This window comes from Eubalaena glacialis, chromosome 8 (assembly GCF_028564815.1).
Source record: "Eubalaena glacialis isolate mEubGla1 chromosome 8, mEubGla1.1.hap2.+ XY, whole genome shotgun sequence".
Classification (NCBI taxonomy): Eukaryota; Metazoa; Chordata; class Mammalia; order Artiodactyla; family Balaenidae; genus Eubalaena; species Eubalaena glacialis.
In genome coordinates, this window is record NC_083723.1 from 54,762,266 (window position 1) to 54,906,444 (window position 144,179).

Consider the following 144,179-nt stretch of genomic DNA (forward strand, 5'->3'; position numbering starts at 1 on the left):
TGGTGTTCTTCATCTACTTCATAGTTGGGAAAGAGCTGTTTACATGTTCTTTGTCCTGCTTTATTGGCTTCAGAATGCTTCAGTGTTTCTTCTACTTTCAAGACGGAAGAACACAGAGATTTCCTGATTCCTGGCACCAGCTCTCTTGGTTATGGTCATTATGTGGCATTTTGACTTTGGAATATCTCTTTAGTTTTATCTAATTTTTTACAGTCATGGCAACATAATAAGTAAATCCAGAGTGAATAGGCAACTTGAAGTCTATCAATTTATTTTTTTCACTGCAAAACTGCTTCTTGATCTCCTTTAAATATCAGTCCTTACAACCAATACCTCTTCCCTATAACATGGTACTGGTCTCATAAGCAGAAATTTTATACTTACTTTGTTATTTCCCTACAGCCATGTTGACTTTCTTGATACCCCTAACAAACTGCACACAGAAATCAGTATTTTTACTCATGAAGTAACCCCTGTATGGAACCCCAGTACTTTCTTTCTATTCAGTGAATTCCTGACTTTTCAACTGTAGCACAACTTCTGCTTTCACCATACCACCAATACATCCCCTTTAGCTGAGGTCTCTATGGAGACGCACATTGACAAATTCAGTAGATTCTCCTCAGTCCTTTTCTTACTTGATCTTACTTGTTGACCCTCTCTTTGACACTTCTGTTACCTTGATTGACACTACAGTCCCCTAGTGTCTCCTTCTTTTCTTTGTTTGTTTCACAGATTTTTCTTCCTCTGCCTATCTTTAAATAAAGTAAATCACATTTTATTTTTGGACCTTTCATGTATTCACCTCTTCCCTGAGTGATCTACTATACACTTATAGCTAAAGGCATACTCCTATGCCACTAGTTCTCAAAGCTATATCTTCAGTCTTGATTTTTCTTTCTTGCCCCACACTTTTATGCCCAAACCTTGAATATACATACTCATTTATGTAGACTACAGTGCTTCAAATTCAACTCATAGTTTTGCACTGAAGCCTGATCATCCTCTTTTATTTCTTATCCTGGTGAAGAATACCTTTATATATGCAAAAACCCAAGCCAAAACCTGGGACTAATCCTGATCTGCTTCTTCTTAATCTTGAGTCCAATCATTTACTCAAGGGAGATGAAAAATAGTTTTAGAGACCACTAACTTTCTGTTCCAGTGGCCTGCTTTCCATCCCACCTGCTGCCATCTTGGAATAGGCTCTCCAGATCTTTCACCTTGGCAATCTAATTATTCTTAGGATCTGACCTCAGGCTCCTTTCACCTCCACTGAAGACCCAGTCATTAACTTCTTAAAATATAACTCTGCCTCATTACTCTCAAAACAAAAACAAAAAATACCTTTCACAGGCTCATTGCCTATAACAGAGGTTTTGAAACTTTTCTTCATAAAGGAAAACTTAAGTGGAAGAACAGATATAAGCTTGGAAGCGTTTATTCCCCAGCAGGCTCTGAGGGGATTCTATAATTTGAAAACCACTGGCCTGCAATATAAAATCGAAATTCTTCCATATGGCAAACAAGGCCCTCCTTATTATACTTCCCCCCACCCTCCCATCCCCTTTCAACCTGCTCTCCACCACATTGATCTCCCTGACTTTCCGTAAACTGGCCACTTTTGTTTTGGGCATCTCTACTGTTCCACATTATCTACGGGCTGCCTGAATGTTCTTCCTTACCTTGTATGACTCATAACATCTGGCTCATCTTTGAGACCCAATTAAACTGTCCCCTCAGAGGCCTATCTCAATGCTCCCCTTTCCTGCCTACATTCTGCTCCCCGGCCAACATTGATTATTCCTGCTTCTGAGCAGTGTAGTATTTTTCTGTGCATATATTTGTGTATGTTATAAATACACATTTATTTTATACATGCGTTTACTTCAGTTTGTTTATGTTAATTTCTCCCATTATATTTTGAACTTATTGAAAATAAGTGCCATATTCATCTTTCTATTCCCAACCTCTAGGAGAATGCTTCGATCAAGTTCAGCATCTGGTACCTTTGACAATGATTTTAGGTAATATTCCTTTATCTGGATACATTATTTACAACATCTGATTCTCTTCCTCAAAAGCATAGATGCACTTATCCACTTTTGCACAGTTCTTCAGTATTCTACTATAGTTTCTTTAGTTATGATATCAATAAGTACAAACCAAATAATTCACTTTCATAGATTCTTATTAAAATTTTGGAGTTTTATTTTTAGATCATCCATCCATTTGTTAATCCATCCAACAAGGATTTATTGCGAACCTATAGTGTACTGGGCATAGAGAAGTAGAGAGAAGTGAGGAGAGAGAGAGAAGCAGGGATATTCATCTCCCTGTGTTATGTTTTGCTGTCCATGGTGATAGCTTTCAAACTTAACATATTATGGATCCTTTAGAGAGAAACTAAATTTGGTGTTTAATACACTAACCCTTAGAATGGATAGTGAAATTCAAGAAAGGGAGAATAAAGTTTTCACAATTCTGCTTTTACTTTGTTTAAACTGAAGTATAGTTGATTTACAATATTATATTATTTTCAGGGGTACAGCATAGTGATTCAGTATTTTTACAGATTATACTCCATTTAAAGTTATTATAAGATAATGGCTGTAATTCCCTATGCTGTACAATATATCAATAGCTATCTATTTTACACATAATAATTTGTATCTCTTAATCCTATGCCCCTAATTTGCCCCTCCCTCCCTTCCCTCTCCCCAACGGTAACCACTAGTTTGTTTTCTATATCTGTAAGTCTGTATCTGTTTTGCATACACATTCATTTGTATTTATTTTTTAGATTCAACATCTGAGTGATATCACGCAGTATTTATTTCTCTATTTGACTTACTTCATTAAGCATAATATTCTTTAGATCCATCCACATTGTTGCAAATGGCATAATTTCATTCTTTTTAAAGGTTGAGTAATATTCCATTGTATACGTGTACCACATCTTCTTTATCCATTCATCTGTTGATAGGCACTTGGGTTGCTTCCACATCTCAGCTATTGCAATAGTGCTGCTATGAACACTGCGGTGCGTGTATTTTTTTGAATTAGTGTTTTCATTTTTTTCTGGATATATACCCAGGAGTGGAATCATTGGATCATATGATAGTTCTATTTTTAGTTGAGGAACCTCCATATTGTTTTCCATAGTGGCTGCACCAAGGAGGGTTCTCTTTTCTCCACATCCTCTCCAGCATTTGTTATTTGTACACTTTTTGGTGACAGCCATTCTGACAGCTGTGAGGTGATATCTCATTGTTGTTTTGATTTGAACTTCTCTGATAATTGGCGATGTTGAACATCTTTTCATTTGCCTGCTAGCCATCTATATGTCTTCTTTGGAAAAATGTCTATTCAGATGTTCTGCTCATTTTTTGTTTGGGTTGTTCATTGTTCATTTTTTTATATTGAGTTGTATAAGCTCTTTATATATTTTGGATATTAACCCCTTGTAGATCATATAATTTGCAAATATTTTCTCTCAATCCATAGGTTGTCTTTTTGTTTTATTGATGGTTTCCTTTGCTGTGCAAGAGCTTTTAAGTTTAATTAGGTCCCATATGTTTATTTTTCCTTCTGTTTCTTTTGCCTTAGGTGACAATTCAAAAAATATTGCTGTGATTTATGTCAAAGACTGTTTTGCCTATGTTTCCTTCTAGGAGTTTTATGGTTTCTGGTCTTACATTTAGGTCTTTAATCCATTTTGAGTTTATTTTTGTATATAGTGTTAGGAAATGTTCTAATTTCATTATTTTACATTTAGCTGTCCACTTTTCTGAGCACCACTTATTGAAGAGACTGTCTTTTGTCTATTGTATATTCTTGCCTCCTTTGTCTTAGATTAATTGACCATAGGTGTGTGGGTTTATTTCTGGGCTCTTTATTCTGTTCCATTAATCTATATGTCTGTTTTTGTGCCAGGACCATGCTGTATTGATTACTGTAGCTTTGTAGTATAGTCTGAATTCACAGAGTGTGATACCTCTGGCTTTGTTCTTTTTTTCTCAAAACAGCATTGGCAATTTGGGGTTATTTTTGGTTCCATTTGAATTTTAGGATTATTGATTCCAGTTCTGTGAAAAATGTCATGGGCATTTTGATAAGGATTACATTAAATCTGTAGATTGTCTTGGGTAGTGTGGTCATTTTAACAATTTTGATTCTTCCAATCCAAGAATATGGTATATCTTTCCAACTGTTTTGTTGTCTTCAGTTTCTTTCATCAGTGTTTTGTAGTTTTCAGAATATAGTTCTTTCACCTCTTTGGGTAAGTTTATTTCTAGGTATTTTGTTCTTTCTGATGAGATTTTAAATGGAATTGGTGCCTTTTTTTTTTTCTGATAGTTTGTTATTAGTGTATAGAAAAGCAACAGATTTCTGTATATTAATCTTGTATCCTTCAAGTTTGCAGGATTCATTTAATTAGTTCTAAAAATATTTTGGTGGAGACCTTAAGGTTTTTTGTATAAAGTATCATGTCATCTGCAAATAGTGACAGTTTTACTTCTTCCCTTCCAATTTGGATGTGTTTTATTTCTTTTTCTCGTCTGATTGCTGTGGTTAGGACTTCCAATAGTATGTTAAGTAGAAGTGGTGAGAGTGGGCATCTTTGTCTTTGTTCATGAAGTTAGAGGAAAGGCTTCAGCTTTTCACTGTTAAGTATGATGTTAGCTGTGGATTTGCCATTTGTTCCTTCTATACCCACTTTGATGAGAGTTTTTATCATGAATGGAAATTGAATTTAGTCAAATGCTTTTTCTGCCTCTATTGAGGTGATCATGTGATTTTTATCCTTCCTTTTGTTAATATGGTGTATCATATTGATTGATTTGTGAATATTGAACCAATCTTGTGTTCAGGATTTATTCCAGGTTTGAACCAATCCTGGAATAAATCTGACTTGATCATGGTGTATAATTCTCTTTATATATTGTTGGATTTGTTTTGCTAAATTTTTGTTGAGGATTTTTGCATCTATATTCACCATAGATATTGGTCTGTAATTTTCTTTTTTTGTAGTGTCTTTGTCTGGTTTTGTTATTAGGGTAATGGTGGCCTTATAGAATGAATCTGGGAGTGTTCCATCCTCTTCAATTTTTTGGAATAGTTTGAGAAGGATACGTATTATTTCTTCTTTATATGTTTGGGAGAATTCCCCTGTGAAGGCTTCCAGTCCTGGACTTTTGTTTGATGGGAGTGTTTTGTTTTGGTTTGGTTTGGTTTTTTTAAATGACAGATTCAATTTCACTACTGGTGATCAGTCTGTTCAAATTTTTTCTGTTTCTTCTTGATTCAGTTTTAGCAAGTTGTATTTTTCTAGAAATTTGTCTATTTCTTCTAGGTTGTCCAATTCATTTTCATATAACTATTCATAGTATTCTCTTAGGATTTCATGTATCTCTGTGGTATTGGTTGTTTTTTCTCCTCTTTCATTTCGTATTTTGTTTATTTGAGTCCTCTCTCTTTTCTTCTTTGTGAGCCTGGCTAAAGGTTTATCAGTTCTTTTATCTTTTCAAAAAAGCATCTTTTGGTAACATTGATTTTTTTTATTGTTTTTTGGTCTGTATTTTATTATTTCCACTCTGATTTTTACTATTTCCTTCCTTCTGCCAACTTTGTGCTGTGTTTGTTCTTCTTTTTCTAATTCCTCTAGGTGGTAGGTTAGGTTGTTTATTTGAAATTTTTCTTGTTTTTGAGGAAGGCCCATATCTCTATAAACTTCCCTCTTAGAACTGCTTTTGGTGCATCCCATAGATTTTAGAGTGTTGTGTTCCCATTTTTATTTGTCTCAAGATACTTTCTGATTTGCTCTTTGATTTATTCATTGACCATTGGTTTTTTAGTAGCATGTTGTTTAGTATCCACGTGTTTTTCTTTCTGTAGTTGATTTCTAGTTTCATACTGTTGTGATTGGAAAAAATGCTTGATATAAATTCTGTCCACTTAAATTTGTGGAGACTCGTTTTGTGGCCTAGCATGTGATCTATCATAGAGAACAATCCATGTACACTTGTAAAGAATGTTTATTCTGCCGTCTTGTGATGTAATGTCCTATCCATATCAATTAAGTTTAATTGGCCTATTGTATCATTTAAGACCACTGTTGCCTTATTGATTTTCAGTCTGTCATATTGATTTTCTGGGCTCAGGCTTGCGGCAAGGTAATCACAGGGGCCCAGCACCTCTAGGGCAGACCTCTCTCCACCCTGTTGTGTGCACTCTCCATGACCAGAGTCCAGACTTCTCCAGCCTTTCTGCCTCACCCAGCAGTTCTCCAACCAGCCAAAGGGGATTCTCTCTTCCAATGTAGGACCCCAGGACTGGGATGCCCAGTGTGTGGCTTGACCCCCTCCCTCCTCAGGGTGGGTGTCCACTCATGTAATCTCCCTTTCCTCTGAGTCCCCTCCCAGGGGCACAAGTCCTGTCCCTACCACTTTTCTTCCCTTCCTACCCTATTACATGTGTATCTTTCTTACCACATTGGTTGTACAAGAGTCCTTCTGCCAGTTTCCAGTTAGTTTTCAGTGAGAATTATTCCACATGTAGATGTATTTTTGATGTGTTAGGGGGGAAAGGTGAGCTCCACATCTTCTTACTCCACTATATTGATTTCCATCCTGCTTTTACTTATAAATGTGTCTACTATATTGAAGTCTATAACACTTCAGAAGACTATACTCACATGATACAAAACTAAAGCCAGAATTCATTTTACATCTAAAAATTCTATGATGTCTTCTTCATATTAAGGTAGCTGTGAGGGTTCCTTTGGATTTCAGTATTTCATATATGTTATTTATATATATAAACAAAATCATTATTATCTATTTTGGTGGGGTAGTTTATGTGGCTGAAGGTCATTAAACGAGGAATTAAAAAGTGATTATTATCATTATTTATGTAAAAAGTGCTGAGTTGATTATTTTTTTTAAACCCTCTGATTAAAGATCACTCATGGCTGCCAAACTCAAGCTATTTATTGCTTAAAATGTTCAAATTTTTATTCAGTAAACATGGAAAACACTTGGCTTTCCTTGGACTGCTCTGTATTTTTAGTAAAGGAAAAAGGGAAACTAATGGTTATTGAATGTCAATTATGTACTAGGATGGTGCCAGATGTTTTGTCTTTAATCCTCCCAGCAAACCTTGGAGCAAGAGGTATTACTTCTATTTTTGCTAATGTGGAGAATGGATCTCAAGGGAAGTGAAGTAATCTGTCTCAGATTGCTCACTAGAAATTGGCAGAGTCTAATTTAGAACTTGGCACTCCAGTGTTTATCCATATTCTTTCTTTATGCAATGTTACCTTAGTCACAACTGTTCAAGGTCAGGAGTGAATAATATTAACCAAGGAAATGGGCTAAAATATGTCATTTTAAGATGATAACACTTCAGGCCTGACCTTCCTGTTGCTATTTGTCTCATTGGCACATTCTATCTGTATGTAACTGTGATTCACTATCTATAACTCTTTCTACTTCTTTCCTAAGGCTGTGAAGCTTGTTAGAGTTGTTTTCATGTTGTAAAGTACAGGACGTATAGGTCTACTAACAAGAAATTACAACTTAAAAAATTATTTTGGCTGTCATTATAACAAACATGTGCTTTTCTTATTGTATAAAAGGGATATGGAATGAACAATCCCTTTTTCTGCCTTAATTGACCCTGACACAAACTTATCCTTCTGATTTTGTGTTCTTTTAAATTATTAAGTGTTTTGTTGTTACTAAGGCTTTCAGAAATCTCACATTCTTTTGCATTGATATAGTACATTGTAATTCAGTTTTTGTATATCATGGAAAGAGATTTGCTGTCCAAATATGAGATTGCTATAAGGGAAGTCAGTTCTAGAGCAGAATATGTTCAGGCCTGGAACTGATGTGAAGTTTAATGGTTTTTTACTGAATTGGGAACTTCATATTATAATTTTATTTCAAAACATTAAAATACATTGTAATTGGCATTTCAACAGTGGAATACTGTGTAAAAATTTTAAAAGATGTGTCTGTTACCCTGATTTCCACTATTTCTTTCTGGATCATATTGAATAAGGTTGGATTTCCAAATACTCAGATACAACGAAATATACTTCATTAGTACTTATTCACAAACTTACTATAATACTGCACATCTGTCATGGGAGTAAGATGGCCACAAATTTTCTTAGGCAAGCAAAGAATAAGACAAATGCAGCTTGTGCTTTTCATTGCGCTTTCAGGAAAGTAAAGGAAGCCCATTATTAAAACAAATTGTAATCTGAATTAATGGAATAAAGAATGGGAGGAATTAAGGCTATATTTTAATGTGCTTACTTTTATGTTTCCATAAGCTTTAATAAAAAGCCTAAATTAGCAATACTTCAAACTATAAATTAATAACTGAATATTTGAAATACTTGAACTATAAACAACTTTATTATGTTCTACAATTTCAATTAGATTTTGCTTTGAATTCTTATGTTTATTTTGCAGAACAGAGAATCAAAAGAGGAAACTCATATTGTAGGTAGTAATAGGATAACAAAATTACATCAGTGCTTATCCTGTTCTCTCTGCTAGTCACTGTAACTTGCTGAATGTAAAGATTCATCTGAAGATACTGTCTTCCCCTACTAGCCATCACCATCCCATGCCCCCATAACCCTACCCCCCCAAATAAACTATCTGAGTCTGTTAAGAGGCATTAAGAAGACATAATGTTTAGTGAACTGAACCAAGCACAGCAGAGAAGAGGCTTCCCTTTTCATCTATGTCGTTTGGCATATGTGAAAGCCATACTCTCTTTGCCTGAATTCTCACATTTGGTGGCAGAACCAAGTCTAAACATCTAAATTTCCAGGCTAATATTTATACCACACCATACTGTTGCTTATACTGAGTTCAACCAGTGATTTGTCTAGAGTCTGTGCTGTGCATATAAATATATTGCCTCAATATTTTACAGAATTTAAGGGATATTCATTCATTCCACAAATATTTATTGAGCAACTACTATGTGCTAGAGATATAACTATGAATGAGATAGACAAATCCCATGCCTTCCTCAGGGCTTAAATTCTAGTAAGGAAGATAGGCAATAAATAAACTGACAGATCTATAATATAATAATAGATATTCAAATCAGGGTACAGAGATAGAGTATTTTGGAAGTAACTTCATAAATACATTGTGTGGCTGTATTATTTTTTCAAGTGAAGATGGACTTGAGACATTTTGGGGGAGATATTAACGGAAAGTATGCTTTTATCCATCTTGGCTTTTGGACTTTATTTATTATATTCACACATTCATGAACACACACACAGTGTGTTAGTAAGATTCACACAACAATGGCTTTTCTGATGAAAAATTGTTAAAATGCTATTTTAAATTCAGACTCATCTCTTTTCATTGTGTTGCCATTGTCGGTTACTCCAATTTATTTCAATGACAATGTCATCTAACAGTGTTAACATATCGAAATGTTGATGCAAAATTTGAAAGAACAAGAGAGATAGAAAAAAATACAATAGAATGACTTTGCAAAACAGAAAACACACTGGTCTGTCCTCAGTACTTCTATGAGGAAGCTTTTCCCATTCCTGGAGAATTCCAGTGTGTTGTGGCAAAGAAAGGTCTTAGGCTCCATCTCACCCTATTTTATCAGGAAAGAGTAATGATGGTATTTATAGCTCTTGAGTGGTTGTGAGGCAAGTGGCAAATTTGTTTCCCCTCTCTACTTTTTTCAAATATCTGAGAGGTTTCCTCTACAATTGAAAAACAAATATCAAGTTGATAAAGATAATAGCTAATATCCAGCTAAAATCAAGCCCTTAGTATATTCCAGGCACTAAAAAGTACTAGTCAGTAATAAATTCCTGGTACAGTACATATACAAAGCACTTTACATGAATTATTTCATTATTGAAAAGAAATATCCCATGAGTTAAGCATTATTACGTTCATGTTATGGGTAGGAGTTCACAAGAGGTTAAACATCTTACTCAAGGTCACACATGTTATCAGGGGAGTCAGACAGGGACCCTAACAATTGGACTTATGGTCTCAAGTCTAAAACACAAGCCATCTGTGTGAGTCTTTTAGTCTGATAAATAAACACATGGATCAGGTTCTAAGTGAAAAGTGGAAAAAAATGAGTTACATGGCATGAGGCACAAAATGTCTGAGGATGGTCATTGGTCACAATCAGAAGGAAAGTAATCCAGTGTGGTGAAAGATCATGGTTTTTCTAAGTATCTGTCTACTCTTCCTGAGGGTGATCCCCATGAGCACAACAGGGAAGTTGTTGAGCATAATAGCACATGTTGATCCAAACAGAAACCTTGGAGAAAATTAGATAATTTTTTCACTGTAGAAGTTTTTTAGCCAAGTACTCTTGGTGAGGCATTTGTAGGGTAAGTTTGGAAAGACCAGGGAAAAGCCTTACAAATATCAACCAGAATCAAAAGGGTACTTGTGGTTGGTGGCTACACAGGCTTTATAGCGTGACTTTCTGGTCTCTCCTGCTTCTTCTGTCTCCTGTGGTTGCTAAGAGTGAAATTATTCACTTTTGCAGACACTCCTCTGAGCACCAGTGTTCGCTTAACCAGTATTTGTGGAGTACCTATTCTATGTCAAGCATGGAGCTATGAGGTTGAGATTTATGGAAATTAAACAGAGAATTCCTGCTTTAAAAGAACTTATGGACTGTTCCTTCTTTCTTTCCTATAATCATTTAATACAAATTATGAGAGTAAACTATGCAATATACTGCTTGGTTCTGACTTACAATCCAAAACAAGGGAGAATATCTACCAGAGCTTAAGCACTAGGTATTCTAAAGGGGAGACAGAAAATAATCAAGTAAACAAATACAGACAAATTATGATTACTGCTATAAAGGGATTAAGCAGGGTGCTGTGAGAGAGAAATAATAGAATGTCCTACTTTATGGAGGGGAGATTAATAAAACCTCTGCAAAGAGGTGATGTATAAACTGGGATGGAAAGTTGAGGTGGAGACAATCATGGAAAAAGCCAGTCAGAAAGAAGTCCAGGCAAGGAAATGAAAGACTTAATATGGGAAGTAGGAGAAATAGGAGGAGGGGGATTTAGTGACTTAATATAGATTAAGAAAAACCTTGTTACTTGCAGAGCCAAGAAAACCAGTTTTTCAGACTTATTCTTATGATTTCTGCTATACTTTCCTGTTTCTAATACAGTGAGATGAGCATTAAATGGACTAAAGAGCCATGAGGAGGTCAAAGGAAAAAAAATTCTGCTCAAATTTTAGCAGGTCTTCAAGATATTAATGGACAAATTATATTTCCAGAGAATTAATAACTCTCCAAAGAATAATATATCAAGGTAAAATCCTAGGATACACATTCTATACTTGCAAAAATATGTTATTTTCCAACAGTAAATTGAGACAATGAGGATGGTAGATTGTTATAAAAAAGCATTTTAAAACTTTAATTAAAAGGCTTTATTGAAACTGTTTGTCATGACAACACCCCACTTGATGTTTAGTCATTGCTGAGATCAGTATCTATGGAAAAAAATGACAATTTTTGTTTGAGGTCAAAAATTGAAGAATTAAATTTTCACTAATGATTACTTCCTTATTTTAACGAGGTACTTTTTAGTACTGTCACCCTAAGGGGCTGACACCTCATTACTTGGCAAATTTATATGTTTTCCAGATCTCTGAGTTATAGAAAGAAGACATTGTGAAGCCCTAATTGACTAAGTTTCATTATTTATATGACTGATGAAAAATTAAGTCAGGAAGGAACTACTAACAATGTGACTGAAACTTTGTGGTCAGTGGCTAGGTTGTCAAAAGAATCCAACATACACACACACAATGTGAACACACATGCCCGCACGCATACACACGCATGCGTACACACACACACACACACACACACGCATACACATGAATGCTACGTTTTTATTGAGCATGGGCGTAGGAAGGACAAGAGGGTAACAGACTCGACTTTCCTGCTTCATTCTTACACTAGATGAGCCTCTGGTTAGAATATTCTTCAAGTATTCTTAAAAGATCGTTGGAATGTCCCCAGATTACTCCACAATACTGCCTTGTGCCTCTCTGCTGGGAACATGGCTTAATATAGGGGGCCAAAGAGAAGCACTGTCTGGGAATCTCTAGTTTTCATCTTTTCTTTTTTTGCCACGCCTTTAACCTCATTCTTTTCCTGGTGCCTAATTCTCTGTATTTTTACTTCTCAAGGTGAAGTCCACAAACTTGCAGCATCATGGGGAAGCTTGTTTGAAAGGCAGAATTTCAAGCCTCACCCCCAGATCTGCTGAATCAGAACATGCATTTTAACAGCAAGCCTTTTATGTACATTAAAGTTTGAAGCTCTCTTCTACATTCACACATGCACAGGTTTTCCTTGTCTGGAAAAGCTATCATTAGACCTTACCCCTGTTTCTTTGCTATAGTTATATTTTTCATTTCTTTCATGGCCAGACTTCCATGTGCTGCTTCATATATTCCAATGCCTTCTTGCTTTCCCCTCCATAACACTCTGGAACCTGGCTTCATGTCCATCTATAGTACACATGTAAGAGTCATTGCCTCTCATCATCCTTTCGCCTTTCATCCTCCACTCCTCCATTCTCAGACCGTGGGGTTCACACCCCTCCTCCAGGATGCAGCATACAACCAGATTAAGTTAAATAGTAGATCACATTCCTCCTGGCTAAGGTGATTTTTGTCCACAATGAGTTAATGGGGAGGGAGATTTCTTACTTTTATTTCTATAGGGTTTCAAGATGACAAGATATAAATTCTGGAGTTCCTCCTGCAATCCATCCTGCCTTTAGACTCAGGTAGAAGTGTCTTCTGCCCTGGCCCCCATGTTCTGGTCCTCTTCCAGCCATGCTTCATCCTACTGGCCATAGAATCTCCAAGGCCATAGGGATGGACCAGGTAGAACCCATGACACCCCCTTATCCAGGAACCCAGGACTCTGGAATTCCTTGTCCAGTTGACCCCAAGCCTGCTTCTAGGGCTTGTGCAGAAAGAAGGGTGCTTGTGCACTTCCTGAGCTGTCTCCTAAAGTGCATTTTGCTGCTGCTGATGTGTGTACTTGGTGTAGGCGGTGACCAGGGGAAGATTTCTTTGAAGGGTGTGGACAAAGCTTGCTCCTATGGGCTATGTGTTCACACAATTCTGTGAGAATCCCCTGGTGGTGCTGGATGGAGCCAGAGGTGAAAATTGAAGCAGCCACCAAGAGCCTGTTACCTACCTCCTTTGTTGAGGCTGCTTTGACTGCTATCTCCTTACCAAGCAGATGGAGGCGCTCTCTCCTCATACTCCCCTTTCCTTGCATGAATTTCTACTATAATAACCTGTTATGGTATTGAGCTTCACTTAACAGCAGAGGCATGTTTTATCAGCTTGTTTTTCTAGAGCCTTGCATCTATTACACACTCAAGGAATATCTATCTAAATGGATGAAGGAAACTTTCTTTTGAAAATCTCTCATCTCTTCAAATCCCCATGCCACTGTCTTCTAATTCTTTTCAAAAACTCTGCGACTTCCTTATTTTTCTTCTTAGTGGGCTTTTCTTTCCCTTTCTCCTCCCCATCAAGTCTTTAGGATTTTCTAGGGCAGAAGACTTAACAGCTTTCTAGTTCAGAGATCCCTTGAATTTTCAGAACTTCAACAACCATTTCTGTGTTGATTTTAAAATTTTTATTTTCAACAAGATGTTAGTGTTTTCTTTAAAAATTCTTTATTCATATTCATTCAGTTGATATTCAGTTCCTGTCGTTAAGATCTTAAATATTACTGAGAGAAGAAAAATACAGAGATATTGTAGTAGGCATAAAAATCAAAGTCAATGTGTGTTTTCAAGGAATCCCTGATATCTATATGTGTGACAATTGTCAAATAGCTTTGAGTCAGACATGCTAAGTGCTTTATAAGTACTAGCCATTTAACCTTCACAAAGGTCCTATAAAGTAGGGAAGTTTATTACTTCCATTTTACAGATGGGTCAAATGAGGCTTAGAGAGATTGTGAATTTGCTCGCAGCTACCAGTCAAGGCTGAAGTCTGGATTCTAACTCACATCTGTCTGATTCAGCATTCAACCAATAGTCCAGGAGGACACATAGGATGTGGCTTAAACATTAAGCATTTTATGAAAATTCTATAGTCATCAAGGCCATCACAGTCATCACCTCATTTCTGATCAACATGAGTTATCTCTGCCTCTCTTGAGATGAGAGAAGAACTGGACTGAAGTGAACTATTATAGCTCATCTCCAGTACCTAGATCCAATCTTACTGGTCCCATGGAGGCTCAGTTTTGTCTAGTGGCTGCACAAAGGGGCTGGGCAACACACTTTGGAGATATAGGAGTTAATTCCCTGTGGGGTGACACTTGGTTAATCAAAGAGAGAAGAAGGGGAATATAAATAGATAAGTTGCTCACTTTTCTTTTCTATTTGGCCTGGTCTGAGGTACTGTGGTTCCATGTGGTCAGTTCAGCAGCAAATCACCTAGCATTTGCTTCACTCTTTTCCTACATCACTTCACTTTCTTCTCCTCTCTTGCTTTCCTGGGATTATATTCCCCAATAAAATGTTAGTACGTTAGCGTTGCCTTAGGTACTGTTTTCTAGGGATCTAGGGACTAGAGGCAAGAAATACCATTTTTTTCATAATAAGCTGATAATTTAGCTTAATAAATATAAATATTTTATCAGCAACTTTAAAACAATGTAGTAATGCTTCTTCTATTGCCATGGAAACACAGAAGATCCAGGAATGTAGTCCTTAAAAAGGAAAGAAAGAAATGTCAGGCAGGCTTCCTGAGAAGGAGATTTTTTGAAGGACAGATAGATTTTTTGAAGGATAAATAAAGATGGGCGAGAAAGAACAAATTAAGAGAAGGCAGAGGTATATGGACAAATGCAAACTTGCATTCAAGGAATAAAGGGTCCCATATGACTGGAGTGGGAAATGCGTGGAGGGGATGGTATAGATGAGCTGGAAGTATATGCTGATTCAGACTGTGAAGGTCCCTGGATGCCATGCTAAGAAGGAACTTTGGTATTATACTCTAGGATGAAGGGAGCTTTCAAAGGGTCTGAGCAGGGAGGTGATATAATCAGATCGTAGGATGTTGGAGGCAGGTAGCCTGCTTAGGTGACTAATTGCAACAATCCACATGTGGCCATAAGAACCTAATCTAAGTAGGAGAGAGACTGGAAAGTGAAGGATAAATAGCAGATATATTTTGGGGACAGAATCAAGAGGACTGGAAACACTTTGCATGTGGGGTGAGAAGAGGAGTTGATGTTGATGCTCAGATGGTAGCCACAGAGCAGAGCGAATGATGATATCATTTACCAGGATGGAAGATGGAAAGGAGGACACGTTTTTGAGGAAAAAGTTAAGTTTATAATAATGTTGCTACATTTCCCAGTAAACATCTAGGTAAAATTCCTAGAAGTAGTTGGAAATACAAATCTAGACCTAAAATATGTTGTCACTCTAAAGTTGACTGCTGACACTCACTGGTAACAGACTCCAAGGTTTTTTAGAAAAATCAAATTTAAAAATAACAATTTAGCATGTAATCCAAGTCTCTATCCTTCCCCCACTCCGCCACACACACCAAATACATTAAACTGCAGTGGAAAGCTTTATTAAGTTTGAATGAGGATGATAAGTTGTGTGAAGAGTGGCGGAAAACAAAGAACTGGATTGAGATGAAAACTCACTAGGCCTTTAGATTCACTCTCACCTGAGCATCTGGGTGCTTTATAGAACACAGGAGCCAGATACAGGACTCAGAGAAATGACAAATTATTATGTCTTTGAGACCCATTAGAGTCCTTCATGAATATTCAAAATTGGGACTATTAAGAGTTATTTGTACGGGTAAAAGACATTCATACTCAGGTGATGAATAAAGGCAAAATAGACCAGGAGGAGTTTTCAGAATGAAAAGATTTATTAGGGAGGGAAGAAAACCTTGCATATATTTATATTTCAATAATCTAAATTGTCAATTTTCAGAAATAATAATGACTGACATTAAGATATTGTCATCATATGTCAGACATTGTTGTAGGAAGTTTACATGTGTTAAAGTTAACCCTTGCAAAATCCTAATGATATAGGTACTATTGCCATCACTTTTGAGATGAGGGCACAGGAAGCTCATAGATCACATGGGTCATGAGCCAGGATTCAAACCAGACCATGCTGTGCCAGCACTCCTCCTTTAACCACTATGCCATGTCAACTCCCTAGTTGTATCAGAAGAGCAAAGACAGTGCTTAACATTTGCATAGCAATTGATAGTTCTTCATGCATTATTTCATACTGACACAAAACAGACCTATAAATTAGAAAAGACGAGTATTAATTATTAAGGAAATTGGGACTGAGAAGGTTGGTATTCTATAAGGCTACACAGCTGTTTCACAGCTCTGCTAGTCATAAACTGACTTTGAGGGCAGAGACTATCAAGGCTATCTGAGTAGAGAAAATAAAAAATCCAAAGGTGAGTGAACCCATAGCATGGTGAAGCCAAAATACAACCTATGAAGTGTGATTTTTAATTCCTAGATTTGGCAGTAGCTCCAGCGGCTTCCTTGGGTTCTGGTGGTCCTTGGGAAAGAGGCTATGAGAGTGATCAATGCCACAGTTCCCTTATCTGTAATTTGTGGTTAATAATAGTATCTAGATCACATGGTTGCTATGAATATGAGATGCCTGACACATGGGTGCTACATTAGTGTTAGTATATTACTGAGTGCCTGCTATGTGCCAGACACTATTTCAGGGACTGGGAATAAAGTCATAATTAGGTTAGACAAAACCCCTAACTTGACATGGCCTATATTCAATCATTCTAGTCAGGAAGACAGATGACAAGCATCAAGTTCCGTATACATTATGATTTCAAGTTGTGATCTAAACTGCATAACGGCTATATGTACTCATATGTTTAACAATATAATGCTTTATATTAGACAACACTCCATAGTTTCCAAGCACCTTCCACATCTCTTATGATCATTGCAATTATTCATTGGCCCAGAATTTATTAGGCACATATTATTTTGAATCCTCCCCCAAATCCTGAAAGGTAAGAAACTGAGTCTCAGAGAAATTTTCTAACAGGGTAAGTGGTAGAGGTAAAATCCAAACCAACATTTGTCTTACTTTGAAGTCCATGTCATGCAACTGTTCTATGCTGCCTCACAAGCCTGAGATGTGGTGGAACAGAAATTACACCCATTTCCAGCTGAGGAAATGTGACTCAGGTTAAGTGTCTTGGATCAAAGTCATATAACATAGTAAATGGAAGAGATGGGACATGAATGTAGGTTTTTAAGATTCCCATGTCGGTGTTTTATCTAGTGTAACAGAATTGCAAAATCCCACAACCTTTTGAAGAATGGTTGGAAATGCTACTTAGTCCCTCAAATCACCCTCGTACTTCATTGTTATTATTTATATCATTCTAGGGCTTAAGTCATGTACACTTAAAAAATCCATATCAACTATATGTGAATCGATTTTTTAAAATTATTTATTTATTTATTTATTAATTCATTCATTCATTCATTCATTCATTTTGGCTGTACCAGGTCTTGGTTGCGGCACATGGGATCTTCATTGCGGCACGTGGGATCTTTAGTTGTGGCATGAGGGATCTTTTAGTTGCAGCATGCAGACTTCTTAGTTGCAGCATGCGAACTCTTAGTTGCAGCATGCATGTGGGATCTAGTTCCCTGACCAGGGATCGAACTCGGGCCGCCTGCATTGGGAATGCAAAGTCTTAACCACTGGACCACCAGGGAAGTCCCGTGAGTCAATTTTTTGAAATGGAATGCAGCTTCTCAAAGAAGCAATGTTCAAAATAGTTCCATGCCCCTTTAACATTTAGGGGCATGGAAATACAATGTTAAAGGAAGCCACTAACTACTAATGATGTGTTAATTTCTCTGGTTTTTACATAAGGAGAGTTACCTTTCTAGGGCAATGTGAAAGCCCTGGGATCAGTGTTCAGTTGGGAAAGGAAAGATGGAGAGTGATTATAGAGAAGGATCACTCCATCACCCAACGGGCCATTCTTTAATCAGGGAAGGTCTGCATTTTCATTCTCCTGGAACAATCTCATGACAGAATTAGCATAGATGTTTCTGACTTTTGTGTGAGACAATAGTCATATTCTCTACAGTTTTTAATTGTTAAAAAAGAGCAAGACTTTTAGTGTATGCAGGCAGTGATCTGTCAACTCCCCAGTGCCACCCCTATACCTTCCAAAAAAGAGATTATGTGTAGAAAGATTCTTTGGAAATCACTTTCAAATCTATATTTCTCTGATACTCTTACATTCTCAAAGATGTTGGAAAAGTTGGCCAGGAGAGAGACCGATAGGCAAATCAATATCAGCAGCATGAATATAAAAGGAAGTTGTGTGGTGTCACCAGAAACTATCCTCCTAAGCCTGTTAAATTGGCCAGAAACATTCTTTTATATTATGTGGTTTACCTTTTGGAAATACAAGCAAATGTATCTAAATGAATCCCAGAGCTCTTTCATATTTCAGAACTTTTACATTCATCTATTCATCAGTGGATATGAAAGGGACTTTTCTCTGTTTAATTTCTTCTTTGGAATCTTAAAGCATTTTCCTAACGTATTTTTGATCCTCAAATACTTTTTTGAAAATCATTCTTTCCCTTTTAAGAAATGGTTACTTTCAACCACTTATACAAGATATTTATTTAAAAATATGCAGTATTACAGTTTCCAGAGTGTTGGAACATTGATGATTCCAGAAAGAATGTTTATCTTAAATGTCATCTTGGTAAAGTGGAAAGAACACTGAATAAAGAGCTCAGAGACCCAGGGTCCATCCTGGTTCATCCACTAAGAGGATTCCCTTAAATCTTTTGATTCTCAGTTTGTTGTAGTGCCTGATACATTGTTGTGTGTTGTATGAATATATAATGTTGCATGAATTTTCAAAATAAAGGTAGTCTTGAACTTGTAAAATTCTAAGTAACTCTTCGATAGTAAGAATCTCTTTTTAGACTCTACCCTCCTGTCTTTCGAATAACTTTCATTATACCCATGAATGACTTAAGCATCATTAAAATCTTGTTCAGCCGGCCTTTCCCAGGTGATTAGTAAACTGTTATTCTTCTACAAAGATAAATGGAATAGGAGCAAATCTGTTTTATAAATTTAGATAATATCTATTTTATAGGTATAGATAATAGAAGCAGATAATGTTCTTATAATAGTACCAAAATTCACTAATTAGGTATCTCCAAGAAATTAATGCTCTAAGTGCTAAGGTAAGTTCAGAATAATTTAATTGCACACAGTAATTAATGTAAATAATAGCCCTCTGATTTTAGTCTCAAACATACTTGATATTCGTTTTTCTTACATATACTGATATTGTTTTAATCATGCTCATTTTTAAATGTCTATTGATTACACATGGACTTTAAATATGGATTTGAATCTTAAAAATGTAAAATTTCTGGTGCCTAGTCTATTACTGAGAAGTTCCTTACTTATTTCAAATGCGAATTATACCCTTTGGGTGAGACGAAACATATTTGTGAACAGCATTTAAAATTCCACCAGAGGAACCTTAGTAACTTAAAAGAGTTAGTGTTTGTCCAAACTGAGATAAATGATTTCCTTCTTACTGACAACATTAGTACTTAGGATAGCTACCTAAAATTATCAGCTTGGAATTTAGGGTGACACATTGCCTTAATCACTTGTGTGGGGGCCTAATTTCATTTCCCAGAAATTCAGTGAAATCTGTAGGCCTGTATTTATTTAATATGGCATCCATGACTTTAAACTCTGGCTTTGGAAATTTATAAATTTCTTCCGAAATGAAAAGAGGGGAAATCACTGTAACAGTGTTCCAGTTAGTTGTTCTTTTTTAGCAATGCCATCTGGATATGTATGTAGTCTCTACCCTAAGTATCATGTTAGGAGAATGTCCATGAGATATAATTGGGAAAAGATGGGCAACTGTGCTTCTTTTGTTAATGAGGTTATCACTAATAATCTTGTAAACCAGTACATTTTAGCAAAAGCCCCATCCAGTTCTAAAAAATATTTCTTTATAAGTTTTCCTAGTGATAAGAACCTAACTCACTCTCTTTCTTTTTTTGGAACAACTTTAAACAAAGGTACAAATTTTGTTTTTACTAAATTCTAGTATGCAAAAGGAATATAAAATTTGCCATTCAGTCATACATTCAAACTATGTTTAGCAAACATCTATATCCCAGACACCATGCTAGCAGCTGGGAAAACAATGGTGAAGAAACAAAAACACAGGCCTTGGCCTCATGGAGGTTATCTGAACAATGGACAAGAATTATTTACAAAAATTGTCATGGAATTTAAAACTTTATATAAATGCTCAAAGGAAGGCTTTCCTGTGGATAGCCAAGATCTAAAGGGAAAGAGGGAGGAGAGTATTCCAGTTAGAGGAAATGTGCAAGACTGTTTGATGGAAGAAAACTTGGAAAATCTAGGAATTAAAAGAAATCTCCTTGGAGCAGAGCAAATCATTAAGAGTAATATATTGTGAGAGTGGACAGATAGGAAGGGACTTAAGAGACCATGGAGAGGGCCTTACTGGCCAAATAGGGATTTTAGCTTTACCCTGAGAGGAAGGGAAAGCTATCTAATTTTAAGGTGGGAGCATTGTATTTACATTTTGGAAAAACAATTCCATTTTCAATATGAAGAATGGATTGAAGAACATCAAAGGTGGATTAAAAGAGGCCAATTAGGCTATTGTATTCTAGACAAGGGAAGTAGGTAGGTTGGAGTAGGGTAGTGACAATGAACATGGAAAGAAGTATATGGGATGAATTACCTTTAGGAGGTACACCTGAGAAGGACTGCTGATGAATTAGATATGGAGCGAATGAAACAGGGGATCTGTCTTGGGATTTTGGCCTTCAAAATTGGACTGCTCATGGTGCCGCTTCCTGAGGTAGGAAACACAGGCAAGAAACCATTTGGGGGCAAATTTATGCTTTTGTTTTGGATTGAAATGTATGGGTAGAAATGAAGAAGAATGAAGAGCTGGATATCTGGGTTTAGGGCTCAGAGGGGAACACTGACATAAATTTAAAACCATTAATGTATAGAAGGTAATAAAAACAGTGGCAAAGATGAGATTGCCTGGGGAAAGAGATAAGCTGCTAGGACAAGCTGAGTAGAGGAGAATGAGTCTGCAGAGACAGAAAAAGAGCAGCTAGAGAGAAAGGAAAACCATCAAAAGAGTTCAGTCTGTCAGATGCCAAGGGAGAGTAAGTTGCAAGGAGGGATCAGTGAACCTCACTGTAGGAATTGTATCCAACTCATCAAATTTTTCCAGCTCTCTGTCTACGGGCACATGGTAGATGGCTCTCCTTCCTGGCTCAATTGTGGGTGGGTGTGGCTATGCATTTAGTTTTGGCTGAAGAGTTATGAGCAAAAAGAATGTGTGTTGATTCTGGGCACAGTCTATAATTGCCTGTATGAAGTTCACCAGAGGTCTCCCTCTACCAGGACAACAGGCAGTGTTCAAATTAGAGACTGCCCTGAGGGTCTAAGTCCCTGAGTGATTCAGTTGAGCAAAGCCCTCCAGCTAACCCTCGATGGACAGGCAGAGTGAGCAAGAAAGAGGTCTTTGTTATGGTGAGCCTAGGGGTTAGAGTTGTTTTTTTACTGCAGCATCACATAGACCATTCTGAATGATATGAGTGCTAAAATCTGCTGAAAGATCAAGAAACTTGAAGAGTTAAAAAAATCCATTGGATTTAGAAAAATGGCCATAAGCGGAGCTTAATGGAAGCAGAAGTCAGATTACAAAGGGTTGAGGACTGAGAAGATAAGGAAATTGACAGTAAGTTTATACAGAGAGATTGTTGAAAGCATATCAGTGATGGGAAGGAAAGGTTATCATGGGTCCTTGAGAGAGATGTAAAAATGTGTTGTTTTTATAAAATGGGGGAGATTTGAGAGATATATGGATAGGAAGGATTCTGATGAGAGAAAGAGGTAGAATATGAAAGAAAATACAAAAGAAAATAAGAGGTGATTGATGTTGAAAATTTCTTGAAAAGGTAGGAGGGAAGTGCCTTGAAACTACTAACAGAGTTAGGCAAATTTTGACTAACAAGTAATTCTTGGCTCTTTACAAAAAAATCATTTATTGGAACAAAAATGAATGAATGAATAAATACATAAATAATTCTGTAATGAGTAAACAAGAAACAATGATGAAACCTTTATATTTAATTTACCTCATTCTTTTCTGGTCCCAATGTTATCTGCAAGAAGAGACAGCTCTTTTTTTTTTTTGAATTTTATTTTATTTATTTTTTATACAGCAGGTTCTTATTAGTTATCTATTTTATACATATTAGTGTGTATATGTCAATCTCAATCTCCCAATTAATCACACCACCACCCCGCCCCCGCCTCCCCCAAGAAGAGACAGCTCTTACCTCACCCCTTTGGAATGAGACTTGTGTACATGTGGAACCAGTCCTAAGCAAAACTCTAAGTAATTAACTTTTAATTCAGGCCATATCAATTAAGCTCTTTCATGTTGCAAAAAATACAATGAAGAGGGTGTGCTGAAAGGATAGAGAATAAAGTGAAGAAGCACAGGAAGTCACTGTGACATTTGTACAATCAGGAAGAACTCAAACATGGTTTAAGATGTAACTCTTAGTACATATCCACTAGAATGTAGGGTCTGTGAAGGCATGGATTTGTGTTTATTTTCTTCTCTCAGTAGACCTTATTAGTATCGCCAGGTCTTAGAATAGTCCATGGTGCATAGTAAGCACTCAGTAAGTATTTGTTGAATGTGAGGATGACTAACAGCTTGCCTTGCCCTTATGAATGGCTAATACTTCTGAACTCGGATTCTGCCATTCCTGCCTTTATCTTACTCTGCTTCTTTCTCTGTCTGTTTCTACCATCACTGCCAATCACCAGCCCTCCACCCTGCTGCTCTCTTACTCCCACGGTCTCTGCATATTACTCAAGCTTTTGACTAATAATTTGTGGTTTCTATTTTCCATCTTGTCAAGGTGTTTATCTTGGTTTTGCAACACTCCAGAGCCTGTAACCCTATTTGAAGTTTTTCATTTTCATACCATAAGAGAGATGACTTGATTTGTTAGTTATTTACTACTCAATATATATGTTTAAGAAACCTGATAGGGCATAGCTCTCATGTCAGAACACCTCATAAGACCAGTATTTAACTCTGTAGCTTTCAAATTTGCCCACATAAAGGAAAACATTTTCCATTTGACCTAACACTTGAACATAAACACAGACAACAAACACGCATACACACATTCACATACACACTGAAATGAATACTTCATGAAACAGAACTGAACTTTCAATGTACTCTGATACATTATATTCTAGTGTAGTCTATCTTATTTTATTCATTCCATTCCATCCATTCTGTTCTGTTCCATCTCCATTTATTCTATTTCAGTTAAAAATGTTGATGAGTTTATTCATGGCCCACAAACAGTTCAAACACATAGTATGAAAAAACCTGGTCTAGGTTGCATATGGCCAACTTTTGTTTGGACATCAATTTTTAATCCAATCTGGGATCAATCATCTGTGGTCAGCCATGGCAGTAGAGTCATATGTTACAAGGCATGAAAAATTATATCTGTGGCTATGTTCTTTCATGAGAAAGGAGGGGCACTCCTTTCTCATGTGGGTGTGAGAGGTACTTCATATGGTCTCTCTGATACAGGCCAACTCCTACTCTAGTGCTGCCCTTATCCTTCCCCCACTCTGCCCATTTCATAAACTAACCCCTACTAAAATGTTGGTTGATGAATCTTTGCAATGAGAACCCCTCTAGGGTGTATTTTCATTTTAGTATGGTCATATTTAGTTAACGTAATTTAATCACTCTTGAGAGCAAACCACTTTTAAAACTGAATCATGGGTCTCTTGTAATGAAATAATGGGTGACAATGCAGAAGCAGGTGATGTTTGGGAAAACCAGGGCCTTTTTACATGCCTCTTCAATCACACATCTTCTCCTAACACTGGATCTGTGTGCAAATAAAAAGATTTTGTCTCAACTCCAATGGGAAGCTTGTACAGGACCTAATTCTATCCCTCCAATACTACATAGAGAATTTCCTCAGGTGGTTATATGGTGTGGAAGCCAGAATAATGGCCTCTCCAAGATGTTCACACCCTAATTACTGGAATTTGTGAATATGTTACCTGACATGGTAAAGAGGGCTGTGCATATGTGGTTAAGGGCCTTTACTTTGAGATGGGGGTAGATTATCCTGGGTTGCCTAGGTGGTCCCAGTGTAATCAAGAGTCCTTCGTGGAGAGGCCTTCCCAGCTACTGTGTGTGTGTGAGTGAGACAGGGAGAGAGGCAGGCGGTGGCAGGGCTTGAGGGGTGAGATGTGATGACAGGATCAGAAAGATGTGACTTCAGAGGATTCCACCTGCTGTTGCTGACTTCAAAGATGGAGGAAGGGGATCTGAGGTAAGGAATGTGGATGGCCTCTAAAAGTTGAAAAAGGCAGGACTCTCCCCAGAGTGTCCCAGAAGGCATGTGCTTCTACTGATACCTTGGTTTTAGCCCAGTGAGACCCATGTCAGCTTCCTGACTTCCAGAACTGTACGATAATAAATTTTTGTGGTTTAAGCCACTACATTTGTGGGTACTTTGTTACAGCAGCAATTGAAAATGAATACACTCAGAATGAATTTGTCAGTACCAGGAGAATGTGTGGAAATAAAAGCAGCCAACTCATATAGGTTCTGACATCCCAAAGGGGATCCTTACAGGGTAGTGGATGGGTGACATAAGGCACTCCTTTTCTTCTATGCAAGAGAACACCGGGATTTTGTATTTTGTAGGTAAACCTATCTGTCTTTAAGGAGTTCACTCTCTTAACCTCAAGTTAGAGAATAGAGCTTGCTGTGGTTGAAAATGTATCAGGAATGTACAAAATAAGAGGCAGGATAAATACTGCTACTTTCTTACAGAGATTCAAATTGACAGAAAAATTACTCCTGAAAAATTCCAGTAACGGTGTCCACAGCACATAGCAGTCTGTGAATGGATGTTAACATTAAAAAATATTTTGTGTCTTCTTGTGCAAAAATTTTAAAATGTTCAAGAAACATATATATGTATAGTGAAGCATATTATCTAAACTATATTGGCAGATGAATTAGGAATATTTGCCATTCCCCTTTGTCTTGGCTTATAGATTGTGAACTTTATAGAATACAATTAAAAGTTGATATTTTACTCTCAAATTACTTACATTCTGGTATATCAGGGACTCAGAGTAAACTCTTCTTTTCCCCTAAAGTGGGTGAGGTAATCTGTATGCTTGTACACACACACACACACACACACACACACACACATACACATAAAGACATCTGTTAATGGAATGAAAAAATCACTATTTTAATCAAGGGACACAAAATTATACACTTTTCTAGGACTTAATGACAAATATATACCTTGGAAATTTTCTGGAAAATCATGTAAGTTCCAGGGAAGTTGATGTAAAGATAGCTGAAGATTTTTCCAGAGTGATCTTGGTATGAAAATGACAATTGTACCAATAAAAATACAGAGGAGTCAACAAATGGACAACTCTTTAGGTTACTGTTCTGAGGCAAGTAATCCATAGACATTCCAGCAAAAACTAAACAGAGGGTTCTTTGTTGTTGATTAGTAGCGAAAGGGCACCATGGAAACATCTTATGAACAGGCAAGTTGGCACATATTCCCTTATGTGCTATTCTGAAAGCAGCAAGTGAAAGAAAACAGCAATGAAATTCTAAACTACATCTTGGCGGGGGTCAATTTATGGATGATTCATCTTATGGTTGAGTAAGGAACGAGAAAGATCTAATGAAGGAAAATATGAAATTGTAAGAACAACTTGGCTCACTTTCTTAATCTAGGGAATTTAGGATCAATCTAACCTAAATTAACAGATGAATTAACACTCTGACTTGAGATACTCACTGAAATTAACTGGTAAATGGCACAGTATTAACTGTTTTTAGAAAGTTACAGTATGATCATGACTCAGGGACAAAGCGACCCAGAAAACAGATGTCACAGGCAGCCCAGGGGTCTAAGAATGAATGCATACCGAAACAGGACAGAGAAAAAACTCCAGGGGGAACTTTCTTATAAGCTTGCAAATGTGGCCTTTCTCTTTCCAAGATAGCCTCACATGGGGAAAAATCTGATCATGTGGGGAATATGGCGGCTTCCTATCAGTCTTTCTGGTATATTTGTACTATAGGGACCAAACATGAGTGACATTTAACATAGGTCATTAAAGGATACCAAGAAAGTCCCCTTTTAATTATTAAGCAACACCCTGGGCATATTCAAACCACTTTTTGTGTTTGATTTCCCCCTATGGGTGCAGGGAGTCACCAGCTCTGCTCCCTTCCAGATAAAGAGAGGGAGTAAGGTCTAAATTGTAAGTCAGATGTAGCATTAGGAGAAAAAAATTACCTCTGCATTAATGAGCAATTGACAGCTTCCATGTGGTCAGAAAAATTTTAAGTTAGAAGAACTTTAAGCAAGCCTTCCTCATTTTACTGGTCAGTTCAATTTAGGTCAACAAATATGTACCATTGCCAGGCACTGTGGAGCTTTTGGATATTTAGGGATTAAATAAGATCCAGTCCTTGATCGGATGGAGTCTAAATAAAGTGGGGTAGGCAGAGGTGATATCTGTTACAGTGAGGTAAGAACTGCATTAGATGTATATATCAGTCAGTGTTCTTAGTTCCAAGTGTTAGCAAATGACTTTGGCTGATCTAAATTGAAGAGCAACACACCAAACTCCAGTCCCACAATTGCTGAGAGGGCTAGAGAATCAGGCACATGGCTTGTGAAGCCAAAGCAGCAGCCACGATAATGCTGCTGGATAAATTAGTTGTTTCTGCTAAGTCCTAGAAACCACAGTTTGCAGGACCATTACCAAGAGTCCTCGGCTCTACTCTCCACAGCTCCAGCGGACACATCCAAAGCAAGACATTGTTTGCACAGCTGCCTCTGTTCACTTCAAGAGTGGATTCTCCTCTGTCTCTGCTGCTTTGTGTCGCCAGTTCCTAATTCCAGGTCCCAGATAACTGTATCTGATTAGCCACTCTAAGTGCTTTGCTTCTCCCTTATCTACCAGGCTGGCTGGGACAGTGAGTCCCTGGCATTTTAGCTTCCATGTTGGTTGTCACCATTAGAGTATGGATGGAGCACAGTAGATTTTAAACTCACAGTTTAGTACATCACAGTCTCTTTTAGCTTAAATAATCTTTTGGGTGACTCTCTTTTTATTATCAGTCTTTCAGTTTCTCCTCCTCCTTCTCCAGTTTTTAAGATGGTACCTAAGTGTATGTAGGAGGACAGACATAATATTATGGTATGGGGAAAAGAAGGGAGTCTGAAGCCATGTGATGCTATCTGGGTCCTAGCTAGTCACCTGCTATGGAGGAGTTTGCTTTGACTCTGGTGCTTGACCAACAGGTCTTTTGGGGATGTTGTACAAGCATTACATCCATTGATGTATGATTCTTACCATTTTTCTCGAGTCACAAAAGCATAATATCGCCTCTTTGTCCGAATCCCTAGCATCTGCAGGTCCACTTGCCCCCTTGACACCTTCACATTCCCACATGAAGAATGTGAAAATAGTTAGTCCCTCATTAGCTCTCCTAACTGGGCAAATAATACAATGGTGTCAGTTGTGTGATTGAACATGGAGGCCCTGCACGTGATATATTTCACTTTTCAGTACCTACTAGTATGTTTCAACTGAAGCCCCCTTAGACTTCCACTCACCCTCTGGGTTTCCTCTTCCCACACACTGGGATAGGAAGGGCTGGCTTTCCACACCCTTTTGCTATCTGTCAGGAAATAACGGATGTCCATGTTCTACTTATTTTTTACGTACAATAAATCTCATGGCTGCAAGTGATCATGATTTCAGGGGAGAGATGAAAACATCTTGGTTTAGTGTGAACAGAATATCAACCCAGTCAGACATTTGTGTAAATCAGTACAAGAAACATGTAAGGGGTTAAGGATGGGGTAGAGGGGTCAGAAAAGACTTTCTTAAGGAAGCAACCCTGAACTGTGTGTTGAGGATGAACTCCCTGCCCAATGTTAGATAGCTTAGATTGTATGCACACAGGCAGGATAAGGGGCTAGCTGTCCTTACGATATGTTAGAGGAGAGTTGGGAAGACTTCCCTGACAACAATCACCTTCATTAGCCTGCCTTTGCGTCTGATGATCCACAGAAATCTCATTGTGTGTCAGCAGTATCTAGAAGGTTCACTTCCTCCACAGTGGCTGACAGCTAGATGACATAGCAGAGTGTGTGAGGACTGGGAGAATCCCATAGAAGCAGACATGTGAGGAACTAACAACTACTGAGAGAATTCCCTTCCTGGGTGGGAGAGATCAGTGATTAAGAATTATTCAAAGAAGTCTAAAGGTCAGAGTTTCGACTTCAGAAACAGGATATTAGATTGTAGGGGAAGGGAGCCAGAAGTGCTGGAGATGATGATCAAAAATTGTAGATGGCGGCAGGACCAGGTCTCCAAGATGCAGTCATAGGACTGGGGCCAGTCCTTGGGAAGCTGTTAGCAAGCCAAGTGCGCAGCATGAGGCAGAGCTGGTAAAACAATTAGTTCTGATCTAGGAAAGCATTCATTTCAGGTATTGACAGGGGTTAAATTGATAGACTTAGTACCTTACCATTCTGCAAATAAAGGTTGTGGAAGCTACACCAGGCTAGACCACAGGAGCATTCTGATAACAGTATTCTTTCTAGGTATTTAGAGAGTTCTTTAAATGCAAATATTTCTGGGAGATATAAAGATAGTATTAACATCCAGTTTAGAGTTAATATCTCAGTTATTTCATTCATTGGTTGTTTATCAGAAACATTTACATGTAAATTACTGAGTTAGTGAGTGGGAATAAAATAAGGTCTTGCCTTCACATTAGAAGGTAAAACCACGTACACACACACACACACACACACACACACACACACCAATGAAACAAAGTATAAATTCTGTTATGAGAGGACTAGATAATATATGGAATTTGTTAGGAGAGAGAGAATAATTCAGATTAGGGCAGACCGGGGAGGGCTTCTTGGAGAAGAATGTTTTTTCATTGGGCTTTGAAAGAAAGGAAGGATCTGAACTTTTAAAGGTGGGCAAATAATATTTCAGAGAGAAGAAACAGCATGGAGAACAAAATCTATAGGGTTTAGGGAAATGGCGAGCGGTTTGTTTTGGAAGTAATATAAATGACATAAGGGCAGGTTAGGTTCTGGCCAGGAGACTGTGGTACCTGTGACAAAGAAAAATAGAATGACTCAGTTTGAATTGTGGAAAGACCCAAGGGGGAACTTCAAAAGAGCTCTGGGTAGATCAAGTAGGTTGGGCCACATGAAGCCCATGTTCCTTAGCGGGGGCAGCATTTAGGGAGGAGGGAGAGAAAGTGCAGAAAATGGAAAAGAAATTTCTCTTTTGTCACCATTCTGCCATCTGCTTACTTTAGCTGAATCCTTACAGTATGTTCTTGGGTTCAGACCAGGACTTGTCTATATCCATTTTATGGGTTGTTTCTAATGAGAAATAAAACAGATAGATGCTGTATGAACAAATGGAGAATACACATTTCTTAGTTTTTGTTTGTATTTAACACTTTCTGTTCCCAATGTTGCAAAGAAGCGAAACAATAGCACCTTTAATTTTACCCGTTTTAAAATTTCTTTTTTCTATTTTTCCTTCCAATTTTTTTGTTCTTGAATTTTGAGCAGTCAGAAGTAATGCTGGAATGTACAGAAGGGAAGATACAAAATCAGGAAATGGAAAGGAAAATGGGAGAAAATATCAACAAAAGTTTCATCTTGCTCACATTTTAAAAAGCATATTTAAAGAAATCCAGGCCGTTTGGAAAATGAAGGGTAAAATGTCTCCATTATATCCTTAACACCTGTGACTGACAATCACAATGCTGATGCAGGAGGAACTAGAGGCTTTCAGGCCTCACCTGGGAAGTCCTCATTCACCTGTTCCACCAGGTAGTGAGGCACCCTCAGCTCTGAATCACTGAAAGAGAAACTGGTGGTGCAGGTTCCACGGCTGCATGAGAATTTGTTTGCATAAAGATTTTTTAGTTCTTGGCAACACTGAGGGCGCCTTCTTACTCCTTGGCAAACATCAAACCTTTTTTGTTTCCTTTTATAAAAATAGTTTCATATTTACAAATTGTTCTTAGATAAACGCACCTGATACATACATGTTTACTTTTTGCTTTGCTTTTCCATCTTCCTAGGGTGAAACTGCAGCCATCCACCCTCTTCTCCTGGTTTCAGGTGAGGAATTTGAATTGTGGGTATTGTAGTTCTTCTGCCTTTTAGGGTTTCTGGTTAGGCAGCCGGGAGCCACACCAGGAGGACTCCTAGTCCCAGCTGGCTCGGTAAGCAGTAGTTCAGGTGCCACATTCAGAGCAAGGCACGTTTGCAGAGTCCTTGGTTTTGGTAGAATGACTTCGATTCTTTCTACCAAATAATGTTCCTGAGCTGAAGAGACTGGGGTTCAAACTGTAAGTGTTGTTTTTCAAAATTAATATCCTTTTCACTGTTGATATATGGTACAAATAGGAAATTGTGTCATTTCCAGAACAATTGACCAAACTAAATGTTTCTCCCTTCCCAAGCCCTCCTTGGGAAGGAAAAAGGGAAGGTAATTGATATCCTGTGGGTTTGTGGGACATGGTTTAGAATAAGTTTTAACACATAGAATAGTCTAATACCTTGAGAGATGGCATAGAATGAAATGATGTATAAAAAGAAGAGTAAGACATGAAACATTCAAAGTCACATGTAAACAACAACAGAACCCCACTTTGACTTGCTTCAAATATGTAGACGGTTGAAATCCTCTGAAATTTTTAAATATTTCAAAAGGCAGCAGGTGTGTTGAAAAGAGTGTGGGCATTGAAGTCAGATAAAGTTGGATTCAGTGGCTCCACTTATTAGACGTGTGGACTTGGGCAAAATAGTTCACCTTGTCAAGCCCCTGTTTCTACACTTATAAAGTGGGTATAAAACCTACCTCACTGGATTAGTAGAATGAAATTAGCATTATGCATAATACTAAATAGATGCTTAGACAATAGCTGCTGGAGGATGAACTTGGCTTCTTCCTAATTAAGTTTCAGTTAAGCTTCAAAAACAGATTAAAGAGATAATATGTTGTAGGATTCCCCTTATATGAGGTATTAAGAGTAGTCAAATTCATAGGAACAGAAAGTAGAATGGTGGTTGCCAGGGGCTGGGAAAAGGGGGAAATAGGAAATGTTTAGTGGGTAAAGAGTTTCAGTTTTGCAATTTGAAAATGTTCTAAAGATTGGTTGTACAACAATGTAAATATACTTACTACTGTACATTTACAAATGGTTAAGATGGTAAATTTTACATTATGTGTTTTTACCACAATTAAAAAAAAAACAGATCAAAGAGCATGTAGTGAAAATTCTGGTGCCTCACATTTATTAAGGTGTCTCTGACTCCTTAAAAGATGTCTAATTCCATTTTCAGTGGGTCTAATTTTAGGATCGATATTGGGTCACCTATGTTAGTATCTGGTTCTTACATAATAATTAGTGGAGAGGATAATGCATTTTTGGTATATTCTTTTCTTTTATAAATTTATTTATTGATTGATTTTTTTGGCTGCATTGGGTCTTCCTTGCTGCGCACATGCTTTCTCTATTTGTGGCTTGCAGGGGCTACTCTTCTTTGTGGTGCGCGGGCTTCTCATTGCGGTGGCTTCTCTTGTTGCGGAGCACGGGCTCTAGGCATGCGGGCTTCGGTAGCTGTGGCACACGGGCTTCAGTAGTTGTGGCACACAGGCTTCAGTAGTTGTGGCTCACAGGCTCTAGAACGCAGGCTCAGTAGTTGTGGCGCACGGACTCAATTACTCCGTGGCATGTGGGATCTTCCCGGACCAGGGCTCAAACCCATGTCCCCTGCATTGGTGGGTGGATTCTTAACCACTGAGCCACCAGGGAAGTCCAAGTTTTGGTATATCCTTAAAGTTATCTCCACTTTTGTGGAGATCCTTGCATACCCTCCATGACTTAATTATGTGATTATCTCTAATTCATAATAGTGATTTTTAATATGATTTCATAGTTACCGTACAGAATATAGGAATTGTGAAGTCATAATTTGGTTATAACTTACTTGAAAACTTTAGATACAGCTTAAATGTATTATTTATTTTGGTGTTCTCACCTTCCCTGGAGCTAATTTATAAACAGATAAATTTATGTGTCTGTCTTAGGGATAATAAAGACTATTAAGACAGGATCTGTTAAACACTATCCTATCTTAAAATACATTAGCTAATTTGGAGGACAAAAGACAATTTGGAATTAAATTGATTTTAAACTTGAAAGCATGTCATTGTTGAATTTTTGGAAAATCTTTTCTTGAAAGACCACACAAATGCCTAGCTGTCTATTAAAACTAAGTGTCCCCTGTGATATTTGGTGATAGCAACTAGTATTTGTGACAAGTGTGCAAAGTTTTGCGTGTGATATACCATTTAAATGTAAACCCTCTCAGGAACTGTGTCAGGAAGTCCAGGGTAGCATTAGAATGAAAACAAAGGAGAAGAAAAGCTACAGAAGCAGTTGATAAATATAGTATACTATCTAAAAGGGCAGCATTGTTTTTGCTGTTGAATGCCATCTATAGTCTACTCTCTCTAGGAAGTGTCATTTATTCACTTAACAATTACTTCTAGCAATCCTACAATGTCCTCCCACTGGGTTGGGCTTTGGGGTTAAAGAGTGATTGAGGCATAGCCCCTGAGGGGATCCTTGTCTACTAGAGGAGATATGTACTCATAAATAGCTAAAGGGAGAAAGTGCTAATTCATCAATCACTCAAGTCATTCCTGGCCTCACTGTTGGTTAATTCCTACTGCTTAGAGTATATGATGCCCAGTATCATGAGATTAAAGAAGCTTCCATAAATTTTTGCTTGAAGTGTAATCATTGGAGACCTGAAAAAAATAAATTTGAAAAATTGTATGTGAGTCAGTCAAAAGCAAAGTGGAGTGACTTCCCAAAACTTGGAAGAAACGCATACCCAGAATGCCAGAGAAAGGAGAGGTTATAGTGTACTGAATACCAAATGGGTACTCTGGGAAGTGGTAGAGCTTTATTTTTAGCCAGACCTGGAAGGATGTACAGAGTTGACATCATCAGAAAAAGTTGAAGAAAATATCTCATCTACAGCAGCATTTCCCACACTTTATATGGATAATATGATTCTAGGCAATATGTGGACTGGGCAGTCAACAACATTGGGTTACACAGTGAGAAAGTTACTATATTTTTAAAATTACTTTCAATTCTTCAAGGACAAAGTTTTATTGTTGTAGATATGACTTTAAAATTCTTTTAACACTTGTTTAATCCTCCTTTATAACAACAATAGAGTAACAGGGTCAATGATTTTAGCAGGCAAAAAACATTTAGTTATAACTTAATAACTTTTAGGATAACATTTATTTTTATAGCTATTGCCTATTTATTCCAATAGATACTGCTTTTTTTCACTTATGGTACTGATAGAAATGTGCTTTTAAAAGACTTATCTGAACTAAAATGAGAGTGGATTTAAAGAAAATATTAAAAAATAGTTCAGATGGCACTTGGTAATGGAAAAATCATGAAGAGGTACCAGAATGCCTGAAGTTTGCGAAACACTGAAGTACAGGCAATGCCACGTACAAAAAAATCAGGAAGTGAGGGCTTCCCTGGTGGCGCAGTGGTTGAGAATCTGCCTGCCAATGCAGGGGACACAGGTTCGAGCCCTGGTCTGGGAGGATCCCGCATGCCGCGGAGCAACTAGGCCCGTGAGCCACAACTGCTGAGCCTGCGCGCCTGGAGCCTGTGCTCCGCAACAAGAGAGGCCGCGATAGTGAGAGGCCCGCGCATCGCGATGAACAGTGGCCCCCACTCGCCGCAACTAGAGAAAGCCCTCGCACAGAAACGAAGACCCAACACAGCCAAAAATAAATAAATAAATAAATAAAACAAAAAACCAAAATGGTTCAAAAAAATCAGGAAGTGAAACTCAATAGGGTGGTTTTATGTACAGCTGGAAAGGAGGGATATTGAGCATTCTATGGAGGGTAACCTAGGCGGCTTTGTGTGATGACGCTGGAATAAGTTTGATTGTGGAAGATTTGAAGGGATTTGCACATCAGCTTCTAGATGGTAGAGTTCCACAAGAGTCCTGACCCAGGGACAACATGTTGAAATCTGTGCTTAGGAAGATCATACAAGGAATGGCATATGGGTAGGTTGGAGCACAGGGAACGTGAATGCAAAGAGAGCACTTTGGAAATAGGTTTTAATGATCTGAGCATGAATAAATAACAGGTGCTGGGAAAGAAAATGGAAGAGAGGGATGGGGAAGTCATTCAATAAAAAAGAAAATAATAATAATAATAAATGATGACAGACAAGATGCTTTTGAGTTTTTAAGCTTGGTGGCCTGAGAGAATAGCAGTAACACTGAGGTAGAAGAGAGAGCTAGTTCTTGTGTGGGGGGGGAAATGATCCTTTGTACTTCAGGCAATTTGAAATTGAGCTGAGTTGACCTTCCAGTGGAAAGGGAAACTGCGTTGCTAATCACGTGAAATTGGAATTCTGGAGAGCCCTCAGAGTTGGCCAGAGAAATAGAGACAGCAAGCAAGCACCTCCCTCAGTAAAATGAAACTTAGTTCTGTTCTTCCTCCTGCCTCACTCATAGAGGAATGCTGAAGAAAGAATCTCCAACTATGTAGGGATGGAAGGGGAAGGAAGAGTTGACTGTTCGCTTTCGATATTTTATTTTGTCCTGGGTGTTCTCTCTTGATTACTATAGCTGCCACCTTGCTCAGAGATGACACTTCTTTGTAGGGTCCTCCCTGGGAATAAACAAAAACATCTTCATCTCTAGCCAGGAGAATGGCCACTAGGTTTTACTTTCCAGGAATGGTAGAGGGGAGTTTTGTGTGTCTTCTATTTCCATTGGGAAGAGCACTTAATTTGGAAGTTTTCCTAAAAAATACAATACATAGTAGATTTCTATTTAAAGATAGATATCACAAAGACTTGCACACTCACCTTCCAGCTTAACACATAAAATTTTAGAAATTTTAAAAAATGAAGTGCTCTACCTGATTCTGTTTCTCCCTTTCCCACCTCAGCAGTCACTACCTTCCTGTCTTTGTAGATTTTCTCTCCACTGTATGCTTTTATTCTTTTTTCTGCTTTTATTTTTATATTTTATTCTTTCCACTGCTATGTGAACATATCCATAAATACTATGCAACCTTGTTTTTTTTTTTTTTTTGTAACCTTGTTTTAATGTTTAAAAATGTTATATAAACATTAGAGTTACAGTGTTCATCTGCAACTTGCTCTTTTCTTTCAACCTTGTACTTCTGAGATTAATCCATGTTGATTATTGTAGCACAACTTATTAGTTTTCATAGCTGTATGGTATAATGCTACTTACATTATTTATAAGTAGCATTATAAATAGTATTCTTATACATGCCACTTGTATACAAATGTAAGAATTATTCTAGTGAATATTTCATAGATTTGCTGAGCCATAGGCATATGTATCTTCAAATTTATGAGATACTGAAAAATTGTCTTCTAAAATATTTATGCCATATTTTATTCATAGACAAAATGGATGGGAGTTCCTGTTTCTCCCTAATCTCAAGACACTTGTTTATCTTAAATGTTCTAATGAAATAATCTTTCCAGATGTAACTGAAAACCAGACACTTGTGGCATCTTGCAGACTCAGATATGTTTGTAACACTGTAATCTGTAAAATATAGTGCAAAATTTGATCTCAAATCAACTTCCTTGTTTCTCAACCTATGGTGCAAGAGATTGACTAACTTTTCCATTTAACAGACATTACTTTTGTACTACTAATAATAGTGATAATGGTATTGATAACACCTGTTAACACCAATTGAATGCTTACCATGTACCAAGTACTGTCCTAAGCCCTTTAATTAAAATATCTTATTTAATTAATTTTGGGGTAAGATAATGAGATTATGACAATTTTAGAGATGAGGAAACTGATTCACAGAAATAGCATGTCAACAGTAAGTAGAGATGGTGGAATTCATATCTAATCAGTCTATTTCAGCTAAGACAAGTCATAAAGGGTAGGTGGGAACAGACTGGGAAAAGAGACATCAAAGTATCATAGTCCTTAACTTCCAAAAGTTTAAAATCTAGTTAATATTTAAATAACATCAAAAGAGCATAAGTCTGTATTTGTATTGGGGAGAATTTAATTTTGCCTAGGAAAATTGGAAATGATTCTCATAGGTGATCAAACTTTACTGAGCCTTGGAGATGAGAGAAAGGAAGTTAAAGCAGCAAAAATAAAGGGAGTAGCTGTTTAGAAAATATAAGGAAGTGGAAAGTACAAGATAGATTTGGTAAAGTTACTTTATCCAGTCATTAACTCAACAAATAATTTCTGAATATCTGTTATATGTGAGGCACTGTGAGCTAAATTGTGGGACACAGCAGTCAACAAGAAAGACACCATCTCTCCCCATAGATGGGTGTGCTTGATGATGTAGTATTTGGGGAATTGGGGGGAAAATATGAAGGGAATAAGATTGGAAAGATAGGTTACCTCTAATTATGAAGTATTTTCAAATATCAGCCTAAGGATTGTGTACTTTATTCTGAAGGCAGTGAGGAATCAGTGTGAGTCACTGTGAGATGAGTGGCATTATTCTTTTATTTATTCAGTAAACATAATTCTACCTGTGCTTTGCTTAGTGCTAGGGATATAGGGATAGAGGGAGTGACAAGTATGTATATAAAATTGATAATACTATGTGAGAAATAAGGCAGGGGGTTACACAAGATAGAGAAGCCTAACCCAGGCTGGAGAGAGTGGTGAGAAGAGGGGGACCATGGTGGGAGATTCTTTAAATGGTTTTGGGGATAAAAGAAACTGCTTGAAGAAATTTTACAACGGAGTTTAGTCTTTTATAAAATAACATTTTATACTGTGGTATATGTTGTCCTCTAGATTTTTTTTCCTTCTTAATTTCTTTTTTTCTTTTGTATGGAGCTAAATACTTACCTTTGTTTAATTCTATAGCATAGCTTTCAATTTCTCTTCCTGACTGAAGTTACAGGAAATATTTTATGACAAGACTTAACATTACTAGAAACTAGCCAGTTTGACCTCATGAAAATTTATCAGAATAAAACTTTAGGTGGGTTTCCCTTCCCACTTTTTGCCATTCAAAAGAAAATAAATTTTGTTAATTTACATATCACTTCATATATCAAACTTTTTTTTCTGAAACTTTCTCCTTGATACCTATAGCATAAATATAATTCTAGACCCTCAGACTAGGGTGCTAAGAGGAGCCTCTTTATCCTTTGCTACTTGAAAAATAGCAAGTCTCAAGCAGAGTGAACAGTCTCTGCTTACTAGACCATTCTCTTTTTTGGATGATTTTAATAAACTGAATATTCAGTAAAATATTACTTGTTTTTGAATATCAAGAATTAAACATCATTTTCCAGTTGTAAAGGTTAATTCCTCAGTATTTACATGTAGATTACAAACTTACAGTATGAATGTATTTTTATGTTATGCCTGTAATCCAGCCTATTTTTCTGTATTCTCATGGGGAAAAAAAAGAAAGCATGTTTGTTATAGCTCACCTATTTTTAGACTCATTTATACTGTCTGTGGTGTTTCATTCAAGTTTCCAAATGTTATAAATGACCTGGTCAATTATTTGGGAAGGGCATTTCACTTGGATATAGACACACAACCGTGTCAGGATGTCAGGGCTGAAATAAAAGATGTTGGAAACTTTGTGCCAAATAGAAAGACTTGAAAATAATGTTTAAAAAATTAAACAATGAATAGAGGCCTTAATATGTATCCACATATATTTACAAAGATATTAAAGAAAAAATGTACAGTAAGTTTTACCACAATAAAAAATTCAAATAATATAAAATCATACAGAATGTAAAGTAAGCTGAAACTCCAGGTTTCAGATTTTTGGTCTGCAAATCCTCTCCTCAGAAGTACAGTATGACGGCTTTCAGTTTCTTCTGACTCTTTCCAGTAAGAAATATTCTAAACATGGAATGTCTAGTGCCCTTCCTTTTTTTATTTAATGTATTTCGGTGATTGACCCATATCATCGCATATGAAGAGACCACATTATTTTTTTACAACAATGGTTACGGGTAAGCCAAAGATTTTTATTGGTCTATTATTGATGATTTTTATATAATTTCTAGTCTTTGGCTACTATTACCACAGCTGCAGTGATCAAGGGTGTTAAATTAGAAGAGTTGGCCAGGACTCTAAGATAACTGGTTTCAGATATCAAAAAGAGATATCTGACTACAATCCCAAATTAGGAATATTTTCACAATTCTTGACTCCTCACCCACCTCCAGGTTATAAAGAAAAATACAGGGAGAAAAAACACTGAGAGGATTTTGTGAGAATGAATTTTGAAGAGCTAACCCAGTGTAGAGAGGTAGACATGAGGGATGGTCCTTTTTTACCTCAAACTTAGAGGAAGTGGCTTTGTTGTATACTCTTGGAAAGCTTGATGTGTTTTCCTGCTAGAAAACCAGAGCTGAGGGAGGCATAGCTAACAGAAGAATTGTTTGCATTGCTCACTTCACAGGCGGTGCAGTCATAAGCTTCTGAGGATTCCCTGAAGCTCACCCGTGTACATGTGCACACCCCGACATACACAGTATCAGTAATAACATTGCAGAGGCAAAGCCAGCTTTCAATCATACCAGTAGAGTAAAAATGTTCTGTCTTATTTCTCCCTTTTCTTCCCTCTTCTCCAATTTTGGAGGCTTCAGTAACAGGAGCTTGCAAACTGGGTGATAGAGGAGGTGAGGCAGAAAAAGGGAAGACGTGCACAGCACCCCGTTCCCAGAAGGCTGTAAACATGTAGGGCACGAGGGCGGGGAGATCGGTCTTACACTGGAATGTTGGTGTGCTGATGGAAATATTGGATGGGGCATTCTAACTCACGAATCAGAACTGCATTTTGCAACTTTAAATAACCACAGAATTTTCTTTAAATCTAAGAGTGACCAGAAGGTACACGGGGCCAACTGGGGAATTTTCATCAGTGGTATTGGGAAAAACTCCCCCCAATGAATACATTTTTAAAAGGAAAGTGGTGGACAAAAATACAATTGCATTCTGATTCATCTCACAATTTGTTTAAAATGGTTACGTATATATCTTTGCCTATATGTAAGGGAAACTCTCATTCTTAAACAAGGACAATATATCTATGAATTTCCAGAGCAGAGTAGAGTTAATTAACTTGCAGTAAGAATAACTGAAACTAAAACTCTACTGGAGAGAGAATATGGAGAGCATTTCCAGTATGGTAATCCAGTATGGTAATCTGGTGTCTTTCAAAATTTAAATTAATTAAAATTAGGTAAAATGAAAAGATTTAGTCTCTCAGTTGCACTAGCCTTATTTCAAGTGTTCAGTAGCTACATGTAACTATTGACTACCTGATTTGACAAAGCAGATATAGAACATCCCCCAAATCACAGAATATTTGGTCCCTGTCACAGACATTAAATCATTTGATTCTCACAAAACATGGGGGAAAAGGTATCGTTACTATTCACACTTAACAGATATGAAAATCCAAGATCAGAGAGCTTTAGAATCTTGATCAAGTTCTTTGATTCCAGGTCCCGTGTTCTTTCCTCTAAACCACATTGGTTGACCCTCAAGGCAAGAAAATATAAAATCGGCTTCACTCTACTTTCAGAATACAATGGGGAATGTTCTAAAATCTAGAAATCCCTAAGGGAAGGAAGCTTTGCTCATCTCTATATCATTACTGGATTGGTGGGAAACACAGTCTTGTTTCTTGCTTCTATTTTACAATCCATGAATTTATTCACAGATGTAGATTCAACTAAAAGACTGTTTTAATGAATGAGAAAGGTTTTAGTAGCAATAACAAAGTACTAAATAACTGCACTTATCTATATTTTCCCTTCGCTTTTGTATGGTTCTCTAAGAAACTACTCGTGACTTGGTTATGCATAGATTGTTTTAAGACCAGATTTACTTTCTATTGTTTTTACAAATAAGGTATATGAAATTCATAATTAAACTGTTGCTTCACACTAAACATCTAATGGTGTGTGGGTATAACTGTTTTATTGGAGAAAGAAAATACAGGAGCAAATTGAAAAAAAAAGATAATTAGCAGTAAGTGAGGTATGAACACCCCCCCCCTTCCATTATAGGAGGCCAGAGAGGTCCAACTGGAACATGGACTAAGGGGTTTCCTCCAAGTCTTGCATCCTCAGAGGCTGAAGCCCAAAAATGGAATATAAGGAGGTCCTGAGTGCAAAAACTCAAGGGATGACTTGGAATCCTTACACAGCTCAGGAATGGAAGACAAGGAATGAGTTGGGCTCTGTCCACTTCTCTCCATTCTCATGACCAGACTGCTTTACTAGTTCAGGCCACTGCCACCTCTCCTTGTCTCTAATTCTGCTCCACCTTTTGCTTTCTATCTTTCTAAAATGTAAATCATAAATTGGATCACATCATTCCCTTATTTTAAATTCCTCTGTGTCGTCTTTCTTTTAGGCTAAAGTTCAAGTTCCTCAGGATGTCTCACAAGACCGTTCAGGACCAGGCAGGTCTCTGCATCCTTTCCTCTTGCCACTTCCCCAGTCTTCCTACCTCTGTCCCTACCCCACTGCTACAGCCCAGCCTTCCTGAACTACTTGTTGCTTCCTGAATGAGCCATGCTCACTCGTGTTTCCACGTCCTGTGTATCATATTCCTTTTACCTGAAGCACTCTTTACCCTTCTTCTCCCTACAAACTCCAGTGTGGAGCTGGTTTGTGAACCCAGATAGCTCAGCCTCCAGAACCCATTTCATAAACACTGCATGATACCATGGGGCACACAGGATGAAGGACTTCTCCTGTCCTCTTGTATTTCATGATCCCAGCTGTTACTTTCATCCCACTCTGCCTTCTCTGTGGTTATAACTGCAGACTGCGTCCACCTTCCTCTGGGTCTCACCAGCACCCATTAAGGTTGTCTTTATATTTGAGTCATCAATTCAGATGATATAGTGTCACTTCTTTCCCTTTACAAGGTATATTTTTTAATAAAGAAACATAAAAGTAGAAATTCATCCTGCCAAATAATACCCAGTCACCTTTGAAGACTTTAAAAAAGAGAGATGAACAACTACCTGCGTAGACTTAGGTTGACACTTTCCTAGGTGCAGAGTAATGTGAAAAATACTCAACAATGGACATGGCATGGACACTGACCTATCAGAATGGATGCTGGTCAGCCTATAGTACCTGGTGTTCTCACTGAATATCCACTCTGCCTGGAAGCAGTGGATAGGCATGAAAATATTGCCTGGCTTTTATAAACTTCCATTATTGGGTAACACCCATGTTTCTAGTCTAGGATGGCAAGGAATGTCTAAGGAGCCTAACTATGAGGATATTTCCCTTGGTTCAAGCAAAAAGGAAATTAGGTACTGATGGTTGAGAGCATTGCTTCGGCTCCCCTCTTATGTAATTACTGATACATTGCTTGATCTCTCATGTCTTGAGTTGAGTTTGGCTGTTTTCTGAAGTTGAAATTCCCTATAATTAACCTATGCACTCTTGCCTGTTGCAATTTGACAGCAATTTACTTTCTCTTCCAGGATTTGTTGTTATGATCAGTAAGTTGGTTGAGAATGTTGATACCAGAGTTCTCTCAGTAACCCGTTTTCTTCTTGGATGTCATGATTTTCTTCAGTTTTTATTATTATTATTTTGAAATATAAATTAGTGTTTGTTACTGGAAGAGACATTTTTATGTTTATCTGTAGCTCTCTGTTTCTAGTAATCTTTTAAATGAGTGTGTGTGTATGCATATAAAATTATATAGCCACTTATTTTCCTTTATTCTCTATCATGCTAATAATTGTAGGATATAGTTAACTCACAGCTGCTTTAAAACTATTCGCAAGGCCTTTTTTCCTCTATGAAAATACGTTTAATTCACAATTTTCTTACTGATTAATTTTATAGAACATTTAGGTTTATTTATTTTTCTATTTATTTTAATCATTTTTAATTTAAAAATAAATTAAAATTATTTTAAAATAAAAATAGTCTATTTTTTATTAAAAGAAGGTGGTGAGAATTGAAAGTGGATTCCTTAGTATTATTTTTGAATGACACTTTATGTACTCTTGACTCACCTCTGTGAGTTCCTCTTCATTTATTTTTGGTGTTTAATTCTCATGTTAATAAGTTCTTTGTTGTTGCTGTGTGCCTCATTTAATTTGAGCAATTGTGCTTATTCCTTCATGCTAATTCTTATTTCAGAGCATGGTTCTGAAGTAATTGTTTCCTCATGTTTACGTGATGATCTTCCTGTTGTGGGAGGGTGTGATGGGGGAGGATGGTGCTAGAGCACAGGCGAAGAGGATGCCAGGGTGTCCACTGTGCTGAGCAAGGGAGGCCAAGCGCTTCACCGATAACTTCACTGGTATGTCCTGGGTTGAACTGCTGCCTCCAGCCCTCTGCCCCATGCTCCCAGGTCCCTTCTCTGTGTAATTCCCTTTTGCCCCGATAGCTTTGACTGGGATGGTGCCTTTTTTTTTTTTTTTTTATGTGCCTGAACAGGAGAAAGTTAAATCTGCCAACTCTTTATCTGTGGACCACATTCCCACCTTTGTAGCTAATGTTTTTCCTGTCTACTCCCAGCTTCCTTGCACAAGCATTGTATAAGCCACATAATCTGTCTGTGTCTCAATTTCTTATCTGCAAAAGGAGCTAATAACACTGGCTACTTTTCTGCTAAGATAGTCCTGAGGATTAATGAACTGACTTTCAAATGCACAAGTGTCTAAGATGATAGGCCCTCCATAAATTCAAATTACTATTCTTACCATCCTCCCTTTTTACTGCCACCAGAATATTAGCTCACACAGGATATAGTATTTATAAAGGGCTTTGCAGTTTTTACAATATTTTATAATCTTTAATAATTTAGAAAAGCCTCTCCCTGCACAGTCTCAGCATCATGCGTCTATGGACAAAGGATTTCTGTAGATCTTTTTCATGAACTCTTCATTGTTTTGCCAATTCAGATTATTATTTTTTGAATCCTATTTTGTCTCTCACTTGAAGAATTTGTTCTATGTCAAGGCTGCTTGGGGTGTATGGGATTTATTCCTCTGATTGAATAATTTGGATAATACAAATGTAATTTGACTTATAAATTGGCAACCCTTATAAAAATATTGCTTCATTAGAAAGGAACTGGAGAGACTAAAAATGAGGCTGAGATCTGAATGGAGAACTCCAGAATGGAGGCTTGGACCAGGGACAGACTTCAGGAGCTTATCAAGTCATGATTGAATAATCAAAGGGTGGAGCCTGGACAAATGTTCACTTGTCTGGTTAAGCCTTAAATGTTTACCTTGGCCAGTTGATTCCCTTTCATCCCCTCTGGCCCAATAGGAGACCAACATCCATTAAACTGATTCCTTGGCTGCCCAGCTTTGTTCATTGTTTATACCCTGAACTAGCAGGATACACTTGGCTCTTTATCCCTCTTGATCTCCCATGCTGCCTTTGGATCCAGTGCTTAATTCTGGTTCAGAAAAGTCCCTGGGACTTTACCCAGGCACTAGTTTAATTAGTGCCAGGTTTTTCCCATCACTCATAAAAGGAGATCAGGCATTGCTTTGATCTATATCTTTTTGGCAATGGCTTGCTTCTCTTTCCACCATTTTCCTCCATGCCCCAGGTATCCTGTGCTCTCCAGGACATCTAGATGCATGTAGTCTTCTTGAGGTTTCTTTGCTAATACCCAGACTTCAGAACTTCCTATTATTTCCTTCTCTACCTGGATGAGTCAGTGCAGTAACTGGAAGGCAGTCTGCCCTCCTGACTTTGGTGTTTCAGGGTTTCACCACTAGAGAGTGGTATTTTCTTCCTATGATCCTTGAAATTGTTTATGTTGAAATGGTTTTTATTAAGTAAATATTTCTATAAATGAACTCACCCATATATTCTAGTAGACAAAGTAAGCCTTTATACTGTAAGGAATAAAAATGAAAACGAACAATAAATGATAGCTTTGGAAGCATTTCTCCTAAAAGCCATAATGTTAAGTCTACTATTAGATGATCAAAATTTGATTCAAACTTTTCTGTTCCATCTGAAGTTGAGTGTGAAGAATAATGACTTTGAACTTTGTAGCTCAAATATGGCTTTTCAAAACTTTACATGATTTATTTAAAGTTTGTCCAAAATCTTTGTACGTCATGCAGTTACATTCTATTTTCTTAGTTTTTGTCTGGAGGCATTTGTAAAATAAACCATGCTCCCAAGTTTATTGAGTCCTCAGTTTATTGATAGTGGTTACACAAGGACATGGACAGATTTTACTAACAGACAAAAGAATTTGATATGTATTATGTGAAAAATCAGAATCGGGTCAACATTTTAAAATGTCCAAGAAAGAAAAATAAGTTGTCACTAAGATTCCACAGAATCTTTATCTTAGCTATGCTTATTTAATACAGAAAAAATGCAGAGCCATATGATTTTTACTCAGAGGGTCAAAAAATTTAGATCTGTTAGTTTCGCGTAGGGAACAGGCAAGGCATAGAACCAGTTGAAAGCAAACCTAAAAAGAAGAGAGGCCTATCCCCACCTGGGTGGGCCTAGGAGGAGGAAAAAAGAAAGAAAATAATGTTTGCTGCCTTGTTGAGTTTAAGAAAATCTTAGACTCTCTTTAATTTTTAACAAAATTCAAAACTACTCAATCCTTTTCAAACAACACAATTTTAATGTTAAGCCCATATTGGGATTGACCTTTCTGTTGTAACAAAAATAAACATCTGGCAATCAGGGAACCTAACCTGAGAACTGATGTTGACCTGATCACCACCTTGGTAAGTGTTTTTAGATAAATCACGATTTCAAAGCCTCAGTTTCCATATTTATAAAAGGAGACAATTGAATTTGACTGAGAGTTTTCAAATATGTACCATGGGAAACTGTAAGTTCCGTGGAGTGACTCCAGAGCCCCCCACTGCACTGAAAGTGGTGGCTGGCAAGTGAGGGTGGTGGGCTATTCTCCCCTTACGTTTCAACCAGATGAACTTTGGTTTTATTATTTACTTTCCAACTATATTTCTTTAAGTTTTGCACACTATTTCATTTGAAGAAATTGGTCCTCCATGCATGAGAGAATTATGTTTGAAACCATTCAATTAAATTATTGCTAAGGTCCTTCATTTCTAAAGATGTGTTTTCTATGACAATTAATTTTAATATATATTATATACAGCACACATATACATGTACCAACACACATTGTTATATATTTATATACTACCTTTCCCCAACCTAATCACAAAAAATACATATATAATAAAATTGAAAACCATTAACAATAAAAGCTAAGCCTCATATAATAATGACAAGGTATAGTGGGTTGGGTGAAGAGATTAATTATATTAAACAAACAAACAAACAAAAACCAGGGATATGAGAAGATATTTTAAATGCACAAAAACCCAGTCTAACTTTCCCTAGCAGCCAAGGTAAAACCCAAAGCATGAGGGGATAGTAGTCTTTAAGAGAAAAGATTAAAATTTGAAGGAAGAAACGTTTCCTACCCCCCAAATCTGAGAATAGTTTGTCACACATGGCCTTATATGAAACATACTGGGCAAGTTCCCTGATTACAGTTTCACAAAAATATAGAGAAATTTCATATATGGTCACACCTCATCTTTACCAGGAGTAAAAACCAAGGAAGTAGTGCTAAGCCATCACTCTGTAAAGACTATTTTGATAACAGGCTGGAATAATATGCTTTACTTTTAAAGCTGCCTTCTGATTGGAATTGATCTAGGGATAAGCCTAGAAGAATTGTGTGCTGTGAATAGTTCATATACCCTCTTCTAGGATTGGCATGGCTTTTGATGGAAACTACATGGTAGGCCATTTTAAATTCACATTGTGAGACCATATCCAAAAGACAGACTTTCCTTATTGTTTATGAATACAGCAAAATGATGTTTTGTGTGGAAATAAAGTTCCTGACATGATCTTGCTTTCATAGTTGTCTGCTGGACCTCAGCCACAGGACCACACAGGTTGTGCTGGCTTTCAGCCAGCACCGGAGTAACTCAGGTGTGAGCTTCTACGGGTATAGTAAAAGGAGTGAGGACTACTTAAGAGGCTCTTTATACCTCTGCCACGGGGCCAGATTAAAATGTTTCTCCTTGTGTTTATCTCTAATGAAAACTGAAAAGAAAGAACTTGGAAGGGGGCCATCACTTGACTGTGCTGTTTTCTAAGTTTGGAGAAAAGAAGAAAAGCTGGGTTCCTTGCCTCTGTCACCACTGAGCTGTGTGTCAGAACCTGGCTTCCTTTTTATTTCTTTCCATCACCTAAAATTGTATCGTCTAAAATTCTATGATCTAAAATTATGTTATAAAAAAGAGATAGAACCCCTCAGAGCAGCATGGCTTCACAAGTTCCCTGGTTTTAAAATGGATCCCATTTCATTTGTGAACAGAGTCAGATGATGGTGACAGGAGATGAGATCTTGATGATCACATCATGAGGATCCCCTCATTTTGCAGATGGAGACATGAGGCTCTCAGCAAGCAAAGAGTCACTGCAGGTCATAGCACCAACTGGTCACAAACCCAGACCTGGCCTCCAGATCTTGCTCTTTCTGTTCTACCACTCCACAATATCCAAAAAATTATTACAATAGCCAATGTTTTCTTTAAATATATCTACTTGAAGGGGTGTGTGTGTGTATGTGTTTCTATATATATTTTGTGTGCAGGCGCATCCCTATTTGTGTAAAGATGGCAGATACGGGGATGGAGAACAGTGTTGGCTTTTTGATTTCTGTCTCCTGATGGTTTTACTTTGCCGTTCATGAGGGGAAAAGGGAATAGAAAGAAGTCAAACTTCCCCAAGAGTCTGAGTTTACCTTCTTAATGACATGTTTATTTTTCCACATCACATTTTGCAAAGAAGTGAGAAGTGACCCTCCACAACCTGGCCTGCTTTCCCTAGCTTTGGGCATTACAGTAATTCCCTTAGTTTAGCTGCATATTTTACAAGATATCTCATAAAACCTCAGAAGCTGATTTCTGAGAGAGCTTGCATCACTTACCAATGACTGTGATGGGATGCAACTTAGAAGATAAATGGCAAAAAAAAGAAATTGAAGATATGGACTTCCCTGGTGGTCCGGTGGCTAAGACTCTGTGCTTCTAATGCAGGGGGCCCAGGTTCGATCCCTGGTCAGGGAACTAGTTCCTGCATGCCACAACTAAAAAAGATCCCCCGTGCAGCGACTAAAAAAGATCCCGCGTGCTGCAGCTAAGACCTGGCACAGCCAAATAAATAAATATATATATATATATATTTTTTATAAATAAATATTTTTAAAAAAAGAAATTGAAGACAAAGTTGCATCTTATGACCATTACCTCAACATAACTGGTTTTTCACTTCTCCAAATTTCTTTCCAGTTTTTATCTGTAATATATACATTTTTAATACTTGCAACCATAATTCATATAAACTTTCAAGATCAGCTTTTTCACTTATACTATAAACAATTTCTCGTGTTGTTAGAGACTCTGCAACTATTTTATTAAAAGAGGACATCGTGCTCTAAGTTGATAGCTTATAATGTATTCAGTTATTCATCTGTTAAAGAACATTTGGGTTATTTTCAGTTTATTTTTCATTTATATATAATTCTGTGAAAGAGAGTTTTATAAACATAGCTGTCCATCTTCCTTTTGAATTATTTTCTTGGGGAAAATACAAATTACTTAGAAGGACTATTAGAAGGATTATTGATGTGTCTTCCCCAAAGACAGACTCTATTTTATGGGGCCTGAAATCTATATAACTTGGGGAAAGGGAATCTTTGAGAAAAAGAATACAGAATTACAAACATAAGTTGTTAGGGTCCCTCCCAGTGCCGTGAAGGGACTCATCACAGTGAGGGGCCATAAGCTCAACTTGTAACAGCTTAACATTATCAAAATGGTTCCCTCAAATACTGTAATAATTTCAATTTCATCAGTAATATGTGAAATACTTCATCCCTGAAACTTCATGAGTACTGTGTTTTGTAATTTAATTACTTTAGTACTTTAATAACCTGGCTACATTTAACATGGATAATTTGCTTTAGTGTACATCGTTTTGCTTATTAGAAAGACCGTGTTTCATCATCTCTTGCTGTATAACAAACTACCCCAAAACTTAGTGGCTCAAAACATGCGTTTTGTTATATTTTACAATTTGGTAGCTGAGACATTTAGGTAGGATTGGCTGGGCAGTCTTCTACCCTTCATAGCATAGGTTGTGGCTCTAGGCTTGCAGGTGGGCTGGTCTGGAGAGTTCACGATGGCTTCATATTCTCATCTGATACTTTGCAGATATGAGTAGAAGTTGGGGCTCAGCTGGGACTGTTGACCAGAGCACCTATATGTAATTTCTCCGTCATGATGGCCTCAGGGCAGTCAGACTTCTGACATGGCAGCTGGTTTCACCCAGAGCAAGTTTTCAAAGAGAATTGGACAGAACCTCCAAGACTTTTTATGATCTTGGAAATCTCACAACATTGCTTTTCCCACACTCTATTAGTCAAGCAAATCACTAAGCCCTGTCTGGATTCAAGTGGAATCTCAGTGAGAGGATAGCAAATAATTGAATTGGAGATCATCTTTAATCTACCACAGGGTAATAAATTTTTATTGATTGTGTTCTTGTATAAATTACCTGCTTAATAACATCATATATTGGAATGTCAACAGAATTATGAAGGTTTAAGTAGAACATTAACATGGCTTTATGACAGTCAGGAAAGAGATATTTTGTAATTTGCTAAATCTATTAAATGTGCCTTTAATAAAGTTGAAAACTCAGAATTATTTCAATAGCCGGCTTAAATAAGGTCACTAGTTTACAGTTATATATTACATGTTTTATATATATTATATCCTTGTCTTCCATTTCTTTCTTTCTTATTTATTTATTTTATTCCTTTAGTAAGATGATAAAAATAAATGCCAGATTGTCATTAGCAAATTTAGGTATAGTCATGTTAAATAAATACTACAGAAAAATTGGCGTAGAATATAGGACATGTGAGCCATTTGCCTGTTTGCCCTTAGCCTCCATTTCTGTCCTTCTCTGCTCTTCTATGTATTGTAGGTTTCTGATACCCCACAGATTGCCTTTCCAGGTTTTTATTGCCAGCAAGATTCCAGTTAGGTCTTGCCAATGAGAGGTCCCGGCAAGAAACTGAGAAATGAAGGAGGGGGAAAGTGACTCACTTCCTGTTTTCAGCTTTTAGGCCTCCATCTGCAGCAACAAAAAGCTATGAACTCCAAGCATCCTCTGGCCGTTTCAGTACCATAGTACAGAATTCTTCCTTGATTGCAACACTCGCCTTTGGCTCACTCCTTGGCTATACCAGCACCAGGACGTGCAACAGAGACCCTTGGTAACCTTGGCTCCAGCTGAGTGGTACCTCCTCAGCAGTTCCAGCACCACTTACACAGGGCCCAGTTACATTTCCAGCCACCCACCTCTCTCCAGCACCTTATTTGTGGTCCAAGTACTGACACAGGGGTCCCTGCTTGGTGTTTCCAAGATCTCTTGAGGCACCACACAAGTGCATTAGCAAGTGGGCACCTGGCTTCCACCACCTCATCCTTTTTTTCTTTGGCTCTGGGGATAGTAGCTTCTTCCTGCAGGTGTCAATATTTAGATTAGTTCACATTCCGCGTTTTTGCTCTTTCCGACTTGTACTCCCCTCTGCTTGAAAGACCTCATATAGTTTCTATTTTCCTTACTGGACCCTGAGTGATACAGGAGGAGCTGTGTTACTGCTAGTCATTTGCAGATATGGATAAAATATCTACTAAGGGAGAATGTTCAGATCAGTGCAGCTGGTGCGACAGAAAGGTGAGCAAACCATTCATAAAATATTGGTGCTTTGCTTTCCAAGTTTTTAATACCCTCCCTTGTTTATGGGCATTGTGTCACAGTACCAGTTGTATTTTGCAAGGAAATACTGTCTTTTCACAAAACAGAAAGCAAACATTATTGGGAGTAATACTCATTTTTGTCAGTGTCAAATTGAATTTTGCAACAGTAGAAGTCACAGGAATAGGTCCACTGATTGTTCTATCACTAACAGTTCACAGGCAGCCTCTCAAAAATGAAAGAGTGGGTTATTATTAGAAAAATGCTTGCATTGAAAATATTTCCATTTTTCTTAGTTTGATAAAAACTACAGATTTTGGCTTTGTTGCTGTTTTGAAGCTGTGAGCTGCTCCAGATTTTTCATGTTTAGAATTATCTGTGCAGGCTGTGGGAATGGAAAAAGGCACTGCCAATTCCTTTTTGAAAAAAGGAATCAACAATGAGGAATGTTTATTTGTTATGCCTTGATTCTTATGTTCATTTGTCAGTTCTGAAAAATTTGTATTAAAAAAATTTTTGTATAATGTCAAGATCCAGTAACAATTTATTAGTTAATCTATGGCCTTAAATATTATACAAATATTAAATAATAATTAAAGTAGTAGAATCAAAATGTTTTGAATAAAGAAAGCTAAGTGGAAAACTGTTTACAATTAAACATTTAATTTGGCATGAATGTAATTATCTTTGATGTTCAGAAGACAAAAATGATATGGTATACATATATTTGAACAAATCAGGACTATAAAATAGTCCTGATTTATTTTTTACCACCTTAAGCCTGGTACTGTGGTTATCAAATGTCAAATTGGATAATTTGAGAGTAATAATAATAATTTGAGAGGATAATCTTTAGAGTACCACGTATTTATAGTTATTCCATATCACAGATGTTCTTCTTTTAGAATTAAGTTACTTTGGAATACAAAAGACTGGCCTCAGTCAAGCTAACAGTTTATTTATTAAAGCCACTTGGGGCTTACTTAGAATATCATTTCATGTGACTACTTTTGTGAGCTTGGAGAACGAATACTTGAAATTGATAACCAGGCTAGGTCAAGAATAGCTATTCAGATCTTCACAGAATGAGGTCTTAGGATGGGTGTAAAGACTAAAAAGAATCCAGATGTTTACTAGCTGTCAAATGTACAAATCTGAAGATAATTTAGGAGACTGAAAATATTTGTGATTGTCTGGTCTACTCATTTACAATGAGGCACTTTAATCCTCACATGTAGCATAGATAGTAACAGATTAGAAGGTAGAAGTTTAGAAACTGGAGTCTCATATACTTTCCTGGATCTCTCTTTCTCTCTCTCTCTCTCTTTCTCTCTTATTTCTGTCTCTGTTTGTGTTTATGTGTGTGTCTGAGTATTTGTCTCTGTCTCTTTCCCCCATCTCATGTTAGTAGGCAGCCTCTCTCACCTTGGCCTAGAGGTAATAGATAGTGGAATTTATGCCATTTCTTGGTTAGTCTTCCCACAGCTTTCACACTGCGGTGGGCATTTCTTTCAAGAAAACTATTCATGTAAGCTACCTATATGCCAGATTTGCAAACCACCTAGAAAACCCTCACAGACTTCCACTGATTTGTTGCAAATAACTTTTGGTCTGTTAATCCAGCTCTTTACTTCCTCAGCTCTCAAGTGGAAATTCATTCATCCATTTCATTTCACTGCATATTTTACTGAATATCTACTATGTACTAGAAACTGATCTAGATTCTAAGGAAACAACAGTGAACAAAATAGGCAAAGAAATAAATCTTCATTCTATGGTGCTTATATTCTAGTGTAGGGAAAATAGGACGTAACAAAATAAATTAGTCGTATATATCGCATAGTAGAGGTTATAGGCGGTATGGAGAAAAAGAAGGTAGACACAGGCAACAAGGAATGTGTGTTGAATTACTAATTTTAAATAGGGAGACCAGAGAAGGCATAATTTATGAGGTGATATTTTAGTAAATATCTAAAGATGCTGAGGAAGTCGCCACAGTTATCTGGGGGGAAGAGCGTTTTAGGTAGAGAAAACAACAAGCATAAAGGCCGTGAGGAAGGAATGTACCTCGTGTGTTTGAAGAGCAACAAGTAAGGCCAGTGTGGGTGGACTCACGTGAGGAAGGAGAGAGTATAGAAGATGACCTCAGACAGGTTATGGGGTCAGGTGTTTTGGACTAGGGCCATATAGGTCATATGACTTTGGCTTTTACTTGGTTGAGAAAAGAAGCCATTGCAAGGTTTTGAACAGATGAATGATATGACCTGAGTGAAATGATCTGACTGTTTCAAGGAGGGGAGAGTGATAAGCTACATTGCACGGTGTTGATGAATCATCTAAGACAAGGAATGAGAATTTACCATTGAATTTGGCAATGGGAGGTCATAGGTGACCTTGACAAGAGCATTTCTGGTGGAGTGGGGAATGGGTGAAAATGATGGGAAGGCGTGAGAGTTAGGAAAAAATAATTGTGCATAAGGAGACAAGGTATTTTTGTGTGTGTCTGTTTTTGCTGTAAAGGGAAGGGGGACAATGTGGTGGAATCTAGAGGGTGAAGGAAGGTCAAGACAGGTTTGGTTGGCTTTTTTTTTTTGAGGTGTCCAAAGTATCAGCATGTTTTTATGCTTATGGGAAACATGCAATAGAGGGGAATACACTTGTGATGCAGGAAAGATGGAAGAGAGTTTTTGATGCATTTCTCTGAGTAGGTGAGTAAGAATGGGACCTGCATACCTGCGGAGCGGGGGAGATTTGGCTGGCACCACCCACAGCTCATCCACAGTAACAGGAAAGAAACCCAAGTACAGGGGTCCAAATACAGGAAGTTCAAAAGATGTGTTGGTAGGAACAGGTGGAAGTTCTCTCTGATTGCTTCTTTTTTTATCCTCAGTAAAATACGAAGCAACATTATCAGCTAAAAATGAAAACCGAGAAGGATGTTGGAGATTCAGCAAGAAAGGAGAGGGGCGTGTATGTGCCAGGGGCATTAAGTAAGATTGCCTGGCAACATTAAGAACTAACCACCTGGGATTAGTTTGTATGCTTTTCTTCAGCTACAAGCAGCTTTCTGCATTATGATTAGTAGGTGGAGTATGGTATGGTCCCAAGGTATGGTTCCACTAGTTAGTGGAAGAAACTTGTAGAATATTTGGAGAGTTAAGGGGGCAGGCAAGAAGGCAGTTGTAATGACCGTTCTTGTCATTTAAACTGTGAATAGAGGAAGAGAGATTTGAAGGGGAGACAGGTGAGAGGCAGTGAAAAAGTGATAAAATTGGTAGGTTGCCAGTCCTGTAGGGTGAAAGGATTGTTGGAATCAAGGGATTGCCATGAAATATTAATTCATATTAGAGTTCATATCAATTTTAAGATTTTTTCTTTGTTCCCATTGTGGTTTCCGCTTCATCCTGTTTTATTCTTAAACATGTCCCTCTTCAGAAATTAGCTATGATTTAATCACTATTGTCCTCTCTATGTAAAATAATATTTTCATAATCAAATAATACATACTCATTGAAATTTTAAAAATATAGAAAAGGAAAATGAAAATCAGTCTCCAGAGTCTTACCACTTAAACACATGTACTGGTAGTATTTTTGAGTATGTCAGTCTTTGAGTGTCCTAGTCTTGTTTCTCTTCATGATTTTTCATGATTTTGTACCATGTTTAAGTTTTTTCATTTCACCATAGTCTTATAAGCATACTTCATGCTGTTACATACCTCCATCAAGATTATCTTTAATGACTGCATAATTTTCTAATGACAAGATGTTTCATAATCCGTTCAGTTTTATGTACATTACAGGATATTTATATTAATTTACTTTGGCATTAAAATTGTGTGGTGATCTTATAATTCTAAGGGAAAGAAAAGAGGAATATATAAACCCCAACAAAGCATGCTGAGGGAGAGAGTATTTGTCCTTAACTCCTAAAGCAGAACTGGCCTTAGAAGTGATCCCTGGGCTATACCAGGAAGTGCCACGCCACTCACAGGAAAGAGAGAGTCCTACATTTCTCCTTTATCACCCTGAAATCCCATGTCTCTCACAATGTCCCAATAAATGTTTTTGCCCCAGAAGAGTTGCCTTGTAGGGATAGGCATCTTGAGCTGCCTATATTTTATGATGTCCAGTAATATGTTTATCTAAAACAAAATAAAGTGAAACAAATATATTCTCATCACCTTTAATTATGACTCAGTGGCTCTCAATGTTTGTTGTGCGTCAGAATCTCCTGGGACATTTTTATTGATACCTGGGTTCCACCTCAGGCTCTTGGGATATGTTCTAGACATCAGTTTTTAAAGTTCCATGACTGATGATGCAGAAGAACAGTTGAGAACCACTACCCTATATTAAACTAGCTGGGGCAACCAGTCAGGGGGCTGGAAGCAAGACCAGCACAAAACTCCAGAGCAGCAGTCCAGGAGGACCCCGACCTGGCACCAGGTGGTGCTGTGGGCACAACACGGAGCCTCCTTCCCGTTTCCCCAGCTGAGCACAAGGAACCCTCCAGCTCCCACAGAGCAGTGAGGGTCTCAGTAGAGGGAAACACAAACTTCTACCTTGAGTATTGCACCTGCTTTGAATGAAAGGGGAGATGGAGAGGAAGGGAAAGGAAGAGTTCCTTCTGGAAAGGTTCGAAGTTCTTTTGGGCGAAGTGAGAGCGTTCAATTTTTCAGGCTGATTTAATGAAATAAAAAGGACAGTGATGGCCAGTTCTATTCATCTCATTCTGGATATTTTCCTTTGTATTTAATTTGATATTTCTATTATAATTTAACACGTGAAAATAGAACAAAACATAATTTAAACATTAAAATTAGTCATTCCTGTATGGCTCAGTTATAGATATGTTTGCTTTTTTCCTCATGATGGTTTTAAATATTTAAAAAAATTTTAATAATAGAAGGAATTTATATTGACTATTTCACATCCTCCAGGTGGGACCATGTATTTGTACCCTAATATGTGTAATTACAGTGGCAACCATCCTGGTTTCCCTGGGCTGAGAGGTTTTAGTTTTAAAACAGGACAGTCCTGGGCAAACCCAGTTAGACAGTTGGTCTCCCTACTTGTAACCCATATGTTTGTTTGGGCACCTGTGTTTTCCTGTTATTCATGCCTTTAAGTAGGACTTAACACCTCTTATTAGTGATTCCCTATAAGCTTATTTTATATCAGTAAGTAATATGGCTATTTCTGAAGAGTGTGTGGGAGGGAATTCCCTGGGGGTCCAGTGGTTAGGACTCTGCACTTTCACTGCCTGGGGGGTAGCGGGGGAGGTTCAATCCCTAGTCGGGGACCTAACATCCTGCAAGCCTTGAGGCAAAGCCAAAAGAAAAAAAGTGTATGGGAGAACTAGAAGTAGGGTTGACAATGCATAGCCCTCAGTGTTTCACTGAAAATATTCTGATTAGTTGCATCTTCTCATTTCCCTTCTTCCTTTTAGGCTGCAGTCACTTGCAGTCCCAAACCCCCAGCCCAGTGAGTTGGTTTCCTTTCTCACACAGAAAAATTTTGGTCTCTCTTAGGTTCTTTCTTTAGACTTCTCTCATACTCCATGATTACTTGATGCTATCTTCAACTAAGTGAAAGTTTGAAGATTTAATTGTCTCTCAGAAAGGAAACGATCTAGTTTCCAGTATGCAGAGAAGAGTGAAGCATTACTAATAACAAACATATTTCTTGTTCCACTAAATAGTATATGTATATATACATATGACTATATGTATATATGACTGTATCTATCTACTTTATCTCTCTGCTTTATCTATCTATCTAACCATCCATCTACCTACCAATCTGACTGTATATAGTCACATATGTACACATATTCGTTTTTTTCAAGTTTGTGTTTTAATAAACAGTTCATACTTTGCACACAATTCTCAGTTTATAGAATTGATGAATAAAAACACTGTGATTCCCTGAAACATTAAAAATTAGACATGATAAATTGTTGAGAATTTAAGGGAAACTCCTGCTTTACATACTAGATGATGTGGCATAATGAGGGCTCCTTTCTTTAATTTTATCAATTCTACCAAACTTCATCCACGTGCTTCTTCTCACAGCAGTTATTAGTGCATGAACATGGTTATCATTTAAGAGCAACTGAGCATTCATATTGACTCTCTGTCAAGAAGGTAGACTTAGATATGTAAATGATTTACACCAGCATTCTAAGGTCAAACCCAGGGGGTACACAAAATGTTTGTCAGAGGGTGTTTTTCTCCTGGCAAAGACTATGGGGAATCTTATAATTCATCCAGTAGCAGTGGGGTAAGTGTTGGCTGAAAAATATTAGATTTTGTTGCAAAGGGACTGATAAAATCTAGTTAGAAAAAAATACAGTAATTTTCGATTACCCCCAGAGAGTAAAAAGAGCATTATCAGGTTGAATAATCAATCATGCTAAAAGAGCAATTAAACTTCCACAGAACTTTTTCTGCTTCCTCTTTTCCGATATTCCTTAAGTATCTTTGTCAGTAGCCACTCATTACTCATGCTACAACCAACAGAACTGGCACAGATGTGAAAAAATAAAACAAACAAGAACTCTCATTTTCAGCAGTGATTGGTGTTAATTGGGGATTTGTGGTATTTAATTTAATCTTTACAACAACTTTTTGTTTAAAAAAACAGCTTTATTGATATTATAATTCACATACCATTAAAACAACTATTTAAAATAAATATTTTTATACTCTATTGTTGAGAAAGTGATGCTCAGATCAGTGAATTCATTTGTAAGCTTTGCTTGGAACACATAGCTGTCTAATTTCGAGGCCTGCATTCTTTCTACTGCACCCCAGTTCCTCTGTTGTCACAAGCCCACCACTCTTTTTGGCAGGAGTAATACAGATACCTGTTAAAATATTCTATGAAGAATGATGCATAGGAGATAGGGTCCCAAGACACAACTGGTCAGCAATCATTTTTTCCCTTAGGGAGTGAGGTCAGGGTCTCAAGCCATCTGAGTGATAGGAGAAGCTTCTGGAATGAGCCCAGTTGGAGAAATTATTTCTATATGCACAGGAATAATAGGAAGGAGGGCCAAGAGGAAGAGAAAGGGAATCACCTGGTCCTGCCACTTTTTATACAGTACTTCATTTGACTGTTAAAGCAGCACTATGAAGAATGCGGGCTCATTAAGAGCAATGACAATAACAACAGCAACAATAATAATAGTTATTATTATTATTAATTTTTTACAGATGATAAGAGGAATCACAGAATGTTTAGTAACTTTCCCAAGTTTATACCCAGGGGTCCGAAACAAGAGAATTCTAACTCCAAAGCCCAATTTCTTTGTACTTTGCCAAAATGCATTTACACATAAGAAAAAACAAACAAGCGAACACTGCTGATAGTGGAAAACCAGTGAGATCTCATGATGTCAAGTATTCCATAAAGTGGTGGAGTTTTGCAGGGTATAAATCTTATAAGAAAACAAGTACAGAATTAGTCTCAGGGCCCTGGAAAGGGCCATGCAAGTCAGAGACCTACAGGTTCAGCTTCCTTAGTCACATTGTAAATCTGACTCTGGCTCCACCCCTTCTGAATCAGTACTTGACCTCTGTACCTTTTGAAAAATACAAGCCAAGAGACTTCTCTTGCATTTAACAACGCAAAAAAAAAAAATGGCTTAAGGTCACTATTATACAGCCAAAGTCATATCCAGCAACTCGTGCAATAATTAAACTTGTTCAGTTACCTACCAGCTCTCTGCAAGTGTCACCCTAATTTATTCACTTACTTGTTTTGTTTTTTAACTTTTTTACCGAAGAATGATGTACACTTACTTGCTGTTTAAGTGCATTGTGTTGTTTGAGTATTTGTAAGCATTCTCAAATTCTTTGTAAACCAAGAAGGAGTGTGTGTGTGTGTATGTGTGTGTGTGTGTGCACATTAAAAAAAGTTTTGTAGCTAATTCATCTTCCAAGGTTTGCTAAGAACATGTATTGCTTAAAGTTAAACTTGAGAGACATATCACTAGGAATATACCGTGGCAACAGCAGGCATTTGATAACACCTTCATTAAACGTTTTCCACAGTGAAAGTACTAACCTTGCTCTATGGCTTAGAAGGTTAGTACCTATATGCTTCTATGTGGAAGCATTAATACCACTGTGATCTCAGGAAAATTTCAGCCCATGTCCTAACTGCAACATGCAGAGGTAAAGTGATCTTCTGTTCAGGTCTACGATTTAGCCACTCCTCTTAATTTCCCAAGAAAGAGTGACTCCCATCTTTAGCTTAGCTGATCGTTCGGATCAAGAGAAAGTGATTCTTTGGATCCTCATCAAAAGCTAGAACATATAAATCCACGTGGGTTGAAATGTGGAAACAGAAACTCAGTTGAGAGAAACTAAGTAGGGTGGGCTTTACTGGACCTGATGATCTATGCTGTCCTTTTGTAACCTAACGTGTTTTCTTCTATTAGGATAGGGAAACAGCTGCTTAGCTGGACCCACTGCTCTCTATCCAATTTGATAGAATTGCCCCTGGGTGAGATGCCATCAGCACATATTAAGAAAGAGTTCTGTGACAGAGACTCACTGTTGAACATATGATAAAGGGTGGGGTAAGGATGTCCTTCCCAGCAGTTGAAAGCTCCTCATCACTCCGGGTGATGTTGTTGCTTCTGTTAAGTGGTTTGTTTGTATCATATGCTCACTGTGTAGCTTGTAACTAGTAATGTTTTCCTTATTGTGGTCTCTGAGAAAGTGGAGAGCCAAATTTTTGGTCTATTGCTAGTAATATACTGGAACTTACAGCATGATATTTGTAAAATCATTTATTTTTATTTTCCTACCAACTTTCTGCAAGTATCACCCTAATTTATTTACGTATTTGTTTTGTTTTACTTTTTACTGAAGAATAACATACACTTACTTGTTGGTTAAATGCATAGTGTGAGTATTTGTAAGCATTTTCAAATTCTTTTTTAAACCAAAGAAGAGTTTATGTGTGTGTGTGTTTGTATGCATCCACACACAAAAGAAATCCATCTTTAAAATGAACATACTGAAGGGACTTCAAATTAATAAAACAAATGTCTTGATCATCAGTTATATATGCTTAGGTCAATATTAAAAGATTGATGATTTACAATGAATTTTTATCAGAAGTCTATAATATTCTCTTAAACACTTCTATCTCTATGGAATAGCCTCTGAACTTTTGAAAGATTTCTTACCATTTTTTGAATGTTGATTACATAGTTCTGCTCTCTGAGGTGAAAGGCAAGATGTTGCAAGAATGAGGTAAGGTCAGGATGAGTAGAACCAACCTTGCCAAGGATTTGATTTTCTCTTGCCTTGGCCAAATGTCCTATCTAAAAAGTCCTTGTTTGGAGGAGGTATGGTGCGTGAGGCTGGGGACCACTTTATTTCACTCTCATTGAGTTAAACTTTTTATCATTTTTGCTTCAAAGTCTTAAAATCTAAGCCATTGTTACTTTTGACATTATATACCATCAGAATTTTAAAAGATTTCGTTTGTTGTTCTTACAGAATTCATGGAAATGGCTAGAACTATTCTCATACCCTGCTTCTTATGGAGCTCAAATCAGGACATGAGAGTTTGATTCTTGCACCTGCCAGTGATGCACCTACTACCTTGGGCAACTCATTTAACCTCTCCGCAGCTCAGTTTTACCATCTGCAAAATGAGCATTCTTCTTCTAAGACAATGCTTTCCTCTTTTCTTCATGGTCACTTGTAATTGCAGTCACTTCCCTTAGGTCTGAAGGCTAAGGGTTGCCAACTCCATGCGCCAAGACTGCTACATAATTTGCAGTGCCCAGTGCAAAATGAAAATATGTGACCCCTTGTAAAAACGTAGTAAGTATTTCAAGATGGCAACAGCAGAGCATTAGACCAAACCTGAGGCCCTGCTGAGAATGGGGCACTGTGTGACTACATGGGTCATACACTCTTCTTGTGGGCCCTGCTGAGAACTTGGTGACGATCTCTTGAGGTCAAGATTGTGGCTTGATGCTACTCTCTAGCAACAAGGCCGGGCATAGTCTCAAATCTCACTTTCTTTGGAAGGGAAGGTCTGACCCATGGTTAGGAAGCATAGTGTAGGGTTCAAAAGCTTTTTCTCTAGAATCGTTTATCCCTAAGTTCAAATAATGGCTCTGCTGTTTAGTACCTATATAATCTTGGGCAAATAAACTCCCTAAGCCTGATTTCCTTCCCTTTAGAGCCAACTTTCTAGCGTTGTTGCAAGTTATAAATGAGAAATACATGCATGGCACTAGGAATGTAGCAATAGCTCTTATGATGGATATGTTTTATTATTTTTCAGGCCTGAAGTATTCCTTTTGTGTATTTGTTTAGAGTCCTTTACACTTTCCCTTCCAGACTAAGGTTTCTGGGAAGGTTTCCTGGCTACATCATTAAGCTGAACATAAAACAATTTCCAGTCTGCTGTTTCTCTGTTTCTGATTTGTGCTTGCTAATATGATGTTATCCTGCACAATTATTGTAATTTTCCCAAACTTCAGCTCTGCCAGTGATGGAAGGGTGATAGGATAAAAAGGACATGATGGAAATCTTGACATGGTGATATTAACAAGATGATGTATTGATAGAATGTTTTGAGTCATTACAATTGGAGGCATCATAGAGATTATTACTAATACTAATTACTAATACTGCTTAATGCACCAGGGTCCCTGCTGCCCTCCCTAGAGAATATTATAAAGCCATTTTTTCTTAGGAAAAGTGACCACTGATATTTTCCCTGTCAGGTGTTTTATTTTTTTATTTTTAAAAACTTTTTTAACATCTTTATTAGAGTATAATTGCTTTACAATGGTTTGTTAGTTTCTGCTTTATAACAAAGTGAATCAGCTATACATATACATATATCCCCATATCTCCTCCCTCTTGCATCTCCCTCCCACCCTCCCTATCCCACCCCTCTAGTTGGTCACAAAGCACCGAGCTGATCTCCCTGTGCTATGCGGCTGCTTCCCACTAGCTATCTATTTTACATTTGGTAGTGTATATATGTCCATCCCACTCTCTCACTTCGTCCCAGCTTACCCTTTCCCCTCCTGTCAGGTCTTTTAAATCTTTGATCATAATGACCAGAGGTAACACTCAAATGATTTAGTGACTAGTCGTAAGGGTATATACACTACCAATCAGTGAGTGCCAATGTCCCATCAGAATGTACCCTGGGGCTAACATCCAGTGGGACCATACACACCATGAAAATGTCCAGTAAAATCACAGTAGGTGAGCATCATCTGTTGATTATAGTTCCTTTGTGTTCCACTCAGGCCTTTTATACCAGTTGCATTTTCTAGGGAAGGCAAAGTTATTTAGGTAAGTTTGGCCTTTTGGAGGTGAAGTCCACCAGTCCAATAATTGCTCTTCTGACATTTTAGCACTTGCTGTCACCTGTAAGAGTTATAGCCTATATGAAGAATTTTTATTTTGTTAATTTAAAAAATTTATTTATTTATTTATTTATTTTTGGCTGCATTGGGTCTTCGTTGCTGCGCGTGGGCTTTCTCTAGTTGCGGCGAGTGGGGGCTAATCTTCGTTGTGGTGCGCGGGCTTCTCATTGCGGTGACTTCTCTTGTTGCAGAGCACAGGCTCTAGGCGCACGGGCTTCAGTAGTTGTGGCACACAGGCTCAGTAGTTGTGGCTCGCGGGCTCCAGAGCGCAGCTCAGTAGTGGTGGCTCATGGGCTTAGTTGCTCCGCGGCATGTGGGATCTTCCCGGACCAGGGCTCGAACCCGTGTCCCCTGCATTGGCAGGCGGATTCTTAACCACTGCACCACCAGGGAAGTTCTGGAAGCATTTTTAATATCACATAGGTCAAGAATTAAATGCAGTACAGATCATAGAAACATAACGGAGATCTGAGGTATTCAAGGACTAGTTGGAAAATACTTTGAACCTACTGGGTGGCTAAAAATAGCAATCTTCACTGTATAATGACTACCATAATGACTTCAAATGAACACATTTTAAAGGGATAATTCTTTAAAATGGTATTGCTTGCCTGGTTACTCTTGCAAGCACCACCCCCCTTCAAAAAGAATCTGGGATCTTTTGCTAAGTTATACAGTTGGTAAATATTCCCAGTCACTTAAGGCCTAGTTTAAACAGTAAAATAAATGAAGATCAAAACTTTATTCATTGGTTCTTTAAGAAAAAAAATAGTGGATCATGTAGAATCAGAATAATTGTGTTCTAAAAGGCAAGAACATGTCCCCAGTTAAGTGGGTAGTAAACTGCTCTTTTCCTGCTTAGTCATTCCAACAAAGACTGACTCATGCTTCTTTAGATGAGGTTTAAAAAACTCCCGTTTCAGACAGCAATTGCAATTGAGTATAAAGTTTAATTGGAAGAAAACACAAGGAAAAGATAAATGTGCCTAGTGCTATTTGCACCTGTGTAAACATGCACTGCCCTCTGTATGTCAGAATCACGGTCCTTCCAGTCAAGGGATTTTCTCTTATACCACCTTTCCCTGTATTCACAGAAAAAAAAAATTCCAGATTTAGGACAAAGTCCAGTGAGGGGTGTGTGTGTGTGTGTGTGTGTACACAAAAAGATTGGGAGAAGAAAGATTCATTGGGGGATAGTGGGAACAGCCAGAGAATAGGGAGAAATCTATTTGGGAAAGAAATTAGCATGGTGGTTTTTAGAATGTGATTCTCAAAATGTACCCCTCAGAACCACTGCATCACATCACTTTGCCACTTTCTTAGAAATGCAGATTCTCAGGTGCAAACCCAGACCTTCTAGATATGAAACACTGGGGTGGCTCCAGCAAACTGTTTTGTTTGGTGTTTGTTCAAACCCTCCAGGTCATTCTGGTAGGGTTGAATTTTAGAACTACTGGCTTAAATGGCAGTGAAGATATGCTTGGGTGACTGGAGAAGAGGACTACTCCATAAAGAATTCCAGCTAACAACCGCCTTGTCCCTTTCTTTCTGAAATGTTATAATCCTCCAGGAGCATAACTTCATAAGGCATCATTCCTGGTTCTTATGTGGTTGAGACATTCTCACTGTATTCCACTGGGTAATAACTATTTTTTACATTAAGGGTTATTTGCCTCAAAAGAATCCTGGGTATAAATTGTTCCTTTCTGCTCTTTTCTCCACAAGAAATTAAAGAGTTTAGGTAGACTTCTGTCTAAATTGGTTTTCCATTTAAAGTGTACTTTATCTTTTTGAAAAATACTTTTTTATTTAAATATTTTTTTCTCATTTTACTTTAATCTGCTTAATTTTGCAGAAGGATATGAACTTAGTTTTACTGTTTCAAAGTTTTGGCTACCTACTGTGTGCTAAAGACTTTAGTTTGGGACATTGCATATGGTAAAATCAACCACATAATTTTGAGGATCTGCCAGGAAACTTGAGGTTCAGTGTAAAATGCATAGTGCAAAGGTCTACTTTTCATCCGAACTTTCCATGTAGTTTCACCTATCAGAGAAAAAAATTGCTCTTGCAGTATTTGATTTTTTTTTAATGAGATAATTTTTGCATTTGTTTATCCACCATGTTTGGAAAACATTACCCCTTTTTCCTTTCCTTTCTTTCCCTTTCTTTTTCTTTTCCTTCCTCCCTTCTCCTCCCCTCTCCTCTTCAATTTGTTCTTTCTTTTTTTTTATACCAGAAAAGGCTTTTGATTTCTCTAAAAAAATAAACTTTTTTGAAATAAAATGTCAAGAACTTGAAAGAAATATATGGCAAAAAAGACAAGTCAAAGGTGAAGGAGGTGTGATTAACAGATGAAGGACGACAAGAAATAAGGTTTAGCATGACTGGAAACTGGAAATGGAAGGCGGGATAGTCTCAGAATGTACTGTTGGGAACCTTGAGTCTGAGAAGGGGTATATGGCAACCTGAGTTATGGGCTATATGGTGTAGCTGTAATGTGCATGAGTAATTATGGCTGGTCAGTCACTCACCAGCTATTTGACCTTGTAGGTTACTTACGTCATATTGTTGAGATTCATTTTTGTACTCTATGAAATCTGATTTAACATACCCATTTTTCAGTGTTGTCATAGGGCTCGGAGAAAACATATATGTAAAGAAGGCTGAAGCTCAGCAATGCCATATCTACAGTTAGTACATATGGATACTTTTACTGGTAATCCATCTGTTTTCATAGTTGCATGGTACTCCAGTGTATTAAAACAGCACAATTTATCCATTCATATGGCAACGGATATTTTGATTGATTCCCATTTTTTAAAAATATGTAATGAACATTCTTGTATATATCTTCTGATGCACATATGGAAGGTTTTACTAGAACAAATAACTGGAATTGAAATTGCTGGGTACTGGGCGGTAAGCACCTTTCCTAGATAATACCAGATTGATTTCTAAGTGGTTGTACTTACTGACACTTCCACTAGGAGTGTATAAAAGTTCCCCTTGCTCCTCATCTTTGCCAATAATTAGTGTTGCCAGATTTTAAAACTTTTGCAAATTTGATGGTTGGTAATTGTATCTCATGTGGTATCATTTAGCATTTCCCCGATTACTGATAAATTGAGCATATTTTAATATACTTAGGGATCATTTGTGTTTACTTTTTATAAGAAATGCTTATTCAGATCTCTTTTCAAATTTTTCTGTAATGTTGTTTTTATTTTGCTTATTAATTTGTAGGAGTCTTCGATGTATTTTAGGATCCAATCCTTTTTTCTTCTTCAGTCATATGTAACGCAAATATCTTCTCCCAGTTTTTGGCTTGTGTTTTTACTTTTTGTAAACAATGTCCTTTGATATGTAGGATTTCTCTTGTTTTTTTTAGGGTTTGCATTTTGTGTTTGTGCTTTGCTTAAGAAATTCTCTATTTCCAGAAAGCATAAAGATAATTCCTTAGACTCTATTTTTAAGTTTTAAAGTTTTGTATTTCAGTCTTTAAATCTCTTAGAACAGATTTCTGTGTATGATCAATGTAAGTTTTTTCAGCATGGACAACCAATTGTACCATCACTGTTTATTGAATAATCTATTTCCACACTGCTCTGCCTGGCTACCTCTGCCATATATTCAGTTTTCATGTGAGGGTGGGTCTATTTCTAGGGGTATTGTGTGTCCTTAGTCTATTTCTGTTCCAAATCCACATTGTCTTACTTAGCACAAATTATAATAAATACTGATACCTGGCGGCACACATAACTTCTATCGTGTTCTTCTTCTGGTTTGTCTTGAATAGCCCTTTGCTTTTCTACATAATTTTTAAAAAGCCTAAGTTACAAACACATATACATAATATGTGATTTTTCTTGAACTGCATTAAATGTATAGAAGGATTTGGGGAGAATTTCCAGTTTTGTGATTTTTAGACTTCCAATCACCAGACAAGGAATGCCTATTTATTGAAGTTTCAACTTACTATTCTTTTTGTTATCCTTGGGATTTTCATTATTACTTTTTTTTATAGGATCACTAATGTATTTCTAGGTTTGCTTGTTGGTATTAATCCAGGAGCTGAGGGTTTTTCAATGGAGTAATAATACCTATTTCAGGATATCTAGTCCAGCATCCTATCAGAAGTAGAGGACCTATGCAGAGTGTTTTTATATGCAGTTTTCTATTTAAATACGTGGATTACTTTGAGTTTGGTTTCTATGCCAACCTGTTTATGTATTCTTACAAGAAATATATATATATATATATATATACATATATGCACACATATATATTATATTTACTTTGTAGGTGGAATAATGTTAACCAGTGAAAAAGCCCATTTTTGGTCAGGAGGAATTTCACGAAGTACGTCTGAAGGAAATTTGTTTGACGTGGAAGCCCCAAAATCCTCAAAAAATTGCAATATTACAGGTACAAGAATTTATAATTATTGTCATTTTCTCCACCACCACTAATTATTGGAGAACTACCTCTGAAAAGTGCTACAGAAGATTAAAAGAATGGTAAAATCTAAACTTTATCATGGAAATACTTAAACTATCATTAAAAAGATGAGGAAAATAAAATAGTCAAACAACATATAATAAATATTATGAGGAGACAAAAACTATTAAATGAGTGGTATTTTGCAGTAAATATAATGAATTTTGGGGTTAAAGAGATCTCTGTATGTTGGAGTGGGCTAATAAATACAGTATAAAAGAATTGAATGATTCTCAGAGAAAAAGTAAGTTTTAAGAGAGTTCGATGGAACTGGGTTTGAAGAAAAGTGTAAAAATAAAAGAAATGCAACATTTATTTTTCAAAACGCGTCTTCTGATTTTTAATATATGACACTTAAAGCTCATTTCAATCAATGTATAGTTCTATATATACTAAACAAAAAAGTCTGAAAGCTTACTTGAACTCATTTTTCTATTTTAGCTTTCATTTTCTCTAAAGCAGCACCAGCTTTACAAAGTCCACAGAATCATTATCAATATTTATTGCAAAATGACCAAGTATAAGTTGCTCTAAACATAAAAAAATTCAAGATTTTTGAGATATATAGAAATTCACTATAGTTGATATATAAGTATTTTAATGTGTTGCTGATCCTTAAAATACCCACTTTCCAAAGTAACGTGTTTCCATTTTGCAGTGGTAATAAGCCTGTTCTTTGCCATTTTAAACTTGAAAAAGCTCAGTGAATTCCTTCAAGTAGTAAATCTAATGGTGGTCTATTTTTTCAATGTTTATTTTCATGAAATGTTCATTTTTCATGAAAAAATTCAATGTTATTAAAATTTATCAATACGAAGTTATCAGAAAATAATCTAAGAAATGCATGATTGTCTAGTTCAGCATATTATTTTTTAACAAATTATTTTAGCTGTTCACAGACGTATTTGATATTTTTTACATATTGACTATTATCAGAAAAGAAAAACATTAAATGAATAATTTAGATGTAATGAGACCAACCATTCAATGTTTACAAAAATCTGGATAATTGACCAATTATTCTGTTTGTTCAGAGGTATTCTTTCATGAAAATGAAATATAAAACAAGGCATAAATATATGTAGTCTGGATCATTTTCAAGAAGATGTGTTAAATGATTATTATCTAAATTGCTAAACATTTATTTGTTTATAAATCATAATGTCTTAAGATAAAGTAACATTACATATGCTCAAATAATCTGGTAAAACAATTTCTCTTTCCTCACAACATGAAAATTTGACCAAGTTTAACATTAATTTTATAGTATTTATTAGACTGGAGATCAAAAAGCAAATAAAAACTCTTGCATTTTTAAGCTATAATAAAATTAATCTTGGTTATATCTCAGAATGCCACTTCATCTTTGTTTTTCTTTGTTTTTGTTTAAATAACAACCAGACCCAGGTTTGCCTCTCCGTTGGCCCGATGATTTCACACTTCATGGCAATTGTGCTTCCAATGCTACGAATCCATTCTGGAATGAACTGTCTGCATCTAACCCATTTTTGGATGACATAATTCAGCTAAGAAATAACCAGAAGAGAGATAATATTTCCATCTTGAAGGAAGATCCTTTTCTTTTTTTTAGAGAAATAGAAACTGGAAATTCTTTTGGTTCCTCCGGTGATAAACTTGACGTGCATCAGTTGCTTAGGCAGTCTTCCTCAAGGAAATCTGAAAGATCTAAAAGTGTTTCAGAACTTTTGGACATTTTAGATGACACAGCACATGCCCATCAGAATATACATAACTCTGACCAGATCTTAGAACAAGACTTAGAATCGCTTCAAAATGATCGAGAGGCTTATAAAATGGCTTGGTTAAGTCAACGGCACCTGGCCCACTCCTGCCTAGATTTGAATACAATTAATCAGAGTCCTGGATGGGCCCAAACACAAGTTGCAGAGACTACAGTAGTTTGCAAATTAAACTACCAGGGAGGGTCAGTACAATTACCTGAATCAGATATCACTGTTCATGTGCCCCAAGGCCATGTAGCTGTGGGAGAATACCAAGAGGTATCTCTAAGGGCTTTTCTAGATCCTCCACAGATGCTTAACCATGATCTTTCATGCACTGTAAGCCCACTGTTGGAAATCATGTTAGGTAACCTTAACACCATGGAAGCCATTTTGCTAGAGATGAAAATTGGAGCTGAAGTGAAAGAGGATCCTTTCAGCCAAGTCATGACAGAAGTGGTGTGTTTTCACAGCCTGGATAAAGAAGGCCCTTTCAAAGTATTAAACAATTGCTACATTTATAAAGACACCATCCAAGTCAAGCTAGTAGAATTGAGTCAGGCGATGTATCTAGTGGTTGCTGCACAAACTAAAGGTACTCAGTCACCAGCTGTGACCATTTGGGATTATATCCACAAAACCACCTCAGTTGGAATTTATGGGCCCAAATATATCCATCCCAGTTTCACTGTTATTTTCACAGTTTGTGGACATAGTTATATGCCAGGAAGGCTTATAATCTCTGATATTAAGAAGGGTGGGAAACACAACACATCTCCAGTTGTGTTTCAGCTCTGGGGGAAGCATTCCTTCTTACTTGAAAAGCCACAAGATTTAAGTATTTCTGTCTTTTCATGTGATCCTGATTTTGAAGTAAAGGTAGAAGGAAAAGGGAAAGAAATTAAACAAAAGCAGTTGCAATCAGGTCAAGTAGTTCATCAACAATTTTTATTCTCTTTAGTTGACTCCAGAGAAATGCACTTGTTTGTTTTCCGTGTTCAGGTGGAGCCTCCCAATGGTAGACCAGTTACACAGTTCTTTATTACTACACCTGATCCAGCTCCAAACCTAAAAAGCCTCTCAAATCTGCCAGGTGATTTGCAGAAGGAGAAGGAAATCAAGTCTGCTCCTTTATTACCAACAGTGCATGTTAAATATCCTACATTTCAAAACAAAAATTTGAACTTTGCCAACTATGGGGTAACCCTGAAGACAGTGCTAAGACAAAGCAAGATTGACTACTTACTTGAATATTTCAAAGGGGACACAATAGCTCTTCTTGGAGAAGGTAAAGTAAAAGCCGCTGGACAGTCCAAAGTGAAAGAATGGTATGTGGGAGTCCTGAGAGGTAGGATTGGACTTTTACATTGCAAAAATGTCAAGGTGATTGCAAAGGAACAAGTAATGTCTATGTCAGAGGATGTCTTCACAACCAGGAATCTTCTTGAACAAATTACCCTGCCACTTAAAAAACTGACTTACATCTACTCAGTTGTATTGACCTTGGTGTCAGAAAAAGTTTATGATTGGAAAGTTTTAGCTGATGTCCTAGGTTACTCACATTTGGCACTGGAAGATTTTGATCGAATACAAGCAGACAAAGAATCAGAAAAAATTTCTTATGTTATAAAGAAGTTAAAGGAAGATTGTCATGCAGATAGAAATACCAGGAAGTTTCTTTATGAACTTACTGTGGTGAGTATTGCTTGATCACAGTAATTTATTTACCATAGAGAACTTTATTGGCAATATTTATAAGTAAACATATGAGAGTAGTTAAAAAATTCTCAGCAGTCTCAAGTAAATTGAAGTCACTTTGCAGCAAATATAGAGCTTTGCCTACAAGATCATATAACTGGTTTCTTAGATTTGACATTCAATTGTGATTTTCCCAGAAACTGGGCCCCCAAGGATCATCCTTTAATGGAAGATTAACGATTCTGTTTGTGCTAGAGCATAACAGTTAAGAGATCCCTTCTTTTCCTTTTTCAAATATTTAGATAGCTCTTAAAATATCAGAGAAGCTCCAATTACATGAAAGTAAATAAGAGCAAACTGAAACAAAACTAGTTAACTTGGCCATTGGTATAGGTTCACTTTTTAGTGTTTTTTAGATATATCACCAATGTCTTTAACTTCAGAAATTTAATATTCATTCTCTGTATGCAATGCATCACAATCCAAAAATGATATTGCTAATTCCCTTCTTAATCTTCATGTTTTAATAGGACTCTTAGGATTCTTTTTTTTTTTCAACATAGCATTCACCCCAGTATAAGGCTCAGCAGAGATCTATAAAAAGGATGAAGAACTATTTTGCCTTAAATGTAGAAATTCAATATTTTATAAAAGTAAAAAAAAAAAAAATCAAGAGCATTATTTCTAAAAATGGCTAAAATGTGACTGTATAAATAATAATAATGATATATACCACTTCTCTAGGGTTCTCTATGTGTTTGGCACTGTCCCCAGCATTCTATACATGCTCTCTCATTTAACCATTTTAACCACTCTACGGGGTAAGTCTGGTTAGTATCTTCATCTTCAAATAGAGGAAACTTGAGTCTTGGGTGGTTGGGCAACTTGCCCAAGTTCTGACAGTTGGTTAGTATCAGAGATGGGATTTGAAACCCTTTTGGTTCCAAAGCCACACGTAAAACCACTATGTCTTCCTGAAACAAAGGTATTAACAATGCATGTATGTGTGTAAAAATATTTGTTTGAGTACGTATGTTGGTGTGTAGTAAATATCACTATAACTGTGCAAAGCTGGTGCTCTGTAAGAGATGTAGATCTTCACATAGATGAGGCAGGTTCATGTAGAGGAGCAAAGTTTTAACCAAAGTGCAAAAGGAGGAGAGAAATTTTTGGAGAGAAATTTATTCTGTGATGTTAACAATAATTTATATAGTAAAGAACTATATATATAAAACAATCCCTCTCCTTCTGTTATTTTTATGTTTCTACAGTGATACTGTGAGGGGTGAATTTTTAAAGCCCAATATCTGATCGTTAAATAGGTGGTTTTATGATGGTGTGCTGTATTCTCACTTAACCCAGGCCATTTACAGTCATTGGCTGATCTACCTGGTTGAAGCTGCACATGCATTTTGCAATAGCTCATTACCTCTCATAGCTCATGTTCAGCATGGAGCCATGAAAGTCTGAATTGAAAATTGCTTTCTTGTTTCTCTTAGTGGCAAAAAAGGGTATATTGGCCAAATGATCTGAAAGTTTAAGCCTGGTTACACCTGCTCTATGTTGGTGTATGATAATTGAGTAGCTTTGGTGACTAACTAGACAGTGCTGGTGGAGAGCTCATTCAAGGGAGTAGTTCCTAAAATTTTATACTGTACCTCAGTGGAGGCTTCAGAATTTCTGAATGGAAAGAGCTAAGGCCTGGCTATCTGACCAGAAGACAATGAAACATATTGTATAGAGGCTACCCCTTGAAACTTTATTTGCATAGTAAGTGTACTTACTTGGTAATTCATTTTTTCTTATTGTTTTATAATGATAAAGCTTTTAAGTGCCATTAAATGATGAAGGGCTACCGAACATTTTTATTTGAACAGAAAAGAGATAGATAAATCTAATCTCATACTTTAAAAATATATTCAAGGAAAAAGAGAAACTCATAGACTTGTTTTAAAACATGCATGGTGACTGACAAAGCTCAGATGCTTAATTAAGGAAGAAAGAGTCTGAAGGTTTTCCACTGTGCATTGTTGAAACCTCAGTGTTTTATATTTGATATCTTGAGATTTAAATTTAGCAAAACTACACTGGTGGTGAAGGGAGAGAGTAAATTTTTTTTAAGTCATAAATATCAATAGCTTTGTTCAAGGTTGTCAGAGTGTTTCATTTTTATGCAATACACATGATTCTGGGAAGTTTTAAATCACATTTTGATTAAAAAAAATAGAATAATGTTTACCAGCAACTGTGTGCTCACTCTATAGAAATCCTGTAGCCAGTCCTCTGGTAAGGAAAGTAATTACTGTTCGTATAGTAAATAATCATCCCTGGGTTGATAAATTATTGACTGCTAGAACCTCAGGGTATCTTTGGAAGTGGCTAATTCAACTTCTTCCTTTTGTAATTAAGGATATTAAGAAATATATTAGTTCAGTGGTTTACCCAAGCTCCTATAATTAGTTAATGAGTTAGTCCTAAATCTCCCCTAATTCTGGTCTAGTTGTGGTCTCTGTACTTTGCTTGTTGGATTTGCTTAAAAAGTAAATCAACTCTTTGAATTTTAGAAAATTCAAATATATGTGTGGTGAGAAAAAGGATGCCAGTTTCCAGAATATGTAATGACAAATTTAATTTATAGGAAAAAGCTCAAATTAGTTGCTTTTAATTATGACATGCAATTGTTGCTGCAGGCTCTGCTGAAGATTGATTGCCAGGGGTTAGTAGCACATCTTGTCCAAGAGGCTGCTATTCTGACTTCAGCTGTCAGGCTTGGAAAACGCTGGAGGAAACTAGCTGAAAAGTTAGTACGACTCACAAAGCGACAAATGGAGGCATATGAAATTCCTCACCAAGGAAAAGCTGGAGATGTTGCTGTAGAGGTAAGACTTCTATTTGTCTAAATAGTAAAAAACTGCAGACCAGGTAAATCAAATGCAATCAAGAGTGCCCTGCATATGTGGATTGATTGAGTGTCCTAGAGGATCCACTAACTGAAGTCACTGCACCTATAACCATTGATATTATCTGAAATATACACACATCACTCTTTAAAGGTATTAAGAACCTTTAAGATATACTGATGTTTCTCCTATTGGATTGCATATCTCCATGGCCTTTTATCAAATAAATTGACCAAATTAAATAGGCAGTGAGTATGTAGGGCTATAATAACTTGAGGCAGAGAACAGGTAAACTTTGAAGGGAAGAATTGGAGCCCAGTCATGACAAGGAAAAAGGACATAATAATTAGTATTTATCAGCCTCAGGCACAGGCTTAGTCATTAGTGGTAAATAATGTTTGGTGACAAAAAGCATTAAGAGAGTAGGTGGTGTGGGGTTCATTGGTAATGATAGCTAGAGATATCTACGAGCATTATCTCCTTTACAATTTTGCATACAATAGCTATAGACATCACATACAGAATGATAGCATGTAGAATAAAGTAAATATTTAAAATGTAAATTTTTTATTAATATTAAAACAAAGGTATACTATTAGGTGTAAGTTAGATAAATATTTTCTCTATTTAATACCATAAAGAAATGTGAGTCAGTTTTTATTGACTTAAATAAAAATATTCCAGTGATGAGCACATATAAAATGTTCTGTATCTTTCTCTCACATGAGTGTAAACATTTTCAAGATATTTCAGTTAAGGAAAGATTATCTCTCTAGTTAGATGATGACTTGATAGGAGGCAAAAGCTGTATTCTCTACTTCCTTTTTGAGCATAGAACTGGGTATTAATTTCTTGAGAAAATTTTCTTACTTTGAAGTAACTATGTCAGCTGGGTGTGCAGGACAAGACAACCTTTTCCATGAAGGGTCAAGAGTCAAATCAAGTTTGACTTGATTTGAATTCTAGCAGCTACAGTGGAAGTCTCAGCAGGCTGGCTTCTGGTTTCCTGAAACCTGACTCTCTAAACAAGATTCTTTAGCCACGACTAGCCAAAGGCTGAAGCCATATTTCCTCTGCATAGATTACATTTATCTCTATATACTAAGAAGGGCGTTACAACCTACAGATCAGTTTTTACTGAGTGAGCTAAAAATGAGAAATCTTTAAGAAATAAAAAAGGAACAGTACTGTGCGTGATATGCTACTCTGATATTTTAGTTAACTGACTAAAAAATTGTGTAATTGAGATACCACTACATACCTATTAGAGTGGCCAAAATCCAGAACACTGACCACACCAAATACTGTTGAGGATATGGAGTAACAGGAACCCTCACTCATTGCTGGTGGGAATATACAATCACTTTGGAGCACCTTGGCTGTTTCTGGCAAATGAAACATACTCTTGGTATATGATCCATCAGTCATGCTCCTTGGTATTTATCCAAAGGAATTAAAAACTTTTGTCCACACAAAAACCTGCACATGAATGTTTATAGCAACTTTATTTGTAATTACTAAACCTGGAAGAAACCAAGATGTCCTTCAGTAGGTGAATGGATAAATAAACTGTGGTACGACGGAATATTGTGTGACAATGGAATATTATTTAGCACTAAAAAGAAATGAGCTGTGAAGCCATGAAAAGACTTGGAGGAACCTTAAGAGCACATTACTAAGCAAAAGAACCCAATCTGAAAAGGCTACATACTGTACGAGTCCAAATATATGACCTTCTGGAAAAGTCAAAACTATGGAGACAGTGAAAAGATCAGTGGTTGTCAGGGGTTGGGAGGGAAGGATAAATAAGCAGAGCACAGAGGATTTTTAGGGCAGTGAAAATACTCAATATGATACCATAATGATGGATACATAACATTTTATATTTGTTCAAACCCATAGTATGTACAACACTGGGAGTCAACCCTAAAGTAAACTATGGACTTTGAGTGATTATGATATATTAGTGTAGATTCATCAGTTGTACCAAATATACCACTATGGTGAAAGATGTTGATAATGGGGAGGCTGTGCATGTGGGGGGGGGCAGGGCATAAACGGGAAATCTCTATACCTTCCTCTCAATTTTGCTGTGAACCTAAAATGGCTCTAAAAAAAAACTTTTAAAAAACGTTGTCTAATTGAAATCAGGACTTATTTTTTTCTTAATAAGCTCTGTTTTTAAAAAGATTTTATTTAGAGTTGTTTATCAAAGTCTTATTTATCAAAGAGTTTTTTGTTAAGTATCCAACTTCTCTCTGATTGAGGTTGTTTACAGTTTGTCCTCCCCCAAATCTTCACGGAGGCCAACAAACAGGCTACTTTTCCTTTATTTACTTTTGCACAGCCCAAATCACAAATGACTAAGTCTACGCCTGAGGCTGATAAACACTCAGAAGCAGAAAGGAAAGCCCCTATGTGTCTTTCTAGGGGCTATTGTTCAATTTATTGGGATTAACACTAACAATCATCACTTTGATGCATATTGTTAAATGTTTAGAAAATAATTCACGGCATATTGGCCTGAAGCTATTCCAAATAATCTATGAGAATCTTTACCTTTTAGGTCATGTAAAGTAAAGGGTAAATGTATACTGATTTCCATCTCTCTGAAAAAAAAATAGTTGTACAATATTTTTCTCCTAGGAAGGAGATGATTCTTAAATATGATCAATTTACAAGTTAAGCAGTTGATTTCAAAACGTACTTATATTAGTTCTGGGTAGGGTGTACAGAGGGAGGGAATTGAAATTGGGGCAGGGAGATAACAAGTTCTTGTGGTTCCCATGCTGCTTTTATTTCCTTTATCTCACTTCCTCAGTGGGCACACATTTAGAGAATTTCCTCCTATGTGTGCCAATGTCTACAGTCAGGTTCTTTTCACTCACTTTCCTTGCTTTTCAACTTCTCCCTTTTTCCTTTGTTCTATTTTTATTTTTTCTAATAGTTATCTGGCACTTACTCTGTGCCAGGCACTATTCCAGTCACATTTCAAAAATTAACTTATTTAATCCTTTCAACAAAAACTTGTGGGGCAGATACTAATGATATCTAAGCTGTAGGGAGGCTAAGTAACTTGCTCAACCATGCATAGCTAGGAAGTCATGGAACCAGGTTTGGAGCACAAACCTTGACTTTGGGGTCCTTGCACTTTAACCATTACACTCTGACCACCATCCAGTCCAAATCCAATATAGTGGCTGAGTGGCAGAGCTGGGAGTTTAAGCAACTCATTTCACTTTTTCTTTTTTCTTTTTTCAAGCTATGATAGGATACTATCAAAATTGGCCTCAACATCTTCATCAAGCCTCAGCCAATTAAAGAATGGATTATTAATAGTGTGTCAGATTTTTCTTCAGTACTTTTGACCACTTCTTATTCTTTTCTTTTTTTTTTTAAATTTTTGAATTTTATTTTATTTATTTTTTTATACAGCAGGTCCTTATTAGTCATCAATTTTATACATATCAGTGTATGCATGTCAATCCCAATCGCCCAATTCATCACACCACACCACCACCTCCCCCCCCCAGCCACTTTCCCTTATTCTTTTCTAAGATGAAAAAAAGCCTCTCTCTGGAGACTTCTGAGACACTTTTAAATTAACCGTCTCCCTAAGTAAAATTTTAAGAAAAGTTACTCAGCTTTTCTGATGGCATTGTAATTCCTACGTGAAAGCAAAATTATAAAACTTGGAATATGATTATAAGCAAAACATGTTTTTCAGAGTATTTCTTTTGGGAAAAAATCTATTTATGCTTATACAAAGATGTTTAACTCTTGCCAAGATTTTCCTGTGAAAGTTAGTAAAAATTCATTGGAATTTTTCTGAGCTTTACTTTAAAAAAAATAGGTATCAATAAAATATTAGAAAAATAGCCCATTTTAAAAACAGTTGTATTTTACAAGTGGAAATGCTGGGGATTTCAGGACCAAGATATTCACAGGCCTAAGTTAGGTACTCTTTACTTAACCTTTTGGAGATTATTACCATATATGATAATAACTTCCCTAACAACTCTCTCACCTTGGTTCCCTGCCTAACAATAAAGATTATGCTCTTTCCCTCTTATTCAATATGGACATTTATTCACTAAGGACACTAAAGGTTCACTTCCCCTTTTAAATTACCTACTACCAATGCCCACTGGGCTCCAATAAACCTGTTGAGGCTGATTTCTTATTTGACTTATCAGAATGGGCCATCCTCCCTGTCAAAGCCCAATGAAGTGGACATTCCTAATTGTAATATTTTTTCATCTCAGAAACCACTCACCTATAGACAGCTGTAACCAGCAAGATATATTTATGTCTTCTTGCCATCTGTACTTAATCAGTGAGGATCTAATTCTCTGTTCTATCTTCTAGCTACAATCTTTTCCCTCCTCATTCTCTATAACTGACAGCTATAGTGTTCAGAGCACTTTATTCTAAGTCTAGATTAAAAATGGGAAAGTAGGTAATCCTCAAACAGCTAATTTTATTAGTACTTTTATAGGTGAATAAAAATTCTATATGGAGTTCTTCCTACTTTTTTAGAATCTTGCCTCTGTATCCTTGCTTTCAGTATTAAATTAATCCATACAATTAACATGTTTTCTGGGATTGTCAGTTCTCAGCATTATTAGTTCTCAGCATCCCTAGGAGCTACAACAAACACAAACAGAATGAAAAATATGATTTTTTTTCTCTAAAGCCAAGTTTCATTTGGCATGGGAATTGGGATAAACTGTTAATATTTGAATTGTTATATTTTAAAGAAGTATATGATTAGATGCTGAAATAAGTAAATATAACTAATAATGAGAATGATAATAGTTGTTGCAATTCATTGCATATTTACTGTGTGTCATCTAATCATTATGATCATTTTCTTTGCAATATCTCATTTACTTTAACAAAGTTTGTAAGGAAGACATTAGAACCATCCTCTTTTTACAGATATGCAAACTGAGAGTGAATGCATTTGTGTAAGCTATTCAGAATTACATGGTTGTTAAGTGACAGAACTAGGATTTAAATCCAGGTTTGTTTTACACACAGTTATTCTCTTGCTCTGCTGATGATAAATTCTTTCAGAGTTAACTAAACGAAAGAAGATCAAAGAGGCAGGAGCTGTCAGAGGGCACATCCTAGTCCTGAAGGATGGGTAACATTTGAATAATTGGAGAGGACTAGAAGGGGATTTCAGTGCTTCTGGATACAATGACTTCTAGAGACCACTGAGGAGAATATGTGGGCTTGAGGAGAGAGTGCATCTTATTAATTATGGGGAGACATGGCTGGATATATGTATTTTGGAGAGTCTTGAATGACTGCCAGAGCAGAGGTTAAGATTCCTTGTCTGGATTTCTGTTCCAGCTCTACCATCTATTAGCCCTAAGACCTTGGACAAGTCATTTGACTTTTTTTAGGAATCTTTTTTTTCTTTTGTAAAAAAATCATTTTTTTTGTAAAATCATTTTCTGTAAAATGATAGTAATAATACTATCGTATTCATCAGATGTTTGGAGGATTAAGTGAGATAATATATGTGAAATATTTGGGAAAATGCTTTGCACATTGTAATAGCTAAATATACGTTATTATTATTTATTTTGTCTAAGAGGAAGAGGTGAATTTGACAACTGTGTGACACTGAGTGATTTTGGAAAAGAGAATAAAGCATACTAATTTTTTAGTAATATGGTGGAGAGTAACTATAGAAAGAATGTAGGTAAGGGGAAAGTCAGCAGTGATTTTAAGCCTTCTCTTCTGAGAAACTGGCAGAATGGTAATGCATGGAAAAAACGAGAAAAAAAATCCTGGCTGACCAGCTTTTTCTTACTGGCTTAACAACATTTAATTTTCCTTGGAAAATATCTCTTGCAAAAGGTAAAAGGAATGTCCTTCAAGTCTTATGGTTTTCTGATTTTCCGACTCACACTGCAATGCCTGGATTCTGCTTACAGGGATGTGGCATTGTCTGGTTCTGTATCTGGGCCTGGCTCAGTTCTAGCCTTAGTACTTAAATCTATGATTTACTGTTCTTTTACAGTAAGAAGTATATTTATAATTTCTTAAAAAAAAGGGAGAGTATTATATGGAAATTCATCTACCATTGGTAAAATGTATAGAATAATTTCTCAAATCTTCATTGTTTGTATTAGAGATCTGGCACAGTGACATAATGTTTAGATTATCATTGTTTATTTTGTACAGTACTATAATGCTTTGTGCTATAATCTTTAATTCCGAAAACATACTCCATTTTTTGAGATGATGGAATAAAGAAAAAAAGATATCACAGTGTAATACATGGGGTAATACATTGTATTCCTATGATCTTTGGTTTAATTCTGCATTATATATCTGATTACCACACTGAAAATCAAATAGAAGTAATAATCATATTAGGTTAAATATTACAAAGGTATTTAAAAATGTATTTAGAGACACTAATCTTTGAATTCGATTTTAGATTTTTCTTTATTAAGGTTTATTGTTAGGGATCACAAACAATAGGAAATTTCAGAAAACCAAAGCCCAGCTAATTATAAGACTTAAATTAGCATTTATTAAAACTGTTTACTACTGAAATAAATTTGTTGCAGTACAATAGTGAGATGGCCTCGGATTTATAACCAGGTGACCTGTATTCTCTTCCTAATTAAGAATTGGTTGGAATAGCTTAGCCAGCAGGTTCTCCTAAGATGTTAGACTATTTTGATGCAGTAGTAAGGAATGGGTCCTCTGTCTTCCTGTGGCTCATGCTTAACCCCTGAAGTTTCAAGTGCTTATTTCTAGAGCAAACACAGCTGGCTGTGCCCAAAGAGACTTTTCCAAGAAAATCTTAGTCAAGTTTTAACCAAGTTCAAGTACCGTCTCCTTTCTAAGGAAATAGGGACCACAGATATGTTAGTCTCCCTTCTTTTCTAAAGATAACGGCAACCTCATTTCAATAATGTTTATGTAGTTACCAATTACAGGTGATGGAAGGCCCACCTCGATATTGTAAATGATGCACTGAAGATAAAATGCATATAATAATCATTAATGAGACAAATTTGCCTTGATACTTCTTCAGATAATTGTACTTAAAATGAAACATTGCTCCAATAGTTTTATGAGGAAAGTAGGTGGATTATTAATCCTTTAATGTGGCAAAATGTAATTATCCAAAGGTAGTTAAAACCACTTGCATTCTTTATACTATTCATATTTTATGAGCTAAAAAAGGACATAGAATGCTTTGCTCAAATTTGAATTGCTTTTGTTCATGTTGCATTTCGTTATCTAGTGAGTCTGATTGGCTTTTGGAAACAAGCACTCTAAATTTGGAAAACTTTTTTTTTTTTTAATCTCTATTCCATTTCATTTCTTTTGGCATCCCACTTATTACTTTTTCATTGCTCCTTTACCTTCTTATTTGTCCTCTAGTATCTGGAAGATAAACCAAAGACATATTCCTACTACACAAATTCTGGGAGCTTAGAAACTGCTCAGCTTTCGTAGATTAAATGCCTACTAATGCTGCTGCCCTTTATATAAAGAGATCAAAGCACATAGATGAGAAATTAATAACTCTCCGCTTTTATTAGCCTCATGCTTCTTATTCAAAGATGAACCCATAAACACCATGAACTTAACATCAAAAAGCTAAGAGTAAAGGGGCAAGAATGATGCCTGTGTGTCAAATATTTGTGATAAAGATAAGAAGGCTGATGGAAGTTGTTTTGTGATCAGGAATAATTCAAGAAAAACAAACCCTGAAGAGCATGCTTTCCTTTTGATTAGTCAAAGCATTAGTGCAGCGTTTCTGCGTATCTTCCATTAAATCATAACACTGAGCAAGAGAGGAAGAACTATTTTTAGACCACTGAATAGGTATAAGATAACGTAAACCTGGAAGAGATCTTGGCAGTCCACAACTCATTTCCAGTTTTAGAGGACTTAACTTAGATCATTCCGGAAAGAAAATTGTTTATTCTACTCATTTTGTTCATTCAAACTTTTCCAGAGAAAACGATTTCATTTTCTCTTTAATTTATTACAAAGTTTAGAATCCTTTGTGGCCTTAATGTGTATGTATATTTGGACATAATTTCATAAAGTCTGTAGTTAATTAATGTATGGAAGTTACCTTTTGTGTCTTTGCCTGTGATAACATATGTTCACTTGCTGAGTACGAAAATAGAATGATCTTAGAAAATAAAAAAATGCTGAAGAAAAATATAAGTATTTAAGAACTTGAGTCCAAATGTCATATATCTATACCGCAAAGGATGACAAACAACTGATTAGACTGTTGCATTGATGAAAGCTGGACTTCTATCAGGCTTTGTTAAGGCAATCTCAGTATAGAAAAAGTTGTATTTACTCTGCCTGGCAGAGATTTGCTTATTGAAGGAAAACATAGTTCTTAATATTTTTCTTCAGTGTATCAAGCACATAACTACAACATATGCTTTTGAACCCATTCCTTCTCTATTTTTCTTGATACTTGCCCCCTTAGTTACATGCCCCAACTCCATAATTATTTTAATGTTTGTCTGTGTTTATGTATTTTCTGTCTAAAGAAAGTTAACTTTTCTCCTTGAGTATGTTACGTTTGCTACCTCTCTAGTCCTCAACAACCCTAAATTCTCCATCTGGCCAAGTTAGGATTCAAACCAAACTCTCCTTTCAATTAATACTACTTTATACAGACTTTTTCCTTTTAAACATACTTTCATTTTCCACTGCTTCTACTTCTAGCTTTGTCTCTCTTCCTTTAACTTCCAAATTCCAGACATGACCCATTTGTTCTGTGGCTTCCAGTTCCTTGGCACCTGCTCATACCTGCAGTCTGCCTTCCACCACTCTCTTGAAACTGCCTCCTCCAAGGTTACCAAAGTCCTATCAATTGCCCAAATCCTGAATTTTCTCAGTTTTCTTTCATGTTTCCACATCACTTGATGTTCGAGGTAGCAGAAGAAGTAACAGAAAAGAGATGTCCTCAGTGAGTGCCATGCTGGTAGATGTTTTACAAGTTCTTCAAGGGAGGAAAAGCCCTAACTTATAGCTTTTGCCCATTTCCTTGGTGTAAAAACTCCCAACATGGATGATTTTAATCTTACAATGTGATGTCACTGAACATGGAATTGGGAGGCTATATGAACAATAGGCTGGTGTGAGCCAGCTCCAGCAAACCACTGAATGTCCTTTGGGGGATACTATCAGCCCTTAACTTTTGCAACATGAAGCAATCTGCTTCATTTTCTATTACTCTGACACCAGCTTCTCTCCATCCTTTTATTGCTTCTCTTTCTTAGTTGTGGTCCCTAACTGTAGACTTAATTAAAGGTTAAATTTTTCATCCCTTTTTTTCCTCCTTGGCATTTTCCTCTACTCTCATGCTTTTCACCATCATTTTAGCACGAGGGACGCCAAACCCTTGCCTGCTCCCTGGAGATCATCTCTCTATTCCAATTTCTTATTGGAAATAAGAGAGAGCCCCTTTTTACTTCAAACTCAGTAAGGCTAAAATCCGACTGCTTATCTTTCCCTCACCCAAAAAGTATCCACTTTCCACCATATCCTATTGAAAAGCATTAAATGCAAACAATATGCCAGACACTTCATGAGGTACTTTGGACACAGACATGGAGATTATTATCCATATTTTATAGATTAAAAAATTCAAAGCTCAGATAAGTTGATAAATTTACTCTGACCCATCCAATACCCAATGGAAATCAGATGTGAACCCAGGATTCTGAAATCAAAACTCATCTTTCTTTCTGTTACACCATAGTGCTTCTCAGTTGATGGAACTATCCTTTTTTTTCTTACACTGAATTAGAATGTGCAAGTAATTTTTGAGTTTTTCTTAATCATTATTTACTATCAAACCCTGTCTATTCATACACTGGGCCAGTGTTTGTGCAAGTGTCTATCTCCCTTCCATGCTTTAAAGTTTCTAAAAAGAAGAGCCCTGCTATATATCAACGTTTTATTCCTTTTTGTAACAAAATTCCTTATAGCAGTAACTCAGTAATTTTGATTTAATAAGTGAAATAATTAATTAATGAACAACAACATATTTCAAATATTTTCACTGTATGTGTACTACAGTGGTGTTTCTCTGTCATCTGTATTGAGAGCCACCAATGATGTTATATATAGCAGAACAAATTTTGCGCTGAAGGAATATTCAGGCTTAATTTGCTGCAAAGAGGAACAAAAATGGGATGCAAAATGTGCTCATATTTTAGTATAAATCATGCAGTTTACCATTGCCTTAGTATTTTTAGCCCATAGCCACTGTACCTATTTCTAGGTAGCTTATGGTTTAGACTCCAGGGGATCTCCAATGAGTGTAGGGCAATATGCCTCCTTGTATTTCTGACTAATACAGAGGACTCCTGGAAAGTCTTTTTACACTTTCAGAGGTCCTAATTAGGGTCCAGGACTCAGCAATCTTTCCACATTTCTCTGAATTGCAAGAGCTGACCATACTGTTCTGCTATCAGTACAAATTGCCAAACTTGAGGAGATTATGTGGCCCTCTGCCTAAGTAAGTGGGTAAATGTATCATTGGACTTCTGAATCTGTAGTTTCTAATTCCCATATCACCTTGGTGTATTTCCTGCTTCTGACAGCAGCAAGGGGCTGCTTGTGACTGAATATGCCTCGGGCCTTTTCTATACTTAGCTATGCACTGTGCTGCAGCAAGATATGTGATGTAGAGCTTTTCTACCCAGGAAAGTTAGTGAAGGTGTGTACTTTGAATCTGCACTGTAGTGCACAACCTGTAAATTACCCATCTGCAGTTCTTAAGAGACATCTGTTTTCTGTGATACTGTGCCATTATCTTGGTACTGAAATGCTCTCAGTTGCTGTTTATCATAAAATATCTTCAAATACATCTTTTTATCAGACTCAGTCACTAAGGGGCTTAAAATAAAGTCTTAGAAGACTTTAGCTATAAACACTATTATTTTAAACAATATATAACAAGTTGAAAAATAATGTAACAGCTAGTTGAACATCAGGGAGTTTTAAATGAATGCAACATAGAATACAGGTCTCAAAGCTTTTACAGTGGGTCACGGGATTATTCCCACTACAGAATAATCTACTCATTTAGTGCTTTTTTGCATCTTAGCAGTGATAGGCAAGATTGAATCTGCCAAAAAGGCTCTATTAATATGCCTCAACTCATCTTCCATTGCAGAGTGTTAGTGGGACTTACTCTTTGGGAGGTTTGGTTTCAATGTGAATATTCAGAAAAATAGATGAGAGAACACCTCATTCACAGTTCTTTATAAATCAGCTTGGTGAGGATAAAGCTTATATACAGAAATATGGGATGATTTCTGTTGCTGCATTATGACCACATAGATAGGGTTTAACTTTGATAATTATCTTCCATTCAATACCTTGAAGACTCGAGCTTTGTCTAGAGAGGTGAAAATATGGGTGTACATGGCTCCCCAGGAATGCTAATTGGATAAATAACATCAAATTATCCTTTGAGCCTGATGCATAGCCTTTCATATAGATTGAATTGAAACATAACAGAACTCCTTATTTAGGTCTTTCATTCTTTTAACTTCAATTGTAGGGTATATGGGGATATCAGTGGAAGGTGAAGGATTATATCCCAAGGCCCTTTATCATGTGATATTACTGTTAATTGAGGCTCTGTTTTAAGAGGGCAACTCTGTATAATATGTAGCTAACAATCTGTGTTCCTGCACTTTGAAAGTGATAAAATCACAAATGAATTAGTTTAGTGAACCCAAATAAGTAGCAAGTAACAAAGTTTATATTCCAAATATTCCAATTACAAGTGCAGAGATCATTTTGTTGTTTTCCTGGAGAAAATGTATTTTAAACTGGGTGTGTGTCTGTGTGTGTGTGTATTCCACAATTTGTCTTATTTGGTCGGCCTTTGTCTCTATTCTCTCTGAGCCTGGTTGCCTTGGTTACCATTACATACACCCTTGTATGTGAGGTTCCTCTTTGGCGTACATTTATTTCTATGGAAACAATGAGGTCATTGGTATGGGTAGGTGCTTAGGGAAAGCATAATAAGTATTGAATATCTATCTTTCTTTTGGTCATTAAAATGTATCATTAAATTATTTTTTAATTAGAGAATTATATTTTTGCTTTCCTTTTGACTTGATCATGAAGCAACATTTTTCCTTGTTTATAGACTTGCTCAAATAAAATGATTTAAATCATTAGATATACTGTATAGTTCCTTCTTGTTATATGTGGTATGGTAAAGATCACCACAGACACATAACAATAAAAGAGTTATTATTTTAACCTTAAAAGTCTGTCAGGGAGCAAAAAGTTTATCGCAATAACATCTGTTACAATCAAAAAATTGCACAAGGAATTTTGTATTCCTATGAAGACAATGAACAATGTTTAGATCATGAATCAAGAAAATAAAAAGCCCTACTTCTGGTCATTATTTTTTAAATCTTGAGGTTTAGAAACACAGGAATATAACAGAGGAGTGATAGTTATTAAAACATGTTTTCTGTGACATTAAATAAGTATATATGTAATTGGTATTCCATTTTCTTTTTAAGTTTTAAGAGGCTTTTAAACCTTTTTTTAAAGCATCTATTTTCCTCTCTGATTTATTTCCAAACTACTCCAGTTTAATTTTTTTTTCTTTATAGATGATGTGGAAACCTGCCTGTGATTTTCTCTATACTTGGAGTGCTCACTATGGAAACAGTTACAGAGATGTGTTACAAGACCTTCAATCAGCTTTGGACAGAATGAAAAACCCTGTGACCAAACAATGGCGAGACTTAACTGGAGCTTTAATACTAGTAAATTCTTTAGAGGTTTTGAGAGCAACTGCATTCTCCACTTCTGAGGAAGTATAGAATTGAAGCGTATGTTTTGGAGGAGGGAGTAGGGGGAGAAAGGAAAATAAAGGGGGGGTGTGTGTATGTGTGAAAGAGAAAGAAACTCAGAGAAGTATTACTTTTTTTTCATGTTTGAAAAAATATTTTTTCCTGGTGAAAGCACAGCCTAACACAAAATCCAAGGATGGGTTTTATAATCAAATATGCATTTTTATATATGTTTCAAATGCAAACATTAAGCTGCTTTGTTGCTGAGAAGGGAAAGAAAAGCCCTCTCTCCCTTTCAAAGTTACTTTTAATTTCTTTTAGTTAAAACAAATGACGGCTAGCATAGTTACATCACACAGATACCCAGATAATCTAGAGACTCTCAATGTGAACACTGGAGTTTTGCCAGCAGACAGGTAGGGAGAGAGGAGAAGCAAACAATACTCTGTGGCCAGGGACAGGGCTACAGGCTTTCTATGCCTGATCGCTTTTATTTCTCAGTGGTGTTTGCCAGCATTATTCCTATTTTTCATGTGAAGAAACTAAGGACTGGAGAGGGTGCTCAGGGCTCTACAGCCAGTGTGAAGGAGGTTTTCTGTTTGCACAACTTGGTTCTGGATTTTTAAGAAAACATAAGACATAGGAATATAGTTTAAAAAAATCAAAATGCATATTAAAACTTATAGGGAAATGGTAATGATTTCATTTTCATTGGAGCTCACTGCTCTTTTGTACCATCTCTTGAAAGACTGCCAGAAGGAACATATGATTTATCAGAAATCTGTTGTCTGTACCCACCAACTGGAGTTTTCACCACCTTCCTCCAGCATCTTGAGACCTACCTAATCCTGCCTAACTATTGGACTTTTTCTTCAGGATCATAGTGCAGAGTAGTTCTTTAACTCTCAAAGATTTTTAAAAACAAGGGTTATTTTTTAAAAACCTGATTTATCACTGCTGAGTGCAGTAGTCTTAACCACCAAAACCACTGATACCTGTGTATGTGCATGCTCATGTGTTCATGTAAACACGTGTGTGTGTGTGTGTTTGTGTGCACCAGAGTGTCTTCTAAAGCTTTTGGAAGACAAAGATGATATAGAAGTTTGGGCCAGTATAAATGCTAACTGTTGGAGAGTTGATAAAGAGATGGTCTGTGCTTACTCTTATGTTCAATCCTCTGCCGCGTGCCAATGTTTATGTGTTTTAGATAGTCATTCATTTATTGGCATTCAGTTGACAGACGGAGTGTGTGTACCTACTCTGTGGCAGACACATAGATGTTTGAGGTTAATAATGGGGAAAAAACAGCATGATCGTTGACTTCAATTCTGCTGAAGTGATAGAGACAATAATAAAAAAAAATACACAGTTAAATCTAAAATGGCATCTGCAATACCAGCTGCAATGGAAAGGCTGGGAAGCTAAGAGATATAGATATTGGGGGACATCATACAGATCAGGGAGATCAGATAAGTTTTCCCTGGTAAAGAAATGATGAGCCTGAAGGAAGATTAGACACTGCTTCTGGTCTGGGGAGGTTGGAAGAGGCAGTTCCTCAATGCACTGAAGCACTCAGGCAGGAGGAGAGCTCAGGAGATGCAGGGAGCCAGGATGAAGGGCTGGAAAGGGTGAAGGAGTGAAGGAAGGAAAGCCATATCCTCAAAGGTAATGTGGATGAGCTGAATAAGGATTTTATTTAGGGATCCTGAATAAAACATGTCCATTTGGCTAAAAAGAAAAAGCAGAATCTTTTTAGAGCTTTTAATACACCCACCCTGGGGTATTTGGTATGCTGGCAAAGGTAATTTGAATTAGGGTTTAAGATCTTTAAGGCTTTTAATATTTATATTTGATGATAAGAGAATATAGCCTGCCCAAGGAGCTTTGTACACACATTCAAGGACAGAATTTATTTTAGTTGAAAATGAATTCAGGGAGAAGAAAAAAACAATTTGTAACTTCAGAACACAATCATTTTTAGTGGTGATTTTTCTTTTTTTAGAACATTCTTGGAATCTTATTAGCACGTCAGCAAACCAGAGAATTTCGGGAAAGGATAATAAAGAATTAATAACTGGGTTTTTCCAGGCTCTGAGATCTGAGATGACAGAGATTTTGCTAGCTGATTAGGGCAGTAAGATTTAATAAATCACTTCAGGTTTATCGCATTATCTGTTGTGATTGTGGTTGGGAAGTTTAAGAAGAGTTTAAAAAATGAACAGCGTGATCTCTGTAATTTAAGGATGAAACAACGGTTTAAATATTAATATACACAAAGATATTTTATAATCTTGTAACAAATCCTTTCAGAGGAATTTTAAACCCATGTCCAAACATTCTGTTCTTTTAAATATATTCTAACATTTTTATAAATCATTTCCACTTTTCTGAATTTTATATTTTTCTTCCTATAATGGATTTTCATAATCAGAAAAGATTAGCTCAGTAATCACGAATTGCCTTTAAGATTTGGTGGCAAATCAAGGGAATTAATAAGGCACTTAAATCCCATCCTTGACATCATTAAAAGCATCAAAAGCCATTAATATAAAACTTCTTTAAACATTTCGAAACTGGAAAAAGCATAGATGGTTCTTTCAGTTCTTCAGGCTCTTCCCCTAATGATGCATTAGGATGAGATTTTTGTTCAGTGCTCAGCTTGCAGTGTAGTAATTTTTCTATGTGAGCCACAGATCCTCCACTTCCTTCTGTTAAAGCCTTAATATGGAAGCCAATTAATGAGGTGCAAGCAATAGTGAGTCTTTAACTGTTCATGCCAGTCATGAATACAGCACACTTTCATGTCCTGTAATGTAGAAAATACCATATTAAGTTTTGAACTTGGGGATGACCAGGTCTCTGGAAGGAACAGAATGCATTACATTAATGGATGGTGTTGGTCTAAGAAATTTTGCTGCTACTAAATAGCTCTGAATATGTTATGTGAAAATACAGGGGCTTCCCTCGTGGTGCAGTGGCTGAGAATCCACCTGTCAATGCAGGGGACACGAGTTTGAGCCCTGGTCCGGGAAGATCCCACATGCCGCGGAGCAACTAAGCCCGTGCGCCACAACTACTGAGCCTGCGCTCTAGAGCCCACGAGCCACAACTAATGAAGCCCGTGAGCCACAACTAATGAAGCCCGCGTGCCACAACTACTGAAGCCCGCCTGGCTAGAGCCCATGCTCTGCAACAAGAGAAGCCACCGCAATGAGAAGCCCGCACACTGCAACAAAGAGTAGCCCCCGCTCGCTGCAACTAGAGAAAGCCCGCGTGCACGCAGCCAAAAATAAATAAACAAAAAAAGAAAGCAAGAAAGAAAGAGGAAATACAATAAAGAAAATACATTCAAAATCGTACGATGCTATACAGAATTAGAAGTTTCAGAACGAATTTTCATACTGTGCTACTGTAAATTATATTTTCTGTAATTTTTTAATGTCCAAGGAATATTTAAGGCACTGTAAAGGAAAAGGAGAATAATAAAAAGTATGTCTCTGAAGGCTTTTCTAATTAAAATAGATTTTTTTTCTTTTTATATGTACATACTTCTTCCCCCCTCTTCTGTATGAAGTTTCCTTCATCTGCTGCTGTATGATTTAGTGAGTTCCAAAGTTCTAAAGAGGTGGGGTTAACCCAAAGACATTCTTCAAAATAACATAATTGTTGAAAGTTGGTTTCTTGCATGCTTATTTACTAGTCCACAATACAAAATAAAAAGTGACTATGTATACACTACAATATTTCATTATTTCACTAAATGTTATGGAAATTTGCGGCTTTTGCATGCATATTTTACCTTTTGTTTTTATGTATATCTAGGCTTATGTAGGCCGGAAAGCTTTAAATCTAATAGCTTTGCAATTCTGAATAATAGTGTCAGTTTATACATGAGGGAGTGCAGAAAGAGAGATTAGTACTGGATAATAATTAGTAAGGGCAAAGGAGAAAATTCCAGAGTAAGCACTGCTGTTGTAGTAGTGAGTACAACATGAATGGCCTCTTCTGTAAGATACTAGTCCAGGAGTTGAAGCTGTGGCTTCTCATCTTTGCCCATTACTTCCTAAGAGACTTTTGACCTGTCATTCAGCCTCCCTGGGCTTCAGTTTTTTCATCTGTAAAACGAGGGGCTTGAACTGGGTAATCTTGAAATTCCTCTCAGGCTTAAATGTCTATGAATATATAATGAGTAGGATATTTTGTGGGTTTTGTATATTTATTTTGCTATGAGGGAGAAGAATGTGAACTAAGACTAATAGTTTGAATATCAATTATTTACATTAAAATAAGGTCCCCTCTGTGTGAGGCATAGCATGCACACATAAGCACACTAATCACTTTACAGATACTATCTCATTTATCACTCACGTAGCCTACTGAAACTGGTTACGCAATATGCACAATTTTGAATAGTTGAAAACCACCAACTATTCAAAACAAACTCAAATATGAGTATGAGGACTGAGTTAGAAGGTCAGCAATGGTTTTCCTAGGAGCTACCCAAAGCACATTGTCAAACATGCTCCTGTCTCATTGCAAAGGCCTTAGACCAAGCAACCTCTACTACAGAGGTTCTTCAACTTTAACAGCAGCAGAATCATCTAGAGGGCTTGTTGGAACACAGACTTCTGGGCTCCACCCCAGAATTCTGATTCAGCAGGTCTGGGGTGGTGCCTGAGAATTTGCATTTCTGATAAGTTCTCAGGTAATAGAGATGCTGCTGGTCCAGGGACTATACTTTGAGAACCACAGCATTAATTTCCTTCATCTCTGTAAGAATAAAGGAATCTTTGCTAAACCAGAAAACCTTACTTCTAGGTAACAAATTTTTATGTCATTCCATCAAAAAAATAGTTTTTAAATTGTAAAACAAAAAAACCCCTGCAAATCAGATTATATAATGGCTCCATTTATATATATAAAGTGAACTTTTTCATAATGACTTCCTAAAAGCTTGAAAAATAATTTTTATTATAAAACTAATTAAAATAATTAACATCTCGTTTAAAATGTAAACACATTTGAATAAAAACAGGTTAATAACTTGAGACATTTAATGTGTGTTAAGATGATTTTGCAAAATATATGCACTGTTTCTATAAAATATTTTTGGAGAAAGCCTTGTTTTTACTGGCCCATCACTTGTTAAATGTCTTGTTGAATTAATTTTTCCCCATTGGAAACAAAAAATGTTTCTAATGTGGTCAGTACAACTATCTCTATGCCTCGCCTTCTTTGTAGAATTACAGAGTGATCACAGGCACTTGTTAATAAGGTAGATAGATGTTCTCTTTCCAATGAGGAATTCCACATTTAAAGGGATGGTGACTCTGACAGGGGTGATGAGATGAGCAACCTCACTTTGACATTAATGTATCATATCTCATCCTCTGCCCAAATTTTCTTTTTAATTGTTCTTCTTTGGGTGACTAGGAGGATCTATGACTTACTTTTTCCTTCTTAGATACATTTGAGACTCTCCTTTTGGGCTTGGAAGCAGATTTTAAATGTTCCTAATATATAAGTTGACACTTAAACCCTTGGAATGTGCTGAGACATTTAACATATTTATATAAATATGATTAGTAGTTGAAAATCAAACTTAGCCATGATGATACTACTCATTTTACTTAAACTGGTTCTACCAAAGTCAGTCATTTAAGCAGAATTTGGGATTGACAAGTTTGGTATAATGTTGACCTTACACTTATTATGTTAAATGGCATAATAGAATTATCTACCACACTCTTTCTTAGTATAGTAGAAAAATCCATTATAAGAGGAAAATATACTCTTTTACTCCAGAAAATATGTACTCAGCGCTCACTCAGTCCCCTTACATCATGGTGGAAAGCCAGGAAAGTGTGGAGGAGAGATAGGAAAAAGTTTGATTGTGGTCTAATGAAAGGAACAATGGAAACTTTCTCTCTTTTTGCTGGTCTTTTTAAAAATGGAAAATATCTTTCATTGATTCTCCTTATCTGATTAATAATAAGATACAAATTAACTGTTGCTTGGCTTCCTCCAGGATGGATTTAATGCTACTAAAGACTGTTCCTTAAAACTATTAAGAAACTTCAGCAAGAGCAAACACAGCAGCCCTGTGTTAAGATTGTCATTTAGCAGTCTTTCGGGAGCTAGTGTCAGAAAACCTATTTCAAACTGGCTTAAGCACAAAGAATTTATTGTCTCTCACAACTGAAAACTCCAGGGGTAGTTTCAGGCATTCCAGGATTCAGGGCTTGAAGGGTGTGATCAAATTGCTCATTTGTTTTTCACTCTTCTCTGACTTTGATTATGTTAGTTTAATCCTTGGGCTCCACAAAGCAGCCCAGCAGCTCTGGGCTCTCCCTGGGGCAAGATGGCTGCAGCAGCTCCCACCTCATATTTCTCCATGTTCCAGTTTCAGGCTGTGGGGGCTTTGTAATGTGTCGACTTGGCTAAACTAAACTATGTTTCCCAGAATTCTCTTCACTGAATATTTCTGGGTAGGGTTAGCTACAAGAGAAATCTGTGGAAGATTTGGAAGGTCACTGTGGACCAATAGCCATTGCGACTCTTGGAAGGTGGATGTAGGTTAGGCTCCCTTGCAGCTTCTGACGCAGCTTGTTGGTGGGCACCTGCAGCCAGAGCACCACTTGTCCTGAGGGTTATCCACAGCAGCAAGGTTGCAGGCTTGGAGACAGGGAGGGACCAACAAGGGTGCGAGTAACTGACAAATGCAGATTCTAGTTGTCCCTGCTCTTCCTCAGTCAGGTGTTCATCTTTTCTTTCCCTCATCCTGACCTATGACTTCTGGCTCCACACCAGAGACAGAAGAAAGCGCCAGGCCAAGACTTTAACCAGCTCTCACATATGTGTCAGGTCAAATCACTGCAATAAATCCTTATTGTATATCATTGCTGAGGGTCCTGCTTTTCTGAGTAAACTTTGATTGATAGGTAGGGCAATACTGAGTATTTCCCTGTAACCCCAGAAGAAGAGTGCCTCTGATTAGACCAATTCAGCTTTTGTGCTTCTCCCTCAGCCAGTCACTAAGGGCTATAACCAGCAATCCTTTGACTGGTCAGACCTGGGTCACAAGCTCCTTCCTTGACAACCTCCCCCCTCATTCAAACCACTGGGTTTGGGAGTCACTGGTCACCAGGTGAAATTGAGATCTGTTCCTGGAATTGGGTGGAGGCTGGTGTTGGGGACGTCAACAACAATTTTCCATTAAAAATGTGATGTGAGATAACCTCAGAACTATTTTTCCTGTACCAGGAAAACTTTTTCCCTCAAGTGTAATTCAAGAATCTAGTCATCTGAGTCCTTCTCACGAGACTGGGCAGTGGGCCTGCTTCTATAAACTTCTGCACTAAATCAAACGCTAAGTAAGTGAAACCTCACCGGCAATCTACCCTTTACATACCAATTTATAAATTGCTGATGACATGACAGAGCCATCTAAAACCCCATCAAGACTGTGAGTTCACCTGACCCAGGAGGTCCAGCGGTTGATCTCCTATTACTCCTAATTGTTCATTCTCAAGCAGGACCTGTAACCTAGTCAATGCACCTCAACTGCTGCCAGAAAGAAGCTGACTGGGAGAGAGGGATAGAGGAGGAGTTCCCAGAGTGCCTGATTGAGAAAATTGTAAAGATTGAGTGGCAGGTATCACCTGCCCGTGAAAAACATCAGGGCACAATCCTTTGAACATTCTCTGAATGAAATTATGAAAGGAAGTCCAAGGTCAGGGGTATTTCTATCTTTCTCAGCCATCTGACTTTTCATTGGAGACCTTTATCTCCACTTTTGAATCAGTAATAACCTCTAAATGCTGCCCAAGGGGAAAGTAGAACAGCAAAGTAAATTAGGTGATTCTAAGACATCAGTGAAAAATAGGACAAAATGATACAAAAGGGATACACTGACAAAGGTGGTGTATTTATTTGCTTGTTCTATATACAGAACAACTTTATTAAGATAAAGCTCATATTATATAATTCATCCTGTCCATTTTTAAGAACCTATAAACATTTTCTTTCTTAATACATAGTTCCTGTATAATATGTGTTTAATATGTGTTCAGTTATACTTATGATTTACTCTGAGTGGAGAAATGCTCTTCAGGAAAGACTATCATACTGTTGTTTTTCAGGTGAGTGGAGTGCTGTGGGTTGTGGTGAAATAAAAGATGATTGATCAAGGTTATCCGTGAGAAGATGAGACAGCGCTTGATGTTACATTCCTAAAGCTATTTTCAAGAGGTTTCACTGATAGGTTGGAAGAAAAAAATCCATACTCTTAGAGAACCTTTCTATTTATTTCCATTTGGATTGCTGAGACGTTTACTGTGTGCCTAGGGATAACAGTCCAAGTTCTGATGTGAGAGCTGCAAACCCATGCAAGTAATTAATCCATACGCCCTGGGTTCTTGCCTTGAGCAAGGTTCTAAATCTGTATTTCATGAGAGCTCATTTTGACCACTTAGTATTTCTGTATTTATCCACCAGAAAATTTTATTAGTTTGCTAGTGCCGCCATAACAAAGTACCATAGAATGGGTGGCTTAAACAACAAAAATTTATTTTCTCCCGGTTCTGGAGGCTAGAAGTCCAAGATCAAAGCTTTGGCAGGGTTGGTTTCTTCTGAGGGCCATGAGGGAAGGATCTGTTCTAGGCCTGGCTCCTGGCTTGTAGATGGTTATCTTCTCTGTGTCTTTACGTGGTTTTATCTCGGTACATGTGTCTATGTCCTAATCTCTTCTCATATTGGATTAAGGGCTTACCCTAGTGACTTCATTTTAACTTAATAACCTTTTGAAAGACCTTATCACCAAATCTAATCACATTCTTAAGCACTGGGGGTTAGGAGTTCAACATATGAATTTTCGGGGACACAATCCAGCCATAAATCCATAACAGAAATGATATGGTCAAATTTTTTTTAATTTAGTGAAATCAACTACTTTGTTTGAATGCATTTTAAACAATCCCACAATGAGCCTTTTAAAATTTTTTCTTCCTTGCTTCTCTATCACAGGCAAATCATAGATGCCTGAGAAATGATGGATGTTCCAGAGCCACAGAATGAATAGAATTGTATTGAGATGGCAAACCTAGACAGCTGGAACCTTTTCACTACATTGTCCTTTTACTTCAGGCAAGACATATCATCAAATTCTGCTTATTAGAACTAATGAAAAATATTGGTGTAGATAAACATACTCATAGATGATTTCCCTTGGGTTTTCTTTGTTGTTATTATAGGATCTGAGTGCTTCAGATAAAGGATGCTCTTTCTCCAGGTGGGCAACGTGAAGACAAAGAACAGAGTGTTGTGGGTAAGGATTATGACATGTATCTGGACCCTTTTTTTGTGAACACTGAGATGCCTAGGAAGGCAAATGTCTTTTATTGAGCAAACTAAAATAATGGAAGGCTTAGATCACCCAGAAAGCACGAGGAGCAAATCTGGGAAATCTGTCTTGAAGAGTGTGGTGGGGAGGAAAGAGAAGGTATCCTGAGGGGGTCAAGTACATCATCCTGAAGAGAGATCTGAGAGAAGCAGCAGAAAAATCTCCAACTGGGAACTGCATTTGAGAGAGAAGGCTAAAAAGTCTTCCCCAGCTGTCATGTTTTACAGTCCTTTCAGGACAATTAGGGTAAATAAGCTTGGAACTGAGGGGTTTCCTGAGACTTGGAATTTCCATTGCTGAAACCAGGAAAGTCCCAGGCAAACTGAAACAGTTGGTCACCCCAGGTATAAAACACTGAAAGACAGTGCTAAAAATAAAAGTGGCAGCTGGGAAGGATAACACTTTCAATCATTATCAGGCATTTTGCACCATAGCTCAAATAATCACAATAGTTAAACCTTTGTTAGCGAAGGACATGGGATATTTTTATAGGTGAAGGGAGACATGGAGAGTACCAAAAATGTGTCACTGACTTGGGGACAGACTGTCTTGAGAAAAGGGCAAAACTTAAAGTAAGTACAAGTGCAGAAGCTGATAGGGAGAGAGAATGAATGCAAACCTTGCTAATTACAGTTTTGGCTGAGGACCAGACCTGATAAAACTCATGCCACTTTGATGTGGGTAATCTTTGAAATGATTATCTGTAAGTGTGTTACTTAATTATCAGTTTCTCTGACTACAAAGCACACCAATCATTAACTTAGTTCAGTCAAAAAGATACAATGGTCAAAAAAATTTGCGACTTTACTGAGCAGTTTATGGGAAGGGTCTTTGTCAAAGTGGTTATTTTGGTTTATAAAGACTAGTATTAGGCATAATCATTTGCACATTTAATTAACTAATTAATTGAACTATAGTTGATTTACAATATTATATTAGTTTCAGGTGTACAGCGTAGTGATTCTGTATTTCTATAGATTATAATCCATTTAAAATTATTACAAAATAATGGCTATAATTCCCTGTGCTATATGATATATCCTTGCTGCTGATCTATTTCATACATAGTAGTTTGTATCTCTTAATCCCATACCCCTATCTTGCCCATCCCACCTTCCTTCTCCCCACCAGCATCCACTAGTTTGTTTTATATATCTGTGAGTCTGTTTCTGTTTTGCTATATGCATTCGTTTTATTTCTTAGATTCCACGTTAAGTGATAACATACAGTACTTGTCTTTCTCTGTCTGACACATTTCACTAAGAATAATACTCTAAGTCCATCCACATTGTTGCAAATGGCAGAATTTCATTCTTTTTATGGCTGAGTAATATTCCATTGCATATATATGCCACATCTTCTTTATCCATTTGTCTGTTGATAGACACTTGGATTGCTTCCATATCTTGGCCATTGTAAGTAGTGCTGCTATGAACATTGGAGTGCACGTACCTTTTTGAATTAGTGTTTTCATTTTTTTTCTTTCAGATATATACACAGGAGTGGGATTGCTGGATCCTATGATAGTTCTATCTTTAGTTTCTTGAGGAACTTCCATACTGTTCTCCATAGTGGCTGTATCAATTTACATTCCTACCAACAGTGTACAAGTGTTCCCTTTTCTCCACGCCCTCTCCAGCATTTGATATTTGTAGACATTTTGATGATAGTCATCCTGAAAGGTGTGAGTTGATATTGTTGTTTTGATTTGCATTTCTCTAATAATTAGTGATGTTGAGCATCTTTTCATGGATGTTGAATTTTGTCAAATGCTTTTTCTGTGACTAAAGAGATGATCGTGTGATTTTTATCCTTCCTTTTGTTAATGTGTTGTATCACATTGATTATTTGTGAATATTGAACCATCCTTGCAACCCTGGAATAAATCCCACTTAATCATGATATATGATCCTTTTTATATATTATTAGATACAGTTTACTAGTATTATTTTAAGGATTTTTGCATCTATATTCATCAAAGATATTGGCCTGTAATTTTCTTTTTTGTGTGTGTGATCTTTGTCTGGGTTTGGTATCAGAGTAATGGTGGCCTTGGAGAATGAATTTGGGAGTGTTCTGTCCTCTTCAATTTTTTGCAGTAGTTTAACAAGGATTGGTATTACCTATTCTTTATATGTTTGGTAGAATTCCCCTGTGAAGCCATTCGGTCCTGGACTTCTGTTTGCTGGGAGTTTTTTAATTACAAATTTAATTTCACTACTAGTGATCTGTCTGTTTGAATTTTCTATTTCTTCTTGATTCAGTCTTGGCAGGTTGTATGTTTCTAGAAATCTGTCCTTTTCTTCGAGGTTGTCCAATTTGTTGGCATGTAACTGTTTGTAATAGTCTCTTATGATCTCTTGTATCTCTGTGATATTGGTTGTAACTTCTCCTTTTTTGTTTGTTTATTTGGGTCTTCTCACTTTTCTTCTTGATGAGCCTGGCTAAAGATGTATCAATTTTGTTTTTCTTGTAAAAAACCAGCTCTTGGTTTCATTGATATTTTCCATTGTTTTTTGGTCTCTATTTTATTTATTTCCACTCTGATCTTTATCATTTCCTTCCTTCTGCTGAGTTTGGGCTTTGTTAGTTCTTCTTTTTGTAATTCCTTTAGGTGGTAGGTTAGATTGTTTATGTGAGATTTTTCTTCTTTCTTGAGGAAGGTCTGTATTGCTATAAACTTCCCTCTTAGATATGCTTTTCCTGAATCCCATAGATTTTGGAAAGTTATGCTTTCATTTTCATTTTTCTTAAGGTATTTTCTGATTTTTCTTTGATTTCTTCACTGACCCATTGGTTTTTTTAGTAGCATGTTGTTTAGCCTTCATGATTTTTAGTTTCATACTGCTGTGATTGGGGAAAAAATGCTTGATATAATTTCTATTTTCTTAAATTTTTCAATACTTGTTTTGTGTTCTAGCATGTGCTCTATCCTGGAGCACTTTCCATGTGCATTTGAAAAGAATGTGTATTCTGCTGATTTTGGATGGAATGTCCTATAGATATCCATTAAGTCCAACTGGTCTGTTGTGGCATTTGAGACCACTGTTGCCTTTTTGATTTTCTCTCTGAATGATCTGTCCATTGATGTAAGTGGGGTGTTAAAATTCTTTACTATTATTATATTATTGTCAATTTCTCCCTTTATTTCTGTTAATATTTGCTTTATATATTTAGGTGCTCCTGTATTAGGTGCATACATGTTAATGAGTGTAATATTCCCTTCTTGTATTGGTCCCTTAACCATTATATAATGCCCTTCTTTGTCTTTTGTTATAGCCTTTATTTTAATATCCATTTTGTCTATATGAATATTTCCACTCCTGTTTTCTTGTTGTTTCCGTTTGAATAAAATATCTTTTTCCATCATCTCACTTTCAGTCTGTGTGTGTCTTTAGCTCTGGAGTGAGTCTCTTGTAGGCAGTATATAGATGGGTCTTGTCATGTTTTTTTATCCAATCAGCTACCCTATGTCTTCTGATTGGACCATTTATTTCATTGACATCTAAATTAACTATTGATAGGTATTTACTTACACCATTTTACTGCATGTTTTCCAGTTGTTTTTGTAGTTCGTCTCTGTTATTTTTTTTTTGTTTCTTCCCTTGTGGTTTGATGATTTTCTTTAGTAGTATGCTTGTGTTCATTTCTTTTTAGTTTTTGTGTATCTGTTGTAGGTTTTTGATTACTGGTTACCATGAGATTCATATGTGTTGACCTATAACTATATCTACTTGTTTTATACTGGTAGTCATTTAAGTTCAAACATATGCTAAAAGATCTACATTGTTTACTCTGCTCTCCCATGTTTTGTGTTTTTGATGTCATATTGTACATCTTCATGCTTATCCCTTAACTGTTTATTATAATTATAGTTACTTCTACAATTTTTTGTCCTTTAATCTTCATACTAGCTTATTTAAATGGTTGATCCTCAGCCCTTACTCTATACTTGCATTTCCTAGTGGGATTTTCCCTTTCTTATAGATTCTTACTTCTTTTCCACTTAGAGAAGATCTTTTAACATTTCTTTTAGGGTAGGTTTAGTATTGATGAACTCCTTTAGTTTTTGCTTGTCTGAGAAATTCTTTCTCTCCCCTTCTATTCTAAATGATAGTCTTGCTGTGTAGATTATCCTAAGTAGCAGGTTTTTTCCCTTTCGGTACTCTGAATATATCATGACATTCCCTTCTGGCCTGCAAATATTCTGCAGAAAAATCAGCTGATATCCTTATGTGGGGTTCCCTTTTATATGACTCTGTGTTTTTCTCTTGATACCTTTAGAATTCTCCCTTTATCTTTAACTTTTGCCATGTTTATTATGATTTGTCTTGGCATGGGTCTGTTTAGGTTCATCTTATTTAGGACCCTCTGTGCTTCCTGTACCTGGATATCTGTTTCCTTCTTCAAGTTTGAGAAGTTTTCAGCCATAATTTCATCAAATACATTTTCAATCACCAATTTTCTCTCTTCTTCTGGGACCCCTATAATGCAAATATTGCTTTGCTTGATGTTATCCCCAAAATCTCTTAAACTGTTTTCATGTAAATTTTTTTCTTTTTGCTCTTCTGATTGGTGATTTGCATTATTCCAGATCACTTATGCGTTCTTCTGTATCACTTAGTCTGCTATTCATTCCTGCTAGTATGTTTTTTATTTTAGTTACTGAATTCTTCATTTCTGATTGGGTCTTTTTTATATTTTCTAGTTCCTTATTAAATTCTCACTTTGTTCATCTATTCTTTTCCCTAATTCAGTTAGCATTCTTATTATTAGTGTTTTGAATTATTTATCTGTTAAATTGTTTATTTCTGTTTTATTATTTCTTTTTCCAAGAGTTTTCTCTTTCTCTTTCAATTGAGACCAGTCCCTCTGCCTTCTCATTTTGCTTAACTTTCTCTGTCTCTATGAATTTAGGTTAAACGGTTACCCATTGCAGACTTGAAAGGGTGTTCTTATGTAGGAGTGTCCCTATAGAGACTGCTTGTGCCCAGTCTCTTTGGTTGGAAAGCTAGATTTGATGTGGATGCAAGTCATGTCTTTCCTCAGATTATGCCTGCACCCATCACCTTGGTAGGAGGTGGGGCTGGAGATAGAGTGGCTAGAGTTGGAACTGATTTTGAGGCAGGGCTTCCCCTCTGCTCAGTGGCTGTAACCATCCTATTGGGGGCAGGGCAGATCCCAAGCTGCTGGAGCAGAAGCCCTGAGGGTCGGGTCTGAGCTAGCTCTGTTCCCTTTAAGTATGTGCTATCTCCTCTCTAAGTACTGGGACTCTTAGCTCAGAGGGGAGAAGTGCTGAAGCAAGAGGGGCCCATGCAAGTGCTCTCAGGATAGGGCATGGGCTATGGTGTGTCAGCTGCAGTGGTCCAAGCTGCCTGCAATGTGCCACCTGCGTAGGCACGAGCAATTGTTGCCCTCACCTGGTTTAGACTCAGCCTCACATCTGAGTCCCCTTTATTCCACACAGCTGATCAATCCCTCCAATCGCCACCATCCCTGCCCTGTTGTGAAGTCTCACCACAGTGCAGGTGGGGCCCACATGGTCTCAGTATTTATCAGGGTGCAGGTTATGGTGGACCAGCCACCATCAGAATTCCAGGCTGCTTCTGATGCACTGCCTAAGTATGTGCCAGCAGTTGCCACCCCCACCCCACCCAGACACTGTTCTGGGTCCAAGTCGCCTCTGCATCCCACAGCCGAGCTCTCTCTCTGGTGTTGGCAGCCTAGGTACAGTGCAGGGCTGGGACGTGGAGTGATGGGGCTTGACCGTTCATTCTGCTCAGGCTCGGGCATGTGCCAGGGCAGTCACTGGAAACCAAGCAGCCACTGGAGCTGCCTTCAAACTGCCCTCTCCGTCCTGCCTCAGGAGCAAGACGGCATGCACATGCTCCTCACAAGCAAAGCCCAGCCTTCTGATAGCCCTCCTGTTAGTCCCAGCCAACCAGCGTAGGGGGCTCATCTTCCCTGTGTAGGACCGCAGGGCTGGGGCACCCAATAAGTGGCTCAAACTGCTCACCCCCCAGGGAGGATCTCTGCCCACGTAACCTCCCTTTTCCTCTGAGCCCCCTCCCAGGGGCACAGGTCCTGACCTGATCACTTCTCTTCCCTTCCTACCTGATTCTGTGTGTATCTTTCTTACAGTCTTGGTTGTGCAGAAGTCTTTCTGCATTCTTCAGTTAGTTTTCAGTGAGCATTGTTCCACATGTAGATGCTTTTTTGATGTGTTCATGGGGAGAGGTGAGTTCCATGTCCTCCTACTCTGCCATCTTGATTGATTTCTTCTGCACATTAAGTTTAAAACATGAAGAAGGTTTGAAAAGCTTTTGCGTCTAACTTTGTGATCTTTGCAAAGGGTTTTTGGAAATCCTTCTAAGATTACCTAGAACATGACCATGACTTCATATGGTTACAGTTATCAACCAAACTATTAATTAGCATTCAAGGAACACTAATTTGTGCTAAGTCAAGCACCATATGAGTGAGAAATGATCCAAATAAATTTAATTGGGAATTTATTGTTTTATTATGACCATCTTGTCAGGATCAGTCTCCTCTGCTTATTTTTCATTCTCTTCCTCCTCCTTCTCCTCCTTATCCTCTTATTCTTTTTTTCTCATTGTCAAAAAGAAGTAGACCTATTATTCTTAGAACAATATATGAAGTATCTACTTCTGAGGAAACAATGTTCATTGCTTGTCTATCATGTCTAAAGTACTATGCAGGGCATGGAACACAAACAGAGAAAATCTTTGTATTCTGACATCATTTTCTGTCTAGTGGAGGACTAGACATGCAAGCAAATAATTAGAGACATAGCAGAAAAAAACAGTTGGTCAACACTTGAATTGACATGTAGAAAGGCCTTGAATGAATGTTTACTATCTTAAAGTATTTACACAACATACTGACATGAAAAGTAGTGAGACCACTTGCCATCATTACTGCAGTTCATTCCTGTTGCTCCTCCTGTGGTTTGTGGCATAATAACAGATATGCTTGTGTTAACCATAAGTTGTTCTTTTTTATATTTATACTTAGCTAGATTCAAAGCTCATTTGACAGTTAATTTCAACTGTTGCACATAGTAAAAACAGCGGACTTGGAAGACTTTTCTTCTCCCTGGACTACCTACTTCTTAAATTCCATTTTTCTATGTGCTGAGAATGCAGAATAAGTACAATCGACCATCTTTCCTGCCTTCTCAGCCCCATTTGTATATTGATAGTGTCTGTATTATTTAGAAGCAAAAAACACCTTCAAATGGAAAGTTTCTAAAATCTTAAACAAGGTTCCTTATTAAATATTACAGTGACAACTACGTTAATGCACTCCTTGATTCCTTGGGAGCAAAGGGCACTTGGAACACAACATTTAAAGCTCTGGGTAAATTCAGGAATCTATCAGTAAGTCCTGACTCAACAGAATTAACTCAAGTTTACGGGCAGGGCTCTTACATTAATAAGGGAGATTGTATTTCCAAAATATTCCAGTGTTTAAAAACGTCTTAGAAAAACTGTAACCCTGCCTAAACAGTGCTCAAGTAGAAATAATTCTGTGACTAAGTACTTCGTACAGGAAAAGACCTTGAGAAAGGCCCAGTTATAATTAACTGTGAAGGTGTGACTTTGACAATTTTTCCTCTCTTTAGAAGAAAAATAAACATTTTAATGATTGGGATATAAAAAATACTTTCTGGGACATTGGATAAGGTATTTGGAAAGAATCTCTGGAGCAAGAAGGGTCAATGTAATATGTCTCCCTAAAGCACTCTAACAAATAAAATTGTAGACTATCAAAGCATATCTATGACTTGATTATCTAAAATTATACATTATATAGGATTATACTATAGGACAGCCCATTCCAATCTGTCTACATACTATAGCAAGTTTTAAATGGAAATCTGTAGTACAATAGATTTTTGATGTTTTTAATAGGCTATTTATATAAACAATTTTATTTTCCATACAAAAACATACTTTTTATTGTTTATAGCACTTTATGAAAAAAATCTAATAGAATACCTACTTTGAAGTCTTGTTATTGTCATTATGTCTTCCTTTTGGTAGTAATGATAGATTGAAATTTCTCTCTTTATGCTTCTTGTCTGGTGCTGGATCAATGCCATGATTTCCAAGAGGGTTGGATAAATTTACTGGTAGAGCAATTTGTGTGAATATCAGTCACATTCATATTGGGCATAATTATTAGAACCACTTGACCCAGAAAATATATCATAACTCATTGGAAGCATGGATCAGAAAACTTACAATTGAAAGAAGCCCGCTATTTGATCATCAGATTTTATTTCAACAGTGTAAGTATTGGAAAGCTCATCACCCAGAAAGGCAGGTCATTCCTAAAGAATAAAGTGTTTTGAGGAGTTTTGTCAGACCAAAACCATGAATAAGGCAACAAGTAAGAAGTGTAAAATAATTTGTCATTAAAGGGAGGATGTTTGCAGGAGAGCTCTTGGGGCAGGTGGGGGACTTGTTAGGAGGTTTCGTTGGGTGGCAAGGTTTCAAGGGAAAGGAAGAGAAGGAGTTTCCACTGGCATCTCCTGCCAGGGCTAAAACTCAGAACTGTGCCAAGGGAAGATAAAGAGGCTTTGTAAGCACAGAAGATGAAGGCAGGTGGGAACAGGAGTAATGGAGAGGCACAGGCAGTGAATGGGTGATAAGCCTAAGGGCTGAGCAGGACTGGGATCTGAGAGCACTTGGAATTTTCTACACTTCTTGGTGGTTCCCCCTTATCCTAGATTCTCTAATGATGTTTTACAGCTTGATTCTCTGCATAATGCTACTGTTACATCTCCACTCCAATTTTATTATGTTAATTTCTCATCTTTTATTTTGGAAGTATACCACCTGCATTAAAGATTACAAAATATATAATTTAAGATATACAATAGACTTTGCCTTATGGGGATCTGCTATTTAAATATTATTTTAAAAATTTATAGTCATATCTTATGCTCACACTTCTCATAAGCCTGAACATCTAAGGATGTAATTTATATACCTAAAGACAATGCTTTCTAACTAAAAGCTAAAACAAAAACAATGTTGAGAGAGAAAAGAATGTAAGTCAAAAAAGGATTCATAAAGTATGTAGCCCTTCATATACATTCTAAATATATAAAATTATGATATATTATTTATGATTACATGTGTACATATGTAGTAAAAGTACAAATTCAGAAGAGCAATCACATTTAGAGAAAGGAAGAAACAGATGAATAGTGGGGCATTGGCTGTTTCTATTACATTTTAATTTTTTCTAAATGGAGCTTTGAACCATATGTAGCAACATATTAACATGTGTTTAATCTAGTTCTGCATATAGATGCTTGCATGAACAATATATTCTGTACTCTGTGTTTGAAATACTTGATAAGTAAAAATAAATTTAAAATTAAAACAAAAACAAAGGAAAGCCTAAACTCCTATTTTTCTGCTAGGAAAAATCCTAGCACAATTCCTCATCAAGCAGAATCTTGCTTAAAATGCTTCACTAAGCAGAATCTCAAATCACTCACCACTCTTGGTTACCTTCTCCACTTGGTAGTTGAAAAATACGCTTTCATTCAATCAACATACAGTGATAAGGATGCTACCTTTAAAACAATTGGTTGTTATGTATTACTATTTTATAAAGGATAACTCATAAGCCATGAACTGAATATACCAGGGACTGAGAAGCTTCAAAATCACTACAGTTTTCTTCGAAAATATTAAAATTGCATACAAATTACATAGTATATGGATTGCCTCCCATACAGGGAGGTATGTTGTAGTGAAAGAAGTCTGAGCTTAGGACCAGAAAACTAGGTTCTAGCTCAGTTCTACCATTTAATAGTAGTTTGACCATAAGCAAGACAGTTAGTTACCTCCTCTGCATCTTACCTCTTCATCTGTAAATTGAAGACTTGAAATTCTTCCTAGCTCTGGGTCCTCTCAATAGGAGGCAAAGCAGCAGAATGTTTAGGAAGTAGGTTCTGAGGTCAGAGTGGGGCAGACTCTCATCCCTTCCTTACAGGGTGCTTGTGAGGACTGAATAAAATAATATAAGCATAGCCCTTAGAACAGTGCTTTGCAAATGTGAGATGGCTCAGCTCTTTTTTTGCTGTGATAAAATGCTCTGATTCAATTTGCCCAGAACCATGGTAGGCTTGTGAAAGCTTATGATACCAAATGCTTTATTTTGGTTTATTGCATATAAAGTACTTTCACACTATTTCATTGCATCCCGGGATAGAAGAGACCTGGGCTCTTGGTCCTGGGCCTTGAGGAGTTAAGAATGCAGTTGAGATATAAAAAACAAAGTACATAAGAGAATTACTAATTCACAAAAAGCTCTGTCGATGAAGAGCTAGGTGGTGAGTTTTATAACTAATCTAGGAGATGGGGGATGAGACACAGCAGCGTTGGAGCTTGAGCTGGAACAAAAATGATTCAATGAACAACATGGGAGCTTAGCTAAGTCCCGGTGTCCTTTGATATCTTAGTCTTTTCCCAGCCATTGTCAGTGCTAGTTAACAGACTGGAATAACAAAGTCCTGAGTGCTTTCATCACCAACATGGAAGGCTCTGGGTTCTGGGAAGAATCTGGCTTAATTATTTACAACTTGGGGCATGGATTGATAACTTCTTTCTTAAGCAAGAAGTTTATGTGCCAAAATTTTACATTCCTCCACTTAAAAGTATGAATTCCATTCTGTTCTAAAGCTCAAACACTCTTTCCAAACATGCTATTTACTTTTTAATCCTCTCTGCCAGGAATCTTTCTGCATACTCATTACTGATCTCCTGCTCAGTGAGGCAATGGTCTTATGCTTCTTAGGTTGAACCAGAGGAATCATTCAACCCTCACAAAAGGAGGAAGTAAGCCTGGAGCAGAGGCTTACTGCCTACCATTGTTGTCTAGAATGGTCAATGCCTTCCCCTCTAGAAGGAAGGCAGCATCTATTGGAGGGCTAGCCATTAGGTCCCTGTAGGAATGAGACCCCAGAGGAGTTTATCCAGGGTCTCTCTAGCTGACTGTACAATGTGGTAAACTGCAATAAGCAAAGGTTCACAGGCAGGTGGATCTCAGTTGGCCTCTGCCTCCTATAAGCTACTGAGTTTATTTTGGCAAGTTACTTAACTTCTCTGAGACTATTTTCTTATTTGTAAAATAGGAAAAAATAGATCTACCTCAGTGGATTATTGTATGGATTAACAAGATAATTCATGTAAAGTACTTAGCAAAATAATCAAAAAGGGTCATCTATGTGTGTGGCACACAGAATTAAAGATATCCATATTCCCATCACCTTGCCCTTTCCTCTCTTTTGATAAAATAAACAGCAGCATTTCAAAATAGTGATATTTAATATTTTACTATTATTCTCTAGAAAATATAAAGAGGAAATTCAGATCTCAAATAATCGAAATAAAAACCCAAGACTTTAGCTGGCCAAGAGAGAGGACTGCTTTGAGCAGAACAGATTCACACACAGTTCTTTTATGCAGCCCAGCCAATTTAAAGAGGTATGGTGTTTGTTTCCCCAGCCCATGCCGTTGTCCACATTTATTAACATTTTGTTTGTGTGAGGATCACAACTTCCCTTTGCTAACACCTGTGAACATATCCTTCCAACATCTTTTTGTTTTGTTTTGTTTTATAGTTACTCAAATTTCTCATGTTATTTGGTGTAAAAGGATTTTGAATGAAGAGGGTTTTCACTGAGCTGAGTCAGGTGATCTCAGAAATCTGATTTAGAATCCAAACTGAGTTAGTGTTTCCTTTTTAGTCCCATACCAATCATTTTATTCACTTAGCTGGCTCACTAATCCACAAAACTAATCAAATCTTTGAAAAGCTTCCATCCCCTCTTTTGTGCTGCCTTTTACAAGGAAGAACAAACAAACAGTACTGTTTTTGAGTGAAAGGAAACTACACAGAACTGATAACTGACTTCTGTTTTTACATCATGGTTCTGTCTGTATTCTTAGTGTGGCATTGGTCTCAGAAGACTAATGGCTAGAGAGTGGCCCCAAGCATCTGATAGCCTGCCATCAGTGACAGCGTTTCTGGAACTCAAGTATTTTCTTTTGTTATCCTTGGCTTAAAAAAATAAAAAATATCCAGACCTCTTCCTGAAATGATCCTGATGAAACCATATATGGCTAAGGAGAGTAAGGATATAACTGTGTACTCTCTAAGGTTATCAGTTAACAGTAATGAAATAGATTCCACAAGGGATTTTCAATTTTACCAATGCCTTCTTTTTTTTTTTACCTTAGTGATTGAAATGTTTCAATAATGAAAGTTTATCAAGCAGTAACTGTATGCCAGGCATTTCTACTAAATGAAGTGTCTTAATGTGCATAGTACCTACCAATGAGGTGCAGGTGCTATTATCATATGTGCTTTACCAATGAGGACACTGAAACAGAGAAGTTAAGTAAATAGCTCGTGGTCACACAGCTTGTAAAATTAAAGTGGCAGACCTTGGAATCAAACTTGAGTCTTTGGATTCTCACTCAAGCAGAACCACATTTGGAGAGTGTTCTTACGAAAGGCTGAAATTTGTCCAAGGATGCTGTTGCTCCCAGATGTTGTTTGGATTGTGTGAATAAGATAGTTTTGAAAAAGGGACTCCCCACCCATTTTGGACAGCCTTGCCTCAGCTACAGTTACTTCAGTGTTTCTCATATGCAGTGAGGCTCCCAACTCTCTTTCAACATCAGATTGTTGTAGGGATTAGTAGAAAAGACACATGATATTAAGTTATTGATTGAGGACTTATTATAAGAAGATTATTTTCTGAACTTACTATAAATTCTCTAGTCATGTACTAGATATGTTTGCTATGTTAATGCCCAATTAATTTTTTTAAAGATTCATTATATTAGGAAGAGAAATAGTAAGTTGCTACAAAGAATATGTATTTTCACTCTCTTTCAATGTGTATATTTCATCATGTATATAAAAGGTAGACAAAATGGTGTTTTTTTGGGGGGATGCTAAAAAAAGAACTAAAGAAGAACCTTAAATCACAGAAATGTGTTATATGTAAGCAGGTCACAATGGAGAAATCAAAAAGGGGAGTGTGAATCAGAATTATTTAGAGGAAACTTACTTTTCCCCCCTACTAGGTAATAGGCAGTGAAATAAAAGGGCTTTTCCAGTTATAGCTTGGAAGGAAATGAGTAGTGATATCATAGTTAATGCTAAGAGAGAAAGTGACCCTTCATTACTGAGAACGTTTTCTCCTTTTCTTGTGACACAACGCAAGACATTCTGTGGATCCTTTTTTAACAGAAATGTGCATTAATGAAAACAAACATCCCTTTTCTCAAATCTTTTGTGGGAACTATGATGGGGCATGGACTGTTCTTCTGAGCCACCATTTCCTTCAGTCAATTTAATTATCATTCATTCTTACAACTGCATGGATTCCAATTTACCAGAGCACCTAGGAAGTCGCTATTTTCCTGATTTTCTTGCCTCAGTAGCCTTACAGGTATTTACAGATTTTAGAATATAGCTTAAGCAAACCAGAACTGTTATCATATATAGATACCTGACCCTATGCCTCTCTTTAAATACAAATATTATGAATTGGTATAGCTGAGGATAAAAGTTATTAATGTCATATATATTTATTTTTCCTTTGAAAAGGTATTGTCAAAATTCAGTACAATTAAGAAAGAAATATGCGGTCCTTGGGGATTTGGAATCTTCCACTAAGATCTTCCACTATAGAACAACTTATTTTTTTTATGTCAAGACTTCCAAATAAAGTAATATTATACTTAGCTAGAATTATGCAATTCTACATAAGTTTAATCTGTTTAGATAATAAAGTCTCATTCTTTATAGACCATTCCTTTCATGGTTTTTAAACATCTTATCACATTCTTTCTAAAATATTTTATAACATTTCCTGCCAATGTATACTAAGTAAACTCTAAACTTAATTTAACTATTTCTGAATGATGTAGGTTGCTCTATATTCTAACCTTTTATAAAAGTTTAAAAACTCTCCTGGTCTCTTCATTTTCTGTTGCCCAACTTTTCATATTTCAACTCTTGCTGATAACCAGGGCTTATCTGTCAGCTTACTTCTTTTTTCAAAGCTGCTATTTCTAATCTGTTATAGCCATAGAAACCAGATAATAGTTCTTGTCTGAACTTAGAGTTAACAGGCTCTAAGTTAGGTCTCTCTTTGGTCTTTGTAACATTGATTTTAGCTTATTTGGGCACCTATTAAATTTCATCGCAGATGCTAGTCCCAGTATTCTGGATGGTTGACATTTCCATATGTGAAAGCTCTGATTCAGTTAGGGAAGTGAAGAGGTGGAGGTGGGGCATTTAGGCAGCCCAAGCAACATGAATAGAGGCAAGAATGGGTATTGGGAGTATGGTATGTTTTGAAAACTGCAAGCAGTTTAGGAAGGCTGCAACCTCCACTGTAAGACAGAGAGAAGGAAGGTGGGGTGTGGCAATAAGGGACAAGGAATGAAGCAATAAGCAGGGGCAAAATAACAGAGGTTCTTATATTTCACGCTAAGGAGTTTTAACTTCAACACTGAAGTGTAAGATGCCTCTGAAGTATTTTAGAGAAGGCAGCATCACGATCAGATTTGCATTTTAGAAAGATTACTTTTGTGTCACTGTGAAAATGTTGATGTAAATGACTAAGGAAATCACATTTATATTAGGTATTACATTCATTGGCAGCATTTGATTCAATAGCTGGAATAATGGTAGAGGGTTGTGTTTAACCCTTCTTTATAATATGACCTCATATTCATATCTAAAATATAATACAACTATGAAAACCTGAGTTAAAACTCAAATGTGAAAATGATAGATTACCTCCTATAAGGAATACAGAGAAAAGAATCAGTAATATTCTATATGGCCTCTTTAGAGAGTTCCAGAGTACTCTGGTGATTTTTGGCATCTGGCATGTATCAGTAAAGTCTGGAGAAAGGTCTAGAATGCCCTCCTTCATGTAAAGCATTCTAATTGAAAAAGAATGCAAAAAAATATAGAATGTTGAGTTGAGTGAAATATCATGAAAAGCCAATTACCAATTATTAAACTTTTTCATCATAAGTATCATTATTACCATACATATGTAGTAATCATTATCTTAAGTTTTAAGTGATAAAAGAGGTGTTAAGAAGGTGGCTTGCTTAAGAAGTATACAGCAAAGATAAATATACAAGTAAGTCTTCACCTAAAGTTATGTAAGCATTTGGTCATATAAGAATGAATTTTTTCCTTTGTACTGGTCAAAGACAGTAACCCCCAGGTATGCCAAATTGCCTGCTCTAAGAAACTGAGAATGGAACTCAGAGAAACCTTCAACTATGTTGTCATGAACATGGTAACAATAATAACAATGACAACATGATGATGATGGTGATGGAGATAAGGATGATGATTATTTAGTTTCACTCGCTGGTAGCTGTGTCCCTTTGTTTTCAGGTATTGAAAAATCCTTTGAAAAGTATAGGAGGAGCTAAATAGATGAAGTTGATTCCAATCCGCTTATTATTTAAAGAGCTAGATGAGATCATTGAATTCCATCCTTTAATTTTGCTGATTGGGAATCTGAAGCTCAGAAGATATAAAAGGCTGCTCAGTTGGACACAGAGTTTCAAAGCATCCTGCTTTATATACTTCAGAATGCAGTACATGTTCTCGTGTATTTAATGTCCCTTAAAATAACTGGTCTTTTGGGACTCAGTCCTTAAATCAATAGGAATAGTGAGGGGCGATAAGATAGAAACGGTTTAACACCACTGGAATCTATTCCTACATTGATTGTTTCCTTGAGTCTACTTAGCAGCTATATGGACATCCTGAGGCATATATCACTTCTCTGCAGAAGGGAAGGGAATGTGGGAATCCGCTAATCAACAGAGGGATGAAAGGCATAGATTAAATGCCCAAGACCTACAGGTCTGTGCCTCATATCTTTTTGCTTATGTGTTTCTTTAGATGACTTCAGAATTTTGCTAGTCAAATGCTATATGTTTGATCACCTAATGGTACCAGTGTCTTGTGGCAGTGTTCCAGGTTTTATTTTATTTATTTATTTATTTTTAATAGATCTTTATTGGAGTATAATTACTTCACAACACTGTGTTAGTTTCTGTTGCACAACAAAGCAAATCAGCCATATGCATATACATGTCCCCATATCCCCTCCCTCTCGATTCTCCCTCCCCCCCTCCCTATCCCACCCCTCTAGGTGGTCACAAAGCACTGAGCTGATCTCCCTGTGCTATGCTGCTGCTTCTCACCAGCCAACTATTTTACATTTGCTAGTGTATATATGTCAATGCTACTCTCACTTCGCCCCAGCTTCCCCCTCCCACCCCTTGTCCTCAAGCCCATTTTCTATGTCTACCTCTTTATTCCTGCCCTGCAACTAGGTTCATCAGTACCATTTTTTTTTTCTTTTTTTACATTCCGTATATATGTGTTAGCATACGGTATTTGTTTTTCTCTTTCTGAATTAACTTCACTCTGTATGACAGACTCTAGATCCATCCAACTCACAACAAATAACTCAATTTCGTTCCTTTTCAGGGCTGAATAATATTCCATTGTATATATGTGCCACATCTTCTTTATCCATTCATCTGTTGATGGACATTTAGGTTGGTTCCATGTCCTGGCTATTGTAAATAGTGCTGCAATGAACATTGTGGTACATGTCTCTTTAGGAATTATGGTTTTCTCAGGGTATATGCCCAGTAGTGGGATTGCTGGATCATACAGTAGTTCTTTTTTTAGTTTTTTAAGGAAGCTTTTCTATTTTTTAGTTTTTTAAGGAACCTCCATACTGTTTTCCATAGTGGTTGTATCCATTTACATTCCCACCAACAGTGCAGGAGGGTTCCCTTTTCACCACACCCTTTCCAGCTTTATTGTTTCTAGATTTTTTGATAATGGCCATTCTGACCAGCATGAGGTGATATCTCATTGTAGTTTTGAGTTGAATTTCTCTAATAATTAGTGATGTTGAGCATCTTTTCATGTGCTTCTTGGCCATCTATATGTCTTCCTTGGTGAAATGTCTATTTAGGTCTTCTGCCCATTTTTTAACTGGACTGTTTTTTTTTTTTTTTTGATATTGAGCTCCATGAGCTGTTTGTATATTTTGGAGATTAATCCTTTGTCTGTTGTTTCATTTGCAAATATTTTCTCCCATTGTGAGGGTTGTCTTTTTGTCTTGTTTATGGTTTCCTTTGTTGTGCAAAAGCTTTTAAGTTTAATTAAGTTCCATTTGGTTATTTTTATTTCCGTTACTCTAGTAGGTGGGTCAAAAAAGATCTTGCTGTGGTTTATGTCAAAGAGTGTTTTTCCTATGTTTTCCTCTAAGAGTTTTATAGTGTCTCGTCTTACATTTAAGTCTTTAATTCATTTGGAGTTTATTTTTGTGTATGGTGTTAGGGAATGTTCTAATTTCATTCTTTTACATGTAGCTGTCCAGTTTTCCCAGCACCACTTATTGAAGAGGCTGTTTTTTCTCCACTGTATGTTCTTGCCTCCTTTGTCATAAATTAGGTGACCATGTGTGCGTGGGTTTATCTCTGGGCTTTCTATCCTGTATCATTGATCTATATTTCTGTTTTTGTGCCAGTACCATACTGTCTTGATTACTGTAGCTTTGTGGTATAGTTTGAAGTCAGGGTGACTGATTCCTCCAACTCCATTTTTCTTTCTCAAGATTGCTTTGGCTATTCAGGATCTTTTTGGTTTCCATACGAATTGTAAAATTTTTTGTTCTAATTCTGTGAAGAATGCCATTGGTAGTTTGATAGGAATTGCATTGAATCTGTAGATTGCTTTGGGTAGTATAGTCATTTTCACAGTATTGATTCTTCCAATCCAAGAATATGGTATACTTCTCCATCTGTTTATATCACCTTTGATTTCTTTCCTCAGTGTTTTATAGTTTTCTGAGTACAGGTCTTTTACCTCCTTAGGCAGGTTTATTCCTAAGTATTTTATTCTTTTTGTGTTGCCATGGTAAATGGGAGTGTTTCCTTAATTTCTCTTTCTGATTTTTTGTTGTTGGTGTATAGGAATGCCAGAGATTTCTGTGCATTAATTTTGTATCCTGCAACCTTACCAAATTCATTGATTAGTTCTAGTAGTTTTCTGGTGGCGTCTTTAGGATTTTCTATGTATAGTATCATATCATCAGCAAACAATGACAGTTTTACTTCTTCTTTTTCAATTTGTATTCCTTTGATTTCTTTTTCTTCTCTGATTGCTGTAGCTAGGACTTCCAAAACTCTGTTGAATAAGAGTGGTGAGAGTGGACATCCTTGTCTTGTTCCTGATCTTAGAGGAAATGCTTTCAGTTTTTCACCATTGAGTATGATGCTTGCTGTGGGTTTGTCATATATGGCCTTTATTATGTTAGGGTAGTTTCCCTCTATGCCCATTTTCTGGAGAGTTTTTATCATAAATGGGTGTTGAATTTGTCAGAAGCTTTTCTGCATCTATTGAGATGATCATATGGTTTTTATTCCTTTATTTGTTAATGTGGTATATCACATTGATTGATTTGCATATATTGAAGAATCCTTGCATTCCTGAGATAAATCCCACTTGATCATGGTGTATGATCCTTTTAATGTGCTTTTGGATTCTGTTTGGTAGTATTTTTTTTCAGGACTTTTGCATCTATGTTCATCAGTGATGTCGGTGTATAATTTTCTTTTTTTGTGATATCTTTTTCTGGTTTTGGTATCAGGGTGATGGTGGCTTCATAAAATGAATTTGGGAGTGTTTCTCCATGTGCAATTTTTTGGAAGAGTTTGAGAAGAATTGGTGTTAGCTCTTATCTAAATGTTTGATAGAATTCACCTGTGAAGCCATCTGGTCCTGGACTTTTGTTTGTTGGAAGATTTTTAATTATGGTTTCAATTTCATTACTTGTGATAGGTCAGTTTATATTTTCTAATTCTTCCTGGTTCAGTCTTGGAAAATTGTACCTTTCTAAGAATTTGTCCATTTCTTCGTGGTTGTCCATTTTATTGGCATATAGTTGTTCGTAGTAGTCTCTTATTATCCTTTGTATTTCTGCAGTGTCGGTTGTGATTTCTCATTTTTGATTTCTAATTTTATTGATTTGCGTCCTCTCCCTGTTTTTCTTGATGAGTCTGGTTAAGGGTTTATCAATTTTGTTTATCTTCTCAAAGAACCAGCTTTTAGTTTTATTGATCTTTGCTATTGTTTTCTTCGTTTCTATTTCATATATTTCTGCTCTGATCTTTATGTTTTCTTTCCTTCCACCGACTTTGGGTTTTCTTTGTTCTTTCTCTAGTTATTTTAAGTGTAGTGTAGATTGTTTGAGATGTTTCTTGTTTCTTGAGGTAGGATTGTATTCCTATAAACTTCCCTCTTAGAACTGCTTTTGCTGCATCCCATAGGTTTTGGGTTATCGTGTTTTAGTTGTCATTTGTTTCTATGTATTTTTTTATTTCTTCTTTGATTTCTTCAGTGATCTCTTGGTTATTTAGTAGCACACTGTTTAGCCTCCATGTATTTGTGTTTTGTACAGTTTTTTTCCTGTAATTGATTTCCAGTCTCATAGTGTTGTGGTAAGAAAAGATGCTTGACATGATTTCAGTTTTCTTAAATTTTCTGAGGCTTGATTTGTGACCCAGGATGTGATCTATCCTGGAGAATGTTCCATGTGCACTTGAGAAGAAAGTGTATTCTGCCACTTTTGGGTGGAATGTTCTATAAATATTGATTAAATCTATCTGGTCTATTGTGTCATTTAAAGCTTGTGTTTCTTTATTTATTTTCTGTTTGGATGATCTGTCCATTGGTGTAAGTGGGGTGTTAAAGTCCTCTACTATTATTGTGTTACTTTCAAGTTCTCCTTTCATGGTTGTTAGCAGTTGCCTTATGTACTGAGGTGTTCCTATGTTGGGTGCATAAACATTTATAATTGTTATATCTTCTTCTTGGATTGATCCTTTGATCATTATATAGTATCCCTCCTTATGTCTTGTAACAGTCTTTATTTTAAAATCTACTTTATCTGATATGAGTATTGCTACTCCAGCTTTCTTTTGATTTCCATTTTCATGGAATATCATTTTTCATCCCTTCACTTTCAGTCTGTATGTGTCCCTAGGTTTGATGTGGGTCTCTTGTAGACAGCATATATATGGGTCTTGTTTTTGTATCCATTCAGCCAGTCTGTGTCTTTTGGTTGGGGCATTTAATCCATTTACTTTCAAGGTTCTTATTGATATGTATGTTCCTATTACCATTTTCTTAATTATTTTAGTTGTGTTTTTGTGCGTCTTTTTCTTCTCTTGTGTTTCCCGCTTAGAGAAGTTTCTTTAACATTTGTTGTAAAGCTGGTTTGGTGGTGCTGAACTCTCTTAGCTTTTGCTTGTGTGAAAAGCTTTTGACTTCTCTGTTGATTCTGAATGAATTCCTTGCTGGGTAGAGTAATCTTGGTTGTAGGTTTTTCTCTTTCATCACTTTAAGTATATCCTGCCACTCCCTTCTGGCCTGCAGAGTTTCCACTGAAAAATAAGCTGATAACATTATGGGGATTCCTTTGTTTGTTATTTTTTGTTTTTCCCTTGCTGCTTTTAATAATTTTTTAAATTTAATTTTTGTTAGTTTGACTAATATGTGTCTTGGTGTGTTTTTCCTAGGGTTTATCCTGTATGGGACTCTCTGTGCTTCCTGGACTTGGGTGACTATTTACTTTCCCATGTTAGGGAATTTTTCCACTATAATCTCTTCAAATATTTTCTCAGACCCTTTCTTTTTTCTCTTCTTCTTCTGGGATCCCTATAATTCGAATGTTGGTGCGTTTAGTGTTGTCCCAGAGGTCTCTGAGATTGTCTTCAATTCTTTTCATTCTTTTTTCTTTATTCTGGTCCTCGGAAGTTATTTCCACCATTCTGTCTTCCAGCGCACTTATTCATTCTTCTGTCTCAGATATTCTGTTATTGATTCCTTCTAGTGTATTTTTCATTTCAATTATTGTGTTGTTCGTCTCTATTTGTTTGTTCTTTAGTTCTTCTAGATCTTTGTTAAACATTTCTTGTATTTTCTCAATCCATGCCTCCATTCTATTTCCGAGATTCTGCATCATCTTTACTATCATTACTCTGAATTCTTTTTCAGGTAGATTGCCTATTTCCTGTTCATTTGTTTGGTCTTATAGGTTTTTACCTTGCTTCTTCATCTGTGAGATTTTTTTTGCCTTCTCTCTTTTTTTTTTTTAAGGCATGGGATTGTGTTCCTGTCTTACTGGTTGTTTGGCCTGAGGCTTCCAACACTGGAGTTCGTAGGGTATTGGGTAGAGCTGGGTCTTGGTGCTGAGATGAGGACCTCCATGAGACCTCACTCCGATGAATATTCCCTGGGTTATTCTGAGGTTCTCTGTTAGTCCAGTGGTTCGGACTCAGAATTACCACATCAGGAGCTTCAGCCCGACCCCGGGTTCATGAACAAAGATCCCACAAGCCGCCTGTGGCGGCAAAAAAGGAAAAAAAAGTGAAAAATAAAATTAGACTAGAAAACTAACAGATATCTTAGGAAGAATATAAAAATAAAAATATAGATGAATCAACAACCGGAAGGTACATCAGTACCACAGTAGTAAAAAAGAGGAGGAGGGAAAAGAAAAAAAGTTAAAGGGGGGGAATGGTCTTGGCTGTGGAGGGTGATGTTTGGGCGGTAGGTGGGGCCAATGCTCAGGACCCACAGGGCTGGAAAAGGCCCTGGGGGATGTGGGGGGTGGGGCTTAGGCTCAAGGAACAGACGGGGCCCAGGTGTGCCTTCCACCCCTGGTCTCAGAGGGCAGGAGACCTCACCTGGGAGCCCAGCAAAGTTCCTGGGCTCCAATGGGCGGGGCAAATGCCCTCCTCTCCTCTCCTGCTGCTCTGGTCTAGGAGGGCCCCTCCCCTCTGCCTCTGCTGATCTCCCCGGCCTCCCTCCTATGCCCCCAAGGACCTTTGTGGCCTGGAGTGGTCTCTGGAGAGCAGAGGACTGGTCTGGGAGCTCAGCAGGCTCCCCTGCCTGAGTGGGCGGGGCAATCACCCTCTGCTCCTCTCCTGCTCCTCCTGGACAGCTCCTCCTGCCTGCCACTCCTGATCTCCCCAGCCTCAGGGGCATCGATCCTGTCTGGCCTCCACTTCTCCTCCCCGCTCAGTCCCCCTATGTCCTACCAGTTCACTTTGGGGTTCCTCCCGCCTCCTTGGGCATCAGAGCCTCCCACCAGATGCCAGCAGGCGCCCTAGTTGTGGGGAGATGCTAACTCCACATCTTCCCACACTGCCATCTTCTGAATTTGTTCTAGGTTTTAGATTTTGTGAGCTTGGTGTATAATCTAACCCAGGAATACCTACTTTTGCTCTTTGGATATTTTTATTATTAGTCTGCTCATTTTCAACCTAGAATGAGAGTTTTGATTTATTATAAAACCATTCTAGCACAATAGAATCAGCTTGCTTTATTTCAATTAGCTTATAGTGGTCCCTTTGCCTAACAAGGAAAAATCCTGAGAAAATATTCAGGCAATCAAAAAGTATGACTAAAAATTGTATGAATCTAAAAGTTGTATGAATAATTGTGTCTAGGATTCTGCTGAAAATGACTCATAGAGATAATGTGTGGCCATCCATTGTATGCATCTGAGAGCAATTTTCATAGAAAACATCCCCTTATTCAAGACGTAGTGTGTTCCATATTATAAGTTGTAAAATACAAATATTATACATATTGTGAGTATGAAAGCTTGATAGATATTCTTAGGAACACATTTTCATGAAATGCATGAATTGTGTGTACCGAATCAGCCTGTCTAAATGAGACAAGGAAAGCTGAATCAGCTTCATTCTAAACCATCAACATCTGTGACCTTGGAACAAATCAATAGAATCTATTCAGCTTGTCTTTGGGAAGTGGTGTTAATTCAACTTCTAATTCAAGTCAATTAATATCTATGGACCTCTCACAGTTTTCCAGGCCCAAGGGATACAATAAATGGTTAATTGTCTTCTCCTCCAGTAGCCCACCATCTAGCTGGGAGACAGATTTGTACACCCTGAACCAAAATACAAATGTGGGCTATGACCATGACACAAGCAAAGCATTAAAGGGAAATAGATGATGACTGAAGGTTGAAGAAAACTGAGGGAGGGGAAAGATTCACAGAGGACGTGAAATTTAAGTTAGATATTTAAAGAAAAGTGCCTTTTTCCTTAATTTTTACAAAATGCTCAAAAATCGTGTAGAGTCACACATCTTTTCTTCCTGGCTGATCAGATATTTCTGGTTTTCTAATATGTGAACTACTTTTATTGCTAGAGAAGCGATGAACTAAATTGACTTTTTAAAATGTAATCATCCTGTCTTGTATTTATTTGTAAAGACTAGAGTTGGGAGGAAATAGATGTTCAAATGGGAAATTTGAGTCAAAAAATTATCATTATCATTCAGTGGAAAACTAGAAGAGGATTGGCATTTCTGTCTCTACAAAGAAAACACTGTTTTCCCTGGACATTTTTGTTATCAAACCAAAACAAACTAACAACAACAACAAAAAGCAAGCATCTCATTTAGGTTTCCTAAACAATTATATATTTGAATATAATTTGTATATGGAAGGGGCATTTTAACTAATTCTGTTCAGGTTCAGCTATCAGATTAGGACCAGTGATTTGTTTCTTGGTTTGGGCTTCATAATAGTAAACTTCTAACAATGAGTGGCTCAAAATTCAAATGGAGTGCCTTGTAAAATAAATAGTTAAGGCAAGAGAGTTCCGTTCCACTGACTAAGATTAAGTAAGATGACTGGCTCAAACATTAAAAATAAAATGATCAGCTAAGATAGGAAAATGAGCAAAAAATGCCATTTCTTTGTCTGAATCATTTAGAAATGTTATATATCCACAAAATATATAAAAAGATAGGTTAAAAAAACTGGCAAATCTTTTTCCCCCCTTCCATTATGAATTAAGAACCATCTGAGCAAATACAAACTATTCTATCGTGCAGTAGATGAAATGAGATGTGTGGATATATATGCAGATTTCTTTGACAAATACTTACAAAATATATTTAAAATGTGCATTTAAGACATCAGGGGTAGGTGTAGATTAACCTCTTCAGTGTTTAATTATAATTTTGCTTGACATCACAAGACTAACATTTGTTCAACCTAGAGACAAGCAAAGAAGCTGAACTCGAATTTTAGCCAGATTGTACTTGGCATCATTTTTCAGGCCAATGAAAATGAAATGCTGATTTGGATTTTTCTATTAATAAGGATTGATTTGGTATTAACTGAGCTTGGATGACTTCTAAGTTTCTTCCTATCAACCATAGGGAAAAGAGGACTTGTGTTATTTCTAACATTCTTTCCTGGTCAAAGGGAAAAGAGGTCTTGTAACATTTGGAATATTATTTCCTGCTATGTCTGTTGACCCTAGAGATCAGACTCCTTGTATTTCTACACAGGGCTCTGACAGCGTTTATTGGCTATTACCTCTTGTTTTCTCTGAACTTCAGTGACAATAGATTTGATGGTAGATATAGAAGGGTTTGGACACTTTTCAGTTCTAGATATTTGGTTTTGAGGATACCTAGAGCTCCCTGGTACCTTTGCCAAAATGACTCTCTTTGGCCTCTCACACTCCCAACTTATGGCCTTACATCTTATTTCTCTTGTTGAGGGCCGCCAGCACAATTGTCCTAAACTTTCACTCTCTCCACTTGCAGTCTCTCTTCATAGAGAAATATGTCTTCATCTTGACATGACTCTAGTCATTTTCATATTTTTATCTTCCCTACCGAAGATTGTAATTGACTTTAGAATGGAATTGTTTTCTATTTCTTGTTTAGTGTGGTTCCCTACACATAGCTGTCACCAAATGGTATTGTCAAAAGACACGAGGTAAGTTTGGTAGGAAATTGGTGAGAACATTGTTTTTTTCAAACTCACCTCATTTCTTTTTTTTTTTTTTTTTGTGGATTACTATATGGGGCAGTCAGAGGATGTCATAAATATAATACATCTGGTTTTAGTGAATTGTCATGTCATGTCCTTAAATATAATAAAAGAAACATGAGCTCAGTGATAGCATAGTTAGGTAGATTTATAGCTCACTGAACAATTAGATTCTCAGTCTCTTGATCACTGGCTCAATTGAACACGCCATTCTGGAACTTCTCTATTGGAGTTACACAAATCAGAACAGCATTCTAGAGACTTGTTTGTATCATCATTTAAAAGCACACAGTATATATTATTAAAATAGAAAATTCTTTTATATCTTCATATCTTCATGTGAAACAAAATAGATCATTTTATAAGATACTTTCTAAGTCAGTGTGATACTTCTTTTCTTTCCTGGGTCACGTGTTGGCCAGCCTATTTTGCAGACACTACTGGGAAAATAATGGAAGACATGAAGATAACAGTGAAACTATGGATTCAATATTTATTAATTTGGGACATTAAAATAGCTAAGTGGTAACCCAGGCTCAACTCATGGTTCTTGGTATGTGGTGGAGTGGCTAGTGAAAGAGGGAACCAGTCAGAAAGAACTAATATATGCTTCCCTTTCATTGTCTCACTCTTGTTAGATAATTAAGTCAAACTGTAATACAGGAAACCAACCTATGGTAATACACCTCAGAAAATAATTCTCTCTGCGGATGGTGATAACTGGAAAGGCAGATGAGGTAGCCTTATGGGGTGTTGAAAATATTCTGTACCTTGGTATGCGTGGTAAGTACATGCATTTACATACATTAGATAAAAACTGAGTAGTTTGTGCACTGAACTGTATTTACTTTATTCTTCATTTTTAAAAATTAGAAGAATATGATGATTAAAGGCCTTAGGCAGTAATAAGCAAATAACCAGACATTAAACCAGTTTGTTTTTGTTTTTTTTATACAGCAGGTCCTTATTAGTTATCCATTTTATACATATTAGTGTATATATGTCAATCCCAATCTCCCAATTCATCACCATTAAACCAGTTTGACTAGATTGGATAGTAGGCAAATGGAAGGAAGAGTTGAGAATATTGTTTCATGCTATGTTCTTAGAGTTCTGAATGCCATGATGAAGAAACCAAACTTTATTCCTTATATCTGAAGCAATTTTTATGGATTTCATTCTTGAATACTTAATCCTAACCTTATTGGGGTCAACTGATGACTACGTAGTTGGTTTGGGATCCTCTGGAAAGCACATTGTTATTCCTACAGAAGGACAGCCTCTAATGGGCATGATTCCTGAGTGGAGGGTCAGAATCACTGACCTCCATCTCACCTTGGGCAAGAATGGGTCAAGAGTTTCCTCCAAGAGATTTCAGGATCTTCAGTAGCTGGTGTTAAAATGAGCCAAGTCTGAAGAATTAAAGGCCTAGAGGAGAAAATAAAAGGGAATGGAAAGAGGTACCTCCTGGGCAAATTCCTGGGCAGAGGAACATGACAGAGGCAATCCAGGGCTACCTGGGAGCAGTGGCCTTTCTGCATAAGATGGTTTTCTCACCTTCTCCTCTCAGAATCTAGGGACTTGTTTTTCTGAGATAGGATCAGCACATAGTAGGCATTTACTAAAATTGTTTGAATGAATGAATGAATGAATGAAGATCGAATAATCCCCTCTAAAACGATACAATTTCTACAAAAGCGTTATTTGTTGTTTTGTTTTTTACTGGCAAGATTGTTTTAAAATTGTGACCACTCTAAGTTAACATATTGTATTTCCTTGCAAAAATATGTCTTCAGTGCCAGATGTAGCAAGAATTTAACAACAGATTTTATTGGCAGGGGTGTATGTGTGTAATAAATACTGCACTAAATAGTCATAAATTGCATCCCAATTTCAGAACTATTAAAAAATGAAAAATCTTGCATCTTAGGCATGAGAGAGTGAACATGCATAAGTTCCCTTCCCCCACCCTTTCTAGAAGACCTATATCACACATTCAAGACACAGTGATCTTTCTTTCTCTAACGTCTTCCATGACTCTCAGGATCAGCTGTAGATGTTTTATTACCGCAGACTCCATGGGAATATCCACTAGATCAAACTCTTAGAGAGAAAAAGGTCATCACACACTTGCTCTGCACAATTTATGGGAAATTGAATGCTGTCCCAGACTTTACACCTTAAAAAAAAAAAAAAAAACTACAATTGGGAAAGAAGGAAAAACTTGGAAGTCCCCTCCTCTAAGATTTTATTCTTGGCAAGAGAATTATATGATTATTGTTATTTGCTTGAAAGTTGAGTTTTTCTGCACATACACTTCCAGTAAAACCTTCCAAAACATAAACCGCCAGTCTTGACTTTACCTTACTTGTCCTTATGTAGATTTCCCACCGTGAATTTACCCTTCTCTGTTTACTACTGGAGCCTCATCACTATTCATTCCCTCAGCTTCTTCAGGGCCTTGGCTCAGAAAAATGAGATTTAATAATTATATTTAACAGTAATAATATAATATTATATTATAATTATATGGTATATATAATTACTATATATATAAATATAAATGTGCTTTACAGTGTAAAAAATACCTTCATACAGCATTTTATTTAATGTGAGTAGGGGACTATTATTAATTCTAAAGGTGAAAAAATGGAGGCATATATTAAATAAGCAACTTGCCCCAAATCACAGAGCTATTAGATGGCAGCTGAGGAACTAGAACTGAGGGTATGGCAAAGCTTTGACAAGTACATGGGAAAACCTTCCTACTCTTTCTTATTCCCTTAGCTATTACTTTCTTTGTGATTGATTATTAAAGGAACCACCTAATTAAATAAAACAAATGCATCTTACACCCCCCATTAATGTTGAATGAGATCACCATATCCAATCGATCACCAATTCAGGTTACTTTTCCTCCTACCCACCTCTTGAATCAAACCACTTTCCATTATTTCCAGGACACATTCCTAATTCATGCCATCACCTCTCTGCTAAGATGTCTCCAGTAGTTATCTAACCCACCCCCTTATTTCCGCACTCTCCTCACCTCTAATGCTTCTGTCTTTCTCTGTGCACCCACCCCCCCCCCATTAAAACTACTGCAATGCTTCTCTCTGCTTTTGAAATAAAGATAACTTATCTATCTTGCCCTGCCCATGGTGTGACCCCTTCAGACCTCTCTGGAATAATTTTCCCCCTGTTTTCTATCTTGTTCCTCATAATCCAGTCTCACCAACCTGTTTCAGTTTCTCAAGCAAGCCTGCTCCTTCCCAACCCACATGCTATTACCTCTGCCTGGAGAATTCTCTCTCTCCCTCTGTCACCTAGTTAACCCTTACTCTGCCTTCAATTCTCAGCTCAAACACCACTTTTTCATGTCAACCTCTGACTTCCCTGACGTGTCACTGCCCCCTTTACAGCAGCATGCACATTCCCTTGGGGTGCTCACCACTGTGGTAGGTATACTTTATGTGCTTGTTTGATCATGTGCCAAAAAGGAAAAGGTTAACAGTGGGTCTGTGACACACTCTTTCTGCCTTGGAAACGCCTGAGATAGTTTTTTCTTTTAACCCCAACCACACCTTCTTGCAAATATTAACTGATGAAATTTACTAGCTCCTGACTACTGAGCTAGGAATGCTTTTAAGAAAATGCACCTGATCTGTCTGGACTGTTTGTTGTAAATGTATCTGTAATTTATGGATTTATTAACAGCAGCTGTGCTGATGAATACAAATTAATCACATGGCTAGAACTGGACTGTGAGATGATGAGATGTATAAGCTGTGAGACCACAAACCCTAAGAAGCTTCCCTTTGCTAAGTCAAGCCATGCAAAGTAAGTACCCTTCACTCCAAAACCAAAACTCATCATAGTGCAGAAAACAAGAGGCTGCATCTGATGGGTTTAGGTCTGCCAGATATTGCTGTAGCATATTTTGTTGATATTCCTTTCTAATAATTTGAAAAGTTTGATGCTGGGTAAAATTTGTATTTCATGTGAGTTACAACTCTGCCTTTTGTTATTATATAAGTGGAATATCTGTATTTCCTCCTCACTGTCTTATGAGCTCCATGAAAGCAGGAAGATAACTGTTTTATCTGAAAGCTAATTCCTATTTTCTGGCCCAGTAGTTAGCACATAGTATGTGCACAGTAAATATTTGTGTGGCAGAGATCGCTAGAGCTCATCATATCCAATTCTTCTTTCCTTCCTGTACTCGTGAGAAAACATCCAACTTCCCACACAATTAGGTTGGGTCCATATGGTTAATTTTGGCCAGCGGACTTTGAGAGGAAGTAGCATACATAGCTTCAGGGTAGAGGCAGGTATGTCAGATGTAAATTGTCCACACTATTTCCCCTTCTCTAGCAAATGCTGAAAACTTGTGTTGATATGGTTGTATGGAAAGATAGCAGAGCTTCTGTTATTTCTGGGTTCCTGACTAATATGTAGAGAATAACCATCCTCCTACCCATGTTGGATATATACCATGAGCAAGAAATGCGAACTGATTTTGTGAAGCCCCTGAGATCTTGAGGTTAATTTGCTACTTGTATGTAACATAGCTTATGCTGTCTAATGCATGAATGAGCAGTCGGCAGGCAAGACCATGTCTAAAAGCACTCTGGAGCACACTGTCTTCTTCTTCTCTTCCCTTGAGTCTTCCATTCTCTCCCTTCCTTCCCAAAATACAAATTAATAAGTGAGGAACAAGAGAGCTTCCAGGTTAACTATTTAGTGGCAATATCTCACTTCTCTATGCCATGTCAGTTAAGTATTAGAGGGTGGGGGCTTCCCTGGTGGCGCAGTGGTTGAGAATCCGCCTGCCAATGGAGGGGACACGGGTTCGAGCCCTGGTCTGGGAAGATCCCACATGCCGCGGAGCAACTAGGCCCATGAGCCACAACTACTGAGCCTGCGCGTCTGGAGCCTGTGCTCCGCAACAAGAGAGGCCGCGATAGTGAGAGGCTCGCGCACCGTGATGAAGAGTGGCCCCCACTTGCCGCAACTAGAGAAAGCCCTTGCACAGAAACGAAGACCCAACACAGCCAAAAAAAAAAAAAAAAAAAAAAAAGAATAATAAGAAATGACATTCAAATGTTTATTAAAAAAAAAAAGTATTAGAGAGCGATCTGGACCACCTGGCCTTGAGGAAAATTTAAAAGAGTAGGAGCTTTTCACTTGTAACTAACAAGTACCTCCTATGTTCTTGGTCTCTATCCTCACAGGGAATTCAACCACATCTTTTATTGTGGCTCTCAAAAATTTTGGTATGCATAAGATTCATCTTAATAGTTGGTAAAAATGCCAATTTTAAGCTGTCTACCCAAGAATTCATTAGATTTATGTGAGTCTAAGGGATTTGATTTAAATAGCCCACCCTAGGTGTTCTGATTTCCACAGTTCTCAAACCTCACTTTGGTAAACACTACTATAAACAGTAGTTTTAAAAGGTCTAACCACCATTTATATCAGTGGTTCTCAAACCTGACTATCAGAACCACATGGGGAGCTGTGAAAACCATATCAATGCACAGGCCAAACCACAGACTAATTATATCTGATGATGTATATAAATGAATTTATATCCTGAAAGCTATGGCAAATTATTGCTTAGAAGGTCTCCTACTTACTGTGGCATTACAGGAAATCGGTAAACAGGTCCTATGTCAGTCAACAGCTCCTTAACTGAGAACCATGGTGCAGAGTATCCTGGGACGAGGCCAAACAAATGCCAATTTCTTAAAAGTTTAGAACCCGAAGAGCAAGGTTCTTGGTAATATACTGACTTCGTGCATCTTGGTTCCTCTACTTCTAACTCCAATCCATCCAAGCTGCCTCGGCACCAGTGGACAGGTGGAGACCGAAAAGTGGGAGCCTTGGGCTCTCAGAGCCATGACAGATGCAGCTCCAAGTGGGGAAAAAAGGCAGAAGTCAGAGTTAGAGAACTCATGGTGAATATCTGAAGGCTGTGATTCCTTTACCTAGCTTAACATGATCCTGTTTTGATGAGGGTGTATGTGTGAGAGTGAGGATAAAGAGACCAAGATGAGTCCACCTGAGTGTGCTTCGTGTGTTTGGGTTTTCACAAGTGGAGAAGTAGTTGGAGTGGTAGGTTGTATTTTCTATCCCTGAAGATTAGAGGCCTGTGGACACCAGGGAACAGAAAGACTTCCTGCTGCAAGGGAAGACAGCCTGGCACCTGCAACACAGCCAGCCCACATGTACAGAGTCTACCTCCTGTGGGACTACTGTCATTTAGTGTTCCCCAGCAGCTGATTTTAGCTGCAATGAGCAGAACCCAGAAAATTACAGCTCACCTACAGGGACCCATCAAATAGAGAGAGAAAAGAACAGATCAACCCTCCAATCAGGTTCCTGATATGGCACACCTGCTGGACATTCAATATAGAAATGACAAAAGCATTTAAGAAAATTTAAGTACAATCCAAAACAGCTTAGTGGAGCTTCAATAACACCATCTTCAAGTTTAGAGGTTCAGCATGTCAATAGAGAGAGAAGATATTTACTAGTGACTACTGAGTTAGTAGCTTAGAAGAAAAAGTGCAGGAAATATCACTGAGTAAAATGCACTGGGATAAAAATTGTAAGGGAAGAGTTAAGTGACATTAAGGAAACTGTCAAAAAACAGGAATTCCAGAAGAAGAAAAAAAGGGGAGATTATGTTAAAACGTTAATTAAATAACAGAAAAACTTCCCTGAGTTAAAGGAAGCCCAATTAAAAGGACTTTTCAGGTTCTAGTCAGGATTTATAAGAAAGCAAGGTAAAAATCCCCAAATCTGGGGCATGAAGAGAACCTATTAAGACTTCCAAATAGAACAGGTAAATTACAAAGACAGGCATGTCAGAATGGGATTGGGCTTCTCATCTCCCACGCTAGAGACCACAGTACAATACTGTCAACAACAGAAAACAATCGCAGTAGAATAGCATCCACAAGATTGCAACCCTGGCTGCACTTTAGAATCAGCTGGGGAGCTTCAGAAAATGCTGATACCAGGCTCCATCCCAGATGAATTAAATCAGAATATCTGGGGGTGGAACAAGGAATTGGTATTTTAGCTCTCCAGGTGTTTCTAATAAATAGCTAGCATTGCCATCTGATCTACAGACTACTGGGAGAAAAAGGAATGCAATCTAAAAATCCTATGTCCAGCCAATCCTATGCCCTGCCAATCCTATGCCCAGCCAGTCCTATTTCCTATTTGTGTGCCAAGGCGAAGGAATGATAAAATTTGCAGATATATATGTTTTTAGAAAATATATCACTGTTTACCTAATCTCAGGAAAAGAGAAGCTATCTACCCGAAGAGCAGATAAATGAGTATAGTCAAGATGGAGAAAGACAAAGAGTATAGAAGAGTGGTAAGCCAGGAGCCATACAATGCCTGTTTACATCTGAATGGACAATGATAGAGGTAGTGATTGAAAGCCTGCTAGTTTACAAGAGGCCTTAATAAAGGTTCTTGAAATAGAAGGGACAAATTGTGTGGTGAGAGTCTAATAATAGTTTGGAATTGAAAGTCTCAGGTTTCTTCAGTAAAACTCAAAAGTTGGGTTAGACTCATGATGAGAAAAGAGAAGTAAAAGGATTCCAAAAGTTTCCCCAGGAGTCAAAGAAAAAAACAGGGGGTGGCAGGGGAGGGAGGGCGGGAAAAGGAGAAGAGTATTCTCAAGTTTTCATCTTTTATGGGTGGGATATCGCAGGGGAATAGAGAATTTTGGTGGAGGAAATAGTTGGTAGATGTTTTCATACATATTGATAGGGTATTTTTAAATAAGCATCAACAATGGAAAGGTAATCATGAATAGCATGGAAAAATAATATATAACCCATAAAAATGGAAATAAAGAGTGCTTTGTCTAAAAGAGCAAAACCTAAGTAAAAGGATATTTGCAGTCCCATAACTTCCCTTCCTACCTCTTACTGTAGATGATGTATTGAATATCTAAAAGTGCACTCTCTACATGTGCACTGGGGCACATCCCCTCTATCTCTTCAATGATATATTTCCAGAAATTTCCCTTTCTCTCGTATATTACCACTATTTCACTATCTACTGGATCACTCACATCAGTATCCAAACATGCTATTATTTTTTTCCATATTTAAAAATATCTTCATTTCACTTCCCCTGTGAGTTGTAGTCTTCTTTATATACTCTGAAATTCTCTTCTAAACTAACTGAATCAAACTTTCTGCACTCCACCAGAGCACCAGTAGTTTTGGTCAAATTTCCATGTCACTAAATCCAACATTCGATCCTCAGCCACATTTTACTCAGTCTTTCAGTCACACTTAACACAGGCAAGCCCCCTCTTCACTTGATAATCTTTCTTCACTTGCCTTCTAGGACACCATATAGTTTTCCTCCTCCCTTACTCTTCTCCTCCTTCCCTACTCTTTAACAGTCTCATTTGCTGGGTCCTTATGCTTTCCCCAACAACTTTATCCTGAATTGCCCCCAGGTTCAGTTCTTCTACCTCTTCTCCAGCTATATGCACAGTCTTGGTGATCTCATCCCATCTAATCACTACTGATTCCCAAATTTTTATCTCTGGCCAAATCTAGACTTGATATCCAAATGCCCACTTAACATTTCCACTTCAGTGTGTAATACACATCACAAATCAATATGTACAAAACTAGTGATCTTCTTGTTTCTATGTGTAGCCTTCCCCACCTGATTTAATGTCAATTCATCCTTTCAGTTGCTCTTGCCAAATAACCCATTTGACTTCATTTCTTCTTTCTCTTCCCCTTGCTCAGTTTTCTCAATGACACTGGCTCCTGACGGTTCCTCTGATTTGTTATTCATGTTTTCTTAGGGTCTTTTGCCTGACCATTTCCTCTACCAGGACCACTCTCCCCTCAGATATCTACAAGGCTATCTCCATTATTAGTTTATAGACTTTGCTCAAATTCCTTCTTTTAAATGAGGCCCACCCTGAAGACCGTATTTAAAAATGATTCCCACCCTCACATCAGAACATTTCCAGTCCCCCTTACCCTACACAATTTTCACAGTACTTATCACCATGTAAAATACCACCATATAAAATATTATATAATTTATAATTTTGTTATGTTTATTATGTTTCTCCTCCCATTAGAATTTGCTGTCTTAAGGCCAGGGATCTTAATTTGGTTTCACTAATTTATTTATCCCAATAGCTTAGAACAGCACCTGGTACTAAATGAGTCAATAAATATTCATTAAATTAATTAATTAAATATATATTGTATCGAAGTACCATGAAGAAGAATGATTCGTGGGATATAATCAGAACCCAATTTTATTTTAATCTCTTAATATCTCCTTAAAATTAATTAATTCTAGGAAGCCCATCCTCTGCCCCTGCATGAAAACTCATTCCTGCCCATAAGGTCACTTTAATGCAAACATTTTTAGGATAGTCTTGACAATGACTATTTAATCCATGTTGGAATATGTTCTTTTAGGATCAAATTAGTCATTTTTGAAGATAAATTCTGTTCTTGCTTTTGGTACCAGTATGCCATTATTTAATGAATGCACCTGAAATCCAGAAAGAGAAACCCATGGACCATCCATCCCACTGACTACCTCAGACCTATGGCTTTGTTGGATCAGGCAACCACCCCCACCCACCCCCCAAAAAAGCTTGGTGCTCAGGAAGAACAAACTGAAGATAAAGGAACATGTTTAATAATTCTGTGACATAATTACCATTATTTGCCCCTAAATTCACATCATGATTACCTTGGATTTGTGTCAGGAACAACTCAACAGTACATATTTAATTCTAGAAAACAATTAAAAGACATTTTTTTTGTAGAAACCAAAACCTGCTTTATAAGACCGAATGGCCATCATTGGTTTTTCTGCTGAGATATGAGGTGACAGCCAGGCAGACAAGTGACAGAGGGTGAATCTTCTTCACCTTCTTCCCATCTCCACCACCCCTTCCCACCACCCCTCCAGCCCTCCAGATACCCATCTCTGCAATTTAACCATTTCAAAAAATACTCTGCGGTGGGGCAAGGTGGATGGGCTGGGGGCTCAGGCTGGCTGCTGACCTGTTGTCAAGGAGCTAGTGCTCCTGGGCAGTGGCTGGTGGAGAGAGGCCAATCCTGGGCTCACAGCAGCTAGAAGGGAGTTAAATTTGTAATAAATACTTCCCTCAGCAGGAATGAGCTGTAGGACAGAGCCTTCATTTGTGGCCGGTTGCTTCTTACGTGCTGGCTTGCTTTATTCCCACTAGCTTGCTGTTCTTACTGATTTGTGCAGGGTTGTAACACCAAGGGGGATGGTGAAGGGAAGGATAGAAAAAAGTTCTCACTTGACAGGTGCTGTCAAATGCAGCTTTGTGCTCTCTCAGTCTGTCCATGTGTGAATCTGGTTCTTTCTAGGGCACTTTCATGGGCTCTTCAGGGGTTCCTCAGACTACAACTTATTTTTCAAGGGAGAGGCAGTCTTCCTAGCCTCAAGTTTTATATTGGTTTTCTGGGTAATATTGGGAACACTGCCTTTTTAAGCTGTACTCTCTGACAGAAGCCAAAATAACTCCAAGTCTACCATCTCCTTGGTAGCTTTCGCATGTACCCCATGCCCTTTTCACCAGTGGAGGGGATTCCATGTCTTCTCGGAAGCAGCCCTATTTGCTGCCCCAGGCTACTTTTAGTTTTCTTTGAGGTGAGTCACACACCAGTTCTTTCATTGCTTAACTTCAGAGAACACATTATGCTCCCCATATGGCAGTGTTTTAGTCTCTCTTGACAGACCCAAGGTTATGAAATGGTCTTCTGTCACCGCATCCCATTCTTCTAGGGAAGAAATTTATTAAAAAAACCCTCTCCCTATTTCCACACTCTTCATTTTTTATAGCCTCTTTGTGGTGAATTTTCAGGGTCATATTACTAGTTCTCAACTTTTTGAAATTTCCTCAGAAGATATGCCCTTAAACTTGAAATTTTATATCCATTGTATTATGGTATCCCACAGGAAACTTTGTTTAACATCTTTTAATATACATTTGTGTATATATATATGATATATATTTCATTTTTATATACATGTATTTATATACAGTTAATGAAATTTGATATAAGGTTGCTAGGTTGTTTACATAGGTTACTATGAATCAGGTGAGGGTGGGGGGATGATTCAGGGAGAGGAATGAGAAAAGTGAAAGATGGAAGGACATTCAAGAAAAAGTTGAACAAATAAGGTACTTCCCTAAAATCTCCCAGCATCTTATATGATTGCCTTTATAAACTACTGTTGTGTGTATTAGTATGTGCGTATTTGTATGATCAGGCCACCCAAGATGCCCATTCTCTTGCTCTCTGCAAGAGAGCATCCCCTGCTGGAACAGTGCCTGCTTCACCTCCACCCTGCTCACCTGACTGACATTCCTACATACTTGCCTCAGCCCCAGCCAATGATTGCTCTAACCTTGAGTTCAGAACATCTCCACCTGATAGCTTATCAAAGGGGCTGTGAGGGGCGGGACCCTCTGCTTGTTTCCCTGGTAACCAATAAGCCAACCCGACGTCAATTCCCCCTATAAGTGGTAACCTCCCCTTCCTCCTCGGTGGGATTGAAGTCTGTCACCATTTCTTCCCCGTCCACGGTGCACATTGAGATGTCCCTCCGGGACCTTGCTTCAGACAAGTAAGATCCTCCATCCATTAAATCGTTAATGTCTCTGTTGCTCACTTCAGGTATTCTTCGTCTTGAGGCTGGCCGAGTACAGGGCTTGCAGGCCTGCGGCGGTGTAGCCCAACAGTATTCATATAATACTTTTGAGAGAAAGAGGTCTTAAGGGAAAATTAGGTTCAGGGTGCTGTTCAGATTGCTAAATGTGATTCTGTTTAGTTAAAATAAAAATCTCCAAATGTATATAGTAATTTTTTTTTTCTTGGTAAGAAGATGTGGAAGAAGTCCTAGAAGTTTGACGGCTACTAACATTGGTGACTTCAGGAAAATGGAATAGGAAATATGGAACAAGAGGAAGGTTTTATCTTTTGTGATGTCTATAATTTTTCTTTTGCTATAAGTAACATGTCTTGTAACCATATGAATAACCTTCTACAAGTACTGGGAGAGTAGTTATGGGAATCACCTGTTACCCATCTTCTCATACAAGTGGGTAGAAAGATCATCTGCTGACAAGACTAAAAGGATGGATTTCTGGATGTGAGTAAAATGGGGGCAATCTGAAATAACAGCAGTGGGATACTAAATTGACTTTGAAGGGGGAAAAGACTAGGGTGAAAGTGGATGGGATGAACCTTAAAACGTTCTCAATTTACTAATGTCTTTTGTTCATTAGCAACCAAAAACTTTGGACTGAGAATTTTGCACATAATACAAAACAAAATAACTTATAGATTATCTCAGTTTGGGGGATTGACTGGCGTAGGTAAAGAAGTTAAAATGTCATAGAGGGTTCATGAAAGTTTGGTTGATTTAGTTGGTCATAGGGGTGCAGGCTGAATAGGGAGACAAGAAAAGCATTAAAGAAATTAAGCTAGGAAAATAAGTAAGGAGCAGGTGTACTTAATGGTAGTGGAGAACATGTTCAATAGGAGTGAGAGAGTAAAAAGACCAGAAAGAAGAGTTGTCTTTTGTTCCAGTTTGCTTGAGATAATTCCAGTAAAATTATGAATAAGGTCCTATTTCTCTCTCAGAAATGTCTTTTTGTGCCTGATAATTTAAATGAGGTCTTTGAAAGGAAAAAACGATCATCGAGCATAACAAGCAACACAGGACTCAGGAGTGATCCCACCTGCTTAGGAAGGAGAAGGTGGGGGATCTCAGCTGACAGGGTCCACTATGGGACAGAGCAATCAACTACATAAAACGTGGTTTACACTAACTTTTGTGCAATGAAGATTCACAGATGGGATGTGTGCTCTGGTTATTTTAGACCATATTTCTCAAACTCTAAGATTATCTTCAAAGTTCATCAAATTTTGAGAATTTTCTCAGACACTTATTAACAAGTCAGAGCAATGGGTTCCTTCATACGTTTGAGAACTATCTGAAAAGGGAATCTGCACTCTAAGGGGACTCATAAGTCAATAAACATGTCTTTACCTTGATGTTCCATGCTTCTATATCTTTCAAAATACTGCCTTTGCTCTCCAGTTCTCCCATAAAATCCTAGGTATCTGGAAGTTGTAGTCCATAGTATGTGATGATTTCAACCTTGTGGATGAATAAAAACAAAGAACTTGGATTTAAACTAAGTGTGATAGGAACCTTTCCATTCGGAATGATAAAGATTAGAATTTTAGCTGAGCCACCTACGAGCTATATGACATTGCATAAATTACTTGAATTTTTGTGTTTCAAGGTCTTGAATATCTAAAATATCATTTTTAAAAAAATTTTTGTAAGCTATAGATGACAGTATATGTAAAGCAAGTGGCGTGGTGGCAAGCATACAAGAAGTGCTCAAAAATGTTACTTCCTTTATTTTCCCTGGTTGTATTTAGAATTATTTTTTAACTGATTACATTTATTTACTCAGCATCCTCAATTTTTTCTTTTGCAATAGTGGGTATTGAATGTCTAACACCCAAGGCTAACACCACTGTAGCATTTTTTTTTTTTTTTGGCTGTGTTGGGTCTTCGTTTCTGTGTGAGGGCTTTCTCTAGTTGCGGCAAGTGGGGGCCACTCTTCATCGCGGTGCGCGGGCCTCTCACTGTCGCGGCCTCTCCCGTTGCGGAGCACAGGCTCCAGACGCGCAGGCTCAGTAGTTGTGGCTCACGGGCTTAGTTGCTCCGCGGCATGTGGGATCTTCCCAGACCAGGGCTCGAACCCGTGTCCCCTGCATTGGCAGGCAGACTCTCAACCACTGCGCCACCAGGGAAACCCCACTGTAGCATTTTTAAAATCAAAATCATGCACAAGAAAATTTATTCCCGAAATAGGGAAAATAATCTCGCCACTCCACATCATTTCCTATATTTGTTTTAAAGAAATTTTCAAACTGACATTGCAACATTTTTCATCTTGCCTCCTATTTTCATAAAATGATTCAAATCAATTTGTTTTAGATTGTTTAGTTTTAAGAGAATACAAAGACTGAAATTATGTTCAATTTTTTTTCAGACTCAAGACAGTAGTGTTTTATTTGTTTTATTATTTTAGAGCTTACATTGCTGAAATTTAACTGGAAATAAAAGGACATTTCATTCTAGTTTATCAGTATATTAGTTTTCTATTGCTGTGTAACAAATTATCAGAAATTTAGTAGCTTAAAACAACCTCCATTTATTTTCTCACAGTTTTTGAACATTGGGAGTCTGGGCACAGAGTATCTGAGTTCTCTGCTATAGTCGCACAGAATTGCATTCAAGGTCTCAGCCAGGCTGCCTTCTTATCTGGAGCTTGGAGTCCTATTCCAAGCTCATTTATATTATCGTCAGATTTCATTTCCTTGCAAGTATATGCTGAAGCTCTCCCTTGTTCGTTTTGCCATGGAACTTTTCTCAGCAACTAGAGACTGCCCTCAGTCCTTGCTGCATGGTCCCATCCTCTCTCAGCATGGAAGCTGGCTTCTTGGAGGCCAGCATGAAAATCTTTCTCACTCTGAATTTCTTCCTTCAGAAAAGGCAGGGTCTCTTGTAAAGGCTTACCTGCTTATGTCAAGCCCATCCAAGGTAGCCTCCTTTTTGATCGCTTCAAAGTAACTAATTTGGGACCCTACCTGATCGGAAAAATCCCTTCACCTTTGTGATTTAGTATGATTGATTTGTTGTATATATTGTCAACCATGGGAGTGAATTGCATCATATTCAGTGCCTCCCACACTCGAGGACTGGGTGTAACACTGGGAGCACACTTAAGGGTGGCAATCTTGGGTGCCACCTCAGAACTTGCCTACCACAATCAGATTCAGGTTAAACATCATATTAATATTGTTTTCATAGCAAATGACCGCTGTATCATGGGGAAAAATCAAACTGAATATGTGTGATGTGATTATATTGTACTTCTTTCCCCTTTTATCATTCTAATAATTCACAATTGAAAACACATTTTTCCCTTTTTACTCCATGTATAAATAACAATCTTTTTAATGATTGGTACCCATGCAATTTAGACAGAAAAAATATCCTATGGGAGCTTATTACTTATGGTCATAGTTATCTTATTTTGCTGTAGAATATTTAAGAATGGCAAAATTATTTCCATTTACCAGTCATAAGGAGGGACATAAATTAGAAGTTTAAAATTTCATTTTTAGACATGTAGAAAAACAGACATTATCCCATTAGATGAATAGTGTATATGAGAAAAATTGTTTTTAATATTTAGCATTCTTAATTGTTGCAACATTTTTACCATTACTTCTGTTCACATTCGTTTACTTATTAAATTTTAGGTATTTCTGTCAACAATATTGTTTCTCTGGAATTTAGCATTTATAATACTAATAAAAAAATGGTTAGAATTTGTACTGAAATAAAAACCAGTTAAAATGTTTAGAAACGTGTGTTATTAATATGTTTAAATTAGCCCAAGAAATACTCTAGACCCCACCATCAGTTAATAATTTACTTGCAAAAAATGACAATTTATTTTTCTTCTAAAAATTATCTGTAGGACCACTGATAGAACAAATCAGGTAATAGACTCTCCCTTTATTTTGAATTTATTATTTCTAAAGAGAATATATTTTTCCTTTTTAAAGAACTATAACTATCTGGAACGGTTTAGGTTTATGGTTAATTGTTATATATATCAGGGAGTCCTAATGTCTTAATTTATGCCCCCGGAAAGCATAGCAAGAGAAAAAGGCTTGCATGAAGGTAGTTTGTTTTGCTCAACGATTCCAAGGAACTGGAGGGGATGAGTGGAAAGAGTGAAAGAGGAAAGGAGGAAAAGCCATTCCAGGAGCATGTTACTGAGCTGATCATAACTGTGAACAACTGAAAACCCACCACCCTACAGGCCTTTTAAGGTCCTGTGTATAATGCACCTCAAAATAAACTGCCTAAGGGATAAAGAACTGTTTATTCACTAACTCTCACCCACTATCAGTCAAGTGTTCCCTCATAGGGTATAAATTTCCTGACTTGTGTGTGCATCAGAATAGCTCAGCAAGTTCTTGCATGCCTCCGTGTGGTGGTAGCAGAGAAGCAGGAGGGCAAGTGAGCAACTTGCGGTACAGCTGAGATACCATCAAATTACCCCTGCTTGCAATTGATTATTTAGAAATTGCCAGAGTAAAACACTGGTAGAATCTTTGGTCATGTGTCCAGTTTTTCAACTTCTCTACTATAAAATGGGTCCCTTATTTTGAGGCAATGTTATGTGTGAACTCATACTAGTAAACCAAACATTCTGTAAGCTTCCCATATTGATGTTGTTAGAGTCACTAGAAGCTGGGAAGGAAAAGTCGTATCCAGAACAGGTGTCAACTCCATTAAGGATGAATTGCTGTCCCTTCTGGGGCTAACGTATTTCAATAATACTTTATTCCTAGTGTCAGCGTAAGAACTTGTTGCAGACCTCAGGATTCTCTTGATTATTTTAACACACAGTAACTAAGTAATCTAAGGAGTTTCCAGGCCTCATCAATGCCAGGGGCAGTTTCACAGTAGAGACTGACCAGTGTGGCATTTTCACGTTCTTTAACACTGAATGCACTCATCATAGAGCAACTTGACAGTTGCACAATTTTATTCTATAAAAGATGGTTGCTGTTTGTTTATTTTTGTGACTACGTTGCCATGGCCTCACCAGAGACATTAAGTGAGGGGAAAAATTAATTAACTGCAGCTGCCAAAGTTGAGTCACCTACAATCTCTATATATATTAGAGAAAAACATGCCCCTTTACTAGATAAAAGTTTATGGAATTCACTCAACATTTATCCAATAAAATTTTAGTAGGTGTTCACTGTATGCCAGTAGATACAAGCTTGTATGTGGGAACACAGCAGTGAATCAGAGAGATATGGCCTCTGCTCTCTGGCAGCAGATAATCTGCTTATGAAGAAAGGAAGTTCATATATGTGATTAGGTGATGGTTTGCAGTGTGGATGGTTTTGTTTCTTTAATGGATGTAGTGTGTGTATAATAATTTAGGGTGTATGTGAAGACTAGCATTGGCCTTAATGAAGAACTCACTGGGCTGATGGTCTTCCAAACTTTGATTATTGCTATCCAAAACAACATATGTTACTCAAGGATTCTTCAAAAGAGAATACATGTCATTTCCTGTCAGCAGTAAAATATGGTAGAAATAGGAAAGAGGATGTAAAAAGGCTGTAGGATGTCAGACTGCCTGGTCTGGTCTTCTAATTTTCTTAATTTTTTTCTTACAACTTCTTTGTCTTTTTGCTGTACTTTCCTAAGCATTCTTACTTGTCTATTTTATAAAATCAACCTGAAGCGATTTAAGCAATATCTTCTCATATCTGTGCATATATGAATGACATCATTGTTTTCTTGTCCCCGCCATAGTCTGTTTCTTCCAGTTTGTTTTTGTCCCCTTTTTGATTGCTTACATAGTCCACTTTAAAGGCATCTCTTCTCTCAAAGGTCAGTCAAAACTTGGCATTGTGCTCATGGATAAGAGTGGGAGACAAAAAATTGACCGGAATTCCTGTATGACTTAAGTTGCTCTCTAAGCTTTTCTGAGTGGGTTGTTTCTGAGGAAACTCTAGGGTCTCACTGTTGGGACAGTGAGATTGTTCAGGGTTCTGAGTTCCGAAGTTTTGGCAGCCAACTGGAGGGGGCGCTATGGGGATGTTTTTGCCTTCAGTGTTTGGAATGTCAGTGGTCACTTAATCCTCCTGTTGCAGAAATACATCCTCCAAGATCCACCTGGAGCTCCCAATACAGAGACCCTCTTTTTCCTTTGGGCCAGAGACTAAACCTCCAGACTTCTGTTGGGGATGGTGAACTTCTGTTCAATTCCCCTGAGGTGTGGTATGAGAGAGGGACCCAACTTCTCAAACAGTGTTCACTGTAATCCCTTAAGTTATTACCCACTTTCACACTGAGTGCTGCTGCCATTGTGCTTCTTGAAATACAAATTGTGTTGGTTCTTTGTTTTCCCTACTGCCAACTTGAATTTTGGCCTTCTTGGGTGTGCTAAGCCAGTTATTCTTGTGAATTAGAGAAAAGTGTTTCTCCAAAATACACAGGTCTCCCTGGGTGAGCATAGAGTGAAGAGCTGGATTTTACATCCCACTGGCCCTCATCCCAGTCTCTGTCATACACAGTGGCCATTGTCAGCACAGGCCCACCTGCTGTTTTTACCTCATCCTTGTGAATTTTTTTTTTTTTTTTTTAAGCTTTCCTTTGCAAAAGCTTAAATGAGTGTGTGTGTTTTCTGGAGGAAGATAAATTACATATATTTATTTGACCTGCCATCATAACCCAGAAATGGTATTTAGAAATTGTAAAAGTCAGATAAATAGAATATTCTGGAGTCATTATTCAGAGATTTATATTCCACCTCTGTGGCTAAGTAGAATTATCTGGTCAGAACTCTTAAGACAGATCATGTGGCAACTGTGATCAGAATATTGCTGCATAAGCAACCCTGAAGAACATACTATTTGCAAAGCAATTTCAAAACCACATACTTGGCTTGAATCAGATAATATTAAAGCTTAGATGTCAGCTAGGATAAGCTTGATATTTAAAACTAATTAAGGAGTTGTGAAAATTGCACATCAATATATTACTCAGCATGCCCTGCATGGCTCAGTAATTGCAGAGCCTTATTCATCTCACTTAGTGACCTCCCATTCAGCGGTGAAAACAGTTTTTTTTCTTCTCAATGATGGAAGCCAGGAGCTATTTACTCTTAAGCTAAGAGTTCCCACACTCCAGCTCTTCTAATGGGTTGGAAATTAGTACAATCACAAGGGACTCTGAACTTTCTTTCTCTTTGCTGCAGAGATGTAGGCAGGAATGCATAACATGGATTAATTATCTTTATCAGAATTTAGGAATGTATTTTAGACAGAAGACCTGTATGAGACAATTACCTCATATACTCTCTCCTTCCCTCCCTCCCTCCCTCCTTCTCTGTCTTTCTAATTTTATTTTATTTTTCAGGTTAGAGAATGCTTCAGTGACCACTTTCTCTGCCTGCAACCAATAAGTGACATTACCTATGTCCACCTCTAGAGTGGCCAGCTCCCTCACACAAACTAAAGCTGATGTCCTCCTATAGTAGCCCATTACACCACAGTGCTCACTCTTCTCCTTCAGAAAAACTTGCCCATCTGTGTTCCATGAACTCTATGGGCCCCGTTCTGAGCATAGAAATATCTTCAGCCAAATAAAATTTTCTAAAGTATGATTTATATTTGTTTTATTTTCTCCTTATCACCTGTCCATTAAGGTCTGTATTCATTAGCTTGGCTTCTAACGCTCCCAGAATTTGCCTTCAGTATAGCTTTACCACTTACAGTCTATATTTCCACCAAGTTGGATGACTTGCTATTTCTCCAAAAATGTACACTTCCCTGATTTCATAGATTAGCACTTGCCAACCTCTCCATCTGGAATTTCTTCTCCTTGCCCATCTAAATTTTATCCGTCGATTAAGTCCCAGATCAAGAGTCACTTCTTCAGCCAAACTAGTCTTCTGACTTTACAAACTTTGCAACACTAAATTTGATCTTACGTGCAGTATTTTTATATAATTCCCCTTACTCAATTTCAGTCACTTTAGACAAATTCTTTTTTTAAAAAAAAATTCCCTCCAGGCAAATAGTAGATACTGAATAATTCTTTCCTGAATGAGTGACATGCTGAGTCTCAGATTATTTTTTTTTGGCAGTTAGATTTATACTAGATTCTGTTTGGTTAGAGAGAAGACATTTGTTTTATAAGAGAAATTTTGTTGCTTTTGTAACTTAAAGGTTTAAGTGGGCATGTACATTGCTTCTTCATGATGAGTGTGAGATAAATTGTGAATTGGTTGAATTTCCTTTGTGCCTGATTGTCAGGCAAATTCTTGTAAATATTCCACAAGTGTTTGAAAACAATGTGTACTATTTCTCTTTGCTGGAAACAAGTTTATTTAAGAAATATCTTATTGAAGAACTACTATATGCCAGGCACTGTTTCGGGCACTGGGAAGTATAGTGTCATACAAGTACTCATGGAACCTTTTTTCTAGTTTAGGGATAGGTAAACAAATGAATAAACATATAATATTATGTCACATCGTGTTAAATGCTAAAGGCATTTAGCATAAAGAAGTGTTAAGGAAAGTGGTCAGTTAAGTCTTCTCTGAAGAGATTTTTGAGAATAAATCTAAGCACAATGAAAGAGCAGGATATGTTATGATGTGGATGAGTATCATTCCAGGCAGAGACAATCGCCCTGAGGGTGAGATTGAGCTTGGAATGTATGGCTAGAAATGATTAATCAAGAGGGAAATTGGGAGGAGTCAGAGATAAAGGTGCAAGGTGTGGAAAAGAACCTGGACTTGACTTTGAATGAGTTGGAAGCCACCGAATGCTTTGAGCAGGTACGTGGTATGATTTAATCATAGGGGCTGGGCTAGGCTAGGCACTGGGAGATCAGTTGTAAGTTGATTTCAATCCTTTAGATGAAATACGATGAGGTCCTGGGTTAGGGAAAGGGCACTGGATGTGGTCAGTAGTGTTCAGATTCAGGAGACATTTAGAAGTTGTAGACAAGCAGGCTTATTTTGATGATTGAATATGGATACATCGTAAATAGGGGACTGAAGCATGACTCAGAGGTTTGGGGCCTAAACATCTTAGGAAATTTGGCAACCACTTAATGAGCTAGAGAAAACTTGAGAAAGAGCCAGTTGCTGATGAAAACCCTGCTGTCAAATCTTTTTATTTTAATGACTGGTTTTAAATTTTTTTATTTGTCTTTGATATACTAACTTTAACAATGATGGGCATAGGTACAGATCTGCTTTTATTTACCCTGCTCAGATTATCCTGTCTATTCTATAATACCTTTTGTGTTTTTTTGCAATCTTGGAACATTTTTTTTGAAAGACAGCCATTCTTGCTCTTTTCTCTTTCTAAAATTCCTGCTGCATATATGGATCTTAACTTCTTATTCTCCATGCTCTTAAACATCTTGAATTTTTGAACAGATTTTTATGATTTTAAGTACTTTATTTTTCAATTTATAAATTTCTTTAGCTGGCTCTAATCAGTTACTTTTTTGGAAGTTCAACTTGGTTTTTGTAAATCTGCTTATTCCTTTTTCCCCTTATTGTATCCTTTTATTCATTATGGTTTGCATTTTCTCTTTTACTCTCTAATTCATTTAAAATACTAATTTATAGTTCTCTTTGAGATTCTTCTGTGCTCTCCAGTTCTTTCAGTTCTCCCACACTTCCATCTTGCCCTTATTATGATCTCCTTCTCCTCCTCCTCCCTCTCCCCCTCCCCCTCCCCCTCCCCCTCCTCCTCCTCCTCCTCTTCTTCCTCCTTCTGCTTTTGCGATTGTGAACTCCCCCTGAGTAGGGGGTATTTTTCCTATCTTTGTTCCATGTGCCTTAGGCCATGAAATTGTATCTATACAACATTTTTTGCCAGGACAAAAGGGGCATAGGGGCTCACTAGACCAGAACTGGTTTTTATACTAATTTCTAAAGTTAGGTTTTATACACCATCCATATAAGCAATTCTACCCACGTATATGATAAAAGCTTGGGGATCTTGATTTACCTTAAATGACTTTATCCTTTAAACTACAGCCTTGAGTAAAAGAAAAACTTTTCATTGTTTTTTGGGGTCAGTGGGTAGAGTTTTCCGGGAAGAGGCAGTAAGTTTTCTAGCACCCAGTATCACAAGTTTCATTTCACCTTCAATGGAATTACAATCCTAGCCCCAGCCTCTATAACCTGTGTCTATTCAATTGGATACATTGAAGGGACAATGCAATGCCAGATTCAACCCACCTCTCTCAGTTGAATTCCCAACATATTCCTGGTACACAGGCATATATTTTCTTTTTTTTCCAGTTCAGATATTAATTTAATTTTATTGTTGCACGTTGTCCAGCATTTCTAGTATTTTTAGCAAGAGGGGATTCATTTCCTGTCAACTTAGAACACCATGTTGCCCAAAGTCAGAAAAAACTGTGATTTCCACATAGCAGAGTATTCAGGAGGACTCTTCCACACCCTGAAACCCTGGAAAATATACGTTAATCCGCAGGTCCTTAGACCAATGTCAGATTGCCTTTGTTGGATGGTCTAGCCTTAGGTATGCTAATGTTCCCTTGAGAATGAGCGGCAAACCAAATGAACACTTCTTGACATCGAAAGTCTATGGAAGAACTGAAGACAAGGGAAGAGATATCCCTCATCTTGCTGTTAATAGCTTCATCCAACACAGCACCAGGAACAAAGGATTTTTCTAAAGCCACGGGTGGTTCTTAAAAATAGAAATCATTATTTATAATTCAAGAAAGAGTAAGTTGTCTTTTTATAACCTTCACTTACTTGTTCTTCATAAGATTGCTAAAATTCTTGAAACAGGTTTTCTTTCCTTAGTTTTATGTGAATATCAAATAGTAAATAATATTTGAAGTTGTATAAATTAGTTTGCAGTTCTATCCCCATTCCCATCCAAAATCCCACTCAAGAAATATTATTTAAATGATTAAATCAATTTTATTCTTAAGTATCCCTTCTATACAATCGTATGGGACCATTTTATTAAAAAAAAAAAAAAAAAAAAACTTCAAAAGTCAACCATTCCTGGTCTCTTGAGTTCATAAATACTCCTCCCCTGGTTGAGTAGAAGGGAAGGAAAACACATTTCTCAGCCCCCACCATGAGTTGGGCACTTTACAAACATTATTTTATTTAATCCCCACAACCACTAATGCAGGTAGTTACCATTACTCTCTTTTGGTAGAAATGAGGAAATGAAATTCATAGAGATTAAATACCCTTCCCAATGTCTAAGAATTATTTAGCAGTTGAGCAGAGTTAGGACTTAAGCCCCAATACTAATACCTTGGCCTTATGAAGTATATAAAACAAGAGAAATCCAAAACACATACATAAAATCTGACTAGTGATTTCAGGTCATTGCTAGGAAAAAAGATGGATGAATAGAACCAGAATTAAACATCTTAACTACAGCATGCTTCATTTCTCTTAATTTTCATCTTCTAATAAATGGTAGTACCTTTTGAAAATCCTTTTCATTTCCATGAACTGCTTCAGAAGTATCAAATCCATAAAACCTTTTTTTTTTAGGTATTTTAATCCTAAAATCCAAGTAGATAGTCTTCTTGTACATGTACCTTCTTTTGCTCATATTGCAAAGCAAGAGTTTTATAGGGCTAATCATAGGTGACTATTTGAGCTACATAAATATTTTAATTGGTTTAATATTTGCCTTAATATCCTGAGTTACAATAGTAATAAAATAATACCTTTCAATATCATAATTACTACTGTTTACTTTGCGATATCATACACAACACATTTTCTAGGCACTCTACACAGGTCGTCTCAACACCAGGGATTTATTGCAGCGGTCCCCAATCTTTCTGGCACCAGGGACTGGTTTCACGGAAGACAAGTTTTCCCCAGACGGGGGGGTGGGTGTGGTTCAGGGGGTAATGCGAGCGATGGGGAGCGACAGATGAAGCTTCACTCACTCGCCTCCTGCTGTGCGGCCCGGTTCCTAACAGGCTGCCGCCCTGGGGTTGGGGACCCCTGATTTATTGGACAGTCCTCACTTTTCAGCCAAAGCTCTGCAGTTAGATAATTTTCCAAAGTTAGCTGGATGATTAGTGGAGACTGCAATAACCTGATCTGACTCCAAAGCCTAAGTTAGTCCTCCTATAGTACATCGTATAAAAGACTCTTGGTGAGAACACTTCTATTTGAATATCGTTCAGTCTCTGAACTCAAAGTGTTTATTCTGAACCTGAATAAAATATAGATGCAATCCCAATTAATATTTAATACAAATGCACAGGGAAGAGTGGGTGGTTACTGCCGTCTCCCTGTGTGTTGCCAGTGTGATCTAACTACTTTGCCTTTTGTGGAGGAGAAAGTGTTCCTGTGTTACTGGAAGCCATTACTGGAGTGTACATTATGCCTCATATAAAATAATAGTAAAGCCATTCTTTTTTAAAAATGCGCTTTATTTTATATTCTGTTATGTAAGTGTGAGGTATCCAGCGTTATAATTTGACATCTGTACATACTGCAGAGCGATTACCACAAGTCTAGTTACCATCTGTTACCATATGTTTGATGGCCTTCTCCCATTTCCCCCCCAAATACCTTCCTGTATGGTAACCACTAATCTATTCTCTGTATTTAGAGTTTGTTTTTATT

The 144,179-nt window shown here is 37.2% G+C and overlaps 1 protein-coding gene and 1 non-coding gene across 2 annotated transcripts; both read left to right on the forward strand.

The window, feature by feature from the left end:
* Positions 1-30,624: 30,624 nt before the first annotated feature.
* Positions 30,625-85,439, forward strand: MACC1 (MET transcriptional regulator MACC1). Its single transcript, XM_061197706.1, has 5 exons — positions 30,625-30,716; positions 66,027-66,149; positions 67,623-69,658; positions 72,352-72,540; positions 85,227-85,439. Exons 2-5 carry the CDS (start codon positions 66,035-66,037, stop codon positions 85,437-85,439), a joined length of 2,553 nt encoding a protein of 850 aa, XP_061053689.1. The 5' UTR covers positions 30,625-30,716; positions 66,027-66,034.
* Positions 47,527-47,599, forward strand: TRNAR-UCU (transfer RNA arginine (anticodon UCU)). Its single transcript has one exon. It is a non-coding gene; the product is annotated as a tRNA-Arg (tRNA).
* Positions 85,440-144,179: the final 58,740 nt, after the last annotated feature.

Bases quoted from the DNA above. Each gene is read 5' to 3' on its own strand.
- MACC1 (XM_061197706.1), top strand. From the start codon at position 66,035: ATGTTAACCAGTGAAAAAGCCCATTTTTGGTCAGGAGGAATTTCACGA. The intron at 66,150-67,622 runs GTACAAGAATTT...AATAACAACCAG, and splicing joins AAAAAATTGCAATATTACAG to ACCCAGGTTTGCCTCTCCGT. The intron at 69,659-72,351 runs GTGAGTATTGCT...TTGTTGCTGCAG, and splicing joins TTCTTTATGAACTTACTGTG to GCTCTGCTGAAGATTGATTG.